Consider the following 144,179-nt stretch of genomic DNA (forward strand, 5'->3'; position numbering starts at 1 on the left):
GTCTTAAATAATTAACTAAAAGTGCACTAAAAAGGCATTTGTATTTCAGATCTACTAACCTGAAGTCCATTCAAAATGCATTAGTTTGTTCTTGAACATACTAGACCAAAATGTAAACAAATATATATACAAATACAATACATACTACTGAATACAAAATAATCTGGTGGACATTCCTGCAGTCAGCATGCCAATTGCATGCTTCCTCAAAACTTGCGACATCTGTGGCATTGTGCTGTGTGATAAAACTGCACATTTTAGAATGGCTTTTTATTGTGCTCAGCCTATGGCACACCTGTGCAATAATCATGATGTCTAATCAGCACCTGTAAGGTGGATGGATTATCTTTGCAAAGGAGAAGTGCTCACTAACACAGATTTAGACAAATTTGTGAACAATATTTGAGAGAAATTGGCCTTTTGTGTACATTGAAAAAGTCTAAGATCTTTGAGTTCAGCTCATGAAAAATGGGAACAAAAACAAGTGTTTGTATTTTTGTTTAGTGTATATTCAAGTATACTGTAAATATGTTTACATACAATGCATACATAAATGTCAGCCTATTATAAGCTTAATACCAATGTATTTTAAAAAAGTATATTTAATTTACTCCTACTTGAAATGCCATTTTAAGTCATTTTATTTCAGTACATTCCCAAATAATAAACTAAAAGTGCACTAATAAGGCATTTGTATTTTCAGATCTACTAATCACAAGTATATGTAATAATAACATTTTGTACCAGTACAATTAATTGTTAATGTTCAAGTAATTGCGCAATTGGCATATACTTACTTAAGTGTTGATAAATATATTAAAATTTAAGCATATTATGAGCTCAATAGTAGTGGGGTAAATCATTTATTTGGCACAGATTGTTGTGTTTTTGAATCCTTTATTTCACTGAGGGTATTTCAGTTTATTTCCTAAGTTTATGGTTTTCTTTTCTGGGTTTGCGGTTTTACTGTGACATTTTCCTCCTCTCGGCTTCGATATCCCTTGTCTGATGTCTGAACCTCATTCTGAATTGTTGTCAAGGTATCCTGAAACCTGCATTGTGATTGGTTGATTTAAATGATTGGGCGTTTGGTTGGCGGGGACACTATTAAGCTGTTGACTGGAAGTCTGGCTGTTACAGCGATGTGAACTCTTCATGTGAGCTACTTTTCCCTTTAAGGCTAAGCAACACCAGCTAATGACTTTAGTACAGGAAAAGAGGAGCAGTTCATTGATGTCATCTCAGATTCAACAATGCAGTTGCAGCTCAAGTCCAAGACGTCTGTATTTTTGATTGGAGTGGAAAAGAGTACTCACCTCTAGGCAGGACAGCCCTGGCCAAACTCTTCCCTTTTGCAACTTCCTAGTACAAGATGTTTTTTGTTTGCTGTTACGCCAACCAAGACAAAATATAGATAAAAGCTGGACATTGAAAATGAACAGAGAGTGTTAGTCTCACAGCTGCACCCAGGACTCGAGAAGATCTGTAGCACAAAACAAGCCTGTAGTGGTCATTAAAATTATTACAGGACTGGAAGTATAACTCAATCTTAAAAAATGGTGACAAATCTTTTATTTTCAGGGAACTGTTCATATTCAGAAAGTAGGATTTTAAAAACAAAATTTTGAGGATGTAAGCTGTGGTAAATAGAAAAATTAGGAACTTGTTGGCAAAAATCAGGACTGACATGTTTTTTGTAAGTATTTTACATGTTGATTTGTATCGTGGGAGGTGAGGTGGGGGGGCTGAAAACATTTACTTCTAAAGGGGAGCCCGCTGTAAAAGCTTGGGAACCACTGAGCCAAAGTAAAAGAAGTAAATGAATCGCTGAAATACAGAAATATGGATTATTCCAAGACATTGGGATTAAATCCATTTCATATCCATCACTGCTGAATCAGGTTGATTTGTGCCTTAAGGCTCTGCTTGAATCAGGTCCATGTAACCTGATGTATCTGGATGTATCTTAAGGAAACATGATGATCTCTGTTGAGTACAAATATCCCTAATTTAAGTGGATATTAGTCTGGTTTCCTACTGTTTTCATCCATTTCCCATTGGGCAGTGTTTCAGAATGTTTGCTCCTCAGCCAAGCTGAGCAGTCCCTCCATACTATCTAATTTAATAAAAAACCTTGTAAACAGCTGATTGACTGAGAATACTCCTGGTGGATGGTGGATGCCCAAATTCATATGGAGAAAAAAAGGTGGTGCTAAAAAAGCAACACAGCTTCACAGAAAGTGCATGTTGTGAACAAAATTAAAATCAAGCGGACAGTTTAAAAAGATTCGACTCTTTGGTAAACTACAGCTGTTTCCCCTTTGTCCCAGTCTTTGTGTTAAGTTTAATTAAGCTGAGTTGTTTACAGCTGGCAGATGCTTCATAATTATAGGCCTAGATATGAGAGTGGTTTTAATCTTTTCATCTAACACTCACAAAAAAAAAAAATTTGCAATGAAACAACACAGAGGATATAAAAAGCTATTACATGTTACATGATCTTTAACAGTGCTCGATAAACTCAAAGTAAAGGGGTTTACTTTCACAGGCGTTAAGATAGAAGTAGGAATGATCCTTTTGTATGTTGTATTTCTAGCTCTGTGCTTTTTTCACTGTCTATCTAAACGTAAATTGTCAAAGAAGCATCCTCCAGAGGCCTCTTGCTGGTTACTGGATGGGCTAATTGAGAAAAAAGATGCCCAGCTTCATGTAGCAGATCTCAGCAGACTAATCCAAACAGTAAAACTGATCAAACACATTTGGCTGTCCTTGACTGAATCTTCATCGGATAAAAATGAGAATTGCCTCGGGCAGAGGAAGTCAGCAGGCTTGAGAAGCCTTGGCTGACTGCGTTTCACTGACTTCAAACAGATGACGGGATCTTCTGCAGTTATTGGCTATCTTGTGTAAGTGTCTACAGTCTGCTGATGAGAAGAGGGCATCAAAGACGGTCTGCATCCTGTGGGCAGCCCAGGGCAGGACCAGTGGGCACAAGGCGGCAGCGAGGTGGGTGTCCTGAAGCAGGCACCACATCGTCTGCCTCAGCGAACACAAACACACACACAAACTCTCCATGGACACAAAAGGCCACTGTGTAATTGAGGCAGTGTCAAACTGAGGAGGTGGAGGGACAGGAAGATGGGAGGGATACACTAACAGAAACACGTGTAGGAGCTCCTCTACACCACGTGTGAAAGTACAAACCAAATCTATGGTGAAAACAAGAATCAAGGTGGTTGCATTAACACTTTATATTGTGTTACTGCATGTAAAAAAGTATTGATGAATTTTATTTAAGATTATTTCTTGTGTTTTTGCCTTTATTAAATAGGACAATTGATGAGAGAGGAATAATTGGGGGGGGGGGGGGGCTGGGGGCTGGGGGCTGGGGGAAGACATGCACCAAACATGCGCCAAGACCATGAACCAATTCACAACCAGTCTGTTGAGGACTACAGCCTACTGGCGCCTGCTCTACTCAACTGGACCACTGCCTGATAAATTATTTTTAATGTAAGTATAATCCTGTTTTTTATTGCTCTTCTTATGCATTTAAGTTAGCTGCCCACTTATCAAAATGGACAGCTCTTCTCAGCCTCCTTCTCTGGTACTGATTTGAAGCCAGAATATCTCCATAGCAGACACTGACATATTGTCTTGGTGATGTAAATCAGAGCCAAGATACCCAAAGCTAGGAGGTGGCTGGTCAAACTGAAAAATTCATGACTCACTGTTGAAGATCCCTCCAAACAGAACAGTCAACCCTAGCAGACTCTTTTTGGTTCAGATTATATTTCCTGATGTCCACGGTCCAGGCCTGCACCAGGCCAACCAGCCCCTATCTCTCCTCCCAGTTATTCACCTGCCACGACTGCCTCAGCCTGGTCTGGCCTACCGGGCCCCGGACACCCAGTATGGTGTGTGCTGGATCAGGCCCGGGAAAGCATGCCAGGTGCAGCTGCCATTCCCATATCCAGTAGCTGACCCTTCCCATCCCCACTCTCCGCCAGCATTACAGACATGGTCTTGCTAACAATACCAAAGAGGTCCAAAAGACCGTGACTTTCATCTGCATGCTCAAAAACCGGGAATGCCACATCGTTTTGCTTAGCAAACCCATTGCCCCATGTGCGAACCCAAGTCTGCAGTTGACCTCGCAGTCTGCAAATCGATGGATTATGCTGCCAAAGTAGGTGAGCTGCTCCACAACTTCCAAGCTTGATGGAAGCACCCAAGGCACCCCCAGTGCCTGGAACTTTTGGCCCAGGAGACATGCATTACCAATGCTTGAGCCTCCTAAATCAGCAGGTTAAGAACCCAAAGACATCTACACAAGGATCACAGCATCATCAGAAAAGTCCGGATCACTGTCACAAAATGACACCCGCTGCCCCTGTTACCCACTTCATCATCCAATCCATACAGGTACTAAAGAGTGTAGGGGCTAAAACGCACCCCTGCTCAGTGTAGTGATCCCTAAACCAGGTTAAGCCAACAACATTGGCCCCTAAAAGTCTACCATGTAGATTGATGGGCAGCAAGGAGCCAGTATTTTGTCAAGTGCTTCTTTAAGTCCCACAACCCCTCCAGAGGGCTGAAAAGTGATTTACTGGATCCCAGAACTTCCCTTCCTCCTAACTTTTACTGCCCACCATGCCAACATGGAGACATCCTTTACCTTACCTACTCTACCTCATGGCCGTCACAGCCCAAACTGCACTGCCACCATCAACCAGCCGGGCTCAGTATATGGAAGCTCCAGGTAGTGACAACACTGATACTACCTACCCTAGCATAGCTGCAACCACAACACACAACTAGTATGCAAATAATTCATAGCAGTAAAATAAATTAGAAAGACATAAAAGTGTAAAGAGAGAGCTTGGCTTGGCTGTGGCACTACCTTCCCCGACTCCCTGAATTTTACAAGGGAAGAAAGAAAAGAGAAGAACAGAGGAGCTGAGGGCTTTCTGACAACCTTTATTTGCCCCCCAGCTGGTATTTTTCCTCCTCATCTAGATCCGTAGACTGGTTTGAACGGCAACAGCTGACACATCTCCTTAACTGTCTTTCACAAACTTTGTCCATGTACTCCCAGCTCTTTAAGGAATGAAACAGCTGACCTTGCTACAAACCTCCTACATACTCCTTCTGTCAGATGAACCCTAACTTTCCATTCTCACTATTGAGCTTCTGCTCCTTCACTCCTTTCTATTTTATTTTAACAAAGCTACAAGACACAGTCACCATTTTCTTACCTGTGACTGCCATCACAACACTCACTGCACTGGATGGCAGGAGTACCTGAGTATTAAAGGCTACTACATGTTACAATCGATAGTCATGTTCAAGGTGTATTTGGGAGCTGTTAAAGTTGCCAGGAAGTAAGATAATAGAATAAGCCTGTGTAACATAAATAAAAAATGTATTTTGCCACTTCAAGGGCATCCAGAACTTGTGAGGAGCAGACTGAAAGAGGCATTTCTTCATACACAGGCTGTGATCTCGCAAGCAAGAGAGAAAGACGCAGCAGGCACTGTTTTGAATCATCAATCACCATCCAAATGATGTGGACTGATGCGAAAATTTGCTTAAAATCAAACCAGTCCAAAAGAAAATGATGGCTGAAAGTTTTGGAGTCAGTGTGCACACAAGATTAGAACAACATGAGCCCAACTTGTTTATCGTGCAAAAATTTGGACAAAAAACACAAAAAACATTTCAGGCTTTCTAAACTTTCCTTGTAAAAAATGTGCACTACACAGATTATCTTGGGGAATTTATGGAGTATTTATTTAGCACTGTTATCCTGTAAGTCTGCAGTCCGAGCTGGAGTGCGATAGATGTGATGTCAGATACAAAAGGCCGACACTGCAGCCAGTCTGAGGAGGGGGCTTTAAATAACCTGGCTTCACTCCCTGGAAGCTGTGTCTCTGTCTGTCTTAGTAATTGTTTATGGTTCAATACCACAACAACCAAAGACAACAGGAAACAGCAGGAGTCAGTAAGAATGTTAAAAGAGGTCATGACTGGTGGTTTTCACAACATATTCTTCCTCCAGACCCGTTCAAACGCATGTAAAACCATGATTGAACAGTGTAATGGCTTAATTTGTCAGTGTTTTATGTTGAACCCATACTTACTGATGAGAGTTATTCTTGTATGAGCTTTTGGAGAAATATTTACAAAAATTTGAATTGAAAGATTTAAGACATTTACATTATTCATGCATCTTCCCTCTTAGGCCGCACACTAAAAACAGCTGGGTTATTTTATCTACCCAACTGTGGGGTTATGAAATGTTTAACCCATTATTGGGTTATTATGGGTTATTTATGGGATTTGGGTTATTTTTGTGCAACTCATGTGCTGAGTCAAAATCCATCAACCCAACATACATTGGTTGACTCAGCACCTGGGTTGTTTGGGATTTCAACGTCATGACGTCATAGCGTCATCACATCAACTTCTCTTGCCATCCACCATGAAGCACCAAGCGCGATACAAATATCAACACTGGCCATCCTCTTGGATAGCCAAGTCAATAATATAAGGTTTGTGCACACTCTATATCTAATTCACATTGTCTGTTTTGCGTTACCTTTTAAAATAGTATAGTGGTGAGACTCAGGAAGCAGTCGCCTGGAGCAGGGACTTCTGGGTATTACTTTGTGCAAGGGAATTCACTCTTCTAATGTTCTTTAATGTTCATGTTTCATTGCAGGGTTGTAATTGTGCATGTTGTGTTTGTTGGTTCATGTTTTTGGGGTAGGGTGTTCTTTTAAAGTGTCACACCATGAGTGAGGGGGTTAATGGTGCAGATTACCTTGTCTGTATGTGTTTCCGTTGAAAAATAAATGATAACTGCCCATGCAGTGGATGAATGGAAACAGTTTATCCGTTTGGTTAATTAATTAATGAAAGTAGTTCATAATGCCCATGGACATATGGTCGCTGTTCAGCCACAAATGTGCTTGTTATCTTCACATTGGATTACATTCTTTCGCTAGTCTGCATTGCCTTTGATATGGTGATATCTAAATAGTTAATATGATAGCAATTTTATTGTGCTGAAGCTCTTTTTGTGATTGTTTCAGATCTATGGACAGCGTTGTTATTAACGCGTTGATTGAGTGGCAGCTGACAGACCTTATAGAAGAATTTAAAGGTAAGTGTTAAGATCCTTCATGTCTGCTGTGACTCCTCTGAAGATCAGCAGGCACACGTCTGCAGCCTGCAGCAATCAGCCACAGGTGTAGCCACTATGGCCTAATCAGGAGTCTATAAAGGACTTCTGAGCACATTGTTCAGTTTGCTCTGCTGCTGACAAGATACACCCTGGCTGTCAAGTGCATCAACAGTGAGTGTTATTTGAAGCTGTTTAATTTATGAAATACATTATATCTAATTTTGATTGTTTGATCAGATAAATTCTTGTTAAATGTAAACTTTAGTTTCTGAGCATTATTGAGTATGATTTGTTGCTTGAAAACCATCAGTTAATTATGTTACCCTTTCTTTTTTGTTAAATACAGAAACACCACTTGACAGCCTGTAAATAAAACCCTTTAACTTGGACCTTTGTCTTTGCTTTGAGTGATTCCTGACCTTCAAATTGATGCTGATAAATGCCAGCCCTACAAAACCGTTACACATTTAGAACAGTAAGAAATTCATTTTATTGTATTTTTACCATCCACAGCATATCAAGTCTGCATTGCTAGTCAAAGTGATAATTTGGACAGTCATGGAGTTGACTGCATTTCTTTTTTTGTATAAATTCTTATGAAATAAAATTTCCTCTCTTTTCAATAACTTCCATGTAATGTGTCACACTGACTCCGATAAATCAATAGGGCACATGTCTTTTGTAGGCTTTCAGTGCTGTATTCTATATGTAATAATAAATGATGGAACATGCATGTTATTACTATAGCTTGCGTGTAATTAGCCACACCTTTTTGTTTTCTGCTCTTCTGTTGTAAAAACAAAGATGTCTTAGTGTTTTCTATTTTGTCTTTCAGAGGAGGAAATTGATGAGGAGAGTTTTTGTCTATTAGATGAGGCTTTTTTTTTTTTTTTTTTTAGCCTGGAACAAACATGGTGGAGTACCTCCATGAGGCCAAGGCATCTACACCATACCCCTATGTCCTGACACTGGGTAATGACCATCACCATGCATCTCAGGCCTTTGTGATCACTGATGGACAGGCAATTGAACAGGACGCACTGCTTCAAGCCGTTGATGTTTGCTTCAAGGCATTCTTTGTGTTTGACATTCAGTACCCGAAGCAAGGTACACATGTGTGGGAATTCTTACAGACTGTTATTTATAAAATGCCAGGAGGGGAGTTCCAACTAGTGCAGTTTCTGGAAAGCAGAATACTTGCTTGCAAGTTAGGGGTACTACAGCGTTTTACATCCACATTCCAAGAATCTTCACCCAGTTCATTAAAAGGATCGTAGTTTTGTTATTGTTTATGTTTTTGTAAAAAAAAAAAAAAAAAAGAAAAGAAAAAAAAGTCTACATAGTAATTGTATTTATTGTATTTTTTATTTAAGCCTTATTTAACCAGATAAGACCTCATAAGACCTAACAGCACTAAAGGGCCAGTTGTTCTATTATTGTTGATTTTTTGTAATAAATGTTTTTCGCTGATTCAAGTATTGTTTAAGTTTTTATTGCATAATATATTTGCATGACCAAATCTATCATGTATTTTGTTATAGGTTTGTAGTTTAACAGTTTTACAGCTATGGGTAGTCTATTGCAATTTGTGTTCTTATAGACTACACTGTAATGTTATAATTAATAAACAAATGTGTAGTTGAATGAAGTCAGAATTGTAATTAATTTGACCAAACATTTAGATACAGAATATAACAAATATTAAGTAGAAACAACCCAGAATTGTAATTAATTTGACCCAACATTTGGGTAGAGTATATAACTAATATGTGTGGTTGAATTTACCCAGATTTGGAGTTAATTTGACCCAGCATTTGGATGGAATATTTAACTCATCTGTTGGGTTAAAATGGACCAACCCATCTTGATGTGTCAAATTAACTAATGCTGGGCTGGTGCTATTTTGACCCAGCAGTTGAGTTAAAAAAACCCAAATTGGGTTATTTTTGACCCATAATTTTTTAGTGTCTGTGATTAGGAATTATTATTATGAATTATATTTATTATTTTATGTGTTTCAAAGGTATTATTACTTCAGCAGTTTTTTTCATTGACTATTTTTTTTTTCTAAAGGGGGAGAAGTTTTTATAACTATTCAGAGCCCAAGACAAGAAGAAACAAAGATCTCTTTTTATTTGTGGTATATTATTTAACCATGTGATGTTCAACTTTTCAAAGGTCCAGAATGTAATCATGAAGTCCTTAAAAATTGTAAGAATAAAGTTAGGATTGTATAATTTCAGAGTTTCATGTTAATAAGGAAAGGAAGCGTATATGGTTACTTGGGTTGGCTCCCCCATCTCTGTGTAATACAGAACCAGAATGATTTTTCTCAGCCAATCAATGGAGATTATAACCTGACGTGCCAGATGGATTTGTTTCACACATCCATATGGAAAACCACTGATAGACAGCATTTGGGAAAGGGCAGAGGTTTTGGAAAAAAAACTCAGAGGGTGATTGGTTGAACGTTCTGTCTGTCACATCTTTAAAGGCCAATCAGAGCAACAAAACACGTGACATCTTCGCCCCAAACTGAGGTGGGCCAGAAGCAATGAGTAAACTCCACAGAGAACCACGTGAACCATTGCGACTGTAGATGACTTGTTGTTTTTGAATAGAAAACAACTCACTGCTGTTCTTTGTTCTTCTTTTAAGGAAGAAGTATCGTCAAGTTCTGATAAAACTGGCACTTTAGCAGCATCCATGCTAATGTCCTCTGCCATAACTGCACAGCTTCTTGTTGCTGCTTGCCTACATCACGACTCCGCCGCACCCAAAAGTACTGCCCCTTGTCTATCATTGGTCCTGTCACTTTCTAACCAGGCCCAAACGGTTCAGATGGGAGCTTTGCAAGATGGATTCACCAGTGAGAAACACAGAAACGGGCGGATCCATCCTCTTTGCAAGGTTATGGAGATCAGTCAACATCACAGAAAGTGATATCACAGAATCTGACCAATGACCAGTGGCCCAGATCATCTCAAACTTCCTGTTCCCTCCAGAACTTGCAAAATGCAGTTTTATGTCTCATTTGGTCCCAAACAGATGGCCCAAAAATCCTAACTAACCATGATAAGATGATGAGACTCAAACATTATAAAGGTGAATAGTAGTGCAGAATGTCATAATCATTTTTCTGTGTAGAAGTTCGAGCAATAACTGAAATTTTTCATGAAAAATGGAGGAATCATATTTGGGCATGAGCCCATTTAGGGGTGTAAAATGGTGCCTATATTAAAACATATGACCAGTTCATCTAGCAACCATACTGAGGATGTTCTCTTGAAAAAGGGTTATATATAGGATAATAGTATCCTATAATGTAGTTGGATGTTGCCACAGGTGTGTAATAACATCAATAGTGATCTGGTGAAAAATTAGATTCATTTATTAAAGTTTTCAAGGAATATTTATCACAACAGGAGCCATTTTTGGTCATTTTCACAATATAAGACAGTTTTAACACAATTTGAGCCATAAATTGTAAAGGAACAACAATATACTAGTATGGTCACTTTGTTGACTTTGACTTTTACCATAATAATGTAAAATATACAGAAAAGGGACAAAAGTAAAAAAAAAAAAAGTATTTTAATGAGTGCCCCTTAAAGGGATAAGTAGTGTTGAAAAAAATTGTAAACAACAAATAAAAGTCAGCATTAATTTGAAGTTCAATAATAAGTCATATGAGTTAAATGAGATGTATATATTTGACTATGAATACAAACTTAGATAACCTGAAATACAAAACATGACTTCTCTTTTTAAAATGCTATCATAACTGGGAATTCAATCACAGAGCAGGGACTACCTGTACCATTTTGATTTAAAATTTAATTTATAGGAATAAAAACTGTTTATAGACTCCATAATATGGGAGTAACAGGGTTGTTGGTATATCCATGTTTCTTGTCTATACATTTATTCCTCATAACCCTGACTATACCTGTGAAACTAAGAGTTGAGGTTTTCTTTAACTCTGTAAGCTTTATAAAGTTTTTATTTTAATTTAATATGTCAAACACTGGCTCGAGATTCAAACAACAACATAGAATTTGCTAGTATGACTTTTGAGTGTCTAATATGGGAATTATTCTACATTTACCAGCTCGTGGTGGTGCTTACCACTATAAATGTGGCTGTGTTTGTATTTTGTGACTGGCCTAAGCTAAAACAGAGATCTTTGCTGCCATCTATTGGTTCAGAGTTTTGGAATCATTTTGATTTCAGTGTCAGGGAAGATGTGTCCTCCTTACATTTAAAAACACTGAAAATCTATCTCACTTAAAATGTTGAGACCATCAAACAAATCTTAGCATTAGACAAAGATAACCCGAGTGGAAACAAAATGCAGTTTTTAAATGACTGTTTTATTTATCAAGGGAGAAAGCCATCCAAATGTACCTGGCCCTATGCGAAAAAGTAATTACCTCTTTGTTAAATCATGAATTAACTGTCATTAACCACATTCAGTTTCACTAGCCACACCCGGGCCAGATTACTGCCAGGCCTGATGAATCAAGAAATCCCTTAAATAGAACCTGTCTGAAAAAGTGACGCAGGCTAGAAGAAAAGCAACACATCAGCAAGCAACAGAGGAGAAAAAAATTCATTGACATCTATCAGTGTGGGAAGGTTAACAAAGCCTTTTCTAAGGTTTGGGAACTCCAGCAAAATCTGTTAAGAGTCATTATCCACAAAAGGAGAAAACTTGGAACAGAGGTGAACCTTCCAAGGAATGGCCGGCCTACCAAAATCCCCCCAAGAGCACACTGATGACTTATCGGGTGGTCACAAAAGAACCCAGAACGACATCTTATGGGCCTGCAGGCCTCACTTGACTCACTTAAGGTCAGTCTTCATAATTCAACAATAAGAAAGCGACTGGACAAAAATGGCATCCATGGGAGAATTTAAGGCCAAAACCACCAAAAAGAACACAAAGTCTCGCCTCACATTTGCCAAAAAAAAAAACATCTAGTGTAGTGTGATAGTCCTGGGCTGATGTGCTGCTTCAGGACCTGGATCACTTCAGTAATTGATGCAGGCATGAATTCTCCCTACCAGAAAATACTGAAGGAGAATGTCCAGCCATCAGTTTGTGACATCAAGTTCATTACACTTGGGTTATGCAGCAGGACAATGGCCTGAAACACACCAGCAAGTTCACCTCTGAAAAGCTTTAAAAAACAAAATGAAGGTTTTGGAGTGGCCAAGTCAAAATCTGGACTGAAATCTGATCAGGATTAAGGAGGGTATCTTTTTTTTTCTGATACCGGTGCTAAATCCATACATTTTACAAACTGCAAGTGCCTAAATGATACCTGAATAGATACTTTAAAGAGAAAAAGTGTGCTGAAAGTCAGCAGGTGACTAAAAGCTATCTGGGTGTCATAAATGACTCACAGAAATATCTTTATAAGATGCTAGTTGCCAGTATATGGGATAAGAAAAGAAAACCAGTATAACTTAACACTTAAATTACACAAATACCATAAAGCATTTCATTCCTTTCATTCGGTGTCGTGGGGTATTGAAACAAAGTATCAATCTCTGTGATGCATTTGGTCAGGTAGGTATCGGATGTGTTAGTACTGGTATCATGTCGGTACTGGATTTCGATATTCATCCCTTATCAGGATGCCGTGGCACAACCTCAAACAGGCCCTTCATGCTCAAAAACCCTTCAGTGAAACCGAATTAAAACAATTCTCCAAAGAAGAGTGGGCAAAAATTCCTCCACAGTGATTAGAAAGGGTCATTGACAATTATCACAAACGCTTAGTTGCAGCTGTTGCAAACCAAGGATGGCACAACCTGTTATTAAGCTATGGGGCAATAACCTTTTCAGATAGAGCCATGTAGGTTTGGATGGCTTTTTCCCTTAATAAATGAAATCATTATGATAAAAATACATTTTGTATTGACTCGGAGAATCTTTGTCTAATATTAAAATGTGTTTGATGATCTGAAACATTTAAGTGTGACAAATATGGAAAAAAAAAAAAGAAGTGGAAGGGTGGGGTGCTATTTCTCAGCACTGTAAGAATAGTCATGTCAGAGTTTGCAGTCTGAAATTTTCTGTCTTTGTAAGTGTGGAGGAGACATACAGTATTTATGAATTAGTTCATAAACTCCATGTTATTTTTCCCTTTACAAACAGCAGAAAAGTACACTAAATAATGGTATACAATGCAGTACACTGTCTCTGCTGTAAGTTTATGGGAAAATGTATGACTGGAAGTTTGACAGGAAGCTACAGATCCAAGAACACCGGATTGATCTGAAAACATGAATGTTTAATGAAAATGTACGATTTTTTGTAATTCTAGGAGCGCATTACTGATGACAATAAATATACATTTTTCTGTAGGAACAGTATGAGGAACTCCTCTTTTCAGTAAATAAGCAAAGGCAGAGAGTTTGGTGTAGTTTGTCCCTTTTTGTAATGTGGGCTTTAATATTTGACACTCACATCAACATAGTACCTACAGTTTCTTTTATACTAGTGCTTGGAGATTGTTTAATTTAGTTTCTGCTTTAGGTTAAAGCCTTAATTAAAATCTTTATGCAAACTGTATTTACTTTAACTATTTGCTGTTTTACTGTGAATACAAACAACTGCATGTTTTCACATCCAGATAACAAAGCACAGACTGAAACCTTTATCTTGTAATTCATTGTGAAACATCTCAGCCTTTAACTTGCTAGAACCTTTTTTATACAGTATTTACCTTTCCATTATGACATCTCAATGCAGCTTCATGCCTGTCAATCTGTATGCACGACTCTACTTGTCTGAGCTCGTCTTTAGAAAAACACGTTTTCCTACAGTAGTAGTATGTGCTCTGTGGTAGTGTGAGTGAAGCCAAGCTAACAACTTAAACTTAAATGCCTGTGCTGTGAAAACAGAGATCACATTGCTCAATACTCTCACAAACACACACCAACTCGGAGAGTGGATCCCAGTCTGTTGTCCAGATACATAAAATCTCAGCCATAACAGAGCCAATCTTTGTTTCACAACAGATCTCAGGGGAAGCTGACTCCCACTCAGACCCAGCCTTTCAGAAAACTGTAGCTTGTAGACTAAAGTAAGCAAGTAAAGTCAGAGCCATGGTGATAAATTTTGGGTATTTTTTGCAAAGCTGTAAGAGAAATAACTGGTTTCTCTTTTTTAAACATTTCTGCTGTTGTTTCATCAGGTGTTTTCTTCCAGGTGAATGCTGCTTCCTTGTTCTACTATGCAATCAACCAACTTCACTCTTTTCAACAGAAACCTTAGGGAAAAGTTAAAGATTAGTGAGTAGACTTGACTTACTTTTAGTATAAACTTTATTCAATAATGATTTAATCATTAATCATATTGAAACAAAGTGAAATACTTTATTAACAAACGGTTAGTAAAACTTTTCCATGCATTATAACCACTTAATGAGAACTCAATCTGGTGTTAAACCATAGCTTAAAACAGAAAGGAGTAAAATGTATGATTCAAAGCCAGTAACATATTTCTGATATTCCTGACAGCAACACGCCCATTAAAAATGGGACCTGCAAACACAGGAACAACCTGATAACATTATTGTAGTATTGTAATTGTTTTTATAGAAGCAGTGTGTTCCAGTTACACACTATCGAAGATTCAAATAAAACAACCAGCGCCTATCAAACTTATTTATCACTCAGCTTCTGTGAGTGTTGTTCAGTCCAGGCTCCAGGGCAGAGTGAAGCTCTCCTTCTCCAGCTCTTTTTTAATGACTGATGTGAATCTGGCCTCTTGTTCGGAGTTGAAATGGTTTCTCCAATCTCCCACGACACCTGCCACAAAAACAGACACACCATGACAAATGGATGAAAACAAATCCAATATAAATCAGCTTTTGGGAAAACTTTGCAGCTTCAGGCTTCAGATACTAACTTCCAAACTTGTATGTGAAAAAGTAGTTAAAGTACATAATAAAAAGTATTCACCTCCTTGGATGTTTTACCCTTTGAATGATTTTATTAATCAATCCTGGTCAATATCTCTTTTCCTGCTACTTCAGCATAACACCTACCTTATATGTGATGAGCATGTAGCTACCTCCTCTGATACTTTATTTATGCAAATGCATGCACAACTTTTAGTTTTATACAAAGACATGCATTATTTACAAAAATCAACCCCACAAAGATTTTACAAGTAAAGAGATGAACGGTTGCATTAATTTTTCACCAAGATCTTGTATTGATGATGGGAGAGTCTGACCACTGCGCAAAGCCTTCTCCAGCACATCCCAAAGATTCTCAATAGGATTAAGGTCTGGACTCTGTGATGGCCATCCATGTGTGAAAATGATGTCTCATGCTCCCTGAACCACTCTTTCACAATTTGAGCCCGATGAATCCTGGCATTGTCATCTTGAATATGCCCGTGCCATTAGGGAAGAAAAAATCCATTGATGAAATAACCTGGTCATTCAGTATATTCAGGATATTCAGCTGACCTCATTCTTTGGGCACATAATGTTGCTGAACCTAGACCTGACCAACTGCAGCAACCCCAGATCATAGCACTGCCCCCACAGGCTTGTACAGTAGGCACTAGGCATGATGGGTGCATCACTTCACCTGCCTCTCTTCTTACCCTGATGCGCCCATCACTCTGGAACAGGGTAAATCTGGACTCATCAGACCACATGACCTTCTTCCATTCCTCCAGAGTCCAATCTTTATGCTCCCTAGCAAACTGAAGCCTTTTCTTCTGGTTAGCCTTACTGATTAGTGGTTTTCTTAAGGCTACACAGCTGTTCAGTCCCAATCCCTTGAGTTCCCTTCGCATTGTGCGTGTGGAAATGCTCTTACTTTCACTATTCAACATACCCCTGATTTCTACTGTTGTTTCTCTTCAATTTGATTTGGCAAAACGTTTAAGTGATCGCTGATCACGATCATTCAGGATTGTTTTCCAACCACATTTCTTCCTGGAAGACGATGGTTCCCCACTATCCTTCCAGTTTTTAATAATGCGTTGGACAGTTCTTAACCCAATTTTAGTAGTTTCTGCAATCTCTTTAGATGTTTTCTCTGCTTGTTGCATGCCAATGATTTGACCCTTCTTAAACAGACTAACATCTTTTCCACGACCACAGGATGTGTCTTCGACTTGGTTGTTTAAGAAATGAGAAGTTACTCATTGCATCAGCTGGGGTTAAATAACTTGTTGCCAGCTGAACGATAATTGCCCATGCAGTGATTATCCAATAGGAGGCTCATACCTATTTGCCTAGTTAAATCCAGGTGGCATTTTTTTTTTGGCCAGGCAGTGTATATACGCAGTCACTTTCTTTGCATTACATATTTTTGTTTAAATGACATTACTTTGTGGAAATCTGTTTTTACTTTGAAATGAAAGAGGTAGTTTATTTGGGCAAAAAAGCCTAAGTTAATCGACCTTATTGATTTCTAAGTATATAAAATGGTAAGGCATACAAGCAGATGAATTCCCTTTAATGGTCACTATATACATAATTTTGCAAAATACTGCAGCCGCTGCTGTTGTTTTTGAATAAAAAAGGCATAGAATGGGTAAAAACTATCTACACCAACACTCCCTATCCTTGCTTTTTCAATTATGACATCTGTGTGATGTTAAGCAGTGGTTTCTGAGGACACATTATAAAGCTTAATGATGGTTGGCATCATATCTGAAAACAGAAAAATCTATGGTTGGGCTTAAGAAACCTAGAAAACAGCTACTAATTACCCACCTGTTGGTCTAAATGGCCCAGCCCTTAATTATGAGGGAGGGCTGTATGCCCGCACACTTGTTCAGTATTATTAAAGTTTACAATATCCCATAGCATCTACCTTATATGTGATGAGCATGTAGCCACCTCTTCTTATTTATGCAAATGCATGCACAACTTTTAGTTTTATACAATCAAAGACAAGCTTTATTTGCAAAAATCAACTCACAAAGATTTTACTAGTAAAGAAATGAACTAATGGGACTAAAACCATCATTCATACAAGGATAAACAGCTGCATTTCTGCTGTAAAACTGGGATCTAGTGGGGATTCCTTGGTTTTTGGAGCCACCAGAGGAACTCCAGTTTTTGCACTTCTTTACTGGCCTCATTTTGCAACACCTAAGGCTGCAGTCTGTTTACTTTCCCCATGAAAGCTCAGTAGAGTTTATTGTTAACATAATGTTTGGTGTTTGTTTTGATTGTAAAGGATCTAAATTCTTGCATTTATTCAGTACACCAAAAAGGAACAGCTTCTCTTAGGAAATAAATTAACTGTCTTAGTCTTTTTATACCTACATTTCCCGATTTGGGTTGTACTGAACTGATCAGCTTCAATCAAAGATAACATTTCATTTGTTATATGCTTTATTTCAGTTCAAATAAATCTGATCAAAGCAGGCAGACTATTAAAGGACTGACAGTATTTTACCTTTCCTGAAGAAGGGAGACTTGTCCTGGTCCATGTACACCTTAGGCACCAGGCTGAAGTTGGACATGTTGTTTTGTTTCATGCTCTGGAAGGAGCAATGCTCTGATATCTTCTTGATGGTTTCCTCACTCAGATCACGACCCAGGAAATCTGACATCCTCCTGAGTGCTGCAGGAAGGTCCTACAAGAGAGGAACACACAGAAATATTTATCAAAATAAAGCAGAAGGTGTTTGTCTTTATTATCTTGATAGGGGTGTGCAACTGCAAAAATACATAAAGTAGTGTGTATATAATTACATCAAAGTTCAACATCAGAGCATGTTGGGATTTAAGTCTACCAAAGAAACTGATTAGTATGAACAGTATTTTTTCATTAAATATTAGATTCCTGCTCTGTAAAAATTCTACAAACAGCGATTCACCAGCTGGTCTTCATGAAGAAACACAGAGAAAACATAAAAGTTCAAACTTAAGGCCAGCAGCTTATAAGAGGCATTACACTGTGTTGCTAAACCAGTTTTTACCTTACTTAGCTGTCATTTGTTAATAAAATGCTGAACTAGATGGATCATAATCAACCTGAATTTCTGCCCCTTTTCATGAGTAGTGTTTTACCTGAACCATTTCTTCGTATGTGATGTACATGATTCTGTCTCCCAGCTCCGTTTGTCTCCAGCTCTTCACATGGTCAGTCCATTTTCCGAACATCACTGCAGACACCACAGACCACAGTCTTTCTTAAACCTATCACTGCTTTTCTTTGTACTTCATGGCATGAAAAAGTAATAAGTGGCACTTCATTATGACAAATACCAATGCTCTTACATTTAATGATCAATTCATCCAACAAAATTTTCATCATTGTGCTAAAAGGAACTCCTAAGTTGCTGCATTCACATGGATTCAGGCAAACCAACAACAAATAATTTTAGTGGAAACTAGACATTATTAGAGTTGAAAGTTAAAGTCCTTTGATGATATGGATTTAGTCCTGAACAGTGTAATCAAATGTTTGATAGCCCCTTGAAAAAAGGAGAAAATATAAAGGTCACATCCGTGAAGGTGAATGAATCTGTGATGAAACATACATGTATTTGAAAAAAGGGTAACTCTTAATAACAAAACACAAATTAGATCACTTTCAAAATCACTGAATGACAAAATAGAAAGACTGACATAGCAAGCCCCAGACCTGGAAACAGACATCTGCTTCTATTGTACTTCCTCAGAATGCAGAACCATTTTTATCTTTAAACAAAAATTCCTCAGAGTGAATGTTTTCTATGTGATAAGACCTCTTACCCCTGCCCTCCAGAAATTTGGTTATAAACTCATCAAATGTTCCAGGATCTGGGAGGAAACCGGCCATTTGGTGATAGAAGTATGAAGACACCAAGGCGTCTTTTGGGTTCCTCATTACATAGATGACCTACAGCAAAAACGCGGGGAAAAGTAATTCCATTAGACATGCAGTGCTTAACAAATTTATAAGACCACCGCCCAAAGTCAGGTTTATGCCACAGCTGCTGTAAGGGCCAAGTTACATTCATACATGTTAAAGTAAAATAAATAATCAGTGTAATTTTGGGTTGAAAGTTAATCTTTATTTGGGATTTCATTATATAAGTTAAGTTATAAAATGTGTTAAAAGTCAGCTAAAAGTAATTTGATTTAATTCATGTGGCTTGTCTGTAAAGTTTTGAAAGCAGTATGTTACTGCTGTTTCAGCAGTTAGGTAGGTTACTGTCACTCTAAGAGAGAGAGAGAGGGCTCTTTGTTGCTGTGTCAGGGAAAGGCTGATGTCAGAGATGAGGATCAAGCAAGGACCGAGCCACATGGTTTCTTTACCGTAATATAGTTCATTGACTAGGAAAGCTCGACTTTGAATCATCCAGTAAAATTGTTCAACAAACTGTGGATTAAAGGAATTTGTTTTATCGGTTTAACTTTGGAGTCCTGTGGGAGTTTTTTCCTCTTCAAGTGAACTTAGATGAGTAAATCCAAGGCTATCTGATCTTCAACCCACCACAGCTGCCCTTATTTAACAGCATTGATAATTACCAAAATCATTTTTTATGTTTCTGCAATGGTTAACACACTAGTATGTAGAAGCTCTTTGACCAAAATTATATTTTTATTGCTAAAATAATTATTTTTGTTATCCATGAATTTTCAAGTGTGCTGATTCACAAAAAAACTGAAAAAATAGCAAAGCACATTATCATTTCTTGATAAATATGTCAAATCATAGTTATTTACTTGCATTCCTGAACAGAAAAATGAGTTTTAGTAGTTGAATGTTATGCTTGATTAACTTCTGACATCTCAGAGAAGCCCAGTGAGCCGGCTCAAATTTGGGTGAATTCAGTTTGAAATCCCTCATTCCTGTTCAAAATGGTAAAACGTGGAGAGCTCACTGAAAATGAAAGAGTCCGCATTAAAGCACTTCATGATGCTGGATGGTCTTCGAGACAAATATGATAGGTGGTCTAATAAATTTGTTAAGCACTGTATATCAGTGCATTAAAATAATTTAAACACAAATCCAACCAAGTTTTCTCAAAACCCAAAATCTGAGAGGTCATCTGATAAAAGATTTTGGCTAAACATGCCCCTAGAAGACAATCTGGTCCCACTCCTTTTTGGATAAGTAAATCAAATTGTTGCATGTGACATTTGCATTGCACTGTATCTTCTATTTTGTATAAGAGCATTAAGTTTGTATGACCACTTTGCATTCTGTGAGCATATTCAAAGTACATTTCTATCTATCTATCTAAAGATATGAACCCAAAGGTGAAATCTCTGACCACATACCTTGGCTTTGGAGGAGTGGAGGGACGGGGGCATGAGGTGATAAGGGAGATGTGAGACCAAGGCTCGTGGGGAAGCTAACTTATCTACAATCTGCTCTAATCTTTTCTTCGCCAGCCAGGGGGCCCTGTCCCAGTTGGGAATAGTTTGTATTGGAGTCATATCTCCTCCATTCAGTAACAGAGGGAGGATCTCCTGCATCCAGATTGTACCTGTGGAGCAAACAGCCAAAAAGTACTGAATAACACTGCTAAAAATACTTACTACTCCAACTGCATGAAGACTAGAAACTAACACCCTCAGAGTTAACACTCCGCCAGGGTTTATATGGGAACCAATGACAGTGTTAAATTAACACTTTGTAAAGTGTTAAAATTTTAACACTAGCAAAGTGTTAACTAACAACCCTTATAGTGTAAAATGTTAACACTATCATAGCAAATCATCAGTGTTGATTTAATCCCCATGATGTTAAATTCAACACTTTCCCAGAGTTTACATAAGTTCCGTGGAAAGTGTTAAATTAATATCTCTCATGGTGTTAATTTTTAACATTCAGTGTTTTCTCACACAGTGCAAAGTAAGTCATATCAATTATAAATTGCCAGCTCACATCAAACTTCTCAGGTAATGTGAGGTATCTCATGACGAGTACAGAGCTGTAAGACAGTCACAGGATCCATGGTTGCTTTGAGTTTAACATTTGCGCTACCACCATCAGTCAGCCATCCATCACCACAGTCAGGATATGACCAACTGAACAGACAGCTATACTCATGGTGCAGAAGTGTCTAACATAAAAAACAGCAATAATTCTCTAAAAACATGAGCAAAGGAATTCCAACAGCTATAGCTGTACAACAGGCAGCATCTAAACACAACTGAATACATCTAAAGCATCTAAAACTTCTAAAATACATCTAAACAATCTGCACCAAGGCATGATGGGAAAACTCTGCCCCCCAGAATTGAAATTACAATGGGCAGGGCTTAAATCAATTAACTCTCTTCAGAGTTAAATAAACACTGCACAGATCAACACTGTCAAATAACTCCAACACTGAAGGCCATTTAACTCTGAATGGAGTTACAATTACACTTTGAGTGTTAAAATCAACACTGAAATTGTTAACACTGGGAATTCAACACTCCAGTTTTTGCTGTATACTGTCAGAATAATCTTCAGAGTCTGACAATGTTGTCCAATCTCAGAGAAAATAGTTAAACGCCTTGAGTCCTTCCACATGAATCCAGATTTTTTCACTCTGTTCCTTTATATTTCAGCTCAGATTGTATGCAGAATTACCAAGCAGTAGTTACAGTTTGTAACGTTGCCATGGACAAACCTTCAACTATTACTTCATTGCTGTCATACGTAAGTTAATTTAAAGGTGTAATGGGCCAATTCTCAGGCAAGTTTTGCAGTTCTAATGAGCATTTTTTGTATCACGATTTTTCCAAATACAATGACTTCCTCGTGAATCAAAAACAATTAACTGACAACCAAGTCGTAAAATGAGTCAGCTCGAGCAAAATTATACTGACAAAACTTCAGCCATCCTCTTCTCAATACGACATCCCATAGGACCTTGTACATGTCTGTAAACCAATGGTTCCCAAACTGTTTTTGCCCAAGGCACACTGAAAAGCAAGCTGACGTCTCAAGGCACACCATATTAATGTCCTTGCAAAACAGCCTCGTTAGCATGTATAGCAAGTAGCAACATGTCCCAGTCCCAACTGCATGCAATGTGAGCAAGTGCCAGCTACATCAGTTTGATTACAAAGTTTCCTTTTGTAGCATCCTGACACTCTGCAAGTGATGCACTGCAGCTCCCCAGGTTTATCCTCAGTCACCCTGTTCCTATTTTCTCTCTGTGGCTCCTATTAAGATGGACAAGTAACAAGGGAAGAGGTTGCACAAAGGATGACAAGACACCAGGAGTGTCCCACCAGAGGATATTCTTAATTTTCTTCCACTTTTCTCACTCCCAAAACTTGTTAGCTTGTTTTACAAAGAGGAGTGTGTTGCATGGATATTCTCCATACCCATTTATGAATTTTTATGGTCTGACTTGTGCTAACATGGAGACAAAACTATGTGGCTCACAGCTGTTAGAGGCACCATACCTCCAATTTTCTAAGTAAAAGCATGATATATATTTTTACATGTAACTTTACATTTGCATATTTAACAGATAACAGATGGAAAGAGAGCATGCAATGCTATATGATGCAATGCAATGTGTAACGCTTGCATGCAGTAAGGACATTGGTTATAGTCTCTTTAGCTGTTGCATAGTTGTGGGACTTATGTAAAGTCAGGCCCCGTTTATACGACAACGTTTTCGACTGAAAACACAAACGTTTTGTAGCGTTTTGGCTGTCTGTTTACACGGCAATGGCGTTTTGGTGCCTGAAAACAAAACTTTCTGGAAACGGCCTCCAGAGTGGAAGTTTTTCAAAACGCACCCATCTCCGTCTCGTGTAAACAGGGAAAACGACAGTTTCTGAAATGGCACATGCGCACTACGGCTGCAATCAGCTGTCAAGCACGAGTGCCACAGCATTCTGAACCGAACCGTGGCAGCTCGAGCCAAGCTGTCTGTTGTAGTTTCACAGACAGCTGGAATTAGAAAAGGGGACACATTATTCTCATTTAGAGGGCTATCAGTACCAGTTTCTTTAGATAAAGTCATGCTATTAATTTTGCAAATGATTACTTTTACCTTTTTTTATCGATCATCATGATAATCATCGTCATCATCATCGTAGTGAGGCAGAGAATTTTCATGGCTCATATTAACACAAAAAATGCTTAGCTAGATCAGTCTTGTTATAAAGTAGATATCCACTGAGAATAATTAATTTCCCATGGACAAATTCAGCTCCTACAGCCTTTAACGTCTCATGGATTTTCTCAAAAAGCGCGGCGCTGCACATGAGCGCAGCTGGAGCCTTTTTCAGAATGATATTTCTATTTTCCTATATATCTGCTTCTCGGAAATGATTTAGACTTTATCTATTTTTTCTTTAAGTTTTAATAACTAACTTCAGCCCGTAGACTCCCCTGTCTCCTCCTCCACCGGCACATATCAATGCGCAGCTGATGGAGGAGACAGGATTAAAGCTTCTGTGTTCAGGTTAAAAAAGATAGGTAATCATTTCCAAGAAGCAGATAAAATTGACAAAGGGTAAGTCGAAATATTGTTCTGAAAAGGCTATCATTCTTTTGCTGCGCTAAAAGCAGGAAGTTCGCAGTTTTGGAGAAAATCCACAAGAAATCAAAGGCTTTAGGAGAAAAAATTGTCACTGGAAAATCAAACAGTCTTAACAGGATTTCAGACGGAGTTTCAAGGCACACCTTTTGAGAACCACTGCTGCAAACTAGGGCTGCAACTAATGATTATTTTTTATGTTGACTAATCCATCAATAAATTTCCTGATTAGTCGATTGATCGTGGTTATTTGGCAAGCTAATTTGATCCCCATTTTATGGAAATAGTAGCAATTTAAATGGTAGCAGTTCCCCTGCCTTGCAGGTTACAAATAACTAAAGGATGGCTTTCTTTAAAGTGACTGGTATGTCCATAAAAGTAAATAAAACAAATTGCCCATCCAAAGTCCAAAAGGACAAAGCTTAATGTAAACGAATAAAACTTCCAGCCCAAGTGACTGATCAATAGATTTTAATTTCTTTAAATTGCAGTGCAGGAACAACATGTCAGCATGTTCTGGTATGAGGCTGGCTCTCTTCTTTGAGTAGTGAACTGCAAGTACAGATTAGTTTTTACCGGCCGGTATTTGATTGACCAATATCAAAAACAATAATACGATTAGTTGACACTTGAATTTCCGTGCTGACTAATTTTTATAGTTGACATACTCGATTATGTCGACTAATCGTTGCAGCCCTACTGTAAACTGTCAAACACTTTGGAGGGAACATGCAAAACACATTTAACATTTCTGCAAATTACTGGACAACACACAGACAGGACCTACACGAGCAAAATTTCAAACATTACTGTCACCATATACTTGTCATGAACATAACCAAAACTTTGTCTGTAACAGAAACGCCGACCTGATTTTGGATACAGCGCAGCCACAACATCATCATCCTTAAAGGTGAATTCCTGCGCAAACTTCAAACTTTCCAACGAGAAGTTCTCTTTAGGAAGCAGAATTCCCTGATAGAGCACATGCATTTCCTCAGAAGACATGGTATTTGGAGGATTAACTCTCAGTGAAAGTAAACTCAGCCTGCAGAGCACGGAAAGAGGTCTCTCATATGGTGCGTTCAAAAGCATAGGAAAACTCCCACTTCAAAACATGAAGCCTAGAAGATACTGTCAAAGCTAAAAGCTTTTAAAACCATCACACCTCTCAGTTTTTTATGTTGTCATTGGATTAAAAAAATTATCAGCCTAAATCGTTTTGTTGAAATGTTACACCATTTACTAGAGGATAGTACAAAAGGGTTCTGGTTTCTGCTTCAGGTTAAGGCCTTAATTAAAATCTTTATGCAAACTGTATTTACTCTAACTATTTGCTGTTTTACTGTGAATACAAACAACTGCATGTTTTCACATCCAGATAACAAAGCACAGACTGAAACCTTTATCTTGTAATTCATTGTGAAACATCTCAGCCTTTAACTTGCTAGAACCTTTTTTATACAGTATTTACCTTTCCATTATGACATCTCAATGCAGCTTCATGCCTGTCAATCTGTATGCACGACTCTACTTGTCTGAGCTCGTCTTTAGAAAAACACGTTTTCCTACAGTAGTAGTATGTGCTCTGTGGTAGTATGAGTGAAGCCAAGCTAACAAAGGAACTTAAATGCCTGTGCTGTGAAAACAGAGATCACATTACTCGATACTCTCACAAACACACACCAACTCGGAAAGTGGATCCCAGTCTGTTGTCCAGATACATAAAAACTCAGCCATAACAGAGCCAATCTTTGTTTCACAACAGATCTCAGGGGAAGCTGACTCCCACTCAGACCCAGCCTTTCAGAAAACTGTAGCTTGTAGACTAAAGTAAGCAAGTAAAGTCAGAGCCATGGTGATAATTTTGAGGTATTTTTTGCAAAGCTGTAAGAGAAATAACTGGTTTGTCTTTAAATGTTTCTGCTGTTGTTTCATCAGGTGTTTTCTTCCAGGTGAATGCTGCTTCCTTGTTCTACTATGCAATCAACCAACTTCACTCTTTTCAACAGAAACCTTAGGGAAAAGTTAAAGATTAGTGAGTAGACTTGACTTACTTTTAGTATAAACTTTATTCAGTAATGACTTAATCATTAATAATAGTGAAACAAAGTGAAATACTTGATTAATAAAAGGTTAGTAAAACTTTTCCATGCATTATAACCACTTAATTAGAACTCAATCTAGTGTTAAACCATAGCTTAAAAACAGAAAGGAGTAAAAATATATGATTCAAAGCCAGTAACACATTTCTGTACTTTGGTTATATTGTCTGGAAAAGCGATATTGTTTGACATAAATGGCTGCCTTTACTTTTACTGTGTATCTTTGCACAGTATGTAAACCTGTCAGTCAGTGAAGCTTTTGTTTGCATCTTCCTACATGTTTCTCACAGCATGAGCTCAGTTATTCTGGCCTACAAAATATAATGGAGTCATCCTTTAGTCCAAGCTGAGGTCTGTGCCAAATTTGAAAATGCTGCATTTCAGACATTCCTGACAAGAACACGCCCATTAGAAATGGGACCTGCAAACACAGGAACAACCCAATAACATGATTGTAGTTTTGTAATTGTTTTTTATAGAAGCAGTGTGTTCCAGTTACACACTATTGAAGATTCAAATAAAACAACCAGCGCCTATCAAACTTATTTATCACTCAGCTTCTGTGAGTATTGTTCAGTCCAGGCTCCAGGGCAGGGTGAAGCTCTCCTTCTCCAGCTCTTTTTTAATGACTGATGTGAATCTGGCCTCTTGTTCGGAGTTGAAATGGTTTCTCCAATCTCCCACGACACCTGCCACAAAAACAGACACACCATGACAAATGGATGAAAACAAATCCAACATAAATCAGCTTTTGGGAAAAACTTTGCAGCTGAGGCTTCAGATACTGTTGCGACGATCTGCTTGGAGGAAGCTCTGTGTGCAAGCTGCACGCAACCGCAACCACGACTGTGCTGCTGCACGTGCCCGACAGCTTCTGTGCTGCTCCGTGGCGCACCTTAGCAGGTAAATGAAATCATGACTAATCAGCAGGAGACGCTGGGCTCAAACAAAGTAAGCTCAACAAACCAGTCTGTGAAACGGAGCTGAGGCCGGCAGAAGCAGTCACTAAAGATGGACTTCAAGCTAAAGGATAACGCATGGAAAAAGGACGTTGATCTAAAAAGGGCTACTGGTAAGCTCACGTCTCTTCACTGGACTCTCTTTAAAAAATATGATCCCTGGCTTAGTTGCAGGCTATGCCTGAGCAAAGGATTTAAAATTTCCTGTTGTTGTTGACAGCATGACCTTTTGTGTTTGTTTAATTTCTTTGGGTTATTTACCCTGTTTATTTACAATAAGTTTAAATTATAAGATAAAGCAAGGAACAAATTATTTTGCTTAACTTAAAACTTTGTCTAAAGAATGTGAGTTGAATTTGGGTTTGAGTGAAGTTGATAAAATGTATAAATAGTATTGGCTAAAATATAGTGAATTTTGCTTTATTAAAATGTAAATTAAAAATGTTTAATTTATGTTTTAAGAAATAAAGTATTTCTGTTTATAAATGGTAATGGTAAAATCTACAGTAAAATCAGTTCAAATACTTGATGTCTTGTGAGTTAAAGCAAATGAGTTTTAGCTAAAATTGTGATTAAAGAATTCATTTCTAAAAATCTGTATAAAATAATTCAGGCAAAGGCATAAGATAAAAAGAACAGGTTGATTAAAAACTAAATGGTTCTAAAATGTGGAACTAGGTTTCTATTAATTAAATTGCTTACTTTATTTAAATGTACCTACCTTGTTTAAATGTACTTACCTTGTTTACCTTGATTGATAAAATGCTGAATTTTCTTTACATTAATTCCTATTTTTTGTGTTTGTAGGTTTTTCAACTTCATCCTTTGACCATGTTTGCTGGTTAAATAAACTGAAGTTCGAGTGAAATCCTGTGTCTGGTCAAGTCCTTCCTTTGTCAAGCGTGGGAAGCCATGACGTTGTAGAGACACTTGACAGATACTAACTTCCAAACTTGTATGTGAAAAAGTAGTTAAAGTACATAATAAAAAGTATTCACCTCCTTGGATGTTTTACCCTTTGAATGATTTTATTAATCAATCCTGGTCAATATAATTTGGCTTTTTTTTTAACAAAAATTTTTTTTAATATGTAAGGTAAAATATGCAACTGCATACATATTCACCCCCTTTAAAGTGACTGACCTAATTCAACAGAGGTCCGGCCAATTGGCTCGAGTAGTCTCACAATTAGTGAAATGGGGATCACCTGAGTGCAGTGAATGTGTCTGAAGTGATTGCAGAATAAAGACAGATGTGTCTACAAGGTCCAGTCACACTGGTTAATCAGTTTCCCTGGCTACCATTACGCCATGAAAATAAAAGAACACTCCAAGCAACTCAGAGAAAAGTCATTGAAAAGTATAAATTACAGGGTGGATACAGAAAAAAAATCCATGGCATTGAACATCCAAATGCACAAGGAGGGTTGTTTGTTTGTTTTTAGCTTCTCCTTTCGTTAAATTGATGTATTAGTAATTAAATAATTTCCAAGCGATTCTTTTCCTAGTCATCTCCCATGCATGGTTAGATTGCCTAGGTTCTTTGCCAGTCAAAGCTTTATGGGAGAGTGGCAAAGAGAAAGCCACTGTTGAAGAAAACCCATTAAATCTTGACCAGAATGGTGCTTTTCAACCAACAGGAAAGACGCTGTGTTTGGCAGGCACCAAACACTGCTAAACACCACAAACACACCATCCCCACTGTGAAGCATGGTGGTGGCAGCATCATGCTGTGGGGATGCTTCTCAGTAGCCAGCCCTTGAAGGCTTGCAAAGGTAGAGGGCAAAATGAATGTGGCAAAATATAGGAAAAATCCAGACAGATAATCTTATTCAGTGTGCAAGAGAACTACTGCCAGCAAGACAATAACCTGAATCATACAGTGAAAGCTACACAGAAATGATTTAAAGACAACAAGGTGAATGCTCTGCAGTGGCTGAGTCAAACTCAAGACCTCCATCCAATAAAGAATTTGTATTTGGACTTGAAAAAGGCTCGAAATGCCAGATCCCCATGCAACCTGACAGGGTTTGAACAGTTTTGCAATAAGTTGAAGAATAAAATTATAGTGTCCAGATGTGAAAGCCTGACTGAGAGTTCTCTACATAGACTCAGTGCTGTGATTGCAGTCAAAGGTGCTTCTACTACACACTGACTTACAGGGGGTAAATACACTGCCTGGCCAAAAAAAAAGTCGCCACCAAAAAAAGGTCACACTCTAATATTTCATTGGACCGCCTTTAGCTTTGATTACAGCACAGATTCACTGTGGCATTGTTTCGATAAGCTTCTGCAATGCCACAAGATTTATTTCCCCCCCCCAGGCTTGTACAGTAGGCACTAGGCATGATGGGTGCATCACTTCACCTGCCTCTCTTCTTACCCTGATGCGCCCATCACTCTGGAACAGGGTAAATCTGGACTCATCAGACCACATGACCTTCTTCCATTCCTCCAGAGTCCAATCTTTATGCTCCCTAGCAAACTGAAGCCTTTTCTTCTGGTTAGCCTTACTGATTAGTGGTTTTCTTAAGGCTACACAGCTGTTCAGTCCCAATCCCTTGAGTTCCCTTCGCATTGTGCGTGTGGAAATGCTCTTACTTTCACTATTCAACATACCCCTGATTTCTACTGTTGTTTCTCTTCAATTTGATTTGGCAAAACGTTTAAGTGATCGCTGATCACGATCATTCAGGATTGTTTTCCAACCACATTTCTTCCTGGAAGACGATGGTTCCCCACTATCCTTCCAGTTTTTAATAATGCGTTGGACAGTTCTTAACCCAATTTTAGTAGTTTCTGCAATCTCTTTAGATGTTCTCTCTGCTTGTTGCATGCCAATGATTTGACCCTTCTTAAACAGACTAACATCTTTTCCACGACCTCGGGATGTGTCTTCGACTTGGTTGTTTAAGAAATGAGAAGTTACTCATTGCATCAGCTGGGGTTAAATAACTTGTTGCCAGCTGAACGATAATTGCCCATGCAGTGATTATCCAATAGGAGGCTCATACCTATTTGCCTAGTTAAATCCAGGTGGCTTTTTTTTTTTGGCCAGGTAGTGTATATACGCAGTCACTTTCTTTGCATTACATATTTTTGTTTAAATGACATTACTTTGTGGAAATCTGTTTTTACTTTGAAATGAAAGAGGTAGTTTATTTGGGCAAAAAAGCCTAAGTTAATCGACCTTATTGATTTCTAAGTATATAAAATGGTAAAGGCATAGAATGGGTAAAAACTATCTACACCAACACTCCCTATCCTTGCTTTTTCAATTATGACATCTGTGTGATGTTAAGCAGTGGTTTCTGAGGACACATTATAAAGCTTAATGATGGTTGGCATCATATCTGAAAACAGAAAAATCTATGGTTGGGCTTAAGAAACCTAGAAAACAGCTACTAATTACCCACCTGTTGGTCTAAATGGCCCAGCCCTTAATTATGAGGGAGGGCTGTATGCCCGCACACTTGTTCAGTATTATTAAAGTTTACAATATCCCATAGCATCTACCTTATATGTGATGAGCATGTAGCCACCTCTTCTTATTTATGCAAATGCATGCACAACTTTTAGTTTTATACAATCAAAGACAAGCTTTATTTGCAAAAATCAACTCACAAAGATTTTACTAGTAAAGAAATGAACTAATGGGACTAAAACCATCATTCAAACAAGGATAAACAGCTGCATTTCTGCTGTAAAACTGGGATCTAGTGGGGATTCCTTGGTTTTTGGAGCCACCAGAGGAACTTCAGTTTTTGCACTTTTTCACTGGCCTCTTTTTTCAACACCTAAGGCTGCAGTCCGTTTACTCTCCCCATGAAAGCTCAGTAGAGTTTATTAACATAATGTTTGGTGTTTGTTTTTGAATGTAAAGGATCTAAATTCTTGCATTTATTCAGTACACCAAAAAGGAACAGCTTCTCTTAGGAAATAAATTAACTGTCTTAGGCCGGCCACACACTAGACGAGTTTTTAATCTGAAACAGTTTTAAAACTGTGAGAGACCACAGACTTCAGGGCAATTTCCAAAGATATTTCATCTTTAATCCTCTGAACACCTTCACTAGACGACTCAGCCAGACTTTCAGATCACTGGAGTGTGCTACAGGTGCAGCAATAATCATAAAACAGGGGAAAGACTCAGGACGAAATCCTGGCTGGAATTAAGGTACAGTTGTGTTTATGGTTGTGAGCAATGAAAGTACATATGATTCGTCTGGTGATGCTACCTGATGTGCTCGCTCTCACTGGTTGTTGTGGGTACTCCGTCAGCGGCACTACGACCTAGAATCATGAATATCAAACGTGTTTGAGATTTACGATTCGGGATTTTGGAGGCTACAATGCGATTTGGAGCAGTACAATAATCATGTTGACACCACACACATGCAGACTACTCAGACAAATAATCATTTGCGATGAGGCTCCAGTTGGTATACGCCCCCACGATCGTCAGGGGAGTCAAATCTTGGCTAAAATCAGGCTGAAAGTCCTGTAGTGTGTGGCCGGCCTGAGTCTTTTTATACCTACATTTCCCAATCTGGGTTGTACTGAACTGATCAGCTTCAATCAAAGATAACATTTCACTGGTTATATGCTTTATTTCAGTTCAAATAAATCTGACAAAAGCAGGCAGACTATTAAAGGATTGACAGTATTTTACCTTTCCTGAGGAAGGGAGACTTGTCCTGGTCCAGGTACACCTTAGGCACCAGGCTGAAGTTGGACATGTTGTTTTGTTTCATGCTCTGGAAGGAGCAATGCTCTGATATCTTCTTGATGGTTTCCTCATTCAGATCCCGACCCAGGAAATCTGACATCCTCCTGAGTGCTGCAGGAAGGTCCTACAAGAGAGGAACACACAGAAATATTTATTAAAATGAAGCACCAGGTCTTTGTCTTTATTATCTTGATGGACTAGCCAAGAAGTCAGACTTAGAATTATGATAACATCAGGTCAATTTTCTATAGGGATGTGCAACTGCAAAAGTACATAAAGTAATGTGTGTATATAATAACATCAAAGTTCAACATCAGAGCATGTTTGGATTTAAATCTACCAAAGAAATTGATTAGTATGAACAGAATTTTACACTAAATGTTTGATTCCTAACCTGACAAGCCAGATGGATTTGTTTCACACATCCATCTGGGAAAGCTTCAATAGGAAACGTTTGAGAAAAGGCAGAGGCTTTGAAAAAACTCTGAGTGTGATTGGGTGAACATTCTGTCTGTCACATCTCTACGGGCCAATCAGAGCAACAAAACACATGACATAGCTGCTATTGAGCTTCGCGTGCGCAGCTACTGAGGACTAACGCAAAACATGGCGACTATAGACATCCAAGTACTCGACTTTTGTCAGTTTTGAAAAGAAAACAACTCACTGCTGTTCTTTGTTCTTTTAATGAAGAAATGTCGTCAAATTCTGATAAAACTGGTGCTTTAGCAGCATCCACGCTAATCTCTTCCTCCATAACTGCACCAGCTCTTGCTGCTGCTTGTTTACGTCACGACCCTGCAGCGCCTGAAAGTACTGCCCCTTGTCGCTGATTGGTCATGTTACTTTCTAACTGAGCCCAATCGGTTCAGATGGGAGCTTTGCAAGATGGATTTACCAGTGAAAAACAAGGAAACGGGCGAATCCATCTGCTTTGCAAGGCTATTTGATTCCTGCTCTGTAAAAATTCTACAGTGATTCACCAGCTGGTCTTCATGAAGAAACACAGAGAAAACATAAAAGTTCAAACTTAAGGCCAGCATTACAGGCATTACATTGTGTTGCTAAACCAATTTTTACCTTACTTAGCTGTCAAAAACAGTCAATTTTTAATAAAATGCTGAACTAGATGGATCACAATCAACCTGAATTTCTGCCCCTTTTCATGAGTAGTGTTTTACCTGAACCATTTCTTCGTATGTGATGTACATGATTCTGTCTCCCAGCTCCGTTTGTCTCCAGCTCTTCACATGGTCAGTCCATTTTCCAAACATCACTGCAGACACCACAGACCACAGTCTTTCTTAAACCTATCACTGCTTTTCTTTGTACTTCATGGCATGAAAAAGTAATAAGTGGCACTTCATTATGACAAATACCAATGCTCTTACATTTAAAGATCAATTCATCTGACAAAATTTTCATCATTGTGCTAAAAGGAACTCCTAAGTTGCTGCATTCACATGGATTCAGGCAAACCAACAACAAATAATTTTAGTGGAAACTAGACATTATTAGAGTTGAAAGTTAAAGTATTTTGATGTTATGGATTTAGTCCTGAACAGTGTAATCAAATGTTTGATAGCCCCTTGAAAAAAGGAGAAAATATAAAGGTCACATCCGTGAAGGTGAATGAATCTGTGATGAAACATACATGTATTTGAAAAAAGGGTAACTCTTAATAACAAAAGACAAATTAGATCACTTTCAAAATCACTGAATGACAAAATAGAAAGACTGACGTATCAAGCCCCAGACCTGGAAACAGACGTCTGCTTCTGTTGTACTTCCTCAGAATGTATCTTTAAACAAAAAAAATTCCTCAGAGTGAATATTTTATATGTGATAAGACCTCTTACCCCTGCCCTCCAGGAATGTGGTTATAAACTCATCAAACATCCCAGGATCTGGGAGGAAACCGGCCATTTGGTGAAAGAAGTATGAAGACACCAAGGTGTCTTTTGGGTTCCTCATTACATAGATGACCTACAGCAAAAACGTAGGAAAAAGTTATTCCATTAGACATTTATCGGTGCATTAAAATAATTTAAATACAAATCCAACCAAGTTTTCTCAAAACCCAAAATCTGAGAGGTCATCTGATAAAAGATTTTGGCTAAACATGCCTCTAGAAGACGATCTGGTCCCACTCTTTTTTTGGATAAGTAAATCAAATTGTTGCATGTGACATTTGCATTGCACTGTATCTTCTATTTTGTATAAGAGCATTAAGTTTGTATGACCACTTTGCATTCTGTGTGCATATTCAAAATACATTTCTATCTATCTATCTAAAGATATGAACCCAAAGGTGAAATCTCTGACCACATACCTTGGCTTTGGAGGAGTGGAAGGACGGGGGCATGAGGTGATAAGGAAAATGTGAGACCAAGGCTCGTGGAGAAGCTAACTTATCTATAACCAGCTCTAATCTTTTCTCCTCCAGCCAGGGGACCCTGTCCCAGTTGGGAATAGTTTGTATTGGAGTCAAATCTCCTCCATTCAGTAACAGAGGGAGGATCTCCTGCATCCAGACTGTACCTGTGGAGCAAACAGCCAAAAAGTACTGAATAACACTGCTAAAAATACTTACTACTCCAACTGCATAAAGACTAGAAACTAACAGTGGGTGGAAACAACTGTCAGAATAATCTTCAGAGTCAGACAATGTTGTCCAATCTCAGAGAAAATAGTTGAACACCTTAGACCTCCACGTGAATCCAGATTTTTTCACTCTGTTCCTTTATATTTCAGCTCAGATTGTATGCAGAATTACCAAACAGTAGTTAAAGTTTGTAACGTAGCCATGGACAAACCTTCAACTATTACTTCATTGCTGTCATACGTAAGTTAATTTAAAGATGTAATGGGCCAATTCTCAGGCAAGATCTGCAGTTCTAATGAGCATTTTTGTATCACCATTTTGCCACATACAATGATTTTCTCGTGAATCAAAAACAATTAACTGACAACCAAGTCGTAAAATGAGTCACCTCCAGCAAAATTATACTGACGAAACTGAATTCATCCTCTTCTAAATACCAGACATCCCATAGGAACTTGCACATTTTTGTAAACTGTCAAACACTTTGGAGGGAACAAAAACACATTTAACATTTCTGCAAATTACTGGACAACATGCAGACAGGAGCTGCACGAGCAAAATTTCAAACATTACTGTCACCATGAACTTCTCGTGAACTTAACCAAAACTTTGTTGCTGAAAGAAACGCCGACCTGATTTTGGATACAGCACAGCCACGACGTCGTCGTCCTTAAAGGTGAATTCCTGCGCAAACTTCAAACTTTCCAACGAGTGAGTCTCTTTAGGAAGCAGAAATCCCTGATAGAGCAGATACATCTCCTCGGAAGACATGATGTTTGGAGGGTTAACTCAGCGAAAGTAAATCTGCCCGCAGAGCACGGAAAGAGGTCTCTCATATGGTGCGTTCAAAAGCATAGGAAAACTCCCACTTCGGAACACGACAGACTAGAAGAAGATACTGTCAAAGCTAAAAGTTTTAAAACCATCGCACCTCTCAGGTTTTTATGTTGTCATTTGATTAAATAATTATCATCCCTAATCGTTTTTGTTTAAATGTTACACCACATTTACTTGAGGATAGTACAAAAGGGCTAGTTTCCTACAGAAGCACAGTTGTTGTAAAATGTCCCCTCTTCTCTTTAATGTAAGCTAATACGGTAGCGTTTTAAATACAGCATTCAAGCAACAGCAACTTTTAAACAGTAGCTTTTTCAGTTAAATCCCCCTTCTTCCACCAAAGACTAGGAAGATTCTGTATTGACGACTCTGTGAGAGTGACATGAACGCAGCAGAGTATTTCTCCTGATCTGTGCCAATTCATCTACAACCAAAAGATAGCAGGGCATTTGCCTAGTCGTAAGAAGCAAACAAAAGACCTCTAACCAAATTGTGCTGGCTCACCTCAACGAGGTTGTCGGTCTTAGGCAGCAGCACTAACATCTGCCCCACCCGGACATTTTATGCGTTGAATCTCTTAAAAAACGGCACTCATCTCTGTCACTTTATATTAACTTCAATTCTGTATCAGGTTGAATATTTTACCTGGTTACAGCGTTCTGTTGAACACACTGTAAAAATGCCAGAACAAAAAAACACTTCCTTAATGAAAGAGGAAAATAATATTCTGCTGAAATCAAATATTTCATATCTGTAATGCAAACAAGTGGACATATTTGTTTGTTACATGACTTTGGCCTGGCTGCATACTATGTTAGATTTAATGTCAAGTTAATTTAAAGACTGCCACTCCACTTTTATTTCTGGTTGCGTTTTCTTTTTTGGTCGTTTTTTATTCTAAACACACGTTTCTTTATTTTAATGGCCATTAAGGTGATATTAAAATTAAACTTTAACACCAAAGTCTCTTCTGTTGATTTTTCTTAATTTTTTTCTTTCAAGCCACTATTGGGTGTGTCCTTTCTTTCAGGTGTCTCTATGTCACCGGGAGCTCTGTAGATGAGGACAAGATTATTGGTCCCCCCTATAAAAAACTCAGTTTTTCCCAAGTGTTGTTAAACAGAGAAAGGAATTTTAACACAGCTTTTCCACACATCCTAGTTTTATTTCGGATGCTTACATCATTTAACTTTGCACATAGAAACAAAATTATTTCACAAAAACTACATAATTTTAAACCTGCCGTTTTTTTGGAAAGTAACTTTGCTCTCATCTGCATATCTTCCAGTGACAAAGAGGCACAAGGATAAGCAACCTCTGTAATGATGATCATCTGGGTGATGAGAACCATATTTCATTTTAGCATAGGAATGTGAGAATTATGACTTATAAACACAAGTACCGATTATTTAAACAGTCACTCTGTTTAAATTACTCTTGTTGTTGCAGTCAGAAAAGCAAATACATGTGAAAAGTGGGTGTTTTAAAATAATGTCGTATTATTTAATTAACATTTGCTGTTTTTTTTATTTGTAACTGCTAAGAGTTCCATTACTTCAAAGATAAGCAGATGAAAAAGTTTAAATTGAAGAATATTTTCCTCATCTTGACATAATTACATCTTGTTAAAGAACTTGGAAAAAAAGAAAAGTTTAATGTGATCATCGACCATCAAAAACGACAAAGCCTGAACAGTAAATGCTCTGGGACTGAGATAAGACAAAAACATTTATTAATCAAACATCAAAATCACAGAATCTTACAATGTTGGTGTTAATGCTGAGAGGATCCCAGTGTAATCATAATGAGGGCTGTACTCAGCTTTTTCACTTTATATATTTTTTCTTTTATCAGAGAAAATCTTGCTACTGTCATGTTTCACTATGTTTTATTTTTGCCTTGATATAAATAAATTGATATTTGTGGCAACAGAATAAACTATAACAGAAGAAAATCACTAATAAATGTACTAACTCTTAATGTGGCCATGTATGCATGGACATCTGATAGGAAAGATTTAAGTTATTCATTAAGTTTTAATTCATTTCTGGCTCTACTGATATAAAAAATATCACCTTTAAAAAAGAAAACATCACAGCTTAGGCAGGCCGATCGTACTGAAGCTTCCCGGTGTCACGACACATCTGTGTCAGAGAAAACCAAACAAGACTAACTGGTTGCTTCACCTACTGGCGAGTTCTTTTTCTGGATTTGTAGGTCAAATCAGTCCAACCATCAAACTCAAACCAGCACTCTCCATCAGTCTCTGGTGTTTTATGGTGACAAGAAAGACTGAAATGATCTCAGGAGTCATTTTTTTATGACAAACCCGGGTTCAGTCTGTCATAGGATATTGTCAGAGCTGTTTAGTTGCTGTGGACCAGAGTGACAAAGAGAAACAGTGAGCAGAGAGAGATGGCACCGGTCAGCACGGCCTTCACCAGCAGCACCGTCCAGCTGCCCAGCAGGAAGACGTGGACAAACAACCTGCAGACAAAATGCAGAGACACAATGTTAAAGACCATGTTACAGGACAAAACTGAACTGTCCGCATACTGGTTAAAGTGAAGGACAAAATGTGAGTTTATTCAACTCCAGCAACAAACTCTGGGAGCGCAATTAATATTTCTACTAAATGAAAGCTGATCTGCTCATCATCTCATTGGTCTGTATTTCTTTATTATAAAGAGTATTTTACTGGTCAAGCTGATTATCTGTTATTAAAATGTACAAAAAGAAAATTAGGGAGATTTTAAGAGCATTAAGTGACAGAAGCACTACACTGAATTATCTCTAACCTACCACTGAATTTTTATACTATTTTTGTGATTGAATCCATTTTGTTACTTATTCCTAGATAAGGCAGCCTGAAAATGCAAGGAACTTGTCTATGAAACTAGTGCCACCTTGTGGTTTACTATGTAAAGGGCAAAAGTATTCTTCTTGTAAATACACTTTCAACATAAAAACATAAATACACAAAAAAGACATAAAAACAGAAAGCTTGATAAAAATAAAGTACATTTAACTGAATTATTTGCCCTTTTTTTAACCTCAAATTACTTTACTAAGCCTGCAGAACCAATATGTTTTGATTTCTGTGATTACCTATTTAGAATTACAAAGAAAATATCTTCAGAAAAATGTTGTTTTTTTTTTGGTCCTAATTTATAACAATAACCAGTGTTTACCACAAGTCTGAATTTTACTTTTTTTTTTACTTACTTTTATATGATTTATTCTGAAATTTTCATTAATATATTTATCCAATCAAATCAAACTGGTATAGGATAAGAGACGAATGATGTAAGGTAGTTAAGGAACACTCAAAAGATAGAGGCTTCATCACCCTATTCATTATGGATAACATTACTTTTACAGCATTACATTATTACTGAGCATTCAGAGCCCAGTTCCTTCAGAAGTTTCATTGTCTAGTTTTATAAATCATTCTTTATTCTTAAACTTATTTAGTGGTTTTAGCACAGCTTTAATCCACTCACTTTCAGGTCTATTATTCACACACACATCCATCTACCCCAGCTTATATAGTCCCTCCTCCTCCTCATGATCACCTGTGTGATCTTAAATCTATTAAAGCTGCACTATGCTTGATCAGTTTCTTCATTTACCACTTGTAAAGTGTATCTTCTGTGCTTGTTGTGATTGCTTGAGGTTGAGCCTCTTTTATGTCTTTTCAGGATGCAGAGCGTTTCAGACAGCTCTAGAACATGCACCCAACGTTTGTGGAATAAAGGGAGATTATAGATGAGTTTATTGATCATGGAAGGTGGTGATGAAACCTGAATGGGACACGTAGCGGCTTAATGCCACCTGTGAGAAAAATGCTAGGCATACCATGTCAACAGTCAGCTCCACTGTTCACGCACAACTGCTCAAACACGTGTGCGTTAATGAAATGAGGCAGAGAGCAGGTTGCTGCACTAAAAATCAATACTTCTCTTGCTCTTTCTGATTTGACCAAGTATCATCCCCTTAATCGTTCATTTCCAAAATGTTTCATTTTGTGACAAAACGGGGCAATATTAAAATTCATCAAAGGTTTCTAAATGTATGCAGGATTTTCCTGCATTGTGATAATGTAACTTGTGGGAAATAAATATTTTGGACACGATTTCCACAATCCCACGCCAAAATACTGGAAAAATGAACCTAATATGTGCTTTCAAATCCTCATCAGGAGGGGGAAGTGTACAGAAGCTGAGTTGCAGAGCAAAGTGGGGTCAAATGTTGGTGTAGACACAGCCGAAAAACAGCTTTATCAAGGCTGTTAAAAAAAGAAAAAAAAAAAAAAAAGACTATGCCAAAATGATCTGTCAGTTTACTTGGGTTGGCAGCAATTTACCTGGGCAGGTTGCCCATTGTGGGAAACACAGCTAACTATCAACAGGACCCACTTATTCCAGCTAGCGCTGAATCATTTATGAGCATACCAGACAGTCACAGCACGCAGTGTTTCTTTACCGAGATGAACAGAAAAAAGGTCAAGATTGGGGTGTAAAGAAAAACTTTTAAGTACCAGGAGACATCGTTGTCTGTCTCCTCTGTCTATGACAGACAGATAGCCAACAGAGGAGTTTGCTTGAATCAGTATGCTTGTATTAATTAATTTATTCATTATAATCTTGATATTCTCCTTAAAAAAAATCCTCAGACTTAAATCTTAAATTGGCCACAGACTCATTGTATGTTCCTTAATAGTGTTTTTTCCACAGCTGAATAAACAATTTAGTTTAATGATGAGTTTAACTGTGTTAACCTGTTTAAGAGTGTCTATGTTTGTGCTGAGAATGTGATTGTGAGTAAATGCATGTCAGACTCACTCCATTAAGAAGGCCTTGTAGACACAGAGAGCCAGCAGCACAGTAACAGGGAGTCTGAAGCTCTTAGGAAGGTCGTATCGTGTGAACATCCATACTACTGCTGCCATGGCGATGTAATGCACCTAGAGAAGAGACAGAAATAGCAATTTTGATTCCCATATCGTGCACGACAAAATTTTAACATAATAAAACAAAGGTACTAAAAAAAGCCATGTAAAGAGAATATTTAAAACACATGCAAACTACAGGTGAGAAACTATTGTCATTGGCTTATAATGTCAGCAGAGTGGCAGAGGAAATCTGGGATCACACAGGGATAGAGAAGTGATGCTCACCAGACTAATGTTAGAGTCAAAACTCATCTGGATGTACTTCCAGTCAAACTCAATCCCTCTGGCTCCGACCCACAAAGGAAGACACCTGAACAACGGGACACAAACCGTGAGGTTCAGCAAATCTTTCATCAAACTAAAGCTGCTGTTTCCTCTAAAGAAACAGTGTCGGTGCTTACCTGGACATTACAAGCTCTGCTGTTGCCCAGCCCATAGCAGCCACCATGATCTTGTACTCTCCTTTACCAGCGTTACGAGACATGACAAGATGGAGGCCCAGCAGGTCGGCCAGGTCCACTGTTGCTTTCATAAACTCCTGGAGATCATAAATACATTTTAAAACCTATATTATCTTCTATGTACCTTATCCATCTATTCAGATGCATGGATAAAGTACATAATAAACTATAATAAAGGTTCAACACTCACCCCTACGAAGTCATAAACTCCTGCTCCTCCTTCCCATGTGGGGAAAAATGTTGCAAGGAACAACATCTGAAACACAGACGAACATCACACCCTGTAAAACTTACACTTCAATTGTAGAGATGGAAAAACATGAAGTATCAACAAAAAAAAAATCAGAGAAATATTATTGTACTGCTTGTAAGGTTGATAGATGATGTTGAGTGTATTCAAAGGCAACATGTGTTAATTTACTGCTTGCATATAGATGTTTTGCCCACATTAAATTAGTAAGATGCCATCAGTTAGCTGCTATTTATGAGAAGCGACCTCTAAATTCTGTCTTATATAAATACAGCAATTTTCTGATACAGATCAAAGTTGCTTCCACATGTCACCTTATAAGACCTAAAACTGGAAGAAAAAAACCCTCCAAACTAAAATCTGATGTTTTCATGGGTAACTGAATGAATGATGACAGTAGGACACAAACTTTGAGTTAGTGTTTCCCGCAGTCAGCCCCTCTTGATATTGTTTATCTAATTCCAGGGAATTTGCCTTCATATAATCCAGATTTTAAAACCAGCAGAGAGCTAACTCACCTTGCAAAGCTGGACAAACAAATAAGTTGCTCCAGCCTGGACACATCTCCAGAAGGCATTGTATTCTGAGCTAAAATTTGAACACAAAAACATAATTTTAATGAGAAGACTTTAAAATGAAAAGGCACAGAACATGACATTTTGCAAGTCATGACAAGTGGAAGATACAGAAGCAAATTTTATTGCTCAGATGAGATACCAGTTACAAAAAATATTCAGTTGTAAAGCAAAGGTGCTACTAAACTAAAATTCTAAGAAGATTATGTAGACCCCCCTCCCAAACCTCTGCCACTGCTAAGCTGATTATTAACAGACTTCTTAATCTCTTAGCATATGTTACAACAACAGAGGAATATAAAAGAAACCATGTATACATACAATAATCAGCCAGGACAGTTATTATTATCTTTTTTACAAAAGTAGATATACATTTACAAAGAACTGTATCACGACAGTTCCAACTCCTCTTCACTGGACAGATGGATATCACGGATTATACAAATACACATTATTGACAACCCAAACTGTAGACATGTGATTCAGACAGACACTTACAGGCCGCTGCACTTGTATGTTATAAAGTAAGGAAAATATGCCAGAGCAAAGCAGTTCCCGAAATGAAACAGCGTCATGATGTGTGGTTACAGAATCCGGATCGCTGCAGAGAAAGAGACCAAAAAGCAAAATAATTACAAATCACTGATACAACTCACCATACTAATATTTTTATTATCAAAGTGTTTTTTATTAGACACACATTTTGACACAAAATTGGAAAAAAATTAAAGAGGCCATCCCAGATCTTCCTTAAATCAGCATAAAAGCCCTTTCATTCTAGTCTCAGGACAGAGACACCTCAGCATAGTGAAAGGGCTGTAAACTGGTGATCACAAAGCCCACCTGCTTGAAGTTTTACATCAGAAGTGGCTGAACATTATGCAAGGGAAATGACAAGAAACAGAAAAGATGTATTTGAAAACAGGGGACATTTTGCAAATATTCTTAACAAACCTCATCCTAACTTAAAACACAGCTGTTACATTGTTTGAAATGAGTGGGGACTTCTTTCAGTTGAATTATGGCCTGCAAAAGTGTATGTAATTTTTCTTTATCTGTCATTATAAGTTGGGAGAAATGCTGGATAAAATAAAAAAGATACTCATTTATTGAAATAAGCACTTACAGATAGCACAACTAGAGAAAAATATGCCTTGCCACAGCCCAGGGTTGGAAATGAACTTCTTCGCCTATCTGCCCCAGGAAAAATAAAACAGTGCTGTCATATAACCTCTTCTAAGCCAAGAAACATTACATTTAAGGAGAAATAAAACCATAGACGTGCAGGGAAACCTCCTATTTAAATGACTAATCTGGTTTCTGGATCATAGATTTGTTTAGAGACGATACAATCTCCTTTATTTATGGATTAAAACCACAGAAGAGTATAGTTACTTTACGAATTTACATCTGTTTAATAAGATAGGTGCATGAGAGAGGAATGAAGCCATGAAAAGCTGCAGGCAGGCACTGCCTGAAATACACAAAAACACTGAAGCCATATTTCGGCACTAATTTTTTCCAGTATTATCATCATTAGACAGTGAGCTGTGCAGGAGTTTCCTGCTTTCTTTGTGAATAAAAAGTAGAAATGACCACATATGAGAGACTTTGACTACTATGTGTATCCTGTGGTACTGAAGCAGGCATCCATTTATTTTGATTTTAATGAGAGTCATGTCGAAGTTAAAACTCTAGTATTGTACAAGCCAAAGTCACTTTGACTCATCGCCTCATACTGGAGCTACATTCCTACAGACAGCTAACAGACTGAATAATATTTGCAGAAACAAACCTAATGCCGTCAAAATGATGTCAGTCTTTTAGAAAGAGACTTATTTAACCAGTTAACAGAGGTATATCTTTATCAGATTGTCATTAAGGAAATTAAACCTCTCCACATTAGCTAGCTAAAGATGCTACAAGCTGTCACCGGTGTGGACACGCTGCTCCTCAGATCTTTACATAAGTTTAATCATAAAACTGGATTTTTTTACAGCAACATTTATAATACATGACGGAAAATTTGAAATAAAACATTCTGTTCAGGCACTTACCGGTAATAAAGCAGATCAGGGAAAACAAGACTGCCGTATTTCACTTAAAGCTATTTTGTTGAATGACGACCGGAAATAGCCTTAGCTCAACCTGGAAATGCCTCCGACGAAATCACCCCTAGGAACTAAATATTTTACACGACATACTCCCACCCCGTAGTGACGTAAAAAATATGTGTCCAGAGTGTGTGTATGGTATGAATTACAAGCATTATAGGACACAATGGTGTTCTTCAGTCACTTTATTTGTTTCAAACAACATACAGACACAGGCGGCCTCATGAGAAAATACAGGACTATGTATGAGTAAAAAACATAATGAGGCCTAACATTTAGATAGGCTACAAGTGTCAACCTGGACTCAAATTTAAGCTTATAGACTAAAGAAGTTGATATTGACCATAACGTTCACAAGCTATTGTTCAGCTGACACAATTTTATTGACTTTTTTAGTGGGTCGTTTGTGAACGAGTTGTTACAAAGAGCTGATTCTTTCTCATGAATGATAAGATCCAGATCCTGTTTGAGAGCTGTTTTTTAAAATCATCTTTACTGTTACTAGTATTATTTCTGTATGTGTTTTATGTTTGTGTATGTTATGGATTAGTAGGGATGATCATTTTCCATGCTTCTCTGCCACAGGCACACCATGCAATAAGGACTCAAGCATGATGGCGTAACATTAATGTTATATACAAGCTGTTTATACTACCCAGCTAGTGAGCAGATTTCATCTGATCTGCAAGGTGTTTTGGGGAGAAATTATATTTTATAAAATAATTACATTATATTTTCATTATTCAAAAACAAAAACAATAAAAACAATAATTGGAGTAAAATACTGGGCTGGCAGGTCAGGGGTTAGCACTGTTACCTCACAGCAAGAAGGTCCCTAGTTTGCTTCTCAATAATGGCCTTGTTGATGGTTATAGGAAGCGATTAGTTTCAGTTATTTTTTCCCAAGGGTGTGAAGCCAAATATTAAGTTGAGGGTTCCAACAAAACCCATTTTTTAGTTTTGTGAAAATTATGTAAATTTTGACTTTTGGCTTTTTCTTCTGCTTTTTTGTGTTGTTCCAATGTACAAACAAATAACATAATGTATACCAAAAACATTTGTAATTGCAACAATTTCTTGGAGAAATGGTGTATTTTCTGAAAAATTCCAAGGGTTCCAATACCCCGACTGTATGTCATGGTATTGCCAGCTCAAGTGAAGCCAATGTGGTATTGAATGAGGAGCCATTTGGGAGCCGAAATAGCTCCGAAATGACCGGGATCACTAAAAAGAGCCTAATTCCCATTACTACTGAGAGATGTGATGGTCCAAGGTATGTGCTCACTGTAAACAATGGTGGAGAAAAGGTAGCAAAAATGTCCTGAAGGCTCCTGGCCAATAGTAAATAGGCTTATCATCTCGGTGACTCATATAGGAAAAAGTCAGAGTCATCAAAACATTAGTTGGACTACATGTTTAATCCTGTTTATTGGCATCAAAATACAAATATTTTTAATCTGGCATATGAAAGCAGCTTAAATGAGAGAGTTAACCAATTTAGAAAATAAAATTTTGCATATAAAATAAAGAAGTGGACAACACCACATGACTTTTTATACATATAAAATGCTGAAATATTTTATCTTCCACACAAATTCAATTTTTTAGGTCAAGGATTACAAAAAAACATCATCAATCAAACCCAAAAGTAGCAAAGGTTAAACATGAGCATCAAAAACTGATTATTTTCAGCTGACTGGACAGCTGTGTGACAAAGATATAACTGACCCTTTTCTGTAGGCATGCAACCTAATTAAAAAAGAGGTTATCATGGTGAAGGACAAACTTAAAGCTTAGGTCATTTCACACAATAATAATCAGGGGAAATGGGTGCAAAATGGTGGCTGCCTGTTTGGTGACAAATATGTGTGTAACACACAAGTTTAAACCACTTAAGAAGTCACTTACATGCACACAAAAAGTTGTTTTCTAAGACTAATGAGCCAAAGAGGCTTATTTTTAATTAGTCTGCATTTAAAACTACATATACAATTGTTAATTGAATATCTAAATGACAAATGGAAAAAAGTAAGTTCAAAACTATAAAAAGCAATTGTATTTTTTAGAAGACAGCATTTCGTTGAAAGTTCTGGGTAAATCCTGTCACTTTTATCTTACATTAAACAACAGTCTCAACAGCCTCCTAATTAGCTTTGTAAGTTTACTCTGAGCAATTGAAAAGTGACAATTTAGGTTTACTTGGCCTGCAGACCCCCATATGGAGAGTGTAATCAATTCTGCAGATAGCTGGGTAAACTTTAAAGAAATATATTTTAAGGTATCATATACTTTTAAATCCTGGTACAGAGTCATTAGTGATTATGATGTTTGAATGCAAGAAAATAGAAAGAGACTTTTCTCTTAAAAACATCTTTTACATACATACTGCCTGTTTAATATTCTCTTTGTTAAAACTCCCTAAATGTGCATTCCTGAGCATGTATGTTTCAATTTTAAAAGATATACCAACAATAGATATAATCATTATGTCTGCTCTGGGCAAATATCAGTTTGTTGATGTTGAGAACAGATTAAACAGGGCTTGATATTGAACATTAAATGTATGATTTTAAAAAGTTTTCAAATCTGATTTTACTGTGAATCTATAAACCTTGAGGTTCATCTTCGTCTGACAGGATTTTAGTTTTGACACAGATGAAGTTTCTTTTCTCAGTGCAGTCCCTGGTGATCCACTCTTCTGTGTCATAAGTGGACAAGGTCCCACAGTGTTTCCACTGGGATGGACAGCGTGGCAGCTCCCCCTCATCCTCCACTTCCTCTCCATCAAGCCAAAACCACTCTCCTCCCAGGAAACGCAGGCCGGTCCAAACCTGAGACACATCAAAGAAGTGAAATGGTCTTATCTCTGTGAACTCAGACTTTTATTCAAATCAACTCTAATATTGATTAAACATAGACGGTCCATCTGGAAATGGAGCTGTCATTTATTTATTATTAGTTTTCTGTAAAACCTAAGGTAAATAAGTGACTGCATAAATATCCACCCCCTTTTAAGTCCATCCACCCATCTTCTGCACTGTTTATCCTGTTCAGGGTTGCCAGGGGCTGGAGCCTATCCCAGCTGCCATTGGGCAAGAGGCGGAGCACACCCTGGACTTTTTGCCAGTCAATCACAGCCCCTTTAAAGTGACTAACCTAATTCAACAGAGGTCCAGCTAAGTGGTGCTAGTATTCCCACAATTAGTAAAATGGAAATCATGTGCAGTGAATGTGTTTCAATATGAATGTGATCGTAAAACCCCAAGCAACTCAGAGAAAAGGTGTAAGTCAGGGGATGGATACAAAAAAAAATCCAAGGCCCTGAAAATCCTCAAAGTTCAATTAAATCCATCAATATGAAATATAAGGAATATGGCACATGAGTAAATCTGTCTAGATCAGGCTGTCCTCACAAACTGAGTGACCATGCAAGAGGGAGACTAGGGAGAGAGGCCACTAAGACACCTATGACTACTCTGAAGGAGTTACAAGCTTCAGCAGCTGAGATGGAAGAGACTCTGCAGACAACAGTTGCCCAGGTTCTTCACCAGTCAAAGCTTTATGGGAGAGAGGCAAGGAGAAAGCCACTGTTGAAAAACACTCAACTCGAGTTCTCCAAAAGGCATGTGGGAGACTACATGGCTAAGTGGAAGACATTTTTTTTTGGTCATGAGACCAAAATGGTGCTTTTTGGCCATTAGACAAGACGCTATGTTTGGCCGATACCAAACACTGCACATTTCCACAAACACACCATCCCCACTGTGAAGCATGATGGTAGCAGCATCACACTGTAGGGATGCTTCTCAGCAGGCAGTCCTGGAAGGCTTGTAAAGGTAGAGGGTAATTAATGTGGCAACATGTAGAAAAATCCTGTAAAACAATGTTATTTAGGCTGTAAGAGAACTACGGCTCGGAAGAAGATCTATTTTCCAGAAGAACAATGGCCTGAAGCATACAGCGACAGCTGTGGCCAAGTCAAAGCCCTGACCATAATCCATTAGAAACTTTGTTGCTGGACTTGAAAATGGCTCTTCATGCCAGATCCCCATGCAACTTGACAGAGCTTGAGCAGCTTTGCGAAGAAAATGGAGTAAAATTGCAGTGTCCAGATGTGGAAGCCTGACTGAGACCTATCCACACAGACTCAGCGCTGTGATTGCAGCCAAAGGTGCATCTGCTAAATACTGGCCTGAAGGGGTTGAATATCCATGAAGTCATTAACTTTACAATACATATTTTATTTAATTGACATTTCTCTGAAGAAATCTGTTTCACTTTGAAATTAAAGAGAATTTTGTATTTTTTTTGTCAAAAAGCCAAATTAAATTGACCATGACTGCTTTATAAAATCAATAAATGTGGATGAATACTTTCAGGCACTGTGTGTGCTTAGTGTACAACAGCATCCATGCCAAAGCAGGTTGGCATAGATGGACTGTCATACACAAAGCAAGATCAAATTTGTTTTTTTTTTTCGATTTTTATTTGTTGTTCATGAGTTTTGTTTTGGAACCATTATAGACTGTTTTGACTAATGGCTTTCCGCTCTTTCCCCCAGGATTTGGTTGATCTATGTTTGCAGTTACTGAGTGTTTAAGACATAAAAACACAGAGCTATTACAACACAGTTCAACCAAATCCTGGTCACAGAGCAGAGAGACATTAGTCAAAACATCCACCTGAAGCATCTCTCTCCAGAGCCTGATGTCTGTAATTTTATTAAATGTTCTCCTGCCTGTCTGATGTGACGTGACATTCAGTTTCAATAAGGTTTTCCTGGTTGAACAAATTCTACAGAGATTTGATTAATGAAATAATAAAATGCACTGAACCTGACCTGTAAAGCCAGTGACTATTATGCTTTGAAATTCCAACCTGAGAAAAACAGTGGTAATGTCAGCATCACTTGAAAGGGTCACAAGCCCAGTGCTGCCCATGAGGGGGGATAAAGGGGGTCAGAACTATCAAAAGTCAAAGATTTTGTTATTTTAAGACAATTCAAGAAACATTCTGTTGGCTGACACTACTGCCAAACCTCAACAGTGTCTGCAGTGGAGATCCTGTCTCTGATGTATTTATAGTCAGCCAAGGCGTTCAGAGTCAGCAGACTGATGGTGTACTTGCACTCCCCCCCTTTGTCACACTGGGTGTCCATGTCCTGGCAGTGCTGCAGAGCTTCCTCCCATGTCTTGTTCTCTTTCACCAGCTCCAGATTGTCACCCAGACAAAGGTATGGAAGCTTTGTGGAGCATGCGCAGCTTTTGATCACTTCTGCGTCAATATCTAAAAATGCACAGTCTTCATCATCTGGATTAGCCGGCTCCCAGATCTCTTCACCTCTCCTGGCCAAACACATGAAAGATATCTGGCTTACAAACTGTGTTTTTACCTTTTTTTTATGAATGAGCATGAAGACAGTTTCAAACTCACCTCAGACTAACCTTCTTCCAGGCTGAGGGATCCTTGGGGTTTCTGTAAGCACCGACCCAAACCTGCCTGACATCCTTTTCCAACAACCATGAGACAGTAGGTGAATGCGCCGCTCTAGCTGGGGGGACCAAGTCGATCCGAATCTGCCTGCAGTCTCGTCTGGCCTCGGTCCATGTCTTCTTTCTGGTTGATTTCAGCAACACATTCTTTTTCAAGAGGGACGCTTCAAGGTACAGAGAAGTTGAGAGCAGGAAGGTGAGTATGAGCTGAGGGCTGTTTATGATCTGCATGATCAGTTCTGTCTTTAGTGAAGACATCCCTCTGCTCTTATAGATTCTGAACCACTGGACACTCCCATGTGGACACACCTGCTCCAGATGACCACCTCTGCTCTCAAATACAGTGCCGGATCCCTGTGGGTGAAATACTTCATGTTATTATTGTCCTTGAACCTTTTTTATTTCAATCTGCCACAGTTTTAAAACACATTTATATGATAAATATTTATTTTTGTGTTAAATATGTAAGTTTCATATTTAAATCATCTTCCTGTTGGTCTTTTCAGTTTTTTTTAAACAGTATTGATATGAAAACAACAAAAAAGTGCTGAGTAACTTGCATAAAAAGATCAACATGAGAAAAGGGGACTTAAGGGGGGGACACACTCCCTTGTTCACTTTATTAGGTACACCTGCTCAACTGCTCAGTAATGCAGATCAGCCAAACACACGGCAAAAACAAACGACTTAATCAAACAGACATGATTGAGAAGATGTGCTGGAGTTCAGATCAAGCATCAGAATGGAGAAGAAAGATGATTTAAGTGACTTTGAATGTGCCATTGTTGTTGGAAGTCTGGCAAACTTTCATGCTATTAACACCAGTTTCTGACCCAAATGTCAGCAAAAATCTGCCTTTGTTTTCTCTCTCAAAATTTGCTGAGCCTGCTCTTAACTGACACCTGGTGTGGTCTCCCGTTGCTGAAGCCCATCAGCTTCAAGGTTTGATATGTTCTGGGCTTAGAGGTGCTCATCTGCCCACCTTAGTTGTAACAAGTGGTTATTTGAGTTATTGTTGCCTTTTTATCAGCTTGAACCAGTCTGACCCTTCTTCTTTGACCTCCATCAACATGGCATTTTGGCCCTTTGATATTCTCTCTTTTTCTCAATATTACTACAATGACCAGTCATGCTGGGCTGCAATGCTGGTTGCTTTCAGTGTTCACGCACTGCTAACAGAAAATATGATTATAAAGCTTTCATAAATTATATGATACCAGCATTATATAAATAGGGTTGTTGGTTTAAGCCATTCTACCGGCTTTCTTACAGCATTGGTTTTTATTGCTTAAAAATAGGATGGATCATGATTTTGCTAACCTTATTGGCCCCCCATGTGGCTGGACCCCAGAAAGCTTTCCCCTTTATCCCTCTTGGACATCCCTAGGTAGATAAAGATCAATACAGGGCTTCAGTCAAAAAAAAAACCTGCATGGACAAACAGCAACAAGACAGGGAATTAAACCCATCACCAGAGTTAACCTCTCTCCTCTTAAAAAAAAATATAAAGAGGCTCTGTTAATTTTTTAGAAAAAAATATAAAAATTCTCAAGTTTAAAAAGTTGTCAATTTACAAAAAAAGTTGTAAATGTAAATGAACCGAAATGCAGAATTTTTGAGATTATGTGGTTAAAAATACAGCTGTCTGGTTTTAGTTTGTGTTTTTTTACATCTTTTACTTACACTGTTGTAAATTTAGGATTTTAAAAACTTTCTAATGTCAGATAAAAGACTTTCTAAACTTAAAAAATTCAATTTTTTCTTGTAAATTTCTGACTGACCTAACTCTGAAATTTTGAGTTTGATGTCTTATAAAAAATAAGTTTATGATGTCAGTTTTTTCTCAGAAAGTTGACTTTGAATTTTTGCACAAAAATGAATGGAATCTCAAAATTTTTAATGCCTTAATACATTATTTTTGTGACCGTTATTATTTTCTTGAATGTATATTCACATGTAATTTTGACAAAGTCAGAGTAGACCAGGTCCCGCGCCCCCTGATACCTTTGGGGGGTGCCTGGATGCCAGGTTGGGAACCACTGATCTACAGTTGTGTTTCCTAAACTTTTTTGGCAACCTGCTTGAAACAACTTCATACAACTAAAACCAACTGTGGGTCTTTTTCAGACTTTTCTTCAGCCTAAGGTTCTGATTTGAATTTCGATTGTTTTTTTCTCTTTGTTATTCTGCAGTAAGCTTCTCAGCTTTGACTTACACATTGTGGCATATCCAGCATTAAAGAACAATATTTTTCTGTAGCTGTGGGCTTAATGGGAGTTAGGAAGACAGAGGACAGAAAAGCATGTTGTTATCTGCATAGTTTTGAATAGAGAGATTTAAATCTGGTTATTTGCCTGCAGCTTGCATGGAGAAATTTTGAATATATAGAAAATTTGAATCAGCCTTTTCAATTCGGAGGAATAGAGTCCTCCTCACTGCACATGACTGATTTGTGTCCACTTTATTTTTCTTTTTTTCTTCAACCCATTTGATTTTTATGCAAAGGGCTCAGAGACTTAAAGCACAGACTTAACCTCACTAAACCACTCCTTTCTTCAGTGTTTCTTACGTGCTTGGAGTTTTCAAGCTTCCACACTCTAATGTGTGTGTTTATACGATTTATTCATTTATTTTAAATAAATTTAAATTTTAAATTTTAATCACTTTCCACATGTTTGGTTATTTCACAGCTGAGATGATGCCATCAACATGGACCCTAACTTTTGTGTTTTGGTCCCTACAAAGGAGTTACAGTATTCATACCCCTTTAACTTTTCCACATTTTTTCATCTTACCACAAACATAAATATATTTCATTGGGATTTTGCATGATAGGCAAACAAAGTGGCACATGATTGTAAAGTGGAAAGAAAATTATACATGGCAGAGGTCCACAGCTCAGGTGGGAGAACCTGTCCACAGGACAATTATTAGCCGTGCACTCCACGAATCTGGCCTTTATGGAAGAGTAGCAAGAAGAAAGCCATTGTTGAAAAAAAGCCACAAGGAGTCTTGTTTGCAGTTTGCCAAAAGCCACATGGGGGACACACCAAACATGTGGCAGTTTGGTGCTTTGGTCAGATGAGACCAAAATTGAACTTTTTGGCCTAAATGGAAAACTAACACTGCACATCACCCTGAACACACCATCCCCACCGTGAAACATGGGGGTTGGCAGCATCATGCTGTGGGGATGCTTTTCCTCAGCTGGGACAGGGAAGCTGGTCAGAGTTGATGGCTAGATGGATGGAGCCAAATACAAGGCAATCTTGGAGGAAAACCTGTTAGAAATGGCAAAAGACTAGAGACTGGGGCGGAGGATCAGCTTCCAGCAGGACAACGACCCTAAACATACAGCCAGAGCTACAATGGAAGGGTTTAGATTGAAGCATATTCATGTGTTAGAACGGCCCAGTCAATGTCCAGACCTAAATCCCATTGAGAATCTGTAGCTAGACTTGAAAATTGCTGTTCACAGATGCTCTCCATCAAATCTGACTGAGCTTGAGCTATTTTACAGAGAGGAAGAGAGCACCCTGTACTGACTCCCGGGGACTGAATACTTTTGCACACCACACTTGTCAGATTTTCATTTGTAAAACATTTTAAGTCATGTAACTAGCCGATGTGCAGTAATCAAGTGTACTTGCAAGAAGCACAGAAAACATGTAGTGTTCATATGATTTGGACGTTGTATGTTACATGAAAATGGGCCTCATTCCCCAACATCATAAGATTTGTCTGAAATTTGTTCTTAAGAAAGTTTCCAAGAGTAGCCTAGGTCAGATTCCTGACCTGTTTTTATTCAGCTGAATTATTCACAGGTGTGAACAATTCAGCTGCCATGTCCTTGTAAAGTGAAAGTAGTGCACATTTTTGCTAATTAGATTCAAGAAACACCCCTTTAATTCCTATTTAAGGACATTAGACTGCAGGGCTGTGTGCAAACACAGAGGGCAAGATGTCAGTGACGCGAAATTTATGTTAACCATGAAAACAATTGCACCCTGGACTCCAAGCACTATGTAAGAAAAGCTGCAGTAGTTCTAAAGTTAAGGTAGTATTGCTCCAGATTAAACAGGAAAGGCTTTTTAAATTGTAATTAAATCTAGTAGTCGATATCAAGTTACAACCATGTAAATCACATGATCTCAGTAATTAAGCATGTTGTTGTCTTCAGAAATTAAATGCATTGTGCTGTAATAAGAAAAAAATGCATTCCTAAAATGATTAAATCTGGGGTGGGCACTGGACACATTTTTTCTACATGAATATGATTTGATGGAAACTTTCATTATTCCAAAAGCTGATGATGGCAGGTAAGCCCATGTGACCAGTGCATATGATTATATGTACAACACAACAACTGAACAAGAACTTCAAAACTGTGGTCCTAACTCCTGAGCTCCTTTAAGTGAAGTATCCTCATTACTGGAGTCATATTAAACTACAAGGGTCATTTTCTTGGACTTAAAAGCCACAATGAGGAAATTCTACATCAGTATCAGCCTGCATTGAAACAACCGATGCTAAAGGTTATTGAAATATACAACTAAATAAAACACTGAAGTTAATCCTTATGTTTTAATCTGTTAAAGTTTTTATGGAGGATCTAAGCTCCTCTGTTTAGGTTTGTGAATGTTAAAATGAAGCATTTTTACTATAAGGAGCTCAGTCTATTAAAACAGAAATACAAGCAGGCCATTTAATCTAATCTTTATTCATCCATGTCTCAAACAGTTCATGTCTGTACTTTTCATATCAGTCCCTGGTGATCCAGTTATTCTTGTCACATTTGGACACGGTCCCAGTGTGTTTCCTCTGGGACAAGCAGTGAGGCAGCTTCCTCTTGTCCTCCTCCTCCTCCAGAGCCCATCCAAACCTGAGACAAGGCAAACTTTCATTTTTTTATTTTAGTGATCTTAGACTTTAATCAGTTTCATTCTTTATCTCAAAGTCATGATAGAAATAATAGAAAATGACTGTATTTTTCCTCATTTTTAACAGGAATATTTAATGAACTTTCTGATGTGGAAATAAGACTTTTTACTCTGAACATCTGACCTCTGACAGTGCATCAACTTCAAGGACAAAAGTCAGAGCCATAAAAATAGTTACTGATTTTGGTCGTTTTACACAATTGAATAAAGCTTTGTTGTATACTCTCAGACCTTGTCTGTGTCCTGGATCCTGTCTCTGATGTATCATGTACAGTTTTTCAAAGACTGACAGTATCCTCGCATGGCAACTTCACGTGTTGTGGCAGTCTTCATCATCTGGAGGGTTCATTGCCTACATCTCCTCACCACTCCTGAACAAACACCTGAAAGGTACAAACACATAACGATGCTGCATTTCCCTCATTTATGTTTCAGTATCATCACTAAATATTATCAGTACTCACCTCAGACTTGTCATCTTTCAGGCTGAGAAATCCTTGGGGTCTTTGCATGCATCTGGACTTGTTTGCAGTTCAGTCTGGTCCTGGTCCCAACTTTCCTCATGGTTGGTAATTTAAACTGATGTGTGACTGATAGTTTATGTACAGAGCAGCTGTATGCAGAAAGCAGACTGAGAGCTGAAGGAAGTGTCTGTCCTTCATGATTGCTCCCATCTTCATAGAGAATTAAGACAGGAACTGTCAGCCTGCTCTTATAGCAGCTGCACACCTGGACACTCCCACTGAGACATCTCTCCTCTTAAATCCAGTCTTTGAGTTTAAATTGAGGCTGGCAGCTTAACTGTATTACTACAGTCATGTAAAACTGGCAAACCACTCCGACACAGGTCTATCAGAAGTCTTTTGTAATGATTTAAATCATTTAAATACATTTCTATTGATGTTTCAAAACTAAAGGACTACAATACAGGAATATTTAAACCACACAGTAAGACTGAACAGTCAAAGTTTGTTAAAAAATGAGTTGTTTCAACTAAAAAATCCAAAATAACTATTTCAGATCTATTTTCCTGGAGTGATTAATCACATTATTAGTTTTAAGTAGTACTCAATCATTTTAAGTAATTTTTTTCATTGCACTCAAATTATTTGACAATTATCCCTTAATCTGCAGAGTCTTTCCAGATTTCCACTGGGCATAACACACTTTTGCACCATGAGTGAAGTTACATACTCTGTGAGAAAGCTCCCACCTGTGAGGCACACCTAAACTTAACACAGAAAGCAAAGAAATATGTCTTTGGTTGATTACTTCTTTGTTGTAACAATGTTTCCTGGCAATAAATGTTATACCGCTGGAAAGCCTGTTTATTTGACTTTTAAAAGGTGCCACATTTATAAGGAACATGCATTTGTGGGATGAGCTGCAGAGCTGAGTATGTGGGTGTGCCCTTAAAAATTTGCCAGATCTTCTCTGCCAATATAAACGGCTTTTTTTTGCCTTTGACTCTCGTTTGGTGTTGTTTCATGGATTGGATGATTGAAGTCTGAAGAAAAAGAACATATTGGCAATTTAACATTTTATTCATTTAACAAACAGGAGCCTCAGTGGAAGAACCATACACAGCCCCACCAGCCTGGTACCTCCTGGTCACACACATCTCTGGGATGGCATCCCATTCATCAACCAGCATTTGTTGCAAGTCAGCCAATGTGGCGGTGTTGGTCACTCTGATACAAACAGCACGCCCAAGCTGATCCTGCGAGTGTTAAATGGGGTTGAGGTCAGGACTGCTGGCTGGCCATTCTACATTCCCAAATTCAGGAGGTAGTCTCTGACAAACCTTGCTCTGTGGGGGCGAATGTTGTCATGTTGAAGGATAGAGTTCTGTTTCACAATATGGAGATAAAGGATTGCCACTGGTTGCAGAATCACATCTTGATATCTGTCTGCATTCAACCTGGGGTACCAGAAACTCAAAACAGTTAGTGGCAAAACAAGCTGTTTGGCATTGTCACTAAGCATTGTGCTCATCCCACAAATGCATGTCCCTTACAAATGTGGCACCATCTAAAAGGGAAATAAACAGACTTTCCAAGGGTATAAGATTTATTGAGACGAAGCATTGTTAAAACACTACATATACAGTGGATGGTATTTTGAACATAGATGAAGAAGACCTCCTAGTCTGGTGTGCACTTTCCACTTATAGTCACTTGTAGAGCTTTAAGTTTGACTGCACTGAGTGGCATAAATGTTCAAGATTCAAGTATTTGAGAGAAATAAGGGAACTTGTTTGGTTTTGTAGTGCACAGGGGATAGACATTGACTTATTATGATAAAAGCAGGAGACCTTAAATTAAACTGCAAATACAACATGCTGATAATAATATTTTAGATTTAGCAAAAGGTCTTGACAAAAAAGACCTCTCAGTTTTATCATATTGTTGCCTTGTTTCTCCTTTATACCACATCTGATACAGCAGGTGGCAGTATGCACATTGTTGTTTGAAAATCTGCCAATGAGGAGAAGGAAGAAAGACAACCATTATAACCACTCTGGTCAAAATCTGTTCATGCTTTTAGCTGACAATGGGGCCCTTCCTGCCACCAAAGGTGATTCTTTCATTTTTGAGACCCCAACAATGACCCTCTACCTACTTTGACATCTACTGTGCAGCTTGGAGAATGAAATAAGTCTATGTTATGTGGATGGTTTTTGAAGAGACAACTCTACCTGCGAAGGAGCACCCTGTGCTCAGGCACAGTTGTGTTCACATCTTTGTGTAATGATGAGTTTTCTGTGAACGAGCTGATTCAAAGATCTAGATCTTTTATTTGGAGTGTTTTTTTCATATTTCATCAAATCAAATGGGCTGACCTTTTCTCCACACCTCTCTGGCACTAAGGGCTTATGTAACTTTAATGCTTTACAGCCAAGGCAGTGAGCAGGATTCATCTGACATTATGAGGAGAAGGGATATTTCTGAAAGTATTAAACAATTTTTTCATATCTAAAATAATGAAGCAAGATTGTAGTTAAAACCAGACAAATATCAATCAAAACAATGCTGAATTTGGCCGATCTAATAGAACCAGTGGTAACAAATGAGGAGCTTTTTGATAGAGCTGGATCTTCTTGCTCAGCTGAATCAAATGATTCAGATCACTAAAGGAACCTGAATTTCCAGCACAACCGTGTCCTCCAGGACCCCCTCTCAATGTGGACTCAGGTCTAATATGGTGGTCAAATGGACTCGGATCTTGGCCTAGATCCTAATGTGAAACCATCTTAAGGCAACTTTAAGTTGCAAAAACTTAAATCTGTTTTTCAAAATGTAATAATTTATCCCCCCGAGATGGACATATAACAAGTAAAAATCTTTAATAAAACCGTTTTTGTAAATGTTTAGTGTAAATACGATCTAATAAGTAAGATGTTGATCTTAAGTGAAGAGTAATGTATATTGTAGAGAAATGACACAAAAAACAGCCCAGTCAGATATAATTGTCACAATCCCTGTCTGTTAAGTTTATTTTTCACGTTTATTTTTTGCACATTCATGTCTGTTTCATTTCTGCATGTTCTAATTTCTTTTCTCTGTTTTAAATTGATCACGCCCTGCCTACTCCTCCCCGCTTTTCCCTCACAGACTCCCAGTCCCTCATGTGTCACTCACCTTGTCTCCTCCCTCCTCTGCTCCTCGTCCAGCACTCTGCTCCTCACACCTGCCCTGCATCACTAATTAACCATAGTATAATACTCACCTGCACACTCACCTCCTTGTTTGTCCGTTGTTCCTCACCGACCACATACCAGCTCTCTTGTAAACTCTCGTCTAGTTTATATGATCACGACCTTGCCTGCCTTCCTAGACTTTGCCTCTGCCTGCTGTCTGTTGGTACCTCTGCCAGTGAGTTTTGATCCATGGTTATTTGACATCGGACTGAATAAAAACTCTGATTATTGCCTCATGGAAAAACTCTGCCTTGTGAGTCTTTGCATTGGGTCCTGCTCATTCTGTGTTCTTGTCCAGGGTACATGACAATAATAACAGGTTTGCTTAGATTCAATTTGCTTTTTTATAAAGACAAAGGAAAATAACAAGTGGACACAAATGCAGCCATGTGAAGTGAAGTGAAGGGATCTGTGCAGGCTCACTCAAATGTTTTACATTCAGTCTGCAGGCAAATGGCCAGATTTAAAGGTCTTAAAGATAGGACATGCAGATGTAGACATGTTTATCTGTCCTCTGTCTTTTGGACAACTTTTCCTCAGTTACAGCTCTGTGCAGTACTGTGAATAAGTATTTGCCCTTTTCTGATTTCTTTTTTGTCTATATTTGCATATTTGTCACACTGTTTTTAAATTATGATTTAATTTATTAATTTAGAACAAACCTACCCGGCTCTATGTAAAAAACCTTATAACTGAACCTAATAACTGGTTGTGCCACCCTTGGTGGCAACAACAGCAACCGAGCGTTTGTGGTAACTGGAAATGAGTCCTTCACATTGCTGTGGAGGAAGTTTGGCCCACTCTTCTAAGCAGAATTGTTTTAGTTCAGTTACACTGGCAGGTTTTCGAGCATGAACGGCCAAATTAAGGTTATGCCTCATGGTCTCAGTAAGATTTAAGTCTTGACTAGGCCATTCCAAAACCTTCATTTTGTTGTTTTTTTTTATTCCTTTTTTTTTTAATCCTTTCAGAGATGAGACAAGTTGTGACCTGCACATTCACCACGCTATGAAATAATCATGGAACATTTCGAGACGGAGATGTTTTAAAGTTAAATGCAAAGCCAGAACTACACTCCAGACATGGCTGCTGCACTGTGTCACTCCGCCCAGTGGTTTACTCAAGAAATAGTTCTGAGTGTTTGCTTCATGTGTCGTAATGTTACATAATTAGACGTTATTATTTCATAGCGTGGTGAATGTGCAGGTCACAACTTGTCCACAAGAGCGTTTTGGAGTTGTTTGATTGTGTATTTGATGAGTTTGATGAGGGAAAGCAAAAAGTACCGTATGCTTACATAGTGTTAGCTGTGCAGCTAATATATCGGTCCCCCAGATCTAGAAACAGCTTGCAACAACAACTAACGGAAATGAACATATAGGAATTGTGGCAATGGGCATATTTGCCAAAATGTTGAAGTATCCCTTTGAGCTGTTGAGGTCCTGAAGCAGCAAAGCAGTCCCAGACCATCAAACTCCCACCATGTTTGACTGTTGGTATAATGCTCATTTATGCAATACTGTGTTAGTTTTACACCAGATGTAATGGGATGCACACCCTCCAAAAAGTTTAACTTTTGTCTCAACAGTCCACAGAATATTTTCCTAAAAGTCTTGGGGATAATCTGAATGCTTTTTGGCAAATATGAAAAGAGTCATTGTGATCTTTTTAATCATCAGTGGTTTTGGCCCTAGAACTCTCCCATTGATGCCATTTTTGCCCAGTCTCTTTCTTATTGTTGAATCATAAACACTGACTTCTCTGAGTCAAGTGAGACCTGCAGGCCTTTAAATGTTATTCTGTGTTCTTTTGTGAACTCCTGGATAAGTACTTCAGTGTGCTCTTGGAGTAATTTTGGTTGGCTGGCCACTCCTGGGAAGTTTCACAACTGTTCCAAGTTTTCTCCATTCGTGGATAATGGCTCTCACTGGGGTTTACTGGAGTCCCAAAGCCTTGGAAATGGTTTTGTAACCCTTTCTGGACTGATAGATGTCAATGACTTTGTTTCTCACCTGTTCTTGATTTTCTTTAGATGGCAGCATGTTGTCTTACTTTTTAACATCTTTTAGCCTGCTTCACTTTGTCTGACAGGTTCTATTGAAGAGAGTTCTTGATTCAACAGGTCTGACAATCATCATGCCTGGGTGTGGCTGTTGAAATTGAACTCACCTTTTAAAACACTTACTTGCCCTTGACTGTGACTATCTTTGACGTACTTGCCTTTTGATTGAGGGGGGCTCAAATGCCCTAATGTGCTTTGGTACTATTGGGTAGTTCAGTTAAGAAACTTGGTGTATTACTATACAAAGAATGATGCCCCCTTGTGGAGAGAGATGGAAGAGCATTCATTAAATTTACCTTTACCTCTCTACCTGTACTCGGCTAAAATTAAGAAACTTAAAAAGAACACTAAAAACCCTATGGTTAGAAACATGTTAAATGTGTGGCACCAAGTTAAAAGATATATCAAAGAAAGTGATCACCTCTCACTTTTTAGCCCAATATGGGGAAATGATTCTTTTCCCCCAGGAAGAAGTGATGGAGGATTCAAAATTTGGGCAGAGAAGAAAATACAAAAAATAAGAGATATTTACAAGTCTGACAATCATCTGATGTCTTTTGACGAAATAATGGTCAAGTATAGTGTATCACTTTTTCAAGTATTTACAATTAAGAAGTTTTGTCAGAATGCAACAAAATCAGTCACTATCTATTCCTGTCTTATCAAAAAATAGAAGACATAATGACAAAGGACTCTCACAGAAGAGGTTTAATCTCTAAAATCTATAACTTATTGGTGGAAGAATCATTAGAATCATCTCTGAAAAGACTACAGGCATGGAGGGATGACCTACCGGAAAACATCCCTATTGAGGAGTGGGAGAAGGCATGTGCAAAGATACAGTCACAAACTGTTAATTCACGCCTTCAGTTACTACAACATAATTGGCTGATACGCACATACATAACACCAGATAAACTTAACATAATAAACAGCACTATACCAGACACATGTATTAAATGTAAAAAAGAGAAGGGCACACTTTTTCATTGCATCTGGCAATGAACCCAAACAATCAATTTCTGGGAGGAGGTTAGGAACTGCTTACAGGATATATTATCCATACATATACCTATTGTACAGAAGCTCTTCTTATTGGGTATATATCCAGTTAACTACAAGATAAGAAGGAAGCATCACAGCTTTTTAGAAATTAGTCTGTTCTTAGCTAAGAGGGTCATTGCTTTAGCGTGGAAAAAGAGGATAGGCCAAGAATAAGTGTTTGGATCTCTGCACTATGTATTAAATCTCTTCCTTTAGAAAAAATTACTTATGCTATCAAGGACAAGCAGGCAGTCTTTTATAACATTTGGGGCCCCTTTGTTTCATTCCTTGAAAATACTGACTTAACCGATATAATAGAAACATCTGAAGATGGTTCTTGAGTGATCCTCTGCAGTTCATCTGGACATGAAATATGAGACATAATATTTGAATTTTATAAACTTAAAAACTGTCATCCCAGTTAAGCAAGATCCTTAACTAAGACTGCAATATGTGTTTGTTGAATATTTTGAGTTTTTTGTTCATTATGTACCTAAATTCCTTCGTTATGATTTATCTATGTTCAGTTGATTGTGTATTTCTGAACATGTATGTAATGTAAAACATGTGAAAACAAATAAAAAATAATGTTGGCAAACAAACAAACAAACAAACAAACAAAAAAAACACTTACTTAATCATAGATAATTCATGATTAATGGGGATGTTTGGTTGTTCTTCTGGAACATTGTCCCATCTCTTTGCAGGACCACTGGATTAGCTCCAAAGATCCTGTTTGGAGATGGAACGACTGAGCATAAGAGTGACCATGAGATCCAAAATGATGTGCCTTTTGCTCCAGTTTGTCCCATTATGTCACGTCCCCTCCCATGACTTATTTGCTGTTATTTGCCGGTTGTAAGTAGGCATACTAAGCAAACATGTTTGAATGTGTGTGTTTCTCTGTGCAGCCAAACTGTGATGCTTTGCTAAAGCTCCGCAATAAAGTGTCCACACTTAATAAGTCAAAAGGCGCAGCTTTAATGCTCCCCTTATCATGTTGTAGGCCAATCACCACGAACATGCAATGGCACACAAAGACACTGAGCCATTATGCAGTTGCTTGGGGGAAAACACACTTTTCCTTGCAAACAGGCTTAATTGCATTAAGCATCTAATGACGAGGACTGTAATAGCATTGCATAAATAGAAGATTAGCCTACTGTCTAATAGAGCTGATGGCAGTGCCCTGCATCTTTATTGATGCAAAAACTTTCCAGAGCTCAGAAAACAATCACACCTCAGTAGGACTTTAGCTGTTTATTTTTATTTCATGCTTATATTGAAATGACAATGATATTATGATTTCTTGAGCAGACCTCCTGCCTATATAGGACTATTTTTATTTCAGTCTAAGGCTTACACATACAGTAAGGTTTGTTTCTCATGATCTATTTTGTAAATGTTACGATTACAGCTAAACATTATGACTACAGAGTATGAAAACAGCTCAGTCTTAATCTAAAGGCAAACTGGTCTTAGTAAAACCATCTCTTTCTTCTGCTATCATTCCAACTCTTTGTGACTCTAGTTTTAGGACACAGTGTAGGCACAGATGAAGTTTCTTTTCTCAGAGCAGTCCCTGGTGATCCAGTTAGTCTTGTTGGTTTTGGACAGGGTCCCGCAGTGCTTCCACTGGGTTGGACAACGTGGCAGCTCCCCCTCATCCTTCAGCTCCTCTTTATCGACCCAAAACCACTGTCCTCCCAGGAAACGCAGGCCAGTCCAAACCTGAAACACAGAGAGAAAACCTGCTTAATCTTTGTGAATTCAGGCTAATGTTCAGATAGACTCATGTTTTCAAATAAACTTTAGAGGGACCATTCAAAAAGAGAAACTGGCCTTGACAAAATTGATGGTACCCTAGAAAAGATCAGAAAAGAAGATAATGGCTATAAGACCATCTCCATCAGCTTGATGTTCCTGCGACTACAGTTGCACATATTATTCAGAAGTTTAAGGTCTATGGGACTGTAGCCAACCTCCCTGGACGTGGCTGGAAGAAGAAAATTTATGACACACTGAAGAGATAATACCAAAGAGCCCAGAACAACTTCCAAAGAGATTAGAGGTGAACTCCAACTCTCAAGACTATCAAGGCATGCTGGATCCAAATGGCCTGCCCCAGTGTCAGAAAGCTTGGTCTCAGTCACAGATCATGGATCCTCCAAAAGGATAATGACCCAAAACACAGGGCTAAAAGCACCCAAGAATGGCTAAGATCAAAATATTGCACTATTCTGAAGTGGCCTTCTGTGAGCCCCAATCTAAATCTTATTGAACATCTGTGGAAGGAGCTGAAACATGCAGTCTGGAGAAAGTCCCCTTCAAACCCGAGACAGCTGGAGCAGTTTGCTCATGAGGAGAGGGCAAAAACACCTGTGGATAGGTGCAGAAGTCTCACTGAAAGTTACAGAAATCACTTGGTTGCAGTGATTGCCTCAGAAGGATGTGCAACACAATACTATGTTAAGGGCACCATCATTTTTCTCCGGGCCAATTTCTTTAGGTTTTTTTTTTTTTTTTTCTGATTCTGCTGAATCACAATTCAAAAGCAATGTTTGATTTTCATTAGTTAATTTTCAGTACATTTTATTTGTTATCACTTTTGCCAACTGTGAATTTTTTTTTTTTGCCAGGGTCAGGGCTCTGCAAGTTTTCTAAGCCATGTACAATTCTACCTCCTTTTCATGGTGAAGAAAATTTGCCACACCCTTTGTGTAATGAAAAAGGTCCAATGAATGTTTCAATTATGACATGTCTTCTGACTTTACACTTAACAGAAAGGTGCTTGGATGAAAGTTTTAAAAAATATGACCTCTGAAATATGCTGCTTGTTAACAACAGAAATCAATGTGGACTTCCTGTTTGTTTTACTGCATGGGTCCAAGAAGACTTTTCATAGATCTTGAAATGTTGTTTCAGTTCAAGAATTTTCAAAATCCTAGGTTAAACCTGCTGCAGGGGGTTGATTTTTTTAAACATTGTAGGGGCGCCACTGAGGCAAAAAGCCACGCCCACCAACAATTACCATATCCATGGCCCAATCCCAATGTCCACACACTCACTGACTTTGAGGCGTGCTCCCGCTAAGCCTGTGAGGGCTTGTGCTGTCCAACTGTCAAATCGTAAAGTATGTGAGGGATCTCTTGCTGACTTTTTGAGTGCTTCATGCACCCTTTCTGTGAGTGGGCATCTTTGCAGACTTAGCGTGAGGAAATTACCCACAGTTCATTGCATTGTGATGTATGACAGGGATTCTCGAGGGATGCCCATTGGTAAACGCTTAAAGGTGAAGTGAAAAGACTGAAATTGTAAACAAAAAACATGGAGGGTGCAAGAAGGGGTGGATGTTGCTAAAAATAAGTGTTTGTCCTGTAAGCATATTATATAAAACAGCCTTCATCCACTGAGAAAACAGGTCTATAAGTGAGGCACGCTTGTTTTTATCTTTGTTTAGAGCTCTGCAAGATGCTGACTGTCAACAAAAAACAAAAGGCTGTCCCGTTCCTGTTTCTACCACTTCTAGCCCTTTCAGCCTCACTCACAATCACTTTCCAGGTGCAGTCAGTTAAGTCAATAAGGGCTCAGGGCTCAGGGCTCAGGGTTTAGGGAGGAGTTTGAGATTCAGCCCATCATTCCATTTTGCCACTGGGTATTTTTTTACCAAGTTTCATGGCTTTGCAAGTTTTGTAAGCACCAGATAATTCTATTTCCTGTTAAATGTCAAATGAAAAATTGTCATAGCCACACCGTTTTAGGAAAGGACTCTTGACCTTCATATTTGAGTCAACACTGGGGAATGTGCATGTGGTAATTTCAGCAGGATTTGGCCAATCTTGTAATAAATTTAGTTCTTTTTACTGAGGACCAGCCACTTTTATCACATTATGAAGCATTTAAATTTGAGGGGCTGCCATGGCCTAATGAGGAAGTTCTAAATAATTTTTGACTGAGGACATCTCAATAAAATTCAGAACAAGTGACTTTCTCTTGCCAGAGAGTGGCGCTGCACTATTTTCTAAAATTTAAAATATGAATGTGGTCTAGCCTGGACTGTACATGAAATTTATCTAAGATAAAGCAACATATTCCAGAGTTATGACTGTTCAAAAATTTAGGGTGAGACAAAATGACGACTTTTTTGTTTGTTTCCCCACCAAGGCCATGCCCTCTGGTGAAAGTCACAGATTTTTGCACAGACATAATCCACTTCTTTAGGCCTTCCTGACACAAATTTGACGTGGATATCGTCAAAGGACTTTTAACAGCTGCTTGCACTGTAAACCTTGACATTTCCTGTCACCACTAGGAGGCGCTATGATCCATAGAAACATAACCATATGACTGTGCAGACATGAACACTCCATAAACACAGTGGACAATGCACGCCTGAGTTATAATCAACTTCCTGTTTGTCATGCAATATGCAAATTTGAGGGCTCGTCACAGCCACGCCTTTTGACTTATGAACATGTACATAAGAACTTTTCCTTATCCATGTCTCATCTAGCTCTGTGCAAATGTACATGTTTGGTGCTCCACCCTAATAAGAAGTATATCACTGTTAACTTTCAAACCTCATCAGTGTCTGCAGTATAGATCCTGGCTCTGACATAGCCATAATCAGCTGGGTTTTTCAGAGTCAGCAGACTGTACTTCTGCTGGCACGTCCCCTTCTTGTCACACTTGATCTTGTCCCGGCAGTGCTGCAGCGCTTCCTCCCAAGTCTTCTTCTCTTTCACCAGCTCCAGGTTGTCCCTCAGACAGACACCTACGATCCTCTTTGAGCACACAGTGTACTCAATGTCTACTGAGGAAGGGCGGAAAGCTCCACATTCATTAATATCTGGATTAGGTGGAAACCAGATTGTGCTATTGTCACCCCTGGAAGAAAAACGAAAAAGAAACAAACAAAAGAAAAACAGAATGATTTTCAGGCTTAGAAGCAACATCAAACCTCATTTTTGAAGATTAATGGTAACACTAGTATTGTTATTATGAGATGAAAACATCAAGATCTTGAGAAAACAACCAACTTAGATGTTACAAGTTGAAAAATAATATTAAGTTGCTACATCAAAACAAGGTAAACTAAAAAACATGGATGCATGTCCACTTAGGACTCCTTTCCATCATCAACTTATTGCTACATTTTTTTTTTTCAGACACAAATTCTCGATCCACTTAAAACCACCTAATGATCCATTTTTGGGTCCCTACCCACCAGTTGAGAGCCCTATTTTACAGTTTTTCTCAGTTGCTTTGGTACATTTCTCAGATCAGAATTAAAATTCTCAAAACTACTTGTTCATTCTTCACATCATTGTGTCACTTGTGCACATTAAAAAAGCAGTTTCTCATTTCTTTGATCAAGTTGCAAATGCTTTGGTACATCCATGCAAATGATTATGTACAATTCTCTGCTGTTTCCTACATTATCAGTTGCATATGTCATGTTGATCAAAATGTATTATAATGGGTCTTTGCTGAATAGTCTCACCCCCCACAACATTTAGGCATTAGTTCATCACATAAGTCTTCACATGCAAAATGGTTGAACATGCTGCCATAATATGTCAAGCATATTTCTATGCATTTCCATTAGACTTTTTTTTGTTCTGAATCTGGCCTGAATTAGTAAATTGCTCACAGGTGAATCTTGATTTTCTCTAATGAAGGGAAATGTGTGAAGCATTAGATCAGCCAATGATCAAGGAATTTGATTGAGGAGAATTTGATGATTGAGGAATTTTCTCAGCATGGAGATGGAACGTACATGATCTCCAGCCACATACACAGATGACCTTTTTGGCTCCCATGGATGCAGCGTGTGATGACATCACAGCAGATACCTGCAGAGGCTGGATAAGACACTCTAAAAGATTCTTTCCACGCTGCATCGCAAGAGAAGAAATTCATTGTGATGTGGATGAGAATTTGTGGCCCAACAGACAGGAATGTCAGGAGGTGTAGGAAGACTGCGCTGTAATTCCTACAGCACTGCATGTGCAGTGGTCCTTAAAAAGACTGTCCTATGTTCACATTTTTACTTTTTTTTTTTTTTTTTTTTTTTTTTTTTTTGTTTGTGCTGTGCAGTGCTGTCTTTTCCTTTCTGTATCACAATGACATCATCTGTCAACAAATTACGGTACAAACAGTAAAAGCGTAAATGTGATTCTTGTCCAGTCTCTTACAATCAATCCCTACTAAGGTGTCACTTACAATTTACAATAATTGTCATCAAAACTTTATCCATAGTTTACATCAGAACATCCCTCCAGAGTACACTGTTATATTGACAACATGACTAAGTAATCTGACTGTCTTATCCATACACAATGACACTAATGTGTTCATTGACACAGATATTTAGTTTTGAGAGATGAACTAAGGATTCTGAGCAAGAGACTGGCTTTTGCAGGTAATCCATGGTGTTTTGCTGTATGTATGAATTGTTTGAGAAATGCACTTACTGTTTTGCAAATGTAGAGGATGATTTGAGAAATGTACCAAAGCGACTGAGAAAAACTGTAAATATTATACTTACGATATATTGATTGTCCTCATGACGTTGGAGTCTTGAGGGTCTATGTAATTACCGATCCAGACTTTAGGTATATTTATGTTCCACATCCAAAACATCAACCTTAATTCTTCCGCCATCTCAAAAGGCACCAGGTCAACCTTTTTTGCCCTGCAAAACTTTCTGGCATCGGTCCATGTTGTCGGTATGGCAAATGTCATTGCCTTTTTCAGGACATTCGCTTCAAGGCACAGAGTGGCTGTGAGCAGGAAGCAGAGTGAGATCTGAGTGCATTTTTTGTCCTTCATGATCACTCTGTTCTTCCTAACTTGAGTCTCCCTGATCTTATAGAGATCAGATAAGCTGCACACCTGGACACTCCCACAGCAGGGCTGCCCATAGAAATGTCTGGGCCCCTGAAAATCCTGGAGAAGGGACCCTCCCTAGTTGTGATGAATGGATGGTATCAGTGACAGTGTGGATTGGTGCTAGCATTGGTCCGGGTCAACAGTTCCCTTATTTTGGAGCTGAAAAATGAGTAAAACAACTAGGTTCTGATGTTGAAAACATTTAGTTCCTCTGCCAAGGAGGTTATGTGTTTGGGTGAGTTTATTCGTTGGTTAGTTTGTTTGTTAGTTTGTTAGCAACATAACTCAAAAAGTTGTGGACAGATTTTGATGAAATATTCTGGAAATGTCAGAAATGGCATGAGGAAGAACTGATCAGATTTTGGGAGTGATCCAGATCACCGTCTGGATTCAGGAACTTTTTTAAGGATTCTCTTCTATTGGGAGATAGGGCTAATGGCGGAGGTCTGCGCTGTTACCAATTTACACCAGGAGATGGCGGACATGAGCAACTTCAATCCCAGCAGCATTTTGGGTGTGTTTCTATTCAAAGTTTTGGAGTTTATAGAGTTTGAAAGACGCACGCCCGGTCGAAGAGACGAGTCGGAGCGTAACAGAGAGAAAACCAACGAATTGTAGCGAGAATACTCACAATACTGGGAGGAATAGAGGAATATTCACCCTCTGCCATGACTTCCAGTCATCCAGTGAAACCATGGGTGAGACTGTCAGTGCATCTGTTGGCACCAGCAGGCAATGCCTCAACCATGACAGGCCACCCGTAGCAAAGCCAATGGTTTACCTCACCGAGTTTCCACCCCACTGGGCAGGGAGTAGTCTGCAAATTAAAAATTGGTGGGGGGGGGGGGCACATGAGGACGGATCCAGGAATGTATTTAAAGGATTGCTCACTATGAGGAGATAAGGCTAATGGCAGAGGTCTGCGCTCTGGAGTGCTTTTCTAGTTCGGGCTTGTCCGGTATATCCAGGGCCTGCCATATTAGCTGTTAGCTCATATGTCGCTGAACTTGAGCACTTCTCTTGTTAGTACTACAGCAGAGAGCCACACCGAAGGCTTGTCTTGGCAGAGTAGAGGTAGAATACACATTTCGGTCAGGCATTTCAGCAAGCTTCCCTGATATTTGCGGTGATTTTTAAACTTTTTTTTTGCTCTACCCATTTTTGACATTTTCTTTACCACTTCTTACCATTTTTTTTTTTGCTGCTTTCCTTTTTTTTAACCACATTTTCTTGCCACTTTTTACCCATTTTTGCTGATTTTCACCAATTTTTACCCCCCGTCTTGTTACTTTTAACCCATATTTGCTGCTCTTATAAATTTTTCCATCAGTTTTAACCTAATTTTGCTGTTTTTCCATACATTTCTACTATTTTGCCACTCTTCTAACCATACAAAGCTGATGGTTCTGTCAGACTCCATCTTTATCATCAGGCAAATCCATCTTGAAAGGTCCAAGCTACAATATTTGTGTCAAACCAAACACGGTTCACATCAGTGTGCTTTAGGCAGATTGAGGTGGTAGCTATGGGCAGGGTTTAGACGTGGACAAAGTTGTTGTGACCCTTCCATTAAAGAAAGAAAAAAACACAATGGCTACTGAAATAACTTGAATCTGATAAAAGTAATAATAAATAAAATGTACTAAATTTAACCAATGAAAATCGAACACTGCTTTTGAACTGTGGTGCAGCAGAATCATTAAACAAACTAAAGAAATGGGCCTGGAGAAAAATTATGGTACCCTTAACTTAATATTTTGTTGCACATCCTTCTGAGGCAATCACTGCAACCAGGTGATTTCTGTAACTTTCAGTGAGACTTCTGCAGCTGTCCACAGGTATTTTGGCCCACTCCTCATGAGCAAACTGCTCCAGCTGTCTCAGGTTTGAAGGGTGCCTTCTCCAGACTGCATGTTTCAGCTCCTTCCACAGAAGAAGGAGATTTAACATAGACTCCAACAAACTATCTGTTCTAATTCTTCTTGATCTCACTGCTGCTAGTGATACAGTGGACCACAATATTTTAATCAACAGATTAGAGGAATGAGTGGGGCTGTCTGGTCCAACCTTACTTTGGGTCAAAACCTATCTGCAAGATAGAGACTTTGTGTCCATAGGTCATTTTAAATCAAATACAGTAGGTTTTAAGTGTGGAGTATCTCAAGGATCAATTCTTGCACCAATATTATTATTTCGCATTTACATGCTACCACTACTACATATCATTCAGCAACACATAATGAACTACCACAATTACGCAGACGATACACAAGTGTACATTTCACTATCCTCAGACGATCCCGATCCCATAAACTCCCTCTACCAATGTTTAAATGAAATACACCTGTGGATGTCTGAAAACTTTTTACAGTTCAACAAAGACAAAACAGAAATTCTCATATTTGCTTTCAAAACTCAGAGGGATAAAGTCACCGCTCATCACACTTCAGTATCCTTAAAATGCAATACAGAAGTAAAAAATCTCGCTGTCATCGTGAACAGTGATCTAAACTTCAAAAGCCACATAAATCAGATCATAAAATCAACATTTTATCTTCTAAAAAGATCTAAAAAATAAGGAATCTTCTGTCAACACCTGATGCAGAAAAATTAATAGATGCATTTATTATTACAAGTAGGTTAGACTACTGCAATGGTTTATTCACCGGCCTTCCTAAATCATCTGTTCAGAGATTACAACTCACCAGAGTTCAACAGAACCAAAAATTTTGAACATATCACGCCAGTCCTCAAATCTCTCCACTGGCTCCCAGTCCAAACTAGGGTTGATTTTAAGATTTTGTTGCTGGTTTGCAAAGCACTGAATTGCATGGTGTCTCAGTACATAAAAGACATGCTAATTGGCCATGTACCAGCCAGAACTCTCAGGTCTACAGGCAGCGGTTTTCTGACCATTCCACACATTCATTCCAAAGCAGGGGGAGGCTGCTTTTGGCTTCTATGCCCCGAGTAAATGAAATGCCCTGCCCATAGATCTAAGAGTGGCTCCAACAGTAAACACTTTTAAAAGCAAGCTGAAAACTTTGCATCAGTTTATGGCTAGATCTTATTGCTTGTTTTTCAGTGTGGTGTATATGTGTGGGTGTGTGTGATGGGGGTGGGAGGGTATGTGTGTGTATTGTGTGTGTATTTTGTTGGTGTGTTTGCACGCTTCAGTCTGCGTGGCTAATGTTTGATGGGTGTGTTGTACTTATTTGACTTTCTGCCTTCATTTCTCTTCTGTACCTTCGATTTTATTTTTAATTTGCCTGTGATTGTGAAGCACATTCTGTTGCCTTGTGTATGAAATGTGCTAAAGAAATCAAGTTTGACGTGACTTTACAGATGTTCAATAGGATTCAGATCAGGGCTCATAGAAGGCCACTTCAGAATAGTGCAATGTTTTGTATTTAGCTATTCTTTGGTGTTTTTTACCTGTGTGTTTTGGGTCATTATCCTGTAGAAGGACCCATGACCTGTGACTGAAACAAAACTTTTGTGTCACTGCGGCAGCACATTTGGCTCCAGAATGCTTTGATAGTCTTGAGATTTCATTGGACACTGCACAGAATTAAGACACCCTGTGTCAGATGCAACAAGGCGGCCCCAGAACATCACCGAGCCTCCTCCATGTTTCACAGTAGCTACAGTGTTCTTTTCTTTGTACACTTCATTTTAGTGTCTGTGATCATGGAGCTGATGTGACTCATCAAAAACCTCCAGTACTGTCTCATCTGTCCAGAGGACACTCTCCCAGAAGCTTTGTGGCTTGTCAATATGCATTTCGCCAAATTCCAGTCTGTTTGCTTTTATTATTTGCTTTCAACAGTGGAGTCTTTCTCTGTTGTCTTCCATTAAGTCCACTCTGGCTCAAACAGTAACGGATGGTGCATTCTGACACTGATGTACCTTGACCTTGGAGTTCATCTCTAATCTCTTTGGAGGTTGTTCTGGGCTCTTTGGTTACCATTTGTATTACCAATCTTTTCAATTTGTCATGATTTTTCTCTCTTCCAACCACGTCCAGAGAGGTCCCATCGACCTCAATTTTCTGAATAATACAGTATGTGCAACTGTAGTCAGAGGAACATCAAGCTGATGGAGATGGTCTTGTAGCATTTACCTTTAACGTACTTGTCAATCAGTTTCTTTCTAATGTCCTGGGACAACTGTCTCCTTAGCTTTCTATGGTCCATGTTCAGTGTGGTACACACTATGACACCAAACAGCACAGTGACTCCTTTTCACCCTTTAAATAGGCTGACTGACTGATTACAAGTTCGAAGACACCTGTGATGCTAATTACAGGACACACTTGAGTTTCACATGCCCCTATGGTCATTTTATTCTACGTCTTTCCTCAGGGTTTGGTCAAGGCCAGTTTAATTAGATTGGTTTTTAAATGATTCTGTTGAACCACAATTCAAAAGCAATGTCTGATTTAATTGGTTAATTATCAGTTAATTCATACATTTGATTTCTTCTGTTAGTTTACTACAACTGCAATTGGTTTCATGTTATTTCAGTGATCATTGTGGGCTTTAGTGGTGGCAAGGCACACTAGAATGCCTTGAGGCAAAGCTTGGTGTGCCTTGGGAATTTGTACAACCATAAGCCATTACTACAACTTTATGAAAAGTACTGCCCACAGAAAGGTGAGCCTTGAAAAACCCAGTGAGGCCCTCCCCAGTTGCGATTTATTGATGATATCAGTGCATGTGTGCTGGATCAGTAGTATTGGTGACGTCCTGGTTAACAGTTCTCTCATTTCGGAGAGGAAAAGTGTGGAAAGCTATGGTTGGGTTTAGATGTTGAAATTATTTATTTTTGCTAATTTTAACCAATCAAACCCATCTTACTACCAATTGATACCAATAATTTTCGCATCTTTAACACATTTTTGCTGCTTTTTTGCCATTTTTTCCACTTCTTTCAGTCACATTTAACTAATTTTTGTCATAAAAGTACTTTTTGTAGCTTTGATAAGAGTGATAATTATTCAGGTTAAATAGATTTGTCAACACAGGTGAACTTAACAACGGACCATGGTTTTTCTCCTCCATGATCACCAGTTGGATGGGACTCAGAAAGCTCTTCCTTTATCCCCCTTTATGGGCAGCCTTTACTGTAACATTATTCAAAGAGCTTTTTTCTACCAGTATGAATACGGTGTGCCTTGAAAGTTTAGCTTTACCTCAGGTGTGTCCTCGGCAAAAAAGGTTGAAAACCACTGCCCTATCATGCTAACTCACCACATCCACCCCCTACTCTGCCCTAAAGGTGTGACTTGTGTTGTTTTTTCAACAGATTATTTTCCCATGCCCCTGGTAATACGCAAGGACATCCAGAGCACGACCTGGGTTGTGTCAATCCCCCTTTCTGCCTGATGGTCCCCCAGGCTGCTTACTCACCAATCTTACTCTTAATATTTTTGAATGATGAGTTCATTTATAAAGGAACAAGACCATCCAAACCTATCTGCCCTATGTGAAACACATCTTTTTAAATGATGAGGTCATTTATTAACATCTGTGCCTTACTGCAGCCTCAGATTTTGGCCCAAACCTATCATTCAGGGATGTCCCTGCTTATTTATAGTAAGACAATGTGAAGCAACATCCTGCAGGAGTTACGACAGCATAGTTCACAATAAGAGTGTGACTAGCCAGCATGAAGTCCAGTAGATGGGGCATTATGAACTGCAATATGTGAAAAAAGAGACCCTGCCTTGTTGAACAACCTTCAAAAACGTGTTGATTGTTGTCAGAAACACTAGAAAAGTAGCGTCGCGTATGGCTTCAATCCATGTTTCATGTCATTGTGCCGTGACAGACAACAAATGTTTTACCTAAGATGAAAACAAACAAAGTGGACGCAAATCCAGCCATGTGCAGTGAAGGGAAGAGATCTGTTCCTCATTCAAATGTTCAACATTCAAAGTGTCTTAATGCTTAATGGGGAAATTAGGCTGAAAGCAAATGAAGAGATTTAAAGCTTTTAAAGTCAGGCGATGCACATGTCAACATGTTTGTCCTCTGTCTTTTGAACCACCAGGTCTCTACTACAGAATTATGAGCTGAACATGTTAAAGGAGATAAATTGTCTGACAGAGGTTATGTAACATCCACAGTTGCAGATTATTTATATTTTACACTTGAACATACAGTATGGACAGTAGGGTAGAGAGAAGCACAGTCTATTTCAGTTACCATAGAAAAAACAGAGTTCTTCATTCATTCTGACTGAATTCTCTTTAAAAGTTACCTGAACTCTCCCAGCTCTCTTACTTTTTAAGGCAAGCTGAGCAGCTGACTGCAGTCTGTAGGACAGATGATACAGAAATGTTAATGTAAGTGCTCAAAATGTGACCTAAAGTGTCATATTTGTTATTAATTTGTCCTGTTATAACTGTATTAATTCCCACGTTATCTGTGACACTATGTCCATATTTCCCTCATTCTGTGAAAGGTGCTCCTTTCTCAGAATGCTTACAAAGAAAAATACAGACATTTTTAAAAACTCTTCATTTCAGACACCTTTCATTTGTAGTAATACAGCAAAGACAGGAATAAATCAGGAGCTCCTCTTCTTACCCAGGGCATTGCACATACCTTAAATTCAGCTGTACCTTAGAGAGACAGCAGGAGCCTCCATCACAATGCCACCAGTGCAGTGTTAATTTTATCAGCTAAAATAAACCTGCCAAAACAGTCATGAAATGTGTGTTTGATAGATTATTTATTTGTTGAAACAGTGCTTCTTGGCAATAAATCTTATACTGTTGGAAATCCTGTGTAACGGTTGGACTTGTATTTATTTTTCTTTTCTAGTGATGGTTTAGTTTTTGTATTTTGATACAGTTTGGAAGGCTGTGTGTTTTTTCTGTTCCTGTATCCTTTTGACATACAAAAGGATGGTGGGAGTAGTTAGAGATACTGAAGCTCTCCAGCTACACAGCTGCAAGCAGTGCGAGGCAATCAGCTCCAGCTTTTATTAGCCTGGCTGAAGAGTGGAAGTGGCCAGAGTATGCCTTAACCAGCGTGGTAACAGGACCTTGCTCTAGCTCTGTTTTTCAAAAGACTTTGTCATTGTCCTACGTTTTTCATGAAGACTAATTTTCTTTGCTCTCATGTTTTCTTCCACTGCCTCCGTTCAGACTCCACATGCCTCTACCACTTCACCAGCCTCCCTTCTTCAGTCAATCACACCAGCCATCTTGTGTTCTCAATAAATATCAACTTCTACCCAGCATCCTAGTCCATGTGTCACTCCTGGGTTCAGACCAAAGTTACGGTCAAAGCCTGTTTATTTCCCTTTTAAATGATGCCACATTTGTAAGGAACATGCACCGAGCTGAAAATCTGGGTTGCACCTGTGAAAAATGGCCTGTCATGAATGTCACCAGACCAGTCACACACTTGAATGGCATCCCATTCTTCCACCAGAACTTGTTGCAAGTCAGCCAGTGTGCTTGTTTTGGTCACTCTGATACAAACAGCACACCCAAGCTAATTCTACAAGTGTTTAATGGGGTTGAGGTCAGGACTGCTGGTAGGCCATTCCATCCTTTCCACTCCCAAATTCTGGAGGTAGTCTCTGATATGTTGTCATGTTGAAGGATAGAGTTCTGTTCCAGACTGGAGATAAAGGATTGCCACTGGTTGGAGAATCTCGATATCTCTTTGCATTCAAATTGCCAATCAGGCACCTGATTGTCAGAACCTGGGGTACCAGAATCTCAGAACAAGAGTCAATCGCAAAATAAGCTGTTTGACAATGTCACTTAGCATTGTTCTCATCCCACAAATGCATGTGCCTTACAAATGTGGCACCATTTAAAAAGGAAATAAACAGACTCTCCAAGGGTATAAGATTTATTGAGAAGAAGCATTGTTACAACAAAGAAATTATCTACCAAACACACATTTCCTTAGTTTTTCTGCTAAGTTTTAGTGGTATAGTACTTGAGAACAGTCTTGGTCTTGCGACTGGTCTCAAGACCACATTTTGAATATCTGGCAGGACTCGTGATTTCCCATCAAGACCAGTCAAGACCAGTACTGATCTGCTATTCTTGGACTTCATTAATGTGATAATAAGGAGAACCACTTGCTAAAACAACAAATAGCTACACCTGCAAAAACTCAGACATTAGTCCACCTTATTTCTAGTCAGAAATCCCTCTAAACACTTACTTTAGGCCCCATTCACCTAAAATATCCAGATTGATATTTTTTCAGATGTTTAAAATAATTCTGGACTTGTCTGTTGTTTTTAGATACATAAAAGGATCTATTTCTTACAAGAAGTTAGTTGAACAAATTTGTTAAGATTTAAGATTTTTGCACGTTGTGCCTTGAAAGAGTTGCAGACACCTTGTTTTTCTCTGTTACATTTATTAAAAAGAAAACTAAAATCAAAAGGAGAATACTCTTTAAATGTTCAATCATATCATGTTTTTTTAATGGATTTTTATGGTCTCAGTCCCGGTCTTGACTTAGTCTCGACCCTCATAAACCTTGGTCTTGTCTTGGTCTCTGACAGTGTGGTCTTGAGTACAAAACTACTAAGTTTATAATATACAGTGGAAGGTATTTTAAACATGGATGAAGAAGACCTCCTAGTTCAGTGTGCACTTTCCATTTATAGTAACTTGTAGAGCTTTAAGTTGGACTACATTGGTTTTGTAGTGCACAGGGGATAGACATTGACTTATTATGATAAAAGCAGGAGACCTTAAATTAAACTGCAAATACAACATGCTGATACTATTTTAGATTTAGCAAAAAGTCTTGACAACAAAAACCTCTCTCAGTTTTATCATATTGTTGCCTTGTTTCTCCTTTATACCACGTCTGATACAGCAGGTGGCAGTATGCACATTGTTGTTTGAAAATCTGCCAATGAGAAGAAGGAAGAAAGACAATCATTATAACCACTCTGGTCAAAATCTGTTCATGCTTTTAGCTGACAATGGGGCCCTTCCTGCCACCAAAGGTGATTCTTTCATTTTTGAGACCCCAACAGTGACCCTCTACTGTGCTGTGCATCTTCATATACCTTATAAGTGATGTGTTGTCTGTGAAGCTGATTCAAAGATCTAGATCTTTTATTTGGATCCTATTTAACAGTGTTTTTTTCATATTTCATCAAATCAAATGGGCTGACCTTTTCTCCACACCTCTCTGGCACTAAGGGCTTGTGTAACTTTAATGCTCTACAGCCAAGACAGTGAGCAGGATTCATCTGACATTAGAAAGAGAAGGGATATTTCTGAAAGTATTAAACAATGTTTTCATATCTAAAATAATGAAGCAATATTGTAGTTAAAACCAGACAAATATCAATCAAAACAATGCTGAATTTGGCCGATCTAATAGAACCAGTGGTAACAAATGAGGAGCTTTTTGATAGAGCTGGATCTTCTTGCTCAGCTGAATCAAATGATTCAGATCACTAAAGGAACCTGAATTTCCAGCACAACCGTGTCCACCAGGACCCCCTCTCAATGTGGACTCAGATCTAATATGGTGGTAAAATGGACTCGGATCTTGGCCTAGATCCTAATGTGAAACCATCTTAAGGCAACTTTAAGTTGCAAAAACTTAAATCTGTTTTTCAAAATGTAATAATTTATCCCCTCGAGATGGACATATAACAAGAAAAAATCCTTAATAAAACCTTTTTTGTAAATGTTTAGTGTAAATACGATCTAATAAGTAAGATGTGGATCTTAAGTGGAGAGTAATGTATATTGTAGAGGAATGACACAAAAATCAGCTCAGTCAGATATAATAACAGGTTTGCTTGGCTTCAATCTGCTTTTGTTGAAGACAAAAGGAAAATAACAAGTGGACACAAATGCAGCCATGTGACGTGACGTGAAGGGATCTGTGCAGGCTCACTCAAATGTTTTACATTCAAAGTGCCTTCATGCTTCATGGGGAAATCAGTCTGCAGGCAAATGACCAGATTTAAAGGTCTTAAAGATAGGACATGCAGATGGAGACATGTTTATCTGTCCTCTGTCTTTTGGACAACTTTGCCTCAGCTACAGCTCAGTGCAGTGCTGTGAATAAGTATTTGCCCTTTTCTGATTTCTTTCATTGCTTTTTCTTTATTTGCATATTCTTCACACTGTTTTTAAATTATGATTTATTCATAAAGGGATAAAACATATCCAAACATACTTGGCCCAATGTGAAAAGTATGCCCCCTCTAGACCTAATAACTGGTTGTTCCACCAACTACTACAACTGAGCATTTGTGATAACTGGAAATGAGTCCTTCACATCGCTGTGGAGGAAGTTTGGCCCACTCTTCTAAGCAGAATTGTTTTAGTTCAGTTACACTGGCAGGTTTTTGAGCATAAATGGCCAGTTTAAGGTCATGCCACAGCATCTCAGTCAGATTTAGGTCTTGATTAGGCCACTCCAAAACCTTCTCTTTTTTCAAAATCCATTCAGAGGTGGACTCTCTGGTGTGTTTAGATCATTGTCCTGCTTAATAATCAAAGTGTGCTTGAGTTTGATTGTCTGACAGGTCATATTTCGTATTCATATTTTTTTGTGAAAAAATGAGCATTTTAGCTCAATAGGCTCTATGCACAGCAGGGTGTGACGTGTTTCCAGTGGAAAATAAGGCTGCTTTACCACTTCTGCCCAACCATCACACGAAGCCAAAATGGAATCTAAACCGTCCTAAGCTGTGTATATTTGTTTGTTTTTTCTTTGATTGTTTGTTGCAATTGTTGTTTGTGTTTACTCTTTAGCATAATGGCTTCCATGTTTAAATGACTTTTCATAAACGGGTTAATAGCACTTCTAGACATCATTGCTGTGTGCTGCAATGTACATGGTCAGCTAGATTTAACTTGGCAATGACAGTCATCTTTGGTAACTCATGCAAATAGCGAGTAAATGGCAATGAATCTGCCATCACACCCATTCTGAATTTAATCTCCCAACTGGTAGTTTGGGAGCTGCCTGATGCCAAATGTGGAAGCAATTGGTGCGTAGAGCCCATAGCTCCTAGGTCACATGACCTGATGACTCAAAATCAGTGCTAAATTATACTGCTACTGTTAACACAAGCAGGAATATGTATATATGCTCTTGATTGCAATGAGAAGTTCTGTTCTGTGTTTACTTATGTAAATGAGCAGCAACAATAGCCAATGATGTGCGCTGGATGTGTGTGATAAAAATGCGCATTTACTGTGTGTCTATTGACGTGTGTCAATAAAGTTGTTCTCCCTCTCGGAGAGAGAGCGTGAGATCCAGTTCGAGAAGAGCTGATGCCCCACTGTGTGTTTCCTCTGTTTATTGTTCGGTCTAGTTCTGGATATGTATGCTAGTTATGCTGAGCAAACTGGCTCTGCTAACAGGTTATGGGCCCAGAGTTATCCAGAGAAAGTTATCCAGCGACCCACCACCGAGAAACAGCGTGTCCGGTGAGCTGTATGCTAGGCATGCTAGGCTAGCACCATGAGGAGGTGAGGTGAGTCAAGTGGCCGATGGTCAAAGCTAATTTTCGTGGAGATGAAAAGAACTATGAACTGTGGGAGACAAAATTCTTGGGCCATCTCTGGCTACAAGGATTAAAGGACACTATTCTAAACGTGCCTACTGATGAAGATGGGGATCCGGTAGATGACCAGGATGAAAAATGCCGAAGCTTACGTGGAGCTGATACAGTTTTTGGATGATAAAAGTTTATCACTGATAAAGCGAGAAGCCGCTGATGACGGGCAGAAAGCACTCAAAATACTATGAGACTATTACATTCATGGACGAAAATATTGGCACCCCTGGAATTTTTCCAGAAAATACATCATTTCTCCCAGAAATTGTTGCAATTACAAATGTTTTTGGTATACATGTGTTTATTGCCTTTATGTGCATTGGAACAACACAAAAAATCAGAAGAAAAAAGACAAAATTGACATAATTTTACACAAAACTCAAAAAATGGGCCAGAAAAAATTATTGGCACCCTCAACTTAATATTTGGTTGCACAACCTCAGAAAAAAATAACTGAAACCAATCGCTTCCTATAACCATCGACAAGCTTCTTACATCTCTCAGCTGGAATTGTGGACCACTCCTCTTTTGCAAACTGCTCCAGATTTCTCAGATTTGAAGGGTGCTTTATGCAACAGCAGTTTTGAGATCTCTTCATAGGTGTTCAATGGGATTTAGATTCGGACTCATTGCTGGCCACTTCAGAACTCTCAAGCACTTTGTCTCCAACCATTTCTTGGTGCTTTTTGAGGTATGTTTGGGGTCATTGTCCTGCTGGAACACCCATGACCTCTGATGCAGACCCAGCTTTCTGACACTAGGCCCTACATTGTGGCCCAAAATTTTTTGAAAGTCTCAGATTTCATGACTCTTTGCACACAGTCAAGGCACCCAGTGCCAGAGGCAGCAAAATAACTATTGCTGGGCCATTAACGGCATTAATGTGCTATGTTAACGCGAGACTTTTATTGCGCAATAAGAAAATTATCGCATGTTAATCTATTCACTAAAGGGGCTTACACACACACCGCCAAGCACATGTAGTAGGCTACCAACACGCCTCCAGTCATTTCCAATGGGAGGAGGGCGAAGGTTTGGGTCTGCTGTGAGCAGCCCAGCCAACATGTCCAGCTGGGCCTCATGTGAGGTAAATGCGGGCTTCCTGTGTACCAAGTGGGCAATGGTACTGGGTTCCATGTAGGTTCTATCTGGGCTATGTGGGCATGGGTTAGAACTGGTCACCCATATCTGGTTCTCATAGGCAAACACAGGTGGGGCAAACATGGTTCCCACATAAAATTGCTCATCTGAAACCCACCGAAGACCCAGTCCAATACCCACACAAGCTCATATGGGCTAACACAGGTGGGCTCCTGTTGGAACCCAGGAGCAAAACCAGATGGAACCCATGCCTATATGCCCATGTTAAAACCCACATGGGGGCCAGATGGAAATGTTGGCTGGGCTGTTATATCCAGTGCTTTAATTGGGCCGGTATGCAGCGGTACGATGTACCAGCACTTCTAAATTTTGCCCCTTGGCATAGCGGGACTTCTTCCAGCTTACCGGTACGCTCTCCTGTCCTCTCCACAGCTGACAGCTTTACTGGATGATTCATGATTGCATCTAAATAGATGCATTCTGTGGCACATGGCACTCTTCCCACTGTGTACCGTGAAGTTTTTATCTGAACAAGAATCCAGGTGAGCTCACCTGGCACGGTTGGAGGGAAACCAGAGATAATATCGTTCACCTCTCCTGGACAGTGACGCAGCGCCTGAGTGCAGCGCCTGCTCCACGGAGCTTGATGCTCCACTGACACCTGTTCGTACTGCCGCTGAACGAGAATCAACAACAATATTCAGTAACAGTATTTAAAATGACCGAGCAGAGTGTTGGTCAAAGGATCAAGGGCTGTAGTTTTGCTTAAAGATCAGCTGACTCACTGACAAAGACAAAAAGTCTGGATATACGGTGACAAAGAGCGCTCACAGATGGAGCACAGACTCGGGGTGTCAGTGAGGGGAGGGGCTGATGAATCTCTACATTTGGTGACAAACAACAACTATTAAACTCACTGTATTTGATATTTCTAATTTATTTCTTTTAAAGGCCTTTTTACTTTTCATGTGCAGTATATAATTTATATGAGTAGCCCTATATGATTTTTGCTCCATACTGCCCAAATTAGTTCTGGGATTGTGTGAGAAGAGAGTACCGGCACTTATTTTTTTTTCCACTTAAAGCACAGGTTATATTTCCATGGTTGAAATCCACATGATAAATGAGCAAACTTTGGTGTTTAAAGTGAGGGTTCAGTGGTGAGCAAGCGAGGTGTTCTCAAGCAGTCTGTGATGCATTTTCCTTAATATTTAGGTAGGTCAAGCATTTTTTTAATGTCTTCAGCAAATTCAAATCTAGCATTTTAATGTAGATTAATCTAGATTAACTACAGGGTTGCAGTGAGATTAATCTAGATTTAAAAAATTAATCTATGCCCAGCATTAAAAATAACCCTAAAACATCCTTGAACCTCCGCCATGTTTGACTGTAGGTACTGTGTTCTTTTCTTTGTAGGCCTCATTCTGTTTTCTGTAAACAGTAGAATGACCTGCTTTTCCAGAAAGCTCTACCTTAGTCTCATCTGTCCACAAAATGTTCTCCCAGAAGGACTGAGGCTTACTCAGGTACATTTTTGCAAAATCCAGTCTGGCTTTTTATGTCTGTTTGTCAGCAGTGGGATTCTCCTCCGTCTCCTGCCATAGCGCTTCATCTCATTCAGATGACCACGTATGGTCCGAGCTGACACTTTTGCACCCTGAGTCTGCAGGACAACCTTGAATTTATGTGGAAGTTGACTGAGGTTTTTTTTTCCACCATTCCAACTATCCTGTGTTGCATTCTTTTGTCAATTTTTCTCGTCCATCCACGTCCAGGGAGATTAGCCACAGTGCCATGGGTTGTAAACTTCTTGATTATATTTCACATAGTGGACAAAGGAATTTCAAGATCTCTAGAGATGGTCTTGTAACCTTGAGATTGTTCATATTTTTCTACAGTTTTGCTTCCTAAGTCCTCAGACAATTCTGGGCTCTTCTTTCTCTTCTCCATGCTTGGTGTGACACACACAGGCACACAACACAAAGGTTGAGTCAACTTTTATACATTCTAAAGGTGAAACTTGTTGCAACAAGTTCAAGTGATTGGAAAGCAGAGAATACAGACATAGTGTGCCTTAGCTGTGGACCAAAAGGACACAAAGCAAGAGCTTGTCAGCGCAAACAGTGGTGCAGCCATTGCAAAAGCCCCTCTCATCGGGATACAATGTGTAGACGAAAACAGAGACGAGATGACGTACGAAAAGTTTCTGAGGAGGAGAATAACAAGGCATATGCATTCCGGATGAAAGATGGAGACATGGGGATTTGTCGTGGTATCAAGAAGGAAGGTCTGATGGTCGACACGGGAGCCACGTTGCATATCATCACAGATATAACAAAGTTCAAAAAGTTTGATGACAGTTTCCAGGCCGAAAAACACTGTGTGGAGTTGGCTGACAGCACAAAGTGAGAAGGAGTGGCGGAGCGCAGAGGAGATGCGGAGGTTCTCTTAATTGACACAAGGGGGCGACACCACATCACAATGCTGAGACAGGCGCTGTATATACCCTCTTACCCACATCGTCGGGGATCCACAGGCTCACAAAAAGGGTTGAACCTGACATGGTCTGCCATACTTTTTGTTTGTGTTTTTTCTGTTTACTTGGACTCTAAGATCCAATAAATGAAGGGTCTGCTCTGCCGGCAACATCGGGAAAAAAAAAAAAGTGGCCATTTTAGTGTATGTACCCTTCATTTTTTTTCACAGAAAAATGTGAAAAATGATTTTTTTCTTCAAAGCCTCAGTGGGTTGGGTAGGCTGTCAGTAAATGCATTCCAGATACACAGAACACTTGTGGTGACATCATCCACTGGAAAAAAACCTCTTAAAACTCATTTCTACATGATTTGGGATCAATTTAATGCAAAAAAAATTAGGCATTTTCTCACTTTTTCCAATATTTTCATCGCTACTTCATTGGCAATCAACTATGGCCCCAAGTTATGACATCAGTCAATATGCTCTGCTTTTCACCAAACAGTATACTTAATCCACAGAAAGAATAATAAAAATCCATCCAAATCACTGGTTCTGTGATGATTTCACTGCTAGCTGAGGATCAACAGGCTCAGAAGTGCAATAGAATTTTTGGCTATTTTAAAAGTTCCTGAAGACATACTGGATATTTAACATGATTGTTAATGTTCTCATTATTAAACATCATGGCCAAGGCATCTTCTTAATTTTCACATAACTCTGTTTTCCCAACGGAATTGTGCAACACAAGAAATATAACACAGCAAAATGTTTTTTATTATTTTATTTCATCAGACGACAACTATTACAACTTTAACAGAATAAAATAATTTAACATAACTTAATTAACAAGGTGCAGGTCCCTCTGAGGTGGGATAGTCAGGAGAGATGCACACTGCAGATACTGCTCTGGGGACAGACCTTCACCCTTCACCCTAAATCAAGTGCCTTCTTGCTTTTCAACATCTTCCTCTGGTCAACAGTTTTACCATTTGTGTACTTTGCACGGCATTTTGTCGTGAAAGTCACATTGAGGTTGCAGCTCATTCTCAAGTCTGAAAGAGATATTGTCCTTTCTGCTAGTTACAGCATATAGGAGGGAAGGATAGCCTTGATCCGTCAGTTTCTGAAGAGGACCAGCGTTACTGTCTGTTTTCTGACATATTAAGCAAGCAGTTTACAGTGCATCCGGAAAGTACTCACAGTGCTTCACTTTTTCCACATTTTGTGATGTTACAGCCTCATTCCAAAATGGAATAAATTCATTTTTTTCCTCAGATTCTACACACAACATCCCATAATGTCAATGTGAAATTTTTTTTTTTTTTCAAATTTATCAAAAATACAAAACTAAGATATCACATGTACATAAGTATTCACAGCCTTTGCCACAAAGCTCAAGCTCAGGTTCTTCCTGTTTCCACTGATCATCCTTGAGATGTTCCTACAGCTTAGTTGGAGTCCACCTGTGGTAAATTCAGTTGATTGGACATTATTTTTCAAAGGCACACACCTGTCTCTATAAGGTCCCACAGGTGACAGGGCATGTCAGAGCACAATCAAGCATGAAGTCAAATGTCAAAGGAAATGTCTGTAGACAGGATTGTCTGGAGGCACAAATCTGGGGAAGGGTACAGAAAAAAATTCTGCTGCTTTGAAGGTCCCAGTGAGCACAGTGGCCTCCATCATCCATAAATGGAAGAAGTTCAGAACCACCAGGACTCTTTGTAGAGCTGGCCACCCATCTAAACTGAGCGATCGGGGGAGAAGGGCTTTAGTTGGGGGGGACGACCAAGAACCTGATGGTCACTCTGTCAGAGCTCCAGCAGTCCTCTGTGGAGAGAAGAGAACCTTCCAGAAGGTCGACCATCTCTGCAGCAATCCACCAATCAGGCCTGTATGGTAGAGTGGCCGGACGGAAGCCACTCCTTAGTAAAAGGCACATGGCAGCCCGCCTGGAGTTGACCAAAAGGCACCTGAAGAACTCTCAGACCATGAGAAAGAAAATTCTCTGGTCTGATGAGACAAAGATTGAACTCTTTGGCGTGAATGGCAGATGTCATGTTTGGAGGAAACCAGGCACCGCTCATCACCTGGCCAATACCAGTCCTACAGCGAAGCATCGAGGGAAAGATGAATGCAGGAATGTACAGAGACATCCTGGATGAAAACCTGCTCCAGAGTGCTTTTGACCTCAGACTGGGGCGACAGTCCATCTTTCAGCAGGACAACGACCCCAAGCACACAGCCAAGATATCAAAGGAGTGGCTTCAGGACAACTCTGTGAATGTCCTTGAGGGGCCCAGCCAGAGCCCAGACTTGAATCCTATCGAACATCTCTGGAGATCTGAAAATGGCTGTGCACCGACTTGAGGCTGTAATTGCTGCCAAAGGTGCATCAACAAAGTATAAAACTTTTTTCACATTGTTATTATGGGATGTTGTGTGTGTGTAGAATTTTGATGAAAAAAAAAAGAATTTATTGCATTTAGGAATGAGGCTGTAACATCACAAAATGTGGAAAAAGCGAAGCGATGTAAATACTTTCCGGATGCACTGTAGTTGGTACTGGGCCGCTTTCTCTTCAGCTGCTTGATTGAACTCAGGCTCCATCCTTTATTCTTCTCCAATTTACGTCACTCCTCTCCTATTCTCTCCTCTTCACTCTTATCTTCCCACTTACTTACACTTACTGAATGTAATATTTTTCAGATTGCCTATACAATGTTTAATGTAGTATATAGACTCAATGATAGACTATGTGATCTTATTCCATTTTACACTCCCTCTCATGCACATAATACAAGGAACAAACGACTCCCGAAGGGCAAGAAGCGAAAGCTGAAGAGTACAAGTTTTAGTGTGACATGTAGAGGGTCCACAAATCTGGAATAAGCTTGAAACTGCTATAAAAATGTCATCATCTTTGTCTATCTTCAAAAAGAACCTCAAAGGGTTTCTGATCTTTTTTAACAGCTTCCCATATGAAAACATACTCAAATTGATTGATTTATACTGCTATTTTCAAAGTGTCATTGTCTATATGTATTGTATCAGTGTCATATTTAGGATCTTGAGAGTAAATTTTAGGGTATTTTAGAGTTCTGAGTTAATGCTAGGAATTGTGTTTTAATGTGTTATTGTGTAAAGTATGTGTTTTGAATGTTATATGTAAATGTATAACTATGTCTGGGCCTCATTTAAAAGATCTACATGGCTTCTCAGGAGTCCCTTTTCACAAAGTTTTTTAATGAAGTATCTTGATGGATTGTATTGTATTTCAATGATTTATGAATAAACTGATTGATTGATTGATTGATTTTCCTCTCCTGTTCAATTCACTCCTCTTTCTGCTTCTCTCTTCTCCGCTAAATATCCACCTATCAGAATTTTGAGAGTAGCCTAAAATTCTATTGCACTTCTGAGCCTGTTGATCCTCAGCTAGCAGTGAAATCATCACAGAACCAATGATTTTGGATGGATTTTTATTATTCTTTCTGTGGATTAAGTATACTGTTTGGTGAAAAAAATGGCATATTGACTGATGTCATAACTTGGGGCCATAGTTGATTGCCAATGAAGTAAATATGAAAATATTGGAAAAAAGAGAGAAAACGCCTATTTTTTTTTTTTTTTTTTGCATTAAATTGATCCCAAATCATGTAGAAATGAGTTTTAAGAGTTATTTTTTCAGTGGATGATGTCGCCACAAGTATTCTGTGTATCTGGAATGCATTTACTGACAGCCTTACCTAACCCACAGAGGATTTGAAGAAAAAAAATCATTTTTCACATTTTTCTGTGAGAAAATGAAGGGTACATACACTAAAATGGCCACAATTTTTTTCGCGATGTTTCCAGCAGAGTAGACCCTTCATTTATTGAATCTTAGGTCGTGTTCACACCTGATAGTCAGGGGACTCGGTCCAGTTTGGAACAGAAATGACAACATTGTTGCACTTTCCTTTGGTTTGGTTTGCATTCACACTGCTCTCTTGGTCAAGCTGACCAAGCCGTCTGAACACCTACAACCTCTGCCTGCTAGGAGCGCTGTCTCCACAAACAAACAGCGACCAAGAAGAAAAGAAGGCGTAAAAGAAGACGATACTCCTTCTGCCGGTCTTTTCTTCCACATAAAACAATGAAAAAACACAGAATTTACGCTGTCTTGTGGTTTCTGCTCTTGAATTTCAGCATTATGAGCAGCAGGCAAAGTGGTGAGCTGTCAAGCATGTTGTCCTTTACACGAGACGAATAAATCAGCACGGACTACAACGTGTTGCCATGGCTACCCAGACGCCAAGGGAGGTATCGACATGTATTTGAGCGTATTAAATCACATACAAATCCGTATATCATTACGGTTTATGCCTCATCCCGCCTTTGGTTCACACGTTGGTCTGCTTTGCGTTCACACCTCCAACGAACCGCACCAGGGTTTGTTAGGGAGCGGACCAAGACCAGCTGTTTCAGGTGGACCATAGTCTGCTTGTTTGGTCCGCACCAGAATTCGTGTGAGCGTTCACACCACTCGAAATGAACCGGACCATCCGGGAAAATGGACCAGAGTTCGGTTAAAGCGGACCAAACAGCTCTGGTGTGAACGCACCCTTAGTGTCCAAGCAAACAGAAAAAACAAAAACAAAAAGTATGGCAGACCATGTCAAGTTCAACCCTTTTTATTGAGCTTTTGAGCCTGTGGATCCCCAACTAACAGGACATCTTTTCTGTGAAATCAGCTACTTCTAATGAAGCAAGACATCCTGCATGACAAAGATGGTACAAAATTCCATATTCATGAGTATAACAGACTGTATTATCTGCAGACAGTGCAAAATGAATGTGAGAATAAATGTAAAGGCAGTTACGATGTGCAAACATGGCACGAGATCCTAGGTCAGTGTAATTTTGACCATATTCAGAAGTTACAAAATGTTGTTGAAGGTATGACAATCAAAGGGAAACAGACAGACCTAACCCATAATGTGAGGTGTGTACTCAAGGAAAATTTGTTCAAACCAGCAGCAGAGAGCCTGATGTGACAGCCAGAACAGCTTTAGAGTTAGTGCACACCGATTTAGCAGGACCAATAGATCCAGCGTCCAGAGAAGATTACAGGGTTGCATTATCTTTCACTGATGACTGTTCAAGTGCAATATTTCTGTACTTTCTCAAGAACAAAAGTGACAAGGTGCAAGCAATTGAAAAATTCCTTGCTGATACAGCCCCTAAAGATCAAACGAATCAGGTCTGACAATGGGACAGAATTTATGTGCAGAGATTATCAGGTGCTACTTATCAAAAATGGAATAAGACATGAAACCTCTGCGCCCTACTCACCTCACCAGAACGGTACTGCAGAGCGAAACTGGCGCACTTTATTCAACATGGCTAGGTGTATGCTAATTGAAAGTGACTTGCCAAAAGAGTTATGGACTTATGCAGTACAGACAGCAGCTGTACTGAGGAACAGATGCTTTAACAACCACACAAAACAGACACCTTACTTTATGCTGACAGAAAGGAAACCAAGCCTGTCCAGAATGCAAAAGTTTGGGTCAGTGTGTTATGCCTACAAGTATGACAAAAGAAAACTAGACTCAAGGTGTGAAAAGGGAATCTTTATTGGGTATGATAAAAACAGCCCAGCATACATGGTCTATTATCCCAACAGTAAGAAAGTGCAAAAACACAGACTGGTGAAGTTTGTGACCAAAACAGTTGCAGAGCAACAGACTCAGACTGATATGTCAGATGGTGATAACTTTGAGTTGCAGCGTAAAGCTGATAAAACCAGATCTAATGCTGATGCAAGTACAATCCATACTGAGGACCAGATTCCAGTAAATATGTCTGAAGTGAGCCACCAAACACAGGACAGTGAGAACAATCCAGAGCTCTCAAGGTACCCCTCCAGAGTTAGGAGAAAGCCGAGTTACTTAAGTGACTATGTTTCTGATGAGGGAAATGATGATCAGGCACAGATTCACACCGACTATTGTTACAGATTGATGTGTAATGTTCCACAAACTTTCAAGGAAGCTGTTACAACTCCCAACTCAAAAGAGTGGATTAAAGCTATGGATGAGGAAATTGAATCGCTAAGAGAAAACAACACATTTGTCCTTACAAACTTGCCAGAAGGTAAGGAAGGGGGGGCAGATGGGTTTAAAGAAATGACCCGAAAAGGCATTACGTCATACTGTGTAATTTCATCTGATACTGGCTTGGAAAGTTTCCAACAATTGCAGGAAAAGTACGATTTAGAAAAACATGATTTCTACAGATATTTACAACTTAGGCACCATTTTGATAGCAACATTAAAACGTCAAAGGAATGCGACAGGGACCTCATTAACATTGTCATTGATGCCTATAAAGGTAAAATTTATAAGAAAGTTGTTTCTAGGATATATTTATGCCTACAATCTTACAAAAAACTATCAACATTCTATGTTAAACACAATTGGGAAAAGGAAGCAAATATAACCCTGACAGAGGACGAGTGGCTAAACATATGTCAAATAAACTCCTCCACCAGTTCAGGGCAGTGGAGGGAATTTGCATGGAAAAATATTATCAGATTTTTCATAACCCCAAAAAGAACATATCTACAAGGCGGCAGAACTGAATCAGGATACTGTTGAAGAAAATGTAATAATGTGATGGCTGACCATTGTCATACCTTTTGGGGTTGCCCAGTAATCCAACCGTACTGGCTAGAAGTACTTAAAGAAACAAAATCAATCCTTGGTTTTGAAATTGAGTGTAACTTGAAAACTGTATATTTGTGCAATCTACCAATTGAACTAAATCCCCAAGACAAGTACCTTCTGAAAATACTACTGATAGTCAGCAAGAAATCAACAGCAAAGAAATGGCTTAAGAGGGAACCACCGACAGTGAGAGAGTGGACAGCCACTGTAAAAGAAATATACGAAATGGAAATGCTGACCCCTAAGATCCCTAAGATTCTATGGTCATAAAGCCCAGAAGTATTGGTCGAAGTGGCTATCATATGTAAATGAGAAAATGGTATAGAATAAGGCCTTTTGTGTTTTTCATGTATCTACTCTCTATGCTATGACTGAAGTTTAATGCCAACTAGTGTTTTAAGACTGGCAATAAGTCACTCTGGCACTGGGAACTCCCTTTTTGATATCATTGTTCACAAACCTTTCAACAATTTTCGTTTCTCTATCATATTTGTGCCTTATGGTCCTGTCCGAAGAGACAACTTCCCCATTCCCTAAAGTGGATAGGATGGACTTTCACTGGAGAGACGCCCACTCAGGCCTGGCCGGCTCATAACACATGCACACACACATACACACTTTTCCTTTATACATTTACTTATTTATTTCTACATTGTCTTCCATCCGTGGATTGCTGTAACCCCATGCTACACAGAGCAATATTATTGTTTGGGGGTTTTTTTTGTCTGTCTTAGATACACCATACTTTATCTCCCTTGGTGACCTGAATGTTCTGTACAATCTGGTTTGTGTTATGTTCCTTATAAAATTTTAAAACTCTGTACTTAAAAATAAAGTTAAAATAATAATAATAATAATACTGATGGAACTGACAAATACAAGGCATGTTATGTAGCCAAGGGCTATAGCCAAAAGATAGGAGTAGACTACGAGGAGACTTTTTCTCCTACTGCTAACCTAGCAAGCGTCAGAGTATTAATGCAAAAAGCAGCACAGGAAAATCTGATTCCACATCAGATGGATGTGAAAACCGCGTATCTGCACGCACCCATAGACTGTGAAATATACATGGAACAGCCAGAGGGTTATGAGGTACAGTCAAGCACAAATGAAAAGTTAGTGTTTAAACTAGAAAAGTCTCTAAATGGACTCAAACAGTCAGGTTGAAACTGGAACAAGACGCTGCATGAATATCTGAGTGAAAACAACTTTGAACAAAACCCTGCAGATCATTGTGTTTACACTAAAGAAACTGGAAAAGAGAAAGTGATCATTATAATATGGGTTTATGACTTAATTATTGCTGCAAGTAATGACAATGTTCTTAAAGTGGTAAAAGATATGCTCACAGCAAGATTTAGACCGAAGGATTTAAGTACACTGAAACATTTTCTTGGTATTGACTTTGAACAGAGTGACAAATGTGTGAAAATGTCACAGACAAAATATGTGGAAAAAAAATCATTGAAAGGTTTAACATGCAAGACTGTAAACCTAGAGAAACACCTTGTGAACAGAAACTCAACTATTCTGAAGATGCAGAAATGATGAGCGATGTCAGAAAATACAGAGAGGCAGTAGGCAGCCTTATTTATCTGACTACATGTACAAGACCAGATTTAAGTTTTGTAGTAAGCAGACTGTCACAGTATTTTACTCAGCCGACAGAAGAACATTTGACTACTGTAAAACATGTTCTAAGATATCTGAAAGGCACAAGTGATAAAGAGCTGTGCTACAGAAAATGTGAGAATGACAAACTGGGATTGAAAGCCTACAGTGATGCAGCCTGGGTTGCTGATGTAAGTGATAGACGCAGTACAACAGGATACTGTGTTAGTTTAACTGAAAGTGGTCCTGTGATTTCATGGAAAACTAAAAAGCAACCAACTGTTGCATTGTCAACTTGTGAAGCAGAATATATGGCATTAGCTGCTACTACACAACAATGTTTGTATCTTACACAACTGTTGAAAGGACTTGATGAACAACAGTACACACTACCAAAGATTTACGAGGATAACCAAGGCACAATACTGCTGGCTAAGAATCCTGCAAACAGACAAAGATATAAACATGTTGATATTAAATATCATTTTGTAAGGTCAACTGTAAATGAGGGAAAAGTGAGTTTGGAATACTGTCCAACAGAACAGATGGTGGCAGATGTGATGACAAAACCAGCAACAAAGTTTAAGTTTAAAAGTTTTGAAACATTTTTGTTTGGATATTAACCATGTTTGTAAAACATGATGCAAGGTGGAGAGCCTTATGATGTTTGTTTTGTAGTTATAACAATGTGAGAGCAAGTGGGGGTGTTAACATAAGCAGGAATATGTATATATGCTCTCAGTTTTAATGAGAAGTTCTGTTCTGTGTTTACTTATGTGAATGAGCCGCAACAATAGCCAATGATGTGTGCTGGATTTGGTGATAAAGATACGCATGTGCTGTGTGTGTCTATTGACGTGTGTCAATAAAGTGGTTCTCCCTCTCGGAGAGAGAGCGTGAGATCCAGTTCGAGAAGAGCTGATGCCCCACTGTGTGTTTCCTCCATTCATTGTTCGGTCTAGTTCTGGATATGTATGCTAGAAATGCTGAGCAAACTGGCTCTGCTAACAGCTACACAAGCTGATTAAAACACACCTCTTTTTATCAGATTTATATTGTCAATATAATTTATATTAATATTTTTAATAAAAATAAGCATTAGCTCAATGGGTCCAAGGTCATGTGACCTGATGAATTGAAACCACTACTGGATCATGCTGATCCACCTCTTTCTATTGAATTTTAATATTGTAGACTTTGTTTTGAAAAACGGAAACTGATACAATCTGTAGTATCTCCCTCTGAGTCATTTCTGTCTATTTACTGTAACCGTCACTTAAAATTTTGGGGCAACTGGCCTGACCAAGCAAAAAAAAAACAAAAAAAAAGAAGTGATGGCTGGCTTTACCGCAGTTGTCAACACCTGATCAAAGAACAGGCAGTTCCTGAGGTAAAAGCTAATCCTCCACACTAATTGCCATCTGTTTGGATTTTGCTACAAATCCAGTCCATGCATCCGTTGGCGAGTTAGCAGGCTAGCATTTAGTGGGTGACCATCGCTGTGGAGGCTTAACTCTGACCTCAGGAACTGCCTGTTCTTCAATCGAGCATTGGTGTTGATAAAGTGGCAGGTGAAGGCTGGACTGGCCGAGGCCGTTGCTGATATGCTCAAGGACAGCGGCAGCCACCCTGAGTAGCACTGCCACCAACTTTGCCACGTCTTTCAGTATGGTCCTGTGTGGCTGGGACACCTCATCTGGAAAACTTTGTGGCAGGCCAGCAGAAAGGTTCAATAAAGATGCAGACTGCCCCCTACCATACTCGACAGATTACACAGCCGGACTGGGATTAAATATGTGACGTCACTCTCCTGTGCCATCCACTTTTCTTTTTCTTTTTCTAGTTGTTCGGACTTATGAGAGGTTCACAGCATTGCCGCTGGGGAAAGGGAAAGGTGATTCATTTTGTTTTTTCTTTGAACGATGATAAGGAATGTGCGAAATGACGAGTGAAATGTAAATTCAAAGGACAAGATGCATTATTATTTTACTAATGAGTCACAAAATGGGAAAACGTTTTGAAAGTGAAAACGCTTTTCTGTTAATGCCTTTTTATTCAATAAACAGCCATTTATGTTTAATTAATGAAGGCAATTAAGCAACGCATTTACAGAAAATTGAAAAGTAAATGTCTTTTTCTTTTTCATTCGAATAATGTCAAACATTGAGCAAAGTGATGATGAAAATTAAAGTAAAAATTTATTTATGAATCACAAAATGCACACATATTTTGAAAATGAAGAAGCATTTCTGTTGGTGGTGTGGTTTTGGCCCCAAAACTCTCCCATGGATGCCATTTTTGTCCAGTCTCTTTCTTATTGTTGAATCATGAGCACTGACCTTCACTGAGTCTAGTGGGACCTGTCTTTAAATGTTATTCTGGGGTCTTTTGTGACCTCCTGGATAAGTCTTCAGTGTGCTCTTGGAGTAATTTTGGTAGACCAGCCCCTCCTGGGAAGTTTCACAACTGTTCCAAGTTTTCTCAGTTTGTGGATAATGGCTCTCTCTGGGGTCTACTGGAGTCCCAAAGCCTTGGAAATGGCTTTGTAACCCTTTCTGGGTTGATAGATGTCAGTGACTTTGTTTCTTAACTGTTCTTGATTTTCTTTAGATGGCAGCATGTTGCCTTGCTTTTTAACATCCTTTAGCCTATTTCATTTTGTCAGACAGGTTCAATTTCAGGGAGTTCTTGATTCAACAGGTCTGACAATATTTAGGCCTGGGCATGGCTGTAAAAAATTGAACTCAGCATTTCAAAACATGTGGTTAATCACAGAGAGTTCATGATTTAATGAGGGTGTTTGGTTGTTCCTCTGGAACTTTGTCCATCTCCACACAGGACAGGAATGGAGGGGTAGAGTGAGGTGCTAGAGCTACATGTCCCTTCAAACAAAGATTTTATAAAAGTGCATTTCCTCCCCCTTCTGTTATGGGAAATCTCCCAGAATGCCTTATGTATCACCAGCAAGATGTGAAAATCAAGTCAAGAATCTAACATCATAATTTAATGATGTTCTTTCAAACTGTGAAGAAGCACTTATAAAACAAAGGGCTTTCACAATAAAACTTATCTTTTTGATGATTTTAATGAGGGTCTAAATAAGGGCTGCACAATATTGGGGGTAAAACTGTCACTAGGATATAAAATTGTTTATACGTTATATAAACAACACTATGAATATTATGGAAAATCAAAACCACTTTTGAAAGTATGATCATAAATGTACGCTGTCCAATTTTAAATTACAAAATTAAGTGCAGTAATTTTTTACAGATTAATTCTTATTTATAGAGGAGGACAGTGGATAGATTCCAAACAGCGATAAGAGAGTGGGGGAGGGACATTCAGGAAGGAGCCACTGGCTTGACTCAACCCAGGCCGCCCATGTAGATGGTGAGCAACCTAATCACAGGGTCATCTGTGCCCTAAAGAAGTACAATAATTTAACACTGCAGCTTCTTTGTCTGTCTTCTGCTCGTCATGTTTTACATGATTTATGTGTTTTCTAATGTCCATTCTGGACCCAAAATAAATCCAAAAATGTGTTTTTAGACTCCAAGTTGGCACCACATAGTGTGAAGGTTGTTGACAGTTAACTGGAACCATCTTACTACTATAACTGGCAGCATGTTTGTGTGTCTGTCTCATTTTACACACCACACCAGTGCTCCAATTTTTCTTCAAACGGCTCAGAAGACTTCTGGGTGTACTGGTTTGAAACTGGTGCCACATGTTCAGACTTTAAATAAAACCAAAAATGTAAATAAAGTTAAAAGGTAAAATAAGTCAAAAGGCACAACTTTAATGCTCCCCTTATTTTGTTGTAGGCCAATCACCACAGACATGTACCGGCACACAGAGACACTGAGGCATTATGCTTTTGCTTAGGGGAAAACACTCTTTTACATGCAAATTGGCCTTATTGCAGTAAGCATCTAATGACGAGGACCGTAATAGCATGTCATAAATAGAGTAAGGATTAGCCTAGTGTCTGTGAGAGCTGATGGCAGTGCCCTGCAGTTTTTATTGATGCAAAAACTTTCCAGAGATCAGGAAACAATCACACCTCAGTAGGACTTTAGCTGTTTATTTTTATTTCATGCTTATATTGAAATGACAATGATATTATGATTTCTTGTGCAGACCTCCTGCCTATATAGGACTATTTTTATTTCAGTCTAAGGCTTACACATACAGTAAGGTTTGTTTCTCATGATCTATTTTGTAAATGTTACAATTACAGCTAAACATTATGACTACAGAGTATGAAAACAGCTCAGTCTTAATCTAAAGGCAAACTGGTCTTGGTAAAACAATCTCTTTCTTCTGCTATCACTCCTACTCTTTGTGACTCTAGTTTTTGGGTTAAGTGTGGGCACAGATGAAGTTTCTTTTCTCAGAGCAGTCCCTGGTGATCCAGTTGGTCTTGCTGGTTTTGGACAGGGTCCCGCAGTGCTTCCACTGGGATGGACAGCGTGGCAGCTTCCCCTCATCCTTCAGCTCCTCTCCATCAACCCAAAACCACTCTCCTCCGAGGAAACGCAGGCTGGTCCAAACCTGAGACACAGAGAGAAAACCTGCTTAATCTTTTTAAACTCAAACATATATGTTCGAAAAAAAACCTCTAAACTTTAGAGGGACCATTTAAATGAAGAAACTGGCCTCGACAAAATTGATGGTACCCCTAGAAAAGATTAGAAAAGAAGGTAAAGGCCATAAGACCATCTGCATCAGCTTGATGTTTCTTGTGACAACAGTTGCAGATTTTATTCAGAAGTTTAAGGTCCACTGGACTGTAGCTGGTGCAACAGGAAAACTGATGACATATTGAAGAAACGCCTGATATGAATGGTAACCAAAGAGTCCAGAACAACTTCCAAAAAGATTAGAGGTGAACTCCAACATCAAGTTACATCAGTGTCACAACAGACAATCCATCACTTTTTGAGTCAAAGTGGACTTATTGGAAGATGACAGAGGAAGACTCCACTGTTGAAAGCAAATTATGAAAAAGCCAGACTAGGATTTACCAGAATGCATACTGACAGCAGGTTGGCAGCAGGAAAGATGCACTCTTGAGTTATATCTTTGAATTGGAGTGTTATGTCACAATTAAGTTGACAACATGTTAAAACCATGGGGCGGCGCATACAAATGCAGTGGCCTGGCACTCCATCACTAGCAGCAAAACAAAGCCCTACACCTACACCAGGACTGACATTCTGTGTATAAGAGACTGCTTCTTCCACTACTTCAAAGGAAGTGTGCCCATGGAGTTTACATCTTTCCAGACAGAGATTATCTAGAGAACAGGGCACTTGGAGACTGGAGGAGGAGGGGGACGCGGAGAAGCATGGCACCTAAAGCCAGGTGGGAAGGAGGCAGAGACAGCTTTGTGCGAGAAGACGGAGCGGGGCAAACAAGCCGGGCTGCGGGCTAGGCTAAAAGCGGCCCCTCACAGACCTAAACGTACCGAGCATCTTTCTTATGGGTGCCCACTCCCTTGCCAGCCAGATGGATGACGTCAGGCTGCGGATTTCTAACCACCGCTTTGACCAATGTGTTTGCTGCTACAGAGGAGACTGACAAATGTAATTTTGTTATGTTTCTACAAAGCAATTACAATTAACGACTATCTCTAACTATATTGATAAGCCACAAATCTTCTGGGAGAATGTCCTTTCGAGACAAAGCTGGGACTTTTTGGCAAGGCACATCACCTCTATGTTTACAGACGTAAAAATGAAGCATACAAAGAAAAGAACACTGTACCTCCTGTGAAACTTGGAGGAGACTCGGTAACATTTTGGGGCTGCTTTGCTGCATCTAGCACAGGGTGTCTTGAATCTGTGCAGGATACATTGACATCTCAAGACTATCAAGGATAATGACCCAAAACACAGCTAAAAACACTCAATGATGATTGAGAACAGAACATTGGACTATTCAGAAATGGCCTTCTATGAGCCCTGATCTAAATCCTATTGAGCATCTGTGGAAGGAGCTGAAACATAGAGAAGCCACCCTTCAAACCTGAGACAGGTGGAGCAGTTTGCTCATGAGGAGTGGATCAAAATACCTTTGCAGGAGAGCAGAAGTCTCACTGAGAGGGAGTGCTTGATTGCAGTGATTGCCTTAAAATGTTGTGCAACAAAATATTTTTCTCCAGGCCTGTTTCTTTAGTTTGTTATAATGATTCTGGTTTTTTAGTGATGATGATGGAAACTTGTCTTTCAAAGAGCACATTCAGTATGCTGCCAAAAAACTGAAGGGTTTGCTTGTTTTTTACAACAGAAAGAAGTCCTGTGTCTCCATTTTGTCAAAAAGAGACTAGCTGAGTTCACGTTTTTACCTATTCTTGATGGTGCTGATGTTTTGCACATAAATACCTCTGCTCAGAGTCTTTGTATGTTGGACAGGGTGCATCATGAAGCTCTGAGATTTATCACTCACTGTGCTTGTCTTACTCACCATTGTACTTTATATTTTAAAGTCAGCTGGACAGCTTTGGGTACAAGTTGTCTTCATCTTTAATATCATTCAACAAAAATAAGCCATTTAAACCGGCAGGCCATTGAGACAAGTGCTGCCATATAATTGGGATCAGCTGATCTCACACATCTGCTGACGGCCAGCTGATTCTCTCTATGCACGCTATCAGCTAACTGTATTCAGGCTGCCAGATTTAAACTGCTCTAGCCTTTGCTTCACCCTCTGCAAGTCATTTTTTGCAATCTCCTCCACCCCAGCACCTCCTTTATCCTGCTTCTGACTTAATCGATGTCAATCTGTTGTCACTGATGCCTGCTCTGCTCTGGGGTGTTTGATGTTTCTCTCCCTGCCTCAGGCTGTCCCAATTGGCACAGGAAAGGCATAAATGTGTGCTGTTCCTCCTTGATGCTTTCCACAAAGTCTTGTGGGAGAGCAGGGGATCCCAGAACAGCCACGCCGTCAAATATAAATAATGGCATTAAGTGCATATTAATAACTGCAAAAAAAAGAAAAATATTTATAACTACAAATCATGTGTGTTTCTTGACAAAGTGGTCCTGACTGAAATCTATAATTCTTTAAAAAATACAGCCTGTGACAGACAGTGAAATAAAAGGCCCAGGTCATTTCAAAGGCAATAAGAAGTATATCACTGTTAACTTCCAAACCTCATCAGTGTCTGCAGTGTAGATCCTGGCTCTGACATAGTCATAATCAGCCGGGTTTTTCAGCGCCAGCAGACTGGACTTGTACTCGCACACCCCCTTCTCATCACACTTGCTCTTGTCCCGGCAGTGCTGCAGCGCTTCCTCCCAAGTCTTCTTCTCTTTCACCAGCTCCAGGTTGTCATTCAGACAGACACTTAGGATCCAGTTTGAGCACACAGTGAAATTCATCTTTCCTGTGGGAGTGTAGAGACTTCCACAATCATCAGAGTCTGGAGAAGATGGAAACCAGACTGTGCTATTGCCACCCCTAGTAAAAGAAAGCGGACAAGAAAACAAAAGGACAAAAGGACAAACAAAACCAAAAAGAAAAAAAAAAAAGAAAAAAAAGCAGAACAGTTTTCAGGTTTAGAAATGGCATTTGACCTCATTTTTGAAGATTAATGGTAACACTAGCATTATTATTATGAGATGAAAACATGAAGATCTTGAGAAAACAACCAACCTATGTGTAACAAGTTAGACAACAATTTTAACTTGTTACATCAAAACAAGAACTAGAATACATGGATGCATGTCCACTTAGGACTCCTGTACATCAGAGTTCTTGACATAGTTTTTTTTTTTTTAAGGCAAAAATTCTCGATCCACTTTAAACAGCTCCATCACCCATTTTGGGTCCCTACCAACCAGTGAAGAACCCTATTTTAAATATTATACTTACTTTTTACTGACCGTTGCCATGGCACTGGGGTCAAGAAGGTCTCTGTAATTACCGATCCAGACATCATGAACGTTACGGCTCAACAGCAACCTGGCCAACGATAATTCTGCCCCTATGTCAAAAGGCACCAGGTCAACGTATCTTTGCCTACACATCTTTCTGGCATTGGTCCATGGACTTGGGTCCCGGAGTATCAGTTCCTTTTTCAGGACATTCGCTTCAAGGCACAGAGTGGCTGTGAGCAGGAAGCAGAGTGAGATCTGAGGGCATTTTTTGTCCTTCATGACCGCTCTGTTCTTCACAACAACATCAGAGAGAAACAGTCTCTGATCTTATAGTAGCTGCACACCTGGACACTCCCACAGCAGGCCTGCCCACAGAAATGTCTGGGCCCCTGAACCACGGATCAAAATGGTCACTCTAAAATAACTTGAAACTGTATTAATAAATAATGAAAATGTACTGAAATGAACTAATGAAAATCAGACATCATATTATTTGTCATTATAATAAACAAACCAACAAAACTGGCCTGCACAAAAATGTCCTTTACTAAACCATTAACTTAATATTTTGTTGCACAACCATTTGAGGAAGTCTCTGCAATCAAGAACTTTCTATAACTCTAAATTTCTGCACTTCTGCACCTGTCCACAGGTATTTTGGCCCAGTCCTTGTGAGCAAACTGCTCCAGCTGTCCCAGACTGCATGTTTCAGCTCCTTCCACAGATGTTTGGTAGGATCAGGGTTCATAGAAGGCTATTTCTGAATAGACTGATGTTTTGTTCTTAGCCATTCTTTGGTGTTTTTAGCTGTGTTTTGGGTCATCATCCTGTTGGAACACCAATGACCTGTGACTGAAACCTAGCTTTCTGACACTGGGCAGCTCATTTTGCTCCAGAATGCCTTGATAGTCTTGAGATGTCATTGTACCCTGCACAGATTCAAGACACCCTGTGCCAGATGCAGCAAAGCAGCCCCAGAAGATAACCGAGCCCCCTCCATGTTTCACCAGTAGCTACAGTGTTCTTTTCTTTGTGAGCTTCATTTTTGCATCTGTGAACACAGAGCTGATGTGACTTGCCAAAAAGCTCCAGCTTTGTCTCATCTGTCCAAAGGACATTCTCCCAGAAGCTTTGTGGCCTGTCACTATGCATTTTGGCAAATTCCAGTCTGTTTTTTAATGATTCGCTTTCAACAGTCGAGTCATCCTCAGTTGTCTTCCATTAAGTCCTCTTTGACTCAAACAGTAACAGATGGTGCATTCTGACACTGATGTACCGTGACCAATTTTCCTCTTGCGGCCATGTCCAGGGAAGTTGGTTACAGTTCCATGGACATTAAACTTCTGAATAATATGTGTAACTGTGATCACATGAACATCTTAAAAACAACACTTGAAGCTTTTCATGGGTCTGTGGTCATCACGGGTGGGGTTTGCTGGTGTATCCATTGGCTGCTGCCATGGTAGCTACTAGCTCACAGACAGCTGTGGGAAAGTGGCAGTTTAATCAGAGCTGGACCACATCTTCTTTTTAAACAAACACTAAGAATCACACCGAAAGCTTGTCTTGGCAGAGAAGATGTTTTTACACATCTCCTGACTGGCCTCGGCATGAATCTTATTGACTTAGGAGCTCTGCCATTCACAGCTATGGCAGCTGTAGCCTGTCAGCTCAGGTAAAGCGCAAGTACAGCCGCATTTTGTCTTGATACTCTGATTGGCCCATTATCAATGTGACAGACAGCATGGAGGGCCCTCAGGTTTCATCATGGGGCGCAATGCACCAGTCATGGTGCATTGGGCCCCATTGAACTCGACGGTATCTCTTTTGTCCGGGCCTTATGACCTCTGGTAATATGCCTGAATACCATCAGCAGTTTTCAGGGCCTTCGGACATCCAAAACACAACCAGGGCCTGGATGGTACACCTTGGCCATTTTAACTAATCAAATCTGACCCATACTCCACCCTAAAGGTGGAAACATTGTTATTTTTTCAACAAATTATTTTCCCATTCCCCTGGTCAAGGACAGCCAGAGCATGACCTGGGTTGTGTCAATCCTCCTTTCTGTTCGATGGTACCCCCAGGCTGCTTACTCTCCACTCTTACTCTTAATTTTTTTAAATGAGTTCATTACCTCCGCCTAGGAGGTTATGTGATCAGGTGGGTTTGTTCATTTGTTCGTTTGTTAGCAACATAACTCAAAAAGTTGTGGACAGATTTTGATGAAATTTTCTGGAAATGTCAGAAATGGCATAAGGAAGAACTGATTAGATTTTTAGAGTGATCTGGATCACCGTCTGGATTCAGGAATTTTTTTAAGGATTCTGTACTATTGGGAGATAGGGCTAATGGCAGAGGTCTGCGCTGTTACCACTTGAGGAGATGGCGGACATGAGCAACTTCAATCCCAGCAGCATTTTGGGTGTGTTTCTAGTCAAAGTTTTGGAGTTTATAGAGTTTGAAAGATGCACACCTGGTCGAGGAGATGAGTCAGAGCTTAACAGAGAGAAAGACAGTGAATTGTAGCAAGAATACTCACAATGCTGGGAAGAATAGAGGAATATTTACCCTCTGCCATGACTTCCAGTCATCCAGTGAGACCATGGGTGAGACTGTCAGTGCATCTGTTGGCACCAGCAGGCAATGCTTCCACCATGACAGTCCACCTGCAGTGAAGCCAATGCTTTGCCTCACCGTGTTTCCACCCCACCGGGGGGGGGGGAATAATCGGCGAATGCTATGGTGGGGGGCACATGGGGACAACCAGGAATTTTTTAAAGGATTGTTCACTATTAGGAGATAGGGCTAATGGTGGAGGTCTGCGGTCTCTGAGTGCTTTTCTAGTTTGTAAAGGGACAAGGCCATCCAAACCTACCTGGCCTTATGTGAAGCATAATCGCCTGCTTGTTGAATCAAGATTGAGCTGTAATTAACCTCTCTTACTCTTTTTAAATGATGAGGTCATATACAGTGGGGAGAACAAGTATTTGATACTCTGCCAATTTTGCAGGTTTTCCCACTTACAAAGCATGTAGAGGGCTGTAATTTTTTATCATAGGTACACTTCAACTGTGAGAGACGGAATCTAAAACAAAAATCCAGAAAATCACATCGTATGATTTTTAAATAATTAATTTGCATTTTATTGTATGAAATAAGTATTTGATCACCTACCAACCAGTAAGAATTCTGGCTCTCACAGACCTGTTAGTTTTTCTTTAAGAAGCCCTCCTGTTCTACACTCATTACCTGTATTAACTACACCTGTTTGAACTTGTTACCTGTATAAAAGACACCTGTCCACACACTCAATCAATCAGACTCCAACCTCTCCTCAATGGCCAAGACCAGAGAGCTGTCTAAGGACATCAGGGACAAAACTGTAGACCTGCACAAGGCTGGGATGGGCTACAGGACAACAGGCAAGCAGCTTGGTGAGAAGGCAACAACTGCAATTATTAGAAAATGGAAGAAGTTCAAGATGACGGTCAATCTCCCTCGTGGGGGATCATGAGAAAGGTGAGGGATCAGCCCAGAACTACATGGCAGGACCTGGTCAATGACCTGAAGAGAGCTGGGACCACAGTCTCAAAGTAAACCATTAGTAACACACTACGCCGTCATGGATTAAAATCCTGCAGTGCACACAAGGCCCCCCTGCACAAGCCAGCACACGTCCATGCCCGTCTGAAGTTTGCCAATGACCATCTGGATGATCCAGAGGAGGAATGGGAGAAGGTCATGTGGTCTGATGAGACCAAAATAGAGCTTTTTGGTATAAACTCCACTCGCCGTGTTTGGAGGAAGAAGAAAGACGAGTACAACCCCAAGAACACCATCCCAACCGTGAAGTATGGAGGTGGAAACATTATTCTATGGGGATTCTTTTCTGCAAAGGGGACAGGACGACTGCACCGTGGGGAGGATGGATGGGGCCATGTATCGTGAGATCTTGCCCAACAACCTCCTTCCCTCAGTAAGAGCATTGAAGATGGGTCTTGGCTGGGTCTTCCAGCATGAAAATGACTCGAAACACACAGCCAGGGCAACTAAGGAGTGGCTCCGTAAGAAACATCTCAAGGTTCGGGAGTGGCCTAGCCAGTCTCTAGACCTGAACCCAATAGAAAATCTTTGGAGGGAGCTGAAAGTCCGTGTTGCCCAGCGACAGCCCCGAAACCTGAAGGATCTGGAGAAGATCTGTATGGAGGAGTGGGCCAAAATCCCTGCTGCAGTGTGTGCAAACCTGGTCAAGAACTACAGGAAACGTCTGATGTCTGTAATTGCAAACAAACATTTCTTCACCAAATATTAAGTTCCATTTTTCTGATGTATCAAATACTTATTTCATGCAATAAAATGCAAATTAATTATTTAAAAATCATACAATGTGATTTTCTGGATTTTTGTTTTAGATTCTGTCCCTCACAGTTGAGAGACAGTGTATCAAATACTTGCTCTCCCCACTGTATTAACATCTGTGCCTTACTGCAGCCTCAGTTTTTGGCCCAAACCTGTCATTCAGAGACGTCCCCGCTTATTTCAGCAAGACAATGCAAGCAAGACAATAAAAGGGTGTGGCTAGCCAGCATGAAGTCCAGACCTGTCTCCCACTGAAAATGTATGGGGCATTGTGAACTGCAGTAAGTGAAAATGGAGACCCTGCTTTGTTGAACAACCTCCAAAAACGTGTTGATTTTTGTCAGAAACATTAGAAAAGTAGAGTTGCGCACGGCTTCAATCCATGTTTCATGTCATTGTGCCGTGACAGACAACAAATGTTTTACCTAAGATGAAAACAAACAAAGTGGACACAAATCCAGCCATGTGCAGTGAAGGGAAGAGATCTGTTCCTCATTCAAATGTTCAACATTCAAAGTGTCTTAATGCTTGATGGGGAAATCAGGCTGAAAGCAAATGAAGAGATTTAAAGCTTTTCAAGTCAGGCGATGCACATGTGAACAACTTAACCCCTGTCTCTTCAACGAGATCAATTAACCCTCATGCACACAAATGGTCTGTCTCATAAAATTGCTATAAAAATGTAATACATAAATATGTATTTTTTACTTTAACTGTATCAGATTGTTTCAACAACCTCAGACCTATCCATAGATAGAAAGTTTATTAAATTTTTTTAAATATTATTTATGTTTTTATGGTCTTTTTGTCATTGGAACCCCAGATTTTTTCAACAGGAAAAACACAAAATGTGTAATATTTCCAAAAATGAGGTGCAAAATGACATATTTCTGATGAAGATATTACAGCCTTGACGATGACAATAATTGATAAAAAATATTGATTTTAATGCATTATTATTTTTGGCACAATGAGAGTTTTAAAATAAAATTACACTTGTTAACCTGGTGTACACAAACGGTCTGTCTCATAAAAGTACTATAAAAATGTAATACATAAATATGATTTTTTACTTTAACTGCATCAGATCTTTTCAACAACTTCAGACCTATCCATAGTTTATTAACATTTTTCAATATTTTTAATGTTTTTATGGTCTTTTTGTCATTAGAACCCCTGATTTTTTTTCAACGGGAAAAACACAAAAAAGGCAGTATTTTTTTAAAACTGAGGTGCAAGGTGAAATAGTTGGGATATTACAGCCTTTACTCGGTCAATAATTTATAGCAACACAGATTTTGATGCATGAAACAATGACTGTTTATTCAAAAAACTAAAAAAAAAAAAAAGCAACAAATGTAGCAGCAGTGGAGAATAGTCTAGCTAAGTGCATAGTGTTCCCTAAAGAGCTGGGTCTTTAGCTTTCTCTTGAAAGTAGAGAGGAACTCTGTGGATCAAATGGAGTTTGGTAATTCATTCTACCATCTAGGGACAACAGAAGAGAAGGGTTGAGTTAGTGACCTTGAAGCCTGATATGCTGGAAGTACCAGGCGCCTTTCACTGGCTGAGCGTAGTGGGCAAGAAGGAGTGTAGGCCTGGATGAGGGACTCCAGGTAAACAGGAGCAGTTTTGGTTACTGCTTTGTAAGCAATGATTAGAGTTTTGAATTTAATGCAAGCTGGAAGCCAGTGTAGGATGAAAAGAGGAATGACAAGCTCTTTTGGGTTGGTTGAAGACCAGACATGCTGCTGCATTCTGGATCATCTGCAGAGGTTTAACTGTGCATGCAGGGAGGCCTGCCAGTAATGAGTTGCAGTAGTCAATGCACGACATTACAAGAGCCTGTACCAGGAGCTGTGTTACATGTTGTGTCAGGTAGGGTCTGATCCTCTTGATGATATAGAGGGCAAATTGGCAGGACGGAGCAGTCAAGGCCACATGAACTTGAAGGTTAACTGGTTATCAATCATGACACCCAGATTTCAGGCAGACTTACTGGGCAGGAGATTATTTGATCCAAGCTAGATACTGATCTGTGGTTCGACAGTGGGATTGGCTGGAATGATAATAAGCTCAGTCCTTGACAGGTCAAAATGGCAGGTGGAAAAAATGGCAGAGTCACTTCGGGTGAGGTAAACCAAAGGATTTCACCATTTTGTGACCTCCATTGAGAGCTGTCATACTCCACTGCCTCTTCCTCCTCCTTTTCCTCTTCCTCCTCCTCTTCAATTTCCCCTGTCAAGTTGCAGGGTCCCTGTCTGGAATGTATTCCTCCCCTGAATCCTTCTGGCTCCAAGGTGAGTCTTCACTGCTTGTCAAGTTCCCTTGCTGATCAGGAGGTGTTGCCTGAACTTGAACTATATTCTTGAAGTTTTCTTTCATTTATTTTCTCCAAAACGAATAGGTTGAAAACCTGAACAAATAACAATAGACAAATCAATCCTTTAGTAGTCAAATAAAAAAAATCCAGATTTTTAATGTCTATTTCCTGACCAAATATCATAATTATCTGCTGAATAAAACTGCTTAACTCTGCCCAACCCTAAATAGCATTCAGACTACTACAAACTACTACATCTAGGCAGTTGTATCATATATATTACTTTCATGCATAATTAATTCAAAATATCAGTTTAATTTTACTTTAACTGTTTAAATAAACAAATAAACTGACCGGTGGCATCTCAAATGTCTCCTCTGATCTCCTGATCTGCTCCTGCTGATGCTCTGCAGCTCCTACCCAGTAATATAATTAAGCAGCATGCTGCACACCTGGTGCGTGCTGCATGTGGCTGTCTACTCTACAGCACAAACAACTAGGACACCCAAGACCCATCCACCATATTAAAAAAACAAACCAACAAATACACAACTAAACAGTAAAATGTCCTTTTTCATTTTGGCCTGACACCTCCCACTTAAGCTCCTGGTTGCCAAACCCAAGGAGGTCAACAGATGTTGGCAGCTGGATTTGGCCTTGAAGATTACCTTCTTTTCCTTTCCTTTCCTTTCCTCTTCTGCATTTATTTGTTGTTCTTCTATGGGGAGGCGAACTATCACACGTCTCACATCCCTGTGAAGTACTGTAGCAGGGATTTTCAATCTCTGTCTTGTTTTGTCGACCTTGCTTGTCTTGTTTTGTTGCGTAGGCTTCACTGAAGGGACTGGATAGCTTGGAAACATGCGGACATTCACATCTCTTACAATGCCTTTTTTGTCCATGTTGACACCAACCACTTTGGCTAGTCTGTACTGGCCTCTCAAGGCATTTTGATCTGCCAACCAAACAATGTCTCCAACAGCCACATTCCATTCCTTAGTGTGCCGTTTGTTTCTCACAAACAGGTTTGGTCCAGCCAGCTGACTCCACTTCCTCCAGAATCTGTCCACTTCTGTTTGGATAGTTCTCAGTCTTTTGTAGGAGTAGCCTTCAAAGTCAAAGCTTCCTGGGTCTCCTCTTGGTGTAGCTTGACCCAGAAATAGAGAGTTTGGGCTGATGTATTCTACACAGTCTTCTCTGCTTTGAGTTCTGGCATCAATGGGCCTCTCATTGGCTAAGTTTGCTGCCATGAAAAGGAAAGTTTGAAATTCACTCCAGGTGAAGGTTCCATTTCCTCCCAGGTTGTTCAAGGCTCTTTTTACAATGCCTACAGCTGCTTTAGTGGCTCCATTTCTGTGAGGTGAGTCTGCAGGAGGAATTTAACTCCACTCTGTTTTCTGTTTTGCAGCTTCATTTTCAATGTCCGATCTCTCCAGCCTAGAAACATGTAATGCTCCTTCAGGGCAGGCTTGGCTCCAGTGAAGTTTTTCCCAGGATCTGACCACATTTTCTTTGGATGTCCCCTCAATGCAGTGAATCTTTTGTAGGCCAGGAGAAACCCTTCAGCTGACTGGTCACCAACAACATCTGTGTGTATTGCTCTTGATGCCATGCAGCAGAAGACAGTGCCCTACACCTTCAGCTTTACTTTTTTCCTTACTTCATCTTTTACCTCGTATGGCCCAAACAGATCTACTGCTGTGAATTCAAATGGCCTCGCTGGTGTTGAACACTCTGGTGGAAGATTGCCCATAATCTGTTAACATTTCTTTGCTCTGGACTTTCTGCACAACACGCAGCTGTTCACAGCTTTTTAAGCCAACCTCCTGCCTTTAACTACCAAGGCTTTTCTCCTCCTTGTACACAGCCAGTCTGCTGAGTGTAGTGTCATTAAATGTAGCTCCTTCTTGGGCAGCAAGAAAAAGATCTCTCAGTGCATCATATTCTACAACAGTGAGCACAGCTTTCCTTGCCTTTACTGTTGCCTCTTCTTTTGGAGGAACAGTCTCCCACTTTGCTTTGTGAGGAGCTGACCGCTGCAGTTTTCTCTTCCATTCTCTTGCTGCTCTCCATACCCAGGCAAGGACTCTGATGAGCTTAGTTAGACTGCTGAACTTTCTTACATCAAGAAGTTTTCCTACCACGGAGCCAGCTGGATCTCTTTGGACTGGAGCTTCTTCTATGCTTTCAGGAGGTGTTAAAAGGGTTGTGGGCTTATCATCAGTGCTGCAGAAAAAGTCTTTCTTTGAAGCCTTTCAATGCCCTCCTTAGTATTTGTTGCAACTTCTTTTGCTGACTTTATTGGCCACTCCTCTAGGGGCCTTTTGAGGAATGATGGTCCATTTTACCACTCAAACCCCTTGTTTAGATTTTCTGGGGTTGCTCCTCTTGTGAGAATGTCAGCAATGTTAAACTCCCCTGGTATCCATTGCCAATCTTCAACAGATCCAGACTTTTGAATTTCACTTACTCTGTTTGCAAAGAAGGTTTGCTATCCATAACTGTCATGCTGAATTGCTCCCAACACTGTTTGACTGTCCAGCAGGTGGAACCACTGCTCAACCTCCATTCTGCTGTGCTTTTCAATGTATCTCCTCAGACGAGCTGCAAAGACTGCACCACAGATTTTTGCCTTGACAGGTTCTCCTTTCTGATTGAGTGGTGTGAGTTTTGCTTTGGATTCAACCAGTCTGATCTGGACCCCATCTTCTGTCTCCCACCAAGTACACCATGGCACCAAAGCTACTGTCACTTCCATCTGAGAATGTTATCCCCAAGGTTTCCCAGTCCAGCTGACTGGTGTGAGGTTTCTGTGAAAGGTGATTTGCCTTAGCTGCACATACTCTTCAAACAGCTTGATTGCATCCTCTCTAAGGCCTGGTGACAGTGGCCTGTTCTAAGTTTCATGAGTCAGACTTCCACTCCTGCCTCCTGGAATGCTTTTCTTACAAGTATGGCTCCTTTCTGTTTTACAGGTGTGACAAGGCCAATGGGGTCATAGATGCTGGCTACTTGACTTAACAGCTCCCTTCTAGTTAGGGGATTTGGAATCTTTTCCTTCACTTCTTCCCCGAGAAGGTTTCTGCCCACTCTCATCTTCTTTTTTCTTTTTGAAAAGTTGATTGAGGTCATCACATAAAGCTTGTCCTCCTCCACCAGGTATCCAACTCCAAGGGCCTTATTGTCTCCTTCCTTCAATTGATTTGGGAGTATAAGGACTCTTTCCTCTTCTGCCATTGTTTCTGGTGCATGTTTGTCTTTTAGCTGCCTCCCACTTTGGCCTGAATGGACCCATGGTTTCAGAAGAAATCCCCAGCTTTCAGGATCTCCTCAACCTTTCTAGTGCACTCGTCTAGTTTCTCTTGGTCATTGTGGGATGTCAGGATATCATCACATAGCAGTCCTCTAGGACTCTACGCTCCTCTTCAAGGTGGAAAAACATTGTCAGCCTTGCTGTCTCACGCATGGCCAGCTGTGCTATGCAACCTGCAGGACGATCACCAATGTTAACTCTTGTTATTGCAAACTCACCGATTTCCTCATCTTGACTGTCTCTCCAGAGGAATCTGTGGAGATGCATTTCTTTGTCTTCAAGCCACACAGAATTGTACATTTTCTTGATGTCACCCAGTGCTGCGTAAACTCCTCTTCTAAACCTGAGTAAAGCTGCTCAGATTGGGTTGAGGACATCAGGCCCTTTCAGCAAGAGATCATTCATACTCAAGCCCTAAAACTTTTGACTACTTTTCCACACAAGATGAACAGGGGTTGTCAGAAAGTGGGGATTTGGCGCCACCAGGTGACTTACGTACCATACTGGTCCCATCCAGTTGGCTAATGTCTCCTTGGAGAGCTTTTTCGCTGCACCTCTTTCCACCATTTCATGTACCTGCTGTGCGTAGGCAGCTTGCCACTCTGGCTCTCTACTGAGTTGCTTTTCGAGTGTGGTGCATTACTGTGTGCATCTGCTTTTACATAGGTGAGACCTTGATAATTTCCATTTCTCTCCCCTCCACCAGTGTCATTTCCTTTCCTCCAGGTTGACAGTTACCACAACAACATCCTCAACATTTTGGTTCACAGGCTACTCAAATACTGTCCCACTTCCACCATTCCAGGAACTCTCTGCCAGCAACTGTACTCTGAGTCTCTGCCTCAATGAGCTCTTCATATCTTACTGCAGCTGTTCTCATGGAGTGTGCAGTGTGTTTCTGACTTGTGTGTGGTTTTCTCTACTTTTTCAAAGAGATCTGGGTGAGCTCCAGCAACAGTTTTCTCCAGTGGGCTGTCCCAAAGGACAAGATCACTAACTATCTTCTCTCTTTGTGGAGCAAGTCGACCCTCTCTGTGACTGATGAGTTGCTCAATTTTTTCTGGTCTTTTCAAATCTTCTAGGTTGGTTTCTGGAAAGAACTTCTTTAGCTGCTCTGCTTTGACAACCTTTTGAACATTAGCTATTTCATTTAGACCATAACATACAAGTTGATGAACTTGTTCTGTGCCTCTGGGTGTTTTGACTCTCACCTTGAGAAGATAGCGTCTGCTGCTGACCCTCATTGCCATTCCTCCGACTTCATGGACAACCAAGATGATTTTTTTCACTTCTTAGATTTAGTCGGTTCGTAGCTTTGTGAGTGATGTAGTTGGTGTCTGATGCCAAGTTGATCAGGGTTCCACTTTTCTGGCCTGCATTGGCTGTTACCTCTAGCAGCATCATGATGACTGGCAATTCTTCCAGTCCACTTGCTTCCGTCAACCTAGCCTGATCCTTTTCAGCACAGTTTGTTACTGCAGTCATAGTAAAAGCTTTCTTGCATTTTTCTGCCATTTCAGGAGAGAGTTCAGCTATGAATTTCTCTTGTTCTTTAGTCAGCTTATGTCTTTTCTTACACTCTACTTTGCCTGCTTCACCTCTGGATTCTCCTTTAGAACACAGGAAATAATGATGGTCTGAAGAACTCCCCTTTCTGCAGTCTTTGTTTCTGCACAGGTAGGTATCTTCACACTCATTTTTCTAATTATGACATTTTAAACACCTTGTACATGCCCCCAGCTTCTTCACAGCATTTAACTTCTCAGACAGCTTCAGTTCTTTAAACTGTTTGCAGAAGAACAGTTTGTCTTTGCGTCTTGCATCTCCACAGTCACTACAGCAGCTGTCTTTCTTTGTAGAACAGGCCGAAGAATATTTTCTTTCAAACTTCTTGTCGGATTTCTCTTGTTTCTCACCAACACTAAGCTGTTCAAGTTTTTCTAGAATTTCTTCTTGGGTTTTCAGGAACCTGAGGAGGCTGTCAAAGTAGTTTGCAGGAGTGACATTATTGCCAGGGTTTACCATGAATACAAGCCAGTCCTTCTTTACAAGGTCAGGTAGTTTGCTTTCTATGCGCTTAGTTACCAGTCGGTTTTTGATCGCATCTGTCTCCCCAAGCTCTGTAAGGTCAGCCAGGGCTTTCTCCACAGTCTGGATCAGGTCAATAACTTTTCTTGGCTGATTCACTCTTACCACAGGAATTTTCTCCAGGTCTTCAATTATCGCCAGGGCAATTGTAGATTTGATTCCATATCTATTTTCAAGAACTCTGAAGATGAAGATTCCGCAGAATTGTATGTGGAAAGTGGAAGGTCTCGTGAGATTTTTTCATCTATGCTCTCCAGAAATTGCATCTTCTTCACCGCAATTGAGCCAGTTGGTTCTCCTTGCTTTTGAAGGTTCTTCCAGTCTCTCTTCCATCTGTGACAAAATCTCTTTTGCAACCATGATATCTGGGCAGATTAATTGGCTTGATTCTCACAATGGCTTGTGGTACCATGCTTGTTGCAGCTGCCATAGAAGTCATCACAGATACACCCTTTTGCTCCTCTTCAATTCTTTGTGCAAACACAAAGTCTGCTCTCCTTACTTCAAGCTTTTTATGTAATGCTTTTAGACCTGTGACTCTGCCATCTAGGCTGGACTTCTCTGTGTCTGGGATCCACAGCTCCCACGATGCAAGGCTTTTGGTGGCTTCCTTGACCAGCTTCTCCATAAACCCAAACTGCATTTCATAGCCATCACGATTAACAGCAGTGACAGGTGTTGCAGCAAAGTTCTCACAAGCCCTCTCTGCTTCTTGGATTGCAGCTGTAAGTTCTTTCTGCCCATATCGAGAACAGAGGTTGGTTGCTTGCTAAGCTCTCCTTCATCACCATCAGCTTCAACTTCTGCCAAGAGACCAGCCCTGTAGTCATCAATTGCTTCACTGACATTTCTTGCTTCAGACACAAGCCTCTTGAATTCTTCTCTAAGCTCTACTTCTGTCAGGCTCCATGCTCCTCTGCTCAGGAAATTAGCTAATTTTGTAAAGGCACTTTAAGCCAAAGTTCTCTCCTGCTTGAGCTGCTTGACAGTCTTTCCAAAAGCTTCTTCAGCCGTTTTGTGAAGCTGTTTCTTGTTGCAGTGCAGTCTGTTCCCCTCATGCATCAACAGCTTTCTCTGGTAAGGCCATTTATCCTCCAGTATTCACTGTCACACAGAGATTTTCAACTGTCAAGTTCCCTAGCTGATCAGGAGGTGTTGCCTGAACTTGAAAGGGCTGAGGTGACACCAGAGGACGCAGGACAACTCAATTCTTGAAGTTTTCTTTCATTTATTTTCTCCAAAACAAACAGGTTGAAAACCTGAACAAATAACAATAGCCAAATCAATCCTTTTGTAATCAAATAACCCATGAAAAACCAAACATGTTGAAACACTCAACCCATTAAAAACAATCCAGATTTTTAATGTCTATTTCCTGACCAAAAATCATAATTACCTGCTGAACAAAAACTGCTTAACTCTGCCCAACCCTAAATAGCATTCAAACTACTACAAACTACTACATCTAGACAGTTCTATCATATCTACTAATTTCATGCATAATTAATTCAAAATATCAGTTTAAATTTACTTTAATTGTTTAAATAAAAAAATAAACTGACCGGTGGCGTCTCAAATGTCTCCTCTGATCTCCTGATCTGCTCCTGCTTCTGCTGCTGCTGCTGCTGCTTCTGCTCTGCAGCTCCTACCCAGTAATATAATTAAGTAGCATGCTACACACCTGGTGCATGCTGCATGTGGCTGTCTACTCTGCAGCACAAACAACTAGGAAACCCAAGACCCACCCACCATATTAAAAAAAAAAACAACAACAACTACACAACTAAACAGTAAAATTTCCTTTATCATTTTTGCTTGACACTGCTCATATCCTCCTCAGAAACATGCGCCTCACTCCCCTCAGACGACTGCACAAATGAAGCAACTGCCTGCTCCAAGTTCAGAGAGCGCTTCATGGTTGTCCTCTGGAGAAATGACCAGCCAAGTTGTGTTTGAAGTTTAATTTTTCCCTGATCAGAAGGAAGCCTTATTGGATGTGTGGAATAGTATGTTTTTGCAGGTATGTAAACAGTTTTTTGTGTGTGTGGATGTGTGTGTGTCTAGCAGCAGTCCCCTCAGGAGAATAAGGAGCATTTTTTCTGACCTGGGATTTTACCAGCAGTGAGGATTCATCTGAGAGTGAGGACTGATTAGGGAGGGAATTCCCTCTGGACACAGAAGGACCCTGCACAGGGATGTTTGTCTGCATGTGTTTGTGTGTGACAATCGAGAAATCTCAGGTCAAATGGGCTCTGTTTATGTTTTTTTTCTTCTCAATCATATTAACTCATTGAGTGCCATCCCTGTTACAAAATGGAAAGTGCCTTGTGCCAGAGTTTTTTGCCATTTTGAGTCATCTTTCAAGACCCACAGAATATTTTGTACTATGATTCTGAAAACATCAAATAGCTCAAATGAAAGAAAACACTATATTTCATCATGGAAAAAAAACGTTTGTTTGTAGCTTGCTCCGTTCTTGATTTATCTTCAGTTGAATAGAGGCTCACCAAAAAGACCACTTTTTGACCTCGCGGCATTCTTTAGCCTCTTTGCCGGCCGAGGCAGATCAATAAAAGTGCCGATCCCTGGATTCGCTGTCATTAAGTTCAGTGTTTGTTTCAGTGAGTAAGCAATTTCTCAGGCAAAAGTTTAAAGTTTCTTCCAGCATCTAAGTTAGAACTCTTAGCTTAGATTACCTCCGTAACGATCGCTCTGCTCTTTGACCCCAGGGTCTCCACCTCTGATGTTTGATCTACCATCACTTCCAACTGTAGTGTTCCGACTACCTATCCCAGAAGCCCCAAAATTACTCACAGGGAGCGTGAGCGCGCCCCCTTGTGTCAGCCGCCGAAAAAACACTTTGACATATATATATACGTCAATGGCACTCAAGCGTTGTTTTTAAATGACGTATATATACGTCGATGGCACTCAATGATATAGCGCCACCATTTTATATCAGAGCAAATATACCAAGACCATTTTATGGTGTTCATATTTATTACCTCCGCCAAGGAGGTTATGTGATGGGCAGGGTTTGTTAGTTTGTTAGCAAGATAATTCAAGAAGTTAAGGACGGATTTTGATGAAATTTTCAGGAAATGTCAGAAATGGCATAAAGAAGAACTGATTAGATTTTGGGAGTGATCCAGATCACTGTCTGGATCCAGGAATTTTTTTAAAGGATTCTTCACTATTGAGAGATAGGGCTAATAGTGGAGGTCTGCACTCTCTGAGTGCTTTTCTGGGTTATTCATTTATTAATTTATTCAGCTTATTCATTTTTTAAAAATCCCCAAATACCAACCTAATCCAAATATAGTATGGCACAGGGCAGAGCGTGGCTCGTTTGGTGCATAAATTACTATTGTGTTGATTGAAGACAGGAGTCTGAGACAAACTTCCTTTTGGACAGCTAACCCCCAATTTCCATATACAGCGTGAGCGCCACGGAATGCCGGCGAATCGTACTGCAAAGCACTTCGCTCCCTCTCCAGTCTATCAGAGCATTTCCATAGCCGGCACTCCAGACCGGCAGCGGCGTGTGCCTGGACCGGCACTTCACTCCGCTTCGTTTCAGATGCACTGCAGGTCTATTTTCAGTGCCAGCCGCTGCCAAACCTCGTAAATTCACTGTCGTTCAGAAAGCACCAATCATGGAAGTCACAAGTGTAGAAAATCCGTTCTTTCAAAATAAAACACAATGTACGGAGTCCCGATTGTAAATCATCATTATCTACATTACGTCTCATCCTGCAGCGAGAGCAAATGGTCATGAGAGGTCAGTGGGTCATAGAGCTACAACTGCACCATTGATGGGGAAAAGTTAACTTTCGGGGATATTTAGCCAAAGAATTTCAAGAGTACCTTGATGCAGACAAGATGGCCGACATACATCCAATCCATACCGGAAGTCTCAACCAGAAGTCCGTATGTGTAAGGCTAGGCTTAGGCATTAAAACCTGAGTGGTTAGGTTCAGGGTAAGGCAGTGGGGAAGGTGATATATTTGAGATCCAGCACCAAGGGTTAGGCTTAGGCGTGAAAAAGACTGACAAACACAGGCAGCTGAGTCCAACATGAAGAAGAAACTTCCACTTGGGACTTCCGGCATGGATTGCATGCATAGCGACGCCCATGTTGGTCACCTTGACTGCAGTTGGGTCCCTCTCAAGAATTTTGCATAAAACCACAGATCCTTTAAGCAAACATTAACCTTTTAACTTCTTAATGTACTCATTCAATTGCGGAAGCAATAATATCATGACTTACACCTGAAAGGATGATAAATTAACCCCAAAAGGTAAAATAGTCTGCTGTTGACATACTATCACTGCGTAAACATGCAGTTCTCCCGTGATCTCTTCCTGCTGATCAGGACTGCGTGCCGCGGCGCTGCACTCTAGACTTGCTTCCAGTGGGCGAGGTCACTCTCTGGAAACCTGCGGTGCTTCGGTGCGCTGCGCGCACGCTGTATATGGAAATCAGAGGTAACAATCTGCACTATGGAGTAAGGAATTCAGGACCTTTGCATAAAGGCCTGGCTATTATGGGGGCGGCAATACTGAATTCCCACAAGGGGGCAATATCGACTAGGTAAGATAGGAGAATAAACAGGCATTAGCCAGGATGACTCAGCAAGGACTGGGGTCCTTTACTCCTGCTCACGTTTCTCTTAGCTAGTTATTCCACTCCTAACTGCAAAGGAATGAACATTGTATGCGTTGTATGCGAAGCTGTAAGTTGTTGTTCAGTTCATAATTCATATTTCATGACATTTTCAGCCATATGCAGTGTATTTGTGCACATTTAAAATGTGTTTTATGATGTCTTATCCTGTTGATATTAAGCTAATGCTAGCTTGCTAATGTTGCTGCATTTAAATGCTATAGCATGTATATTACATGCCAGTGAAGTTTTATATCAGGTGTGTGTTTCTGTGTTTTTAAGTGTCTTTGTTGCTTTTCATTCCTAATAACAAAAAAATTCTTTGATGTTTCAACTCAATTTCAGGAAGAAGACCATCCTGCATGGGGCAAAGCACCTGTGATGAGAGACTTTAGAAAAGACTTGCAGTCCACAAAAGTCGAACATCAACCCTGAACCTCATCTCCCATCAACCCTAAATCTTTTCTCCAAAGCTCGATCTACACAGACAAAAGTGAGACGTCAGAGTTTCAGAACGGCCAGGAAGATGTTTGTGTTGAAGCCAAAGGTAATTAGGGCTGTCAATAGATTAAAATTTTTAGTCAGGATTAATCTAACAAATTTCACAGTTAACTCAAGATTATTTGCAAATGAATCACACTTTTTTGTCTGTTCTAAATGTAACTTACAGTACTATTTCTCAAGATTTAAATACCCTCATCAACATGAGCGGACAAAAATACTTTCTTTATGCAAATGTTTGTTCATGTCAACAATACAAAACAACAACAGATAATGTCCAAAAATTCTCTAGTCTAATTTCAAAGCTCCAAAAATCTGCTGAGAGCATAACATAGCAAACTCAAGCCCAACAAGGACAACAGATGGAGATACTGATCTTAATGTAAGATTACTGAATAATACCACAATGTAGTGTTTAACTCCAGACTCCTGGAAGTTACTCCTCTGTTGTTCTCAGCAGCTGAACACAGAACAGCAGATCTCATCATAAAACGTGGACATAAAGAACATGGTCAGTGAAGTTTAACTCACTCAAAGATCATTCCTGATCCTTCACACTAAAGCAGAGAATTTCAGCCTCACATAAAGGCTCACAGAAACATCCCTTTACACCAAGAGGACTCACAACAGGATGATACAAAAAGAGACTAAATACAGTTTGAGAATCACACTACAGATTACTGAGAGAAGTCAAGTCTCCTCTGAGAGCTCAGCAGTAAGGCACAGACACATCTAACGGTGTTTCACTGTTCTGATGGGGTCAGAGGTGAGTAAGATGGACACATCTGCCCTACTCAGGAGAAAAAGCAAGTAATTACTTAAAAAACATCTGCTATTATTTAACAGCTTTTTATTTTACAACTAAAAAAAATGCTCAAATGTAAAATAAATGCTGACAGTTAAAAATTACTGTCATCAGTCCAGTAGATTTCCTGGAATGATGTCAATAAACACACATTTGAAACTGCTTTTCAAAACTCATGAATACAAAGTAAAAGAAGTCTCAATGGAGAACTTTTAAGGTGTAGTAAGAAGACTTGACCATCTTTTCATTCTTCAGATCATAGAAGAGCTACAGATTTAATCTCAAACATTTATTTCTTCATAAATAAAGGGGACCCACAGTCTAATAATGCCTTTTAGCTTATATTATGATATTCTACAGAGCTTCTTCACTCTCAGGCTCACCTGTTTTCACCTCTGCTCACCTGTCACACAACAGCCTCTCCTGCTCTATCTCCTCCTCCTGCAGAATCTTTGACACTTTAGCAGGATCTTGATTTACAGTTTTTTAAATTTGGCATTCATTTACAGTTCCAATCGATCGTTTTTAGTTAGTTTCGTTTTCTCTCTGAATACTTTCACTTTCAAGCAGGAGCTGAGTTTAGTTTAGTTTATTTAGGTCCCCATTAGCAACAGCAAGGCTGCAGCTATTCTTCCTGGGGTCCAACAAAATTATACATACAAGAAAAAAAAAAACCCATATACATATATACGTATCCAGTATCTTACATCTTACTAGTATATCATATATCAAATATCTTGTAATTTCATATTTCAAAATCCAACATACAACAGTATGTCTCCTTAATATACACATACATCCAACACAATACACATATAGATATGTTATCTTACATCCTGTACCCTGTATCACACATACATATATATCTCATATCTTACCTCTATACATTTAATATACATAAATATACACATACAAATTCACACAGTTGTTGCTTCCCAGATATGTCCTCATTTTGATAGATGCTGTTTTACCAATATTTTAAATTGATTTATGTTAATGGTGAGTTTGATATATATAGGCAATGAACTCCATTCCTTCATACCTCTATAAAAACAGTGTTTTTGATGGCATATGTTCTCGCTTTAGACATTGTAAAGTTTCCCACAGCTTCATGTCTGGAGATGTATTTATAAATTTCTGTACTAAGAGAAAGATTCTTAAACAAAATCAAAGGTGATTTTGAGACAGAAATATTTCTAGTGAAAACGATCAGTGAGTATAATAGTCTGTCTGACCAATAGCCAGTTCAGATGTTTATGCATTGAAATGATATTTGGTGTTATAGTTGCATCTGAGTGCTGTACGGGCAGCTCTATTTTGCATAAGTTGTAGTTTGTTTAGCATTTCTCCAGTGGCAGTTGACCAACCTGCTGGGCAGTGGTCAAGATATGCTAATGTAAGTGCTTGAATAGTGTTATTCATTATATCTTGAGTCAGAAAGGTGGCATGTCAAGGCACACTGGCAGTCAAGTGGTTAAGGCACGCACCATGTACGCAGGCGACCCGGGTTCGAATCTGGCCCGTGGCACTATTTTCTGCATGTCTCTCCCTGTTTCCGACTCCATCCACTGTCCTCTCTCTCCAATAAAGGCATTAAAAAGCCCAAAAATAAATCTTTAAAAAAAAAAAAAAGAAAGGTGGCCTGTCTTCTCATAATAGATATACCTCTACCCATTTTCTCAATTATATTATTGATGTGTTTTTTCTATGATAATATATTATCTACTGTTACGCCCAGAAGTTTGGTCTCATGTACTTGATTTACAGTGTTATCATTTATTTTTATATTTAACACAGGATTTCTATCAATAATATAATTTGATCTAAGAATCATGCAATTAGTTTTTGATATATTCAGCACCAGCTTATTTGTTCTCACCCATTCAGCTACAGCTTTCAATTCATTATTTAAGAGTGGGGATGGAAGAGAGGTAAACGGAGCTATAGGAGATGTGATCGGACCAGTCAGCTGTCAATATAAAGGGTCAGCGCAGCTGTAGAGCCAGTTCATAGCAGATATAAATAAATGAATAAATCATACTGGCCCTAAAGTGAGTCGACCCACCGGGAAATGCCCATTATGCCAGATAGCGAGTCCATCCCTGCTTGCAGAGTTGTCTGAGCGTCTCTGTTGTAAATAATCCAGCATGGCTAAGGGGGCAGCTCTCTGCATGGCGGTGTGCTTGGCCAGCAAGTGGTACGGGCTATGTAAGACTCTATGAACTCCTGGTAACTCAGTTAATGTCGACAGTAGGAGCAAATAACTTCAGTCTTATCTGGCTTGACCGAGAGCTGAACCTGCTTTTCAAAAGTCTCTGTCTTTTATTCATTTCTGCTCGCTTGTACTGCATCATGACAGCACCGCTTCCTGATCTGGCAAACTATGGGATGGGTCAAGGGTCACACAGAATGCGCATGCATTAATCATGGGACAAAAAATTAGCGGCATTAAAAGTAATTTGAGTTAATGCGATAACTTTGACAACCCTAATATATAGTTGCAAGAAAAAGTATGTGAACCCTTTGGGATTTCTTGGATTTCTGCATAAATTGGTCATAAAAAGTGTTCTGATCTTCATCTAAGTCACAACAATAGACAAACAAAGTCTGCTTAAACTAATACCGCACAAAATTTGATATGGTTTCATGTTTTTATTGAACAAACCATGTAAACATTCACAGTGCAGGGTGGAAAAAGTATGTGAACCCCTAGGCTAATGACTTCTCCAAGAGCTAATTGGAGCCAGAAGTCAGCCAACCTGAAGTCCAATCAATGTGATAGACTGGATGTGTTGGTTAAAGCTGCCCTGCCCTATAAAAAACACACACCAGTTTTGAGTTTGCTGTTCTCAAGAAGCATTGCCTTATGTGAACCATGCCTCGCACAAAAGAGCTCTCAAAAGACCTAGGATCAAGAATCGTTGACTTGCATGAAGCTGGAAAGGGTTACAAAAGTATCTCTAAAAACCTTGATGTTCATGTGTCCACGGTAAGACAGACTGTCTACAAATGGACAAAGTTCAGCACTGTTGCTACTCTCCCTAGGCGTGGTCATCCTGTAAAGATGACTGCACAGCGCAGAATGCTCAATAAGGTTAAGAAGAATTCTAGAGTGTCAGCTAAAGACTTACAGAAGTCTCTGGCACATGCTAACATTTGTGTTGGCAAATCTACAATAAGTAAAACATTAAACAAGTATGGAGTTCATGGGAGGACACCACGGAGGAAGCCAAAAAAACCATTGCTGCACGTTTGAAGTTTGCAAAAGAGCACCTGGATGTTCCACAGCACTACTGGCAAAATATTCGGTGGACAGATGAAACCAAAATTGAGTTCTTTGGAAGGAACACACAACGCTATGTGTGGAGAAAAAAAGGCACAGCACACCAACATCAAAACCTCATCCCAAGTGTGAAATATGGTGGTGGGGCCATCATGGTTTGGGGCTGCTTTGCTGCTTCAGGGCCTGGACGAATTGCTGTCATTGACGGAAAAATTAATTTCCAAGTTTATCAAGACATTTTGCAGGAAAACTTAAGACCATCTGTCCGCCAACTGAAGCTCAACAGAGGATGGGTGATGCAACAGGACAATGACCCAAAGCATAGAAGTAAATCAACAACAGAATAGCTTCAACAGAAGAAAACATGCCTTCTGGAGTGGCCCAGTCAGAGTCCTGACCTCAACCCAATTGAGCTGCTGTGGCATTACCTCAAGAGAGCGATTCACGCCAGACATCTCAAGAATATTGCTGAACTGAAACAGTTTTGTAAAGAGGAATGGTCCAAAGTTCCTCTTGACCGTTGTGTAGGTCTGATCTGCAACTACAGGAAACGTTTGGTTGAGGTTATTGCTGCCAAAGGAGGGTCAACCAGTTATTAAATCCAAAGGTTCACATACTTTTTCCTCCCTGCACTGTGAATGTTGATATGTTTTGTTCAATAAAAACATGAAAACATATCATTTTTTGTGCAGTGTTAGTTCAAGCAGACTGTTTGTCTATTGTTGTGACTTAGATGAAGATCAGAACACATTTTATGACCAATTTATGCAGAAATCCAAGAAATCCCAAAGGGTTATTCTTGCAACTGCATATATATATTCTCATTAAGAAAGAGTAGGGAAAAATGAGGAATCGTCTATGAAATGCATGACTTGTGTGGCCGACTTGGACAGTTACGGGCAGCGGTGGAATTTGAGGCTCTATGGTGTACCTGAAGCTGAAAAAGAAAAGTGTGTACAGAGGTTATCAGTGTTTGTCAGAAAGTGCTACCATGCGAGATGGAAAACAGTGTTGCCAACTCCTCAGTAAGGAAAGTAGCTATTGGCTGTCCTAAAAGTCTTAAATGAGATAAACAGGATGCATGCAGTGATGCATGAGCTGCAGGGGGAGAAAAAAAAGCTAATATAAATATCTGTGCATCAGTAAGCAAAATGAATTAGATAAATAAAGCAGCCAGCCCCTTATGAAGACATTTGGTGAAGCTTCAGAAACAGACTGTACATCAAGATAGCCAAAAGAGATCCAAGCCTATATCTAGAGCTCCCTCTGCTGGCTGGCTGCAGTGCAGGTCATAAGCCACACGTCCACCATTATAACAAAGAGGACAAAAGTTAAATAGACTATGAATCTGTCAAATGAATCAGCATTTATATTTATGCTGATACAGTTTATGTCCAATTAAGTTAATAAGCAGAGTAGAGGAAGAAAGGGAAAGAGAGTTTGACAAAAAAAAAAAAAAAAAAACATGGGTAAATGAAATATAAGGCTTCATTCAGTTGCAGTTGTGCCACCTGATCAGTGGTTGCTCCACCTGACATTTACACTAACTGTAAATTAAACAGGCAAATAGTTTGACAAGTTACTTTTATTCTTGTTAGACAGTGGACACATCATTTAAGTAAAATTTAGCTTTTAATGTACCACCTGACACTGAAAGTAAAACTGTAATTATTAAAAAATATGTATGTAATGCCTCATTTACCTAATTAGAGACAAACTTAATGTTTTTAGAGCTTTAAATAACATTATTTATTTGATATATTTAGGGAAGAGTATCAAAATCCAGTAATGACATGGTACAGGTCCGAATCACAACACAGATACTTCATTTCAATACCCCATCACCCCAAATGAGAGGCAAGAAGTTCATTTGTGTGATTTATGTGTTAAAATGCACCAATTTCCCTTTCTTATCCCATGTTCTACTACCATCTTATAAAGACACTTCAGTGAATCATTAATGATACCCTGACAGCTTTTATTCCACTAATGACTTTCAGCACACTTTTTTCTCAAGTGTATTGACTCATGCACCATTTAGGCACCATTTTAGAAATATTCATTCAGCACTGGTATCAACAAAAACCAAAATGATACCCAACTTTACATATATTGAAACTTAATGCAGTTTCACTTTATTTTATTTTTATTTAACCAGATAAAGACCCTTAGTGATCGAGATCTCTTTTACAAGGGTGACCTGGCCAAGAGGTCAGCAGCGCACGTTGCAATAAAAAAAAACATTTCAGAGACAGATTCCAAGAATAAGTTAAAACAAACAATAATTTGGAAAGTGCACGGGTAATTGCAGATAAAGTGCTGGAAAATGACTCAGTGACAATTTTTAAACACAGGCACTGGTCCATGGTGTCACCATGTCTGGAAGGAAAGACTTCAACTGAAATGAGTTCAGACGGTTTCCAATCAGTCTGGAGAGTATTCCATGCAGCAAAACTGAATCCTTTTCTCCCCAATTCAGTCCTGATGTGAAGAACAGTCACTGTGCAGCACTTTGGTAAACGTAATGTTTTGTGAAATGTGCTATATAAATAAATTGGATTGAACAAGTAGATGAACAATGTCAGAGCGCAAGGCATAATGGCTTTTAGTTCTTTGAAGAGTAATTGTCTTTATGTCATCTTAAACTGTTTTCAACAGTGTTAGTAATCCGTTCATTTAATTGGATGGTTGTGACAGTTGACATTTTTATAGTTTGAGATGCAAAATATCAAAGTAAATGTATTTTAAAAATAAACTGAAAATTTATCCAAAGTAGCTTTCATAGGAAAAAATGATATGTACCATGAACTGATTTTTTTAAAATGGAAATAATAGATTTTAGGCACAAAAATATGCACGTCATGCCATTGACCTAAATTCAGCCAGAAGACTTTCCATCTACTTGAGTTTTTGCTCCAAAGAAAATGCAAGACTCTGCTCTGCTGTGGACTGTACTGACCTAAGATATGTTAGTCCTTCATCTAATAGTTATGTACTTTGGTTAGTGGAAGAGGCATGGTGTCAGTTCCTCCTGTGCCTGTTTGGCTGCACATTTCATTACCAGCAAAATATTCCAGTTTACACTGTAGACATCTTAGCATCACTTTATACCACAGAATGAGATGGATGCACCCTGTCCACATTAATATACGTTCAGTGATTTTAACTTGTGTTGATGAAACGTAACTTTTATTCCCAGTTGATAAGTGAAAAAGTTAAAGAATAAATTGAATTATTAGTTGATGTTTTCTACAAGGCTTTATAGGACAAAATAAACAGGAAATGATAATAAACCAAGACACCATGAGGTTTTTCAGCTTTTATTTCTTTATCTCTTTACTCTTAAGCAAAGTTACAGTAGCTCTGCCTCTCAGCTGCCTCCGTCCACTGATGAGTAAGCCTTTAAAACACACCAACAGGGAGATGGATACAGTAGATACCATGGTAATGAGCCATAACGACACATCTAAAGTGGCAGAGGGAGGTGAAGAGGGGGCACACGGACACAATTACTGTCACCAAGCGATCATCTCGTTTTAAAAGGAAAAACTGATTAACTCCGAACACTCGAACACACTTGCTGCTGCCTACATATACTGTAGTAGAGCTAAGGGCTGTGATGCTATAACTCGGCTATGGGAGGGGACTGTGTGTAAAAGACAGGGGAGGGGAGGGGGGTGGTCCCTTTCCTGACTTCCTTTCAGGACAGGAAGTGTCTACTCCTTGGAGTGCATGTACAGCAGCAGGTCAGCGACACGGTGGCTGTAGCCAAACTCGTTGTCATACCTGGAGAGAAGGACATGAAAGAACCAAGATTAGTGATTTTATATTCCTCTTTAGATTGCCATGGCTTCTTATTTAAATACTGAAAAACAGATGAGAAAACTCACCAGGAAATGAGCTTGACAAAGTTATCGTTGAGGGAGATTCCAGCACCAGCATCAAAGATGGAGGAGTGGGTGTCACCGATGAAGTCAGAGGACACAACCTGAACGACACAAACAGCACAAGTCAAGACATCCAGAAGTTAGAGATACAGCCAAGGCTAAAGAATAATCTTTTAAAACTTACACACAGCTTTATAATTCATGTGTATGCCCAGTGTCTGACTATGCCCTGGTGTTTGGGGGTCCCAGGAGCATCAGAGTTCTAATTCTGTACATTACAGAGCAATTCGGGCCTTCTTGGGAGTTCATAAATCCACATCAGTCCTGGCTATAAGTGGAGATATGGGATGGGAGCCTCCAAAAATCAGACACAAATGTGAAATGCTGCAGCTCTGGAATAGGCTTGTAAGGATGCCTGATAAGAGACTCACTTAAAAGATTTTTAATTGGGATGTTTCTCATTGTCATCCCTGGGTCAAGGAACTGAAAACTGTCTTTAGAGCTAATAACATCTCATTCATTTTTCAAAATAAGTTACTATCTGACATTCAGGACATTAAGAGTTCTGTTTACTAAGTACAGACAAAAATGGTCTGTCGATATATGGTGTAAACTGAAACTACGAACGTACTGTCTTATGTAGTTAATGTTGAATAGTAATGATGTAGAGTCTTATGTGAAATATAACCTCAACAGAAGACAGAGATCATCATGTGCACAGTTGCACTCAAGAACTTTAATCCTAGCCATAGAGACTGTCAGGTTTAATGCCATTCCAGAGGAGAACAGAGTGTGTTCGTTGTGTAACTTTGGGGAAACTGAAAATGAGATTCATTTTCTGTGTTACTGTCCAATTTATGATGACTTAAGGGATTTACTTTTTAGGAAAATGTCCTTGATTAATGCTGACTTTTTCTGGTTTGCTGACTATGAAAAACTTGAGTTCTTTTTAAGAAAAGGAACCTTTGCTATAGCAGATTTTATCGGCAAAGCCTGGGAGAAAAGGCAGAGTGTTCTGTTTACTACTGAGCTGGGAAAAGATCACGCTGTTTTGTACTTTTTATGAGCTTATCTTTTATAAAACACTACAGTTGTATTTCTGGTGTCTCAAAAACTCATGAGGGTTGGGCAATTTTTGTGCATGACACATAAATAAAGTACAGTCAATCAATCAAATAAGTCTTGAGTTTCATGTTATACATCATCTCATTATGCTGCTTGTTAAAACAAAGTGTTCGGTAAAACATGGTGGCTGGTAGATTTTTGAATCCACTAACCAAAATGGCAGGTTAATTTCCAACCCTGATGCATGGAGTCTCAAACAGAGATGGGAGAGTAGGGTTGTAAATAGCAGACGCTGGGAGTTGAATCAGGGGCTGCTGCTCTCAGGGCTGTGGCCATGTGCCATGAGGTTTAACCACCAAGCAAAACCAGTGTGATAATCTGTTATGTCTTTCCGATTTCAAATTTTAATTCCACCATTAACCTCCTTCCTTCTCCTCACCCTGTCCTTGCTAACTCCTAAAAATCAACGTTTCCCATCTTTCTCAGCAGCTCTGGTTCTGGAAGTGCATTTTTCCATTCAAATCTTTCATAGACATTTTGCAGAATTCATGTATCAGCACTTCTACAAAAGCTAACCAGCTAATAACATACTTTAAAACTTTGAAGACTTTAAGTCTTTGAAACGTTTTTTTCGGTGCAAAAGCACTCTGGAATGGGTGAAAGGAACCTTTTTCCTTTTCCCCCAAGACTGTGCACTTTTTTTTTCACCAGGATAAGGGAAATATATACATATATACAATGTTGGAACATACTGTTGTTTGCATTTATATATATCTTCATTCTACAGCCGCAGGATGGCCATCATCAACAGCTGACAGCCATTGTTTGTGAGTTTGGTAGACATTTTTGTTGTTACAGGACACCACATTAATCAAAGGTGCTGCTGTGACACCTTAGGAATGTGAGTATTGTAGTATTTTTGGCTGAAATTGTGAATAAACCATGTTTTCCTTAAAATAAGGTTATTATTTTATCAATTTGTGTCTTTTACAGGAGCATATTGGTTTACATTCATGTAGCCTGTGGTTAGTCTAACATGGATATTTTCAACAATATGTCTAATAATCAGATCTGCTATGTAGAAAAGGAATTTTTACTTCTGGAAACATGCTTTTGAGTTTTGTGATAGCAATATTTGAATATCTTTATTTTAACTGGTGTGTTACCTGGTCCTCAGTGTAACCTAGCACTCCCTTCATTGGCCCGTGTGCGGCCTTCTTGCAGGCCTCCTTGATTTCAGCGTAGGATGCAGGCTTGGAGAGACGGCATGTTAGGTCCACCACTGACACGTCAGCCACAGGCACCCTGAACGCCATGCCAGTCAGCTTCCTACAGTATTGAGGTGGACAAAAGAGATAAGTTAAACATATGTCACGCTGGGTCTTTGGTGTTTCTTAACCTCCTAGCCACAGTAAGAGCAGGTCTGATAATCAAGGTAGTAACTAATGCAGCTCTTCTCACCCGTTGAGTTCAGGGATGACTTTGCCTACAGCCTTGGCGGCACCAGTTGAGGCTGGGATGATGTTCTGGTGAGCACCGCGACCATCACGCCAGGCCTTGGCACTGGGCCCATCCACTGTCTTCTGGGTGGCGGTGTAAGCATGGACTGTGGTCTGTAGAGAAGAGATGATATAAACTCTAAATATTATGAAAAAGCTTTTAGAACAAGAGTAATCAAACTTTGGAGATTCAATTTAGGTATTGTGAGTCAAATACAGCAGTTTTACAGTGACTCACCATGAGAGCCTCCTCAATGCCAAAGTTATCATGGATGACTTTAGCCAGGGGGGCCAGGCAGTTGGTGGTGCAGGAGGCATTGCTTTAAACCAGAACACAATCATTACAAACAGACTTTACTCCACTGAGTGTATGCAAGAATATGATGGCATCTCTCCTCCATTTAAATCTGAAAACAGTTAAAAATTATAGGTGAAAGTTCTTTACCTGACGATGTTCATGGAAGAGGGGTCGTATTTGTCCTCGTTAACTCCCATGACAAACATGGGGGCATCGGGTGAGGGGGCGGACACAACCACACGTTGAGCTCCTCCCTGGATGTGCGCCTGTTGTGGAAAAAAGAGGTTAATAGAACAGGCAGAAAAACTGGATTGTCTGGCATTTGTCATTGTTTATATGTTTACATACAGAGGCCTTCTCCACACTGAGGAAGACTCCAGTGGACTCCACAACGTACTTAGCTCCAGCATTGCCCCAGGGGATTTCTGCAGGCTTCATGCTAGAGCCAGAGAAAGAACACTGTCAGTCTAAAAGGCTTAAGTATTATAAGACAGCAGAGTGAGAAGCAATCATACAATGAGGAGGGAGTGAACTGTATGTTCTGTGCTTTTATAGTTGTGTGCATTACACATTTGCATGACTACATACTTATAGTACTACATACATATAGAGATTCACAAAACATCACTCTTCACCTTTCACTTCAGGAACTTTTCTGGATGACAGAAAATAAAAGTAAAGTCTGGGACACACTGAAAGATCTTGAAAATCTTAACTGATTTCGAACATCTTGTTATGTGGTGTGCAATGCAAAAACCAACACAACACACCACACTGTATTGGACACTCTTGACACACACACTTGAAGTCTCTTGGTTCTGCTCCACTTTGTTTCAATTTGACTGTGGTATGTTTTAAAGGTAATATTACAAACACACATGTTGTTGCCACAAACTGCTGGTCCTCCATTTCTGATGTCCATTTAACTTTATGCTTCGTGTTAACTGTTTTCACCATGGCTGTGTTTGTTGTGCTCCCTCCTTATGTTATCTTCTTCCCTGAATGGCTATAGTTTCTGATTGTCTTCTTAGCAAATTAGAGAGTAACATCACTCTTAACACAGCTAAAACTACACAAGCTCATCTTTAGAACTATCTGATAATCCAGCCTCTGCTAGTCTTGGTTGGAAGAGGGGAATAAGGCCCAAAATCTGCCTATCTTTTTGTGTACCTTTTAGGGTGAAACACGAATCAGTGCTCAGTTGGTGTTTTCTCTGCAAAGAGGAGGTCCGTGAGTCAATGGACTACAAAAACAGTGAGTACAATGACTGGAGGAGCAGCTGCATGAATGATGCCTAATGCAGCAGAAAGCTTCATTTCTTTCACTGGATTTTCACACAAAACCCATCCATGCTGTTACTAAGTTTAACTCTATATTTGAACCAGTTAAAAAACAAATGGGGACCACTCTGAATCAAATAAATTTAGCTAACATCTGTCTCTCTTGGGTGACACTGCATTATGTGACTCTACAGCAAGTAGCTGGCCTGTTTTTAACCTCACTTTATCTTGTTGCCTTTGGTTAACATCAACACTAACACCTGTTGACCCTGTCTTTTGGGCACTCAAACCGCTAAACTTCATCATCACTTACCACTGGAAAACGGAGATTTCTTGACCATCGACTATGAGCTTGCCGCCTTCTGTGCAGACGTCACTGCGGCAACGGCCATGGGTGGAGTCATACTTGAACATGTAGACCTGTAAAATAAGAGGTGGGGGGCTTGAATAGACATGATGATTCTGGTTGTATCATCACAACGCTTAAACTATTACTTAGTTAACACTATGGTGACCATGGACTCTCTGATGGCTTTAAAACCAAATGACAAATGAAATCAGTAAAACTTTACAAAACCATCATCTATTAATACATTTTACTGCCCTTTAGTTTAGTTTAGTACCTTTTCCCACTAAAATTATATTTAACAATTTATAGTGCATTCAAAACTTCTCACCATATACTGTAAGTCAATGAAGGGGTCGTTGATGGCCACGACCTTAATGCCTTTTTGGAGGCAAGCCCTCAAGACAAGACGGCCAATACGACCGAAGCTGTGGAGCAGAGATGAGAGAGACAAAGAAACACATTCATAAAAGTTGTTTCATAAATTTGGGGGAAATTCCTCAGGATGCTGAGCCACTCCTGGGACCTAACATTACTCCTGTAACAAGGCTTTAAATCTCTATCAAATCTCATCACATGCAGTACCAATGAAATCCCTGTTCTTCATCACTGTGGTGAACAGAACTGAGAATGTACCCACTTCCTCACATGGACATATAACATATATTAGGGGTTAGGGGCACAGGATATTGGATTTGGCAAAATCAGACACACTGACAATTACAAATATATTTTAGCCCATGCCAATATTAATATATGTACATCTGTCATTCAGACCTTAAATTTTAGTCCTTGAAACGCACTTTAAAGTTGAAGGAATGATGAAGAAAAAAGATAAAGTCCATATAGGCCAATATTTACAGCCAATAAAGGTCTATATCTACAGCTGATATAGACCAATATTTACAGCCAATAAATGTTTATATTTACAGCTATGGACCAATATTTACAGCTGATATAGGCCAATATTAACAGCTGATATGGACCAATATTTACAGCTGATATAGACCAATATTTACAGCCAATAAAGGTTTATATTTACAGCTGATATAGACCAATATTAACAGCCAATAAAGGTTTATATTTACAGCTGATATGGATCAATATTTACAGCTGATATAGGCCAATATTTACAGCCAATAAAGGTTTATATTTACGGCTGATATGGACCAATATTTACAGCTGATATGGACCAATATTTACAGCTGATATAGGCCAATATTTACAGCTGATATGGACCAATATTTACAGCTGATATAGACCAATATTTACAGCTGATATGGACCAATATTTACAGCTGATATGGACCAATATTTACAGCTGATATAGACCACTATTTACAGCTGATATGGACCAATATTTACAGCTGATATGGACCAATATTTACAGCTGATATAGACCAATATTTACAGCTGATATGGACCAATATTTACAGCTGATATGGACCAATATTTACAGCCAATATAGACCAATTTACAGCTGATATAGACCCATATTTACAGCCAATAAAGGTTTATATTTACAGCTGATGTAGACCAATATCATCTGATGCACAGATGATTCAGACGATAAAAGCTTATATATGATATAAGCTTATATACAGCTGATGTAGGCTGAAATTCATAGTTCATATATCAGTTGTGAATCTTAGCAGATATTTCAAAACATCTGCAATTTTGTGAATCCTATTATGGGTGGTTTTTATTAAACATTACACAAATTTTTAACCCATGCAAATTTATTTGATCCCGTTTTCATAAATTTTGACTTTTTCCACTGATAATATATCCCAATCCCCAGAAAGAAATATGAACCACTGTGTTTACATTTAAAGATAAACTCACCCATTGATTCCAACACAGAGGTCTGACATGTCTGCTGCTTGAGTGGGACTGAGTTATCTGGAAGAAAAAGAAAAACATAAAAACCACTGTTAGAGAAGCTAAAGCTACTAAATGATGACAGTTAGGGGTTGAATAATTATCAACCACACAAATCATCAGGGCCATATCTGGCATTTGGTCGATTATCTGTATCAGTTTTTCATTTTACAAATCGCGGACAAAATTCATTTAAAAATGTGAAACTTTGGCTCCACTGCAAATTTTTTCTTCCCAGAAATTCTTAAATCAACGGCAATTAAAATATTCTAAGTGTTTGGAAGCCCTGGTTAATCTGTTGCAACCTATAAATAAAGGCAAAAATGCTGTGTTGAGATATCATTACAGGACATATACAGACAGTATTGTATACTATTTCTCATATCATATGATGAGCTGCCCCAAATTTCCCACCACTACTTGTAACTGGTATTCAGCCGACCAGCTTCTGTGCTATTCCCCCGTTGTCCTTGCTGGTTTTCAACCTAACTGGTTTTCTGAGACCTTTATGTGCAGTTTAAAGTGTGTTGATGAAAATGTCCAACTCCTTTGGATCATATATTGTGTCTTATCTTATCTTATCTTATCAGCATTTGATTGTAAAATTTAAGATAACCCACACCTCACTTTGCATGTACAATTACGTGTTTAAAAGAGCTCTGAGGAACATGTTTGAACATCTACTTCTTGTGAAATTTCTTCTGCAGCATCTGTGAGATCTTTGGCAGTTCTACAATATCATGAACGATAAGTGACAGCCTGACTGAGACAAGGAGTGTGACGCATTAACAGTCCAGGCTGAAACTGAACACCTAAGTGGTACAACTCCCCGATACGTTTTTAATGTTACTTTCATGGGTATGTTACTGTTGAATATAATAATGTTTAGTGTGCTTATGCTGCAGGAGTAAGCAGGTTTTATATAATGCAGGGACATATTTAGAATACAATGGGATAAGCAGAGAGAGAGAGCGTGGTAAGTATGCAACTAGACAGAGACTTGTCTGCATGAACAGAGAGGAAGCCTGGCTTTGAATCAACTATGTGACCTCCTTTTCCCTGGGTTCCTGCTCCTTTTCAAACTGAAAGCCCATTACACTGCCTGCTTCTCTTCTCCGCCTTCTTTTTCCACCAATCAAATCCTTTCTCTTTTCCTTCTCCTGTCCCCCCCATCTTCTCCCTGACTCCACCTGCTCCTCTCCTTTGCTCTATCGTAGATGAGAAATTTACTGCATTAAAGATGTTCTGTGTGGATTAGGTAACCATGTTTTAGGCTGACCAGCCACTTCCTGTGTACGCGTGCGTGCTTGAGTAAAAGTAATTAACACTGATTGTCCTTGAGACTGGTTGGTTGTCATATTAGACTACAGTAATCTCATAATCTGGTTTGTGTATGTGTGCGTCTTATAGTGAGTGTAAATGAGTGTGACTCAGCGGGGGGGCATATAGGGCAGGCTGCTGATCTGTAGAAATGCATTATGGGAGGACTGTAAATAGACAAAGAGTTACAAGATTAAGACAAATCAGCTCAGTCATCCCCTCACATACAAACACACAGTTTGACAGAAATGTAGAATAATGTAACCTTTTTAATTTGTTATTTACTGATAAAAGATGATCTCTCTTGAACTGGTCAATAAGAATAAATCTGTCAATCAGTCTGCCTAAGTTTTTTCTAATGTTTCTGCTTGTATTGGTTTTCTAGGTTTGGAGCATTTTTATCTGTGTGTATTTGTCGCTTTAAGGCTAGGGCAGACATGTTTGTGTCCTTCTGCTGGTATCTTTAATACAAGGTCACCTACACCGTATGCTGTTTTCATATTTCCTCTATACTTTTTGTTCCCACCTTTATCTTTTGTGATTCCACAAAACTCTGCCATCACCCTCTCTTTCCTCTCTTTGAAACTTTCCTTCCAGCTTTTGTATTGTCCACAGTTTGTCTAAGCCATTAGCTTTTGCTCTCTACACTCTCCATTTTCTCTAAACAGTGTGGTTGCCCTTGGTTTTCAGTGAAATGGCTGCTCTGCTGACAAATGATACTGTTTAGTAAACACAGGGTGTTACCAGTATGCTGCTTCACTAAAGTAAACCACTAAACAGGACTGGAGCACAAATTTGGAGGTTCAAATCGGAGCCTAGCAGATTTCACAGAGACTTGATTAGTAGAAATTCTGGTTTGAGTCATGGTTGAATAAAATAAAGACACAATTATTTGCTTCCAGCTTTGTATGAATAATTCATCGTTAATTTTTTTTTTCTCTTCTAAGAAAATACATCAACTTTACAAAGAAACTTGCCACTGTGTTTCTTAAATGTCGTTTAATAGTTAATTCTAGCCAACATACCCAAGCCCATGAGTGATACTGATGGGGAAATGAACGCTTATGGCAGTGATCATCAACTGGCAGCTCGACGGCCACATCAGACCCCCACATCTTCCTATCTGGCCCCCAGAACACCATTAAATTCATAAATATGCAGAGGAAAAATATATTGATGTGTATCAGGTATGTTTTTTTATTTAATTCCTTACAGTGATAAAAAAAAAACCTTAACAACTGAGACTGAAAAAATTGTCTGGATAGGTTTAATGTTTGACCCATTTTACAGAAATCCACCTGTCAGCCATTATTAGCAAATATGATGCATGACAAATAGACACTTTATAGTTTAATCTCGATTGAAACTGTGTTTTTTTTTAACCTAAGGTGTTTTTCTGCCTGAGAATTAAAACTTGTTTTTTAAACCAATCAGGACACGGCGTATAAGCATTAAAATCAGTGATGGAGAGCATAACAGCTCCAGAATAACTCAGTCAACCCATTGTGGCTGGCTATGGTTAAGTGACTGATCTGGCTTTTACAGGCTAAAAATGGCAAAACTTTTAAAGAAAACATTTTAAAGCATGTTGATTAGAGCAAAATGTCTATTTGTTTTAGTTTAGCTGAAAGTTCGCCCCCAAAACATCTATCAAGGAAAAGCTGGCCCTTAGACAAATGTAGTTGATGACTCCTGGCTTACAATGTACACTGTGGGTGTCAGGCCGCAGTTCATATATTGAAGATGTAACACTCAGTACATCCGTTCCAAGAATGGACTTGCATTAGCGAGCTCCATGATGAGGTGCCATCCTGCCATGGCAGGAATCAACTCACCCAGGAACAGCCTCACATAACTTAGCACCTGCCTGAAGCTTCACACCAGTGTAGTGACAGCAGCATCACCACATACATGCAGCAGGAGGAGACTCAGACTTCACAGAGCACTGTATTGCATTTCCTTGACAAAGCAGGTACACACTGCCATTGTGATAGAAATATGATATATTGTTCAGTCCTAACATACTATTAACCAAATAAACTCAATGGGGGAAACGAATGAGTCTGTCCAACTTAAGAACTCTTTTATGTGAACCACAGAAGCTGGCTCCCATTTGAGAATAAGTTTCCTTTCTTCCATATTTATTGTTACTCAATGTACCTTTGAACAAATTAGCTGTTCCTAAATGACAAGCCATTATGGACCTTAAAGAGAGACTCCACTGAACTGAGCCAAATGATCTGGATCACGATAAAATGACAGATTTCCCAACACAATGACCAAGGATGGGTGGACCTCAGGTGTGGAAACATAAGAAAGATCAGAGATTCCAGTGACAAACCATAACTATGACTGAACCGAACTGACTTTACTCCTCCTCCATACCTGCTGCTGTTTGTCTGTGAGATTTTTTAATCTGTTTTCCTGAACCTGCCATCACTTTCTGGACACAACAGTGGCTTAAGACTGCTTTTTCACAGTTTGAAAGGGTAGCAAAATCATAAACAGCACAAAACTTTGCCATTGTCATAGCACTTCTCTCTGCAGAAACCACTTCCTGATCCCATTTGGATTTCTTCGATATAACATGACGGCATCGGCAAACAGCCTCTTCCTTTGGAGACTTTAATGAGGGGAATGTGCATTAGTGTCTGAGTCAGTATGGTTATATCATGCACTTGGCAATTCCTGTCTCTGTTCCTGTCGCCAAGCAACGGTTCTTGGTAAACTAGGGAAATGTTGATTTCTGGTTGATTTAAAATAAAATCACTGGTGAAGAATGGTGCATAGTTTGTGTTAAGTTAGTTGATGTCTGCTTTAACCGTAATAACCATGGTGCATCTGTGTCAACGTCCAAATGTAAGCTGCCTTTAAGAAATCTTATTAAAAAGCCAAAACACCTCATGAGTCATCGCCAGGAATTAAATCAAGTCTGTTTAGGACTATCAGGCTCTGCATAGCAACACTGCTCACCTTTCTAATATGGTTTATTATAAGGTATGGTCTAGTATACCTTTTTCGCAATAAAAGCAATATTTCTGACCTGTAACAGTTTTGTAACATCTATGCTGCCTAAGTTATAGTTCAGTTGCATTTTTATTACTTATTTGTTTAGATTTTCATGTGCGGTAAGTGGCTAATTAAGAAGTAAAATATTGATTGTCATGCTGACAGCTTGTCTTTCTTCACAAACACAGTGGTGTGTCTTGACGGTAGACCAATCAGCCCTGGTCTGCTCCTCAGCGCACACTCTGTGACAGCTCACACAAAAACACACCACACTAACAAAGGCAGTACTGTGCAGAGCAGAGAGGAGATGCATGTTGTTTGACTGCAGCTTTCAGTCTGCTGACTCTCATTTAAAGGAAGGGTTAGACAGACGCTGGGGAGACGTATGAAGTGTAGCAAGGCCACTTTGATATTTTCTACAGTCACTAACTTCTGCTAATAAATTGATCTTGTTTCTAGAAAGGACTAAACTGTAAAGTCAAGTACTTAGAGCTCTTTCCTTAGGTTGCTATCCTTGTTATTAATGGGAAAACACCTGTGCACAGGCTTTCTAAAGCTACATCTGCTTACAGTAAACAAGAACAGCATTACTCCTCTTTGCTACAATAACAGGAGCTAAACATATGAATTGGATTTCAGAGATTAGACAACACCATTCAAAGTCAATCACTTGACAAGGATGATGCAACCATCTCCTCTGATTGGTCAGACAAAGGGAAAACCAGCCAATCAGAGAGGCGCTGTAGAATCCAAATTAATAAGGACACATATCCAGACCCCATAGCTAGATTAGTCGACCTATCTCTCTGTCTGTCCATCCATTTTTACTCTTTTGGTTCTGTGGGTATCATATCCTCCTTTCCTACCAAACAAAACCATCATTTAAATTCAACACCCTCCCTACAGCTCCCTGTTAGCCTGTCCTTGCCACTCTTTGTCTGCCCCCTCATTCAGCACAAGCCCACCTTCTCCCCAAGCTCTGTGACCCATTTTCATCTCACAAGCCCAGACGCGGGATTGGGGGGGGGGGGGCTGTGTGTGCCCTGGGGAAAAGATGACTCAAAACCAGACAACCAGAAAAGGACAAAAGACAACAGGCTGCATCAGGTGGTTGAACCTCAAAACGGACAGAAAATCTGCCAGGGCACTGAAACGGCAAAGGAGGCGAGACATGGCTGGAGGACAAGAGAGAGAATGACAAAGCATTTCAGTTCTGTCAACACCTCCTTAGATGTCAAGCACGGACACACAAACATGGCTTCATCTCCTCCCTCTAATATGTCAGCACTCTCTGAGGGGAGCTTTGAGGACAGTGTGTGCACCCTGTTCATTTTCTGCAGCTACAAACCCTTATATGGGTCTGAACAACGACGACATTAATCCTTAGAGTATGGTTCATCTCTGCAGCAGGAAAATATTAAACATGCTGTCAGGACTTCATAAACTATTTCATGCATAACCCACACTTTGAGTGATTACTAGGGCAACCTGTATGGATGTACAGTACCAATTGTTTTTTAAGTTAAAGAGAAAAATTAATATTTAAAAACAACTTATATGAATCAGTGATGACAGGATATCTATTTACTGTAACTCAAACACTGTAAGAAGGCTCTCTGTGGTAAAATGCCTCAGCTCATACAAATATTTGCACTAATTAATCTATTTACCATACTAATTACTTATTAAATCTATTTCCTGTACTCAAATGCTGCATGTAATTAATCTATTCACTTCATATGCATGTTTGCACCTTTAAATCTCTTTACTGTCCACTGAGAGCAAAGCTAAAGAGTTAACCTCCTTGTTGCATAAGCATACTTGGCCAATAAAGCTGATTCTGATACACTCAACTCAATATATACTAGGTTCATGGTAGCATTTAGTAACTTTTTTATTCCTTTTTGCAATTTTTTAATTTAAAATGACATAAGAGTGTGGTTTCACAAACACTAGTGATGGGCAAATAATAATTTAAAAAAACCAGCAAATGCAAATTATAGTTGCTTTTGGACTTAATTGCTCTAAAGGTTGAGAATGCTCTAAATAAACAGTCAAAACTAAGCACCGTTTATTCAAGATGAGATCGCAACATTTTGAAGTTGGCTTGTGAGGTGTGGCTAACAGCAGAGCAAGCACAGCAACCCTTATGTGCAGTACATTTTCACTCAAAGCTTTGGTTTAGGGATGCACAGAATGATACTGGTACCGGCTATTATTTACTCAAAAATTATCTGGGACAAGATGTAGTAATACGTATTTACTAATGTGGCACCAGTTGGTGAATAAAGCTCATGCCAAAGTCAGTCAGGACAAAAACCAACACGTTTTTTCCATCAGGAAAAGCTTTCAAGGCTATTTTCTTTTCCTTTAATAAAAAAAAGTCTGTCAAATTCTGATAAAAACTGTCACTAAAACTTCATCTGAACTAATCATTTCACCAGTGGCAGCCATGTTTTACTGGCTTGAAGTACACCTAAACCCCGCCCACAGTTAGTGTAAACTCAGGTCAATCCAGTCGGTACAAGAGTGGAAACAGCTTTTCTGATTAGAAAAGATTTCACTGCAGTTCGTTGCACTTTATAAATAAAGGAATGTTGTTGAGTTCTTGAAAAACAGCCACTATAGCTTTGCCTGAGCTAATTTCTTCCCTGGCAGCAGCCATTGTTTATAGGTCTTCAAAACTAAACCCTACCAGCAGCAACTGCCTTGTTCTCCTGAAAGGACACTGATTGTAGGGATGGGACTGATCTGATCCAATATCAGTATCGGGTCCGATATGGATGTAATTAATAGATCTGATATCTGACTGGCTGCGCTGATCCAATTGACCGATCCAAATCCATCCTACAGTCTGCGGTAGACCATGAACGCACCGCAGTCTAACACGAGACAGTCTGTGTGTAACTGAGCTAGTATTAGTTAGGATGTTTTTAGCGGTATAATTACCTAGTAGATTAAATGTAAATCTATATTTAGAATAGTCAAAACTAGTCTAAAGATGAGATAACACAAAGAAGAGTGGGTGTGACGTTAATCTGATAATGGGCTGCGCTAGCGTTGAAAGCTAGCGCCGCTTGCGCCTTCGTTTCTCTTTGCAGATTAACATCGTGCTTTGATATCTGACCTCTTTTCACTTTGGATGAGTAGTCGTACGTGAGCTTAAACCTCGACAGCCCACATACCACTTTATTTCCATTTACTCCTTTTGAAAACTGTTGCTAACTGCCGTTAGCCACCAACAAGCTACTGGTTGTTGACATCGGGTGAAGGGTCAGAGAGGAAGGCTGCGGCCATTAACTGAAGCTACAGCGGTCTCTAGTGGCAGAAGGTCCGTTACAGTTTAAAAGAGCATTATAGACAGGGATTTCAAGCACATGTTCATAAAAAACTACAGGTAATTAGTTTAACCGACTAGTAAATCAGTGTTTAGTAGCAGTTCAAATAAATTTGTTTGGAATACATTTAAATTCAGTTCATTTTTGTATTTTTTTTTTTGCTTTTTAATAAGAGGAGCTGGGTGGTTTACTACAGCTTCATGTAACCTCACACATAATACCAACAACAACAATAATAATTGTTAAAATATATATATATATATATATATATGTATCAGAATCAGTATCGGCACATATTTCTCGGAATCGGATTGGAACTGAAAAAAAGTGGATTGGTACATCCCTAGCTGATTGTTCCAGTATTTTTTCAGCCCATGCACAAATATTTCAGATTGGAGCTTTGCAAGATGTATTTGCCTGCAGGGGAGACATGTCATCTGAGCAATCCAAAGATCGCGGTCCTTAACTGTTTAGAAATGTTAAGAGTTAGTTTAGCCAAATAGTTATGCAGGTGCTAAAGCCAAAGGACCAACTGTTAAATCACGCTGCTGGTCAATCACCCAAACCCCAGTAAACACTGTTCTTTTATGTTTGGTTGTGTAATATTGATTTTTGCCAATATCTGATATGCCATCATTTCCAAATTCATTGTAGCTGACATGGTTGTTATAATTTAATGCAGTTCAGACCTAAAACTTAAGGCTTTGAAACACACTTTAAAGTTTATAAAATGAGGATTTAAAAAAGAAAAAGACTTCAGCTGACATAGGTCTGTTGGACTGGCCTAAAACTCCACAAACTTGTTTGGACTTATGACCAATATTAACAGCAGATACGACAGTTACTGTATCAATCATTATATCAATTATTATATTAATTATTATATCTTATAATTTCAGTTTATCTGGTTCGTGAAATCATGAAAAATGTATCAGTGGTTGAATGAACTCTCTGACTCTGCCTTTACTTCCCCAGCACCCCACCCCCTTTTGTCTGTCCTTCTTTCAGCTTCTCTTGCCCATTTAACATGCCTCTAGCCCTCTGTCACACCCTGCCTCAGTGTTTTTCCACTGCAGTGCATTGATTGGCTACAGGCCAGACAAACCATCCAATTAGGTAATGTTCTCTTGTCTGGCCCGCCTCTTGGGAATCAAATAAATCAAATATAGGGTACCAGTCTCTTATATGCTCTAATACTATGGATTTACTTCCTTTTTTCTCTGCAACTTTTGAGAACTTTTCCTGGGCTCAACTTTTTTTTTAACTCTACACCTGCTCCCCCCCCTTTATATAGACTCGTCGTGAAGACCGTGTCACTTTGCTGCCCAAACTAGTCAGTTAAATGTCCAACACCATCACATCACTTGTCTGACACATGGGCACACAAGGCCACAGACTGTGAGTCCAGCTCAGCAGGCTGGGTCTCCTGCTGACAGAGACAGACCAATGAGAAGTTTCCATCAGACACTTCACTGGGTGAAATTTACCATTACGCAAAGATCAATTAATTTAAAGTGGTAACTGCTTTTATCCCTCCTGAGATATGTAAGGAATGAATGTAACTTTCAGGGCATTGTTTGTGCTTGCAATCATGCACAGCTACCACATGAATTATTAAAGGCTGTGTCGTATCAAACTGCAGAGGGCTCAATAGGGGAGAGAGGTAATACCAGACCACACAAACAGTGCCTAGAGCCCTACTGTTTGAGTTTGTCAGCAGTCAAATGACAGATATCCTTCCTGAGGCTCTGTCTGTCATTCACCTCCTCTCTGCTCTCAAAACTACAGTTACAGCACTGCAGTTTTATGCTGTTTGCAGCCCTTTTCTTATAATGCTATGCAAACACCTGCACCTTTAAACAGCCACGTCATTATACTTTTTGAAGTCTTTTACATCTTAGTAGTGTCATCCTCTCCTGCTGTGGGGTTTATTTCCTTTAAGGGGTGACTGTTGGGTGCTGAGTCACTCCTGAGTTCCTGTCTGCCACACTTCCTGGAGAAGATGGCTGCTTAAAAAGTCAGCTGCAGAGCAAATCCAAAGGGGCACACGCTTTCCTCTGCCTTGAAACAAAACCTCTTAAGTTGTCAAGAATGTTTGATAGTTCCATGCTTTACAATAATGCATATTTTTAAATTATACACATTTTTGACAGCATCAGCAAGCATGAAAGCTTTAGAATAAAAAACGTAACATTTTTGGTCATGTTTGACCGAGAGCTGCCATGAAGAAAAGAAAGAAAACACTCTTGATTGCACAAATGTGAAACACTGCCAAAGTGTTGTTGAAATTCAGACAGTTTGCCTGAATTTTTGTTAACGAAGAACAAGAAAATATCCAACATTGGTCACCTATGACTTCAGTTTTCCATGCTATGGTGTTGAAATAACTCAGTATAATTTGATTTTTAATGGAATTTCTAAAAAGTGCACATATCTAATATCTTGACAGTCCTAAATCACACTACTGTCAAGTGAGAAACTTGTGATAAAGTGGAAAAATACCAGAACAAATGACTCAAGACTGTGGAATTAGTCACATGAAAAAAATTCCCTTTTGGTACAAGTGACTGCTCACGGGTAGTGTAAGTGTTCACCTAAAGTGTAAGTAGAGTAGCAGTTCTTTCATAGTAGAAATGACTAGCCTGTCTGGGCTGTCAAAGTCTCTTTTAATGCTTTAACTCACCTGACTGTGGTTTGTTAAGCTGGAATCCCATGTCCTATGTATTGCTAATGTGCTCTAGCTAATCCCATTGACTATTATCTTACTCCTTAGACAGCAAAGGTGAACGTGCTGCTTTAACAGCCGCTGACATTTACATTCCAGACATCTGGCTGACACCTTAATCTACAAGAGCTAAATAAATACCAAGAAAATCATGAGTGACATAGCAGGATAACTCACTTCATTTAAGGTAAGGAATTATTTGGGCCTGTGATAAAAGAAAATAATAATTATACTTAAAAGGCAATATTTTAGACAGGTACAAGCCTGTGTAGACTAACTGTCAATGCATTCATAAAAGTGCTTTATTATAGCAAATTTACCATGCATTTCCTGCCATATATAATATATTAACTATAAAGGATATATTAGTGAGTCTAAAATTGTTATTAGCTATAGCTATTATAGCTATAGCTATTATATTGTGATTTGGAGCATGTATAAATTTGTGGTTATGGGACACATATATGCCTAGCATCCTTTTGGCAGCATTAGGCCTTTTACACATGACCCTCAGTCACCTATGGATGGAAAAAGGGGTGTGACTTCCCATTCATGACTACGACATGAATGGGGAGTTTTAATCATACAAGATGTTTGGTACAGAAGTTGGGTACTGCTGGTCAGCATCACTACAACAGCTCTAGGCCTGCTGTGACCTTCCTCTGATGGAAGAATGACCTTCAGCAGAGACTAGGCCAGACTTAGCTGCACTTTCATGTGCCACACCTACATGAAATGAATGGAAGTGGCTGTGAAAAGACACAAGCAGCTGCTACAATAATAATGCAGTTATATGTTCCATGTTGTAACTGTTATTAACTATTACCAAGTGAGGTGATTAGAAACATAAGGATTGCCATTTTCTGCATAATGTATGACTGTGGCATCTGTATATTACAGTTGCATATTTTTGACGGACCAGTTTCTGATTTTGAAAGGATGTTAAAATTCCTGCCCCATTTTAAAGCTCGACTTGTTACATTTATCGGTTTATAAACTTGTGCCCTACATTTGGAGTATATCTGATTGCTAGATTTAATGGGAAATGAGCAACTATCATGACCTAGTCTCACTTCAAAAGAGCAGGCCTCTTTGCAAACCGCATCAACAGGTCTGTCGAGTCTGGAGTCAAACTGCGGCAGAATCATGCGACACCACACTGTCTCTGTGTCCTTCAAACGCAGCACAGGAACACTTCACAGCACCACGGTGTCATCTATCGACATTTACAAAAAGGCCAGACTACACATTTTAACCGTGTCGGTTGTTGCATCACAGCATCCTCTGCTTCCCGTCATAACGAGACTAGAACTCATCTCTGTAATCTGTGGCGTAACGACCACAGACTTCATCATGAAGGCCAGGGGCGGCACGTAGCTTCACCTCCGTTCAGCTTCACGTACTCATAATCCTCGTAGAATAACGGCGTCATTGCCGCTCAGCACACTATGTACAACAGCGTGAATACAGCCAGGGTTTCATGTTAAATCTATTTCTTTCTGACCTCTATCTGCAGGGACTATTATGAAGCATTTTATCATGATAAAAACGCTGGAATAGATTTTCTAAAGGGTTACATAACACGGAGACTAATCCACTTCCGCAAAGATGCAGCAATGGGAGCCTCCAATGTCACGTCACCCGTACAGATGAATGAACTGCACAGTATCAGTGGACCTTATCTATTTAGCGCGTATTTTCTTAGACTAAAACGCTGTTTATACTTCAATCCCAACAGTTTTGGTGGCTACATGATCCACTGATAGTCTCTGGGAGAAGCATTACACAACGACCAGCTTCTCTCCGGACTGCAAGGCCACGGCCGCATCCCCTCCCATCCTCGTCTGTATCCACATGCGTCACTAAAGCGTGCACGCTGTACACCCCCCATTCAAATGTATTGAGCTAAATGAGCTATAGGATGAGCTACTCTTTCATCTGCTCATCTTTGATACGTGCCCTTGTACGTTAAATGGATACGAGGCTGGTTGAATTAAAGTATAGAACATTGTCTACATGAGGTAACGTCAGAGCATGGTTACAGACTTCCGCTTATCTAACGGTTTTCACCTACGGCTTGAAAAGCGAAAATGTAACGGTAAGGATGACATAATGCGATGAATGAAGCTGCTATTGCTAACTTTTAAAATCAAAGTTGATGTCTCACAGGCATACACTTGTACAACGTCTAATAAACGCATACTCTGAACTATTCTGAAGTCTTGTAAACATATTTAAAGTGTTCAATTAGACTATTTTTCTACTGTGTGTTAACTAGAGGTTACAACGGCCTCTCTAAACTGAAGGGTAAATCGGTTTTTGCAGCTTACCTCTCCGTAGATGCTGCTTGGGTCTGTGTGCGCAGGCTTCACAGCCCCCTTCCGCTTTTATACCAGACACGTGCCTCAGGGAGCCCGGTCGCCCTGGTGACGTGACGTCATGTCATCCTCTGCTGCCGGGATCCATTCGGAACGAGGGACTGGTCACGGCCTCTGTAACCACAGGGATGAAACAGTCTGGTTTACGTCTTTTTTTTAATATGTATTTAATACACACAGGAGCTGATTTGATCATTGAATGTAGTGTTCATCACTAAAGACGAAGACAAACAGTGAGGAAAATCAGAGATTTATGAAACATTGATAGGAAGTAGTGAGGGGAATGATTAAGCAGTTTGTTTCATTTCCACCATTAGAGTTTGTCACGTGTAGGTGGTGAAAAACAGAGGAAACGTTGCCTCATACATAGACAGCCTTGCCTTAAAAACAGAAAACTTGAGGCTTAATAGCACGTTGGATAATTATAGCCTAAACCGTCCTCTGTCTAAACCCCATTGCTCCCCATTGCATGCTCCTATAGGGCATTGGTAGACATCCACTGTGCATCGACCTGAAAAGGACTGCAGACTGGCTACCCTATGGATTCAGTGCTTGTGTTTTTGTGCAGGCTACCCATATGGATGCCGCAACGTTATGTAAGACATCATGAAACTAACATGTCACGATCTTATGGAACGGCTGCTCTGCTGAGGTGGATGCACTTTGCATCTAGCATATACACGATGAAGTAGATACCAATGTAATAACACTACGTTAACAAAACATATACCAACGTATGCTAAAACTCCTCTCTTTACTTCAGAGCACGTGCTCGACTGAGATCGAGGCTACGTGAGGCAGGATGCGTACAGTGCATGGGAAATTCCTGCAGTGCAGTGCAAAAAGGAAGAGTCATTGACCGACAGAGATGCACACATGCTGCCATCTCAAATTTCGTCATCTCTGATTGGTGCTTCATTTCCGCATTATCAGGCAAGAGTCTATCTATCTATCTATCTATCTATCTATCTATCTATCTATCTATCTATATCACTACTGATATTATAATCTTCTAACTTTGTTATATGACTTGATATAAACTAATAAGTTTGTTG

At 39.4% G+C, this 144,179-nt stretch overlaps 4 protein-coding genes across 5 annotated transcripts; all 4 read right to left on the bottom strand.

Annotated features, from left to right (window-relative positions):
- Positions 1 to 13,181: 13,181 nt before the first annotated feature.
- LOC121513280 (sulfotransferase 2B1-like) lies at positions 13,182 to 25,574 on the bottom strand. Its single transcript, XM_041792899.1, has 6 exons — positions 24,539 to 25,574; positions 20,455 to 20,663; positions 18,940 to 19,066; positions 18,253 to 18,347; positions 17,636 to 17,816; positions 13,182 to 15,013 (listed from the first exon to the last, which is right to left on the bottom strand). Exons 1-6 carry the CDS (start codon positions 24,762 to 24,764, stop codon positions 14,898 to 14,900), a joined length of 954 nt encoding a protein of 317 aa, XP_041648833.1. The 5' UTR covers positions 24,765 to 25,574; the 3' UTR covers positions 13,182 to 14,897.
- A 148-nt stretch (positions 25,575 to 25,722) lies between these two features.
- On the bottom strand, positions 25,723 to 34,876 carry LOC121513279 (sulfotransferase 2B1-like). The gene is made up of 6 exons (XM_041792898.1): positions 34,699 to 34,876; positions 33,794 to 34,002; positions 33,321 to 33,447; positions 32,643 to 32,737; positions 31,405 to 31,585; positions 25,723 to 26,463 (listed from the first exon to the last, which is right to left on the bottom strand). Exons 1-6 carry the CDS (start codon positions 34,835 to 34,837, stop codon positions 26,348 to 26,350), a joined length of 867 nt encoding a protein of 288 aa, XP_041648832.1. The 5' UTR covers positions 34,838 to 34,876; the 3' UTR covers positions 25,723 to 26,347.
- A 1,742-nt stretch (positions 34,877 to 36,618) lies between these two features.
- Positions 36,619 to 43,309, bottom strand: tmem147 (transmembrane protein 147). 2 transcript variants are annotated; one of them, XM_041792732.1, is made up of 9 exons: positions 43,201 to 43,295; positions 42,270 to 42,337; positions 41,642 to 41,744; positions 41,087 to 41,156; positions 40,509 to 40,574; positions 40,259 to 40,395; positions 40,083 to 40,167; positions 39,748 to 39,869; positions 36,619 to 37,390 (listed from the first exon to the last, which is right to left on the bottom strand). In XM_041792732.1, the coding sequence occupies exons 3-9, from the start codon at positions 41,716 to 41,718 to the stop codon at positions 37,270 to 37,272; spliced, it is 678 nt and encodes a 225-aa protein (XP_041648666.1). In that variant the 5' UTR covers positions 41,719 to 41,744; positions 42,270 to 42,337; positions 43,201 to 43,295; the 3' UTR covers positions 36,619 to 37,269. The 2 variants fall into 2 exon arrangements, with proteins under 2 accessions (XP_041648666.1, XP_041648667.1); XM_041792733.1 differs by lacking the exon at positions 42,270 to 42,337 and having other exon boundaries at positions 43,201 to 43,309.
- An 80,094-nt stretch (positions 43,310 to 123,403) lies between these two features.
- Positions 123,404 to 143,144, bottom strand: gapdhs (glyceraldehyde-3-phosphate dehydrogenase, spermatogenic). Its single transcript, XM_041792949.1, has 11 exons — positions 143,077 to 143,144; positions 130,319 to 130,375; positions 128,806 to 128,902; positions 128,442 to 128,548; positions 127,197 to 127,287; positions 126,996 to 127,114; positions 126,789 to 126,870; positions 126,513 to 126,664; positions 126,218 to 126,380; positions 123,990 to 124,087; positions 123,404 to 123,885 (listed from the first exon to the last, which is right to left on the bottom strand). Exons 2-11 carry the CDS (start codon positions 130,345 to 130,347, stop codon positions 123,816 to 123,818), a joined length of 1,008 nt encoding a protein of 335 aa, XP_041648883.1. The 5' UTR covers positions 130,348 to 130,375; positions 143,077 to 143,144; the 3' UTR covers positions 123,404 to 123,815.
- Between the last annotated feature and the right edge of the window lie 1,035 nt (positions 143,145 to 144,179).

This window comes from Cheilinus undulatus, linkage group 8 (genome assembly GCF_018320785.1).
Source record: "Cheilinus undulatus linkage group 8, ASM1832078v1, whole genome shotgun sequence".
Classification (NCBI taxonomy): domain Eukaryota; kingdom Metazoa; phylum Chordata; class Actinopteri; order Labriformes; family Labridae; genus Cheilinus; species Cheilinus undulatus.

Excerpts from the sequence above, each read along its gene's own strand:
- gapdhs (XM_041792949.1), bottom strand. The coding sequence starts at position 130,347 with ATGTCAGACCTCTGTGTTGGAATCAATGG. Across the intron at positions 128,549-128,805 it reads TCATTGACTTACAGTATATG|GTCTACATGTTCAAGTATGA; the intron begins GTGAGAAGTTTT and ends CTTATTTTACAG. Across the intron at positions 123,886-123,989 it reads TTTGTCAAGCTCATTTCCTG|GTATGACAACGAGTTTGGCT; the intron begins GTGAGTTTTCTC and ends CCTTCTCTCCAG.
- LOC121513279 (XM_041792898.1), bottom strand. The coding sequence starts at position 34,837 with ATGTCTTCCGAGGAGATGTATCTGCTCTATCAGGGATTTCTGCTTCCT. Across the intron at positions 34,003-34,698 it reads TGTGCTGTATCCAAAATCAG|GTACAGTCTGGATGCAGGAG; the intron begins GTCGGCGTTTCT and ends TTTGCTCCACAG. Across the intron at positions 32,738-33,320 it reads CACATTCCTGGAGGGCAGGG|TGATGTTTGGAAAATGGACT; the intron begins GTAAGAGGTCTT and ends TGGTGTCTGCAG.
- tmem147 (XM_041792733.1), bottom strand. The coding sequence starts at position 41,718 with ATGACGCTGTTTCATTTCGGGAACTGCTTTGCTCTGGCATATTTTCCT. Across the intron at positions 40,396-40,508 it reads GAGTTTATGACTTCGTAGGG|GAGTTTATGAAAGCAACAGT; the intron begins GTGAGTGTTGAA and ends TATGATCTCCAG. Across the intron at positions 40,168-40,258 it reads GCAGAGCTTGTAATGTCCAG|GTGTCTTCCTTTGTGGGTCG; the intron begins GTAAGCACCGAC and ends CCCGTTGTTCAG.
- LOC121513280 (XM_041792899.1), bottom strand. The coding sequence starts at position 24,764 with ATGCTTTTGAACGCACCATATGAGAGACCTCTTTCCGTGCTCTGCAGG. Across the intron at positions 20,664-24,538 it reads TGCGCTGTATCCAAAATCAG|GTACAATCTGGATGCAGGAG; the intron begins GTCGGCGTTTCT and ends TTTGCTCCACAG. Across the intron at positions 18,348-18,939 it reads CAAATTTCTGGAGGGCAGGG|TGATGTTCGGAAAATGGACT; the intron begins GTAAGAGGTCTT and ends TGGTGTCTGCAG.